The following is a 132,067-nucleotide window of genomic DNA, read 5'->3' as shown; positions in this document are numbered from 1 at the left end:
GATACTGATACAGTCAAGTGTCTTCCTACATTAATTAAAGACTGTAGCGTGGGCTCGAGTCCGGACTCATGATAAACTTATTTAAAATAACTGCAATACTGCCATCTGTAGGATGATAACGAGAGTGCAAACTACAATCATACTGTACACTTTGTTATGTTCTTCCTCCTCCAATCAAATAACTCATATGTGACAAAGTAGATGATTATAAAAATACATATAAAACATTGTAGACCTACATATGTGTACACGTCCATGTAATATAGTCCATGTAATATAGTCCATGTAATATACTCCATGTAATATAGTCCATGTAATATAGTCCATGTAATATAGTCCATTTAATATAGTCCATGTAATATAGCTTATGTAATATGATTATTAGGCCATAGCAGTATGTTTGTCTGCAAGGCTGAAGAAAGAGGTATCTCCTTATTAAATTAATTAATAATTTTCCTTTTCAAGCTGTAGGCTACGTCCGTTCTCAACACACTAACACAGTAAATGTAAAGCTACATTTCAACGGCGGACAAAAACTTGAGTGAGATTTGAACCCTTGCCACAAATCTATACAGAGAGCAATTTGACCAGTCAGTCAAACACTCGTGATGTAGTTTCTTTGATTATCAGTAAGCGCTGTTGTACTTCTGTTAAGTGCGCTTCCATGAACAAGTGTTGGAACACGTCCAACTACGTGTTGGAACACGTCCATCAACACGTCCATCAACGATTTGAATTGGCTGATAGGGAATGTCCTACAGGTAATTATCACAGCGACCTGGTGAGGTTAGCATAGTGCAAAATGTGCAACCTTACTGTATGTAATGGGAACAGCTAATATGTAGCCTTTGATCACTTGCCACTATGTCAGAGATTTTAATTGGCTGATGCTTAAACTTAACCTTGAACTTAAACTTTTTCTAATGTTCACAAGTATGGCCTGTAGTGTTTATGCAGTTTAGCCTGAAAAATAAATAACACATTTTGCCTAAAGATATGTGGCCGTCATTTTATTCAAACACTGTTTGGGTTTTGTGTTTGGAACAGAAATATATCACACATAGCCCTGTATGTATTTTGAGTTACTTTACTACAATGGTATACCATAGATATGCCTCCTCAATACCCTGAGAAACAAGAGTTTTCTGTGAGCAAAATACCTAACTAGAAAAATATTTATATCGTAATATCAAACGATTAACCTTGGAGTAGGTAAGTGTACGTACAGCCTCTATCCATTTACTGGTGATGCGTGAAATTAATTTTCTATATTAACTTGATCTTGTGATTTTCTTGCGCAATACTGACCTTTGTCCCACCAGATGATGAACAATGGGTTAAGTCTTTCATTAACCCAACAAGTTTTCTAATTGCTGTTCACAGGATGTGTTTGTTTTGTAGTTAATCGTTAAGACTGGGGTTATGTTGCAATGGATACAGTATAAAGAAATACATCGTACCATTCAGATGATCTCATATACATTTGCTTTATAAAAGTAGAAAAAATACACTTGATTTAGTAAATATTCAGATTAAAAGGTTCAAATAAACGCTTCATCAGGAATAGTCCACAAACTGTGTTCTCAGCTTCAGAGTAAACTTCTGTAAGAAACAAAACAAAGAGAAATAACTAAAATAAGGAGAAGAAAAGGAGAATGATTTCCCACCACAATGACAGAGCGGTGACTGAAAACTCACTTTAAAGTCGTGGATGTAGGTGAAGAAGAAGAAGAAGAAGCAGAAGGCCACGATCCACTCACTCACAGCACTCACCAGATGGAACACATAGTCCTGTAATGACAGGGAGAGTCGGATAGAGACTGGTATTGGCACGAATAGCTTCTCTGGCCTATAAAGCCTATATTGATCCAGAATGTTGTCCATCTTTGTTGTTTATGTGAGTGGTCTTTTTGGTAAAGATGTGCTCATACTGTACCTCGTCTTCTGTTTTTCTATGCAGTGTGGTTTGTGTCACAAAGATAGCACAGACAACAGCTGGATGGTAAATGAAGGAGATATTTTATTTTATAAAACAATGATCATTCATGATTAAAATCATTTAGACACCAGGGGTTACTATTGTTTTCAAGGATTCTGGGGAAAACTGCCAGGAAGGCGATAGTTGCAATTCCTGTGCGCATCCATCACAAGGCGAAGGAACATCCATAGGGGAAGTGTCACGTCCTGACCAGTATTAGGGGTTATTTGTTATTGTAGTTTGGTCAGGACGTGGCAGGGGTGTGTTTGTTTAGAGTGTTTCAGGGTTTATTGGGCTATGTTCTTATTTAAGAGGGGTGTTTGTTTAGAGTGTTTTGGGGTTTGTTGGGTTATGTTCTTGTTAGTCTATTTCTATGTTAGTTCTAGTATGTGTATTTCTGTGGTGTTTGTTGGGTTGACCTTCAATTGGAAGCAGCTGCTCCTAGTTGCTTCTAATTGAAGGTCCTATTTAAGAGGGGTGTTTTTCTATGGGATTTTGTGGGTAGTTGTTCCTTGTATAGCTGTAAGCCTTACAGGACTGTTTATCGTCATTGTTTTTGTATACGTGTTTATTTTGGATTTTCCTTCTTTCTGCCTAATAAAAAGAAGATGAGTATACACATTCCCGCTGCATTTTGGTCAAATCCCTACAACACCTGTGACAGAACTACCCACCACCAATGGACCAAGCAGCGGAGGAAGGAGCAGCAGCAGAGCTTTAAGGAGTTTTGGACTTGGGGGCAGATACTAGCGGGAGAAGGACCATGGAGGAAGGCTGAAGAGGACAGACAATGCTATGCTGGGACACGGCTAGCAAGGAAGCCTGAGAGGCACCCCCAATATTTTTTTTGGGGGGGCACACGGGAAGTTTGGCTGGGCCAAGGGTGAGCCCTAAGCCAACTCCCCGTGCTTATTATGTCCCTCACGACGCCAGGACAGCGGAGTCAATCACCACCTTCCGGAGACACCTGAAACCCCACCTCTTCAAGGAATACCTGGGATAGGATAAAGTAATCCTTCTAACCCCCCCCTTAAAAGATTTAGATGCACTATTGTAAAGTGGTTGTTCCACCGGATATTATAAGGTGAATGCACCAATTTGTAAGTCGCTCTGGATAAGAGCGTCTGCTAAATGACTTAAATGTAAATGTAATTATGGGGAGCGTGTGGAGTGGAGAGCGCCGGTGTATGCGGAAGTGCGCACGATATCGCCCATGCGTATGTAACCGATGTGAAATGGCTAGTTAGTTAGCGGTGGTGCGCGCTAATAGCATTTCAATCAGTGACGTCACTCGCTCTGAGACTTGAAGTAGGGTTTCCCCTTGCGTTGCAAGGGCCGCAAATTTTGTGGCGCAATGGGTAACGATGCTTCGTGGGGTGTCAGTTGTTGATGTGTGCAAGGGTCCCTGGTTCGAGCCCAGGTTGGGGCGAAGAGAGGGACGGAACCAACACTGTTACATTGATGCTGTTGACCCGGATGATTGGTTGCTGCGGAAAAGGAGGAGGTCAAAGGGGGGGTGAGTGTAACCGATGTGAAATGGCTAGTTAGTTAGCGGTGGTGCGCGCTAATAGCATTTCAATCAGTGACGTCGCTCGCTCTGAGACTTGAAGTAGGGTTTCCCCTTGCGTTGCAAGGGCTGCGGCTTTTGTGGCGTGATGGGTAACGATGCTTTGTGGGGTGTCAGTTGTTGATGTGTGCAAGGGTCCCTGGTTCGAGCCCAGGTTGGGGCGAAGAGAGGGACGGAACCTACACTGTTACACGTACGCACAGTCCGGTGCGAGCGATCCCAGCACCTCGCAAGTGCCGTGCTAGAGTGGGCATCCAGCCTGGAAGGAGGATGCCTGCGCAGCACATCTGGCCACCAGTGCGCCTCCTAGGCCCAGGCTACCCTACGCCTGCTCTACGCACGGCAGCCATCAGGCCTCTGCACAGCCCAGTTCGCCCTGTGCCAGCACTCCGCTCGTGCAGGGCTACTATTACCATCCAGCCAGGACGAGTTGTGCAGGGGGTGCGCTCCAGACCTCCAGTGCCTACTTATGGCCCGGTGTATCCAGTTCCTGCTCCTCGCACTAGCCCTGAGGTGCGTGTCTCTAGTCTGGCGCCTCCAAAGCCAGAACCACGCACCAGGCCTCCAGTGCGTCAGCCCAATCTAGTACGTCCTGTTCCCGCTCCCCGCACTAGCCTTGGGGTGCGTGTCTCCAGTCTGGTACCTCCACTACCAGCCCCACGCACCAGGCCTCCAGTGCGTCAGCCCAGTCCAGCTCGTCCTGCTCCTGCTCCTCGCACTAGCCCTGTGGTGCGTGTCCCTAGTCTGGCGCCTCCTAAGCCAGCCCCACGCATCAGGCTTTCAGTGCGCAGTCCCCGTCCAGAGTGTCCGGCAACAGTGCCCCGTCCAGAGTGTCCGGCAACAGTGCCCCGTTCAGAGTGTCCGGCAACAGTTCCCCGTCCAGAGTGTCTAGCAACAGTGCCCCGTCCAGAGTGTCCGGCAACAGTGCCCCGTCCAGAGTGTGCGGCAACAGTGCCCCGTCGAGAGAGTCCGGCAACAGTGCCCCGTCCAGAGCTTCCGGCGACAGTGCCCCGTCTAGAGATGGCCCACAGTTCGGAGCCTGCAGAGACGGCCCACAGTCCGGAACCAGCAGAGATGGCCCACAGTCCGGAGCCAGCAGAGATGGCCCACAGTCCGGAGCCAGCAGAGACGGCCCACAGTCCGGAACCAGCAGAGACGGCCCACAGTCCGGAACCAGCAGAGACGGCCCACAGTCCAGAGCCAGCAGAGACGGCCCACAGTCCGGAGCCAGCAGAGACGGCCCACAGTCCGGAGCCAGCAGAGACGGCCCACAGTCTGGAGCCGACAGAGACGGCTCACAGTCCGGAACCGACAGAGACGGCCCACAGTCCGGAACCGACAGAGACGGCCCACAGTCCGGAACCGACAGAGACAGCTTACAGTCCGGAGCTCCCAGAGTCGCCCTCCAGTCCGGAGCTCCCAGAGTCGCCCTTCAGTCCGAGGTCTCCAGCGACGCGCATCAGCCCGAGGTCTCCTTGAGTTAGGATTATTTTTTGTTTTTGGGGTTTATTTTTTGTGTTTATTTTTTGTGTGAGGTGCTTCCGGGGTCTGCACCTTGGGGGGGGGGGGGGGGGGGGGGGGGGGTACTGTCACATCCTGACCAGTCAAAGAGGTTGTTTGTTATTGTAGTTTGGTCAGGGTATGGCAGAGGGTGTTTGTTTAGAGTGTTTCGGGGTTTGTTGGGCTATGTTCTTTGTTAGTCTATTTCTATGTTAGTTCTAGTATGTCTATTTCTATGTGGTGTTTATTGGGTTGACCTTCAATTGAAAGCAGCTGCTCCTCGTTGCTTCTAATTGAAGGTCCTATTTAAGAGGGGTGTTTTTGCTATGGGATTTGTGGGTAGTTGTTTCCTGTTTAGTGTTTGTTGCACCTGACAGGACTGTTTCTCGTCGATGTTTGTTGTTTTGTTAAGTGTTTACGTTTTCCTTCATTGAAGAAGATGAGTATTCACATTCCTGCTGCGTTTTGGTCCAATCCATACGACACCCGTGACAGGAAGGCCTTATAGGATATAATGGACTGAAAGATGGTGTACAGAACACCAGAAACGAAGAAGAGTAATGCACCTGCATCATGAACTGCCATAATCGTTGTCTCCTGGGGAAAAAGAACACGCCAGAGAGATCATGTATGGAATATCACACTGTCACTTCATGGTACAAAACCCCTCCATCTTCACACTAAAGGGGTGGCAACCCCCTGGGCAAAAACTGGTTGAATCAATGTTGTTTCCATATCATTTTAACAAAGAAATTCAATGTGATGATATTGAATAAACATGGAAAACTGATTGGATTTCACCCAACTTTTATCTTAAATCCAATTACATCCTACTGGGCACACACTGGTTGAATCAAAGTTTAATAGGCTAATTGAACTGACGTCTGTGCCGTGACATTTTTTGTTGAATTGACGTTAATTGACAACTCGGCCAAATGTGAATCAAAACTAGTTGTTGAACTGACGTTTGTGCCTTCGTGGCAACCTACCTGGAAAGTAGCGACAAAACACATCCCCAAACAAGAAAGCATTCCAATCCATAAAGCAGCCTTGTTCAGTGCTGGGGGCACACCACCCGACTTCTCATTGAGCTTCTCCACAAACTTGTATCTGGCATACATGGTGGCCATACCTGTAGAGGATTTGGCATGGCACATGGAGTGAATTTTTTTATTAGCACTTTTCACATTGAGACAGTATACGCTCACAGTAGGCTATTGTAGGCCTATGTGAAACCTGCTGCAATATTTATTTATTTGCACCTTAAAACAGAGGTAACAACAAAGTCACATAGATGATTTGAACATGATGCATGAAAAAATGCTAACATCATCCCATGACATTAGCATGTAGAAACATTGCCAGGGAAACTAAACCAAAGCATGGATTGCTGTCATATATGGTCCATAGACTGCTTACAGGGTAAGGAAACCAAATATATAATTTGGGTGAACTATCCCTTTACACTAAGACAAAAAGCTCTTTCATGGTTTTAGTGTCTTTCTGGGCTCATCTGCAAATGCAGTGATGAGTCATCAAGCCAAAGACACAGCTCTCTGGGGGTTCAGCCCCAGTGTCACTAAAGAACAAATAGTTCAGGGTTAATGTGTGTATTAATGCCATGTCTGGAAGTCATTTTAAATCATCTGGATTTAATTTAAACAATACATTATATTAAAAATCATTATACACATTAAATTATAACAGAACAGAAAGTGATATAATTTGTTATTTAATAAAAACAAAAAATGTACTCAAAACAAAATCATACCATTGGCATAATCTATTAACCAAATAGATAATTGCATTTCAAATGTAAAACCATACCAGTTGATTACAAACAAATAATGAAGGTATATCTACTGAACATATTACTGAATAGAGGGCTTTAATTGTTTGAATAAAGCGCTAATTAGTTAAACCCTTATTAATTATCTATGCCTATTCATGTTGAGTTTGCATATGTTTTAAATATCTATCTGCTCAATAAACAAGCTGTTTAAATGTCAGGAGAGGACACACACCGGACATTAAGTAGCTCACAGGCCCCTACGCTGTAGACTACACAGCCGGGAACTGGGTACCAGCCAAGTACAGCGTTCAACTGTGGTGCAATATGAATGTAATATGATTTCCGTTAATATCGCCGGTTTTGATGAGTAGAAATAAAGAAACATTATTTCCATTACCCCCACTGATTTAAATAATAAGAAGTAAATGCTATTATCACGGTTTAATGAAGAACGGAAAGTTCGTGGAAAATAAAAATGCTCAGGCTGCTGATAAAGAATCATAATCTTACTTTGTATAGGGGAAGATAACATCCACATCATGCTCGAACAATGCAATTAATTAGGTAAGAAACAATAAACGTGCTAGATGACCAGATTATCAAAAAAATTGGTTAAATTAAAAGCATAATTCCTCCATGAACCAAAGCATTTTGTCAGCAATAAGGAAAGGTTACCACGCAGACAGACCGACCTTAGTGCAATTAATAAAGAACAAATACGATGCAGAATACTGACAGGTAAAATCCCTCAGAGCTGAGATTTGAAGTAGGGTTATAATTTGGCTAATCGGCCACCTAAAAAGTGACATCTTTTACTGAAAACTATACCGTAAACCGTTAATTTGTAGTCACGTGGTCTAACAGTCACGTTGAGTTGGTCTGACTTCGGTGCCTCGTCCGATCATTTCCGCATGTAACAGAAACTAAGACGCAAAGCTTTACATAAAATGGCCTCACATCCTCTTCTGAACCAAAATGTATATTTCTTTCTTTCCATTGTTTATTATTCATTCTAGTCTGAGTGGGAAGGCCTGCAGAGGGATGCATCCATTCTACACTGAGTATACAAAACATTAAGGACACCTGCTGTTTCCATGACATAGACTAACCAGGTGAATCCAGGTGAAAGCTAGGATCCCTTATTGATGTCACTTGTTAAATCCACTCCAATCAGTGTATATGATGGGGAGGAGACAGGTTAAAGATGGATGTTTTAGCATTTAGACAATTGAGGCATCAGTTGTGTTTGGGTGCCATTCAGAGGGTGAATGGGCAAGACAAAAGATTGTGCTTTTGAACAGGATATGGTAGTAGGTGCCAGGCGCACCAGTTTGAGTCAAGAACTGCAACGCTGCTGGCTGTTTCACGCTCAACAGTTTTCCGTGTGTATCAAGAATGGGCCACCACCCAAAGGACATACAGCTGACTTGACACAACTGTGGGAAGCAATGGAGTCAAAATGGGCCAACATTCCTGTGGAATGCTTTCATCACCAAATCAAATTGTATTGGTCACATACATATTTAGCAGTGTCAGGGCTCTCGTCAGAATGAGTGGACCAAAGCGCAGCGTGGAAAGTGTTCATGATATTATTAGATCAAAAAACACTCGAACAAAGTAACAAAACAAAAAGCCAACAGTTCTGTCAGGTAACAGAATACTAAACAGAAAACAACCCAACCAGAAAACAATCATACTTAGGCAGCCTGGAAAACAGGCTGCCTAAGTATGATTCCCAATCAGAGACAACGATAGACAGCTGCCTCTGATTGGGAACCACACTCGGCTTAAAACAAAGAAATAGAAAATATAGATATTCCCACCCGAGTCACACCCTGACCTAACCAAACATAGAGAATAAATAAGATCTCTAAGGTCAGGGCGTGACAAGCAGATGTTATTATGGGTGTAGCAAAATGCTTGTGTTCCTTGCTCCAACAGTGCAGTAATATCTAACTATACACAACAATGCACACAAATATACAAGTAAAATAATGGAATTAAGAAATGTTTAAGTATTGAAATTTTAGGACGAGCAATGTCAGAGTCCGGAGTATAGACATTATGGACAGTATGTGGAGAGAATATGTAGTATATCTGAAGAATATGTGGATAGAATAGTATCTGTACTAGAGGTCGACCGATTATGATTTTTCAACGCCGATACTGATTATTGGAGGACCAAAAAAAGCAGATACCGATTAATCGGACGATTTTTATAAATTTGTAATAATGACAATTACAACAATACTGAATGAACACTTATTTTAACTTAATATAATACATCAATAAAATCAATTTAGTCTCAAATAAATAATGAAACATGTTCAATTTGGTTTAAATAATGCAAAAACAAAGTGTTGGAGAAGAAGTAAAAGTGCAATATGTGCCATGTAGAAAAACTAACGTTTAAGTTCCTTGCTCAGAACATATGAAAGCTGGTGGTTCCTTTTAACATGAGTCTTCAAAATTGCAGGGTTGAGTAACTGGATGGTAGCCGGCTAGTAACAGTGACTAAGTTTAGGCCAGGGTACTGGGTGGAGGCCGGCTTGTGGTGGCTATTTAACAGTCTGATGGCCTTGAGAAAGAAGCTGTTTTTCATTCTCTCGGTCCCAGCTTTGATGCACCTGTACTGAACTCGCTGGATGATAGCGGGGTGAACAGGCCGTGGCTCGGGTGACTGAGGTCCTTAATGATCTTCTTGGCCTTCCTGTGATACTGGGTGCTGTAGATGTCCTGAAAGGCAGGCAGTGTGCTCCCGGTGATGTGTTGGGCTGACCGCACCAGCCTCTGGAGAGCCCTGCGGTTGCGGGCGGTGCAGATTGTCAGTGATGTGTGCGCAGAGTAACTTGAAGCTTTTCACCTTCTCCAATGCGGTCCCATCGATGTGGATGGGGGCGTGCTCCTTCTGCTGTCTCCTGAAGTCCACGATCAGCTCCTTTGTGTTGTTGACATAGAGTCAGCAGCATACCATCCTGCATCCCACAGCTGGCTTGCCTCTGAAGCTAAGCAGGGTTGGTCCTGAATTAGAGACCAGATGCTGCTTGAAGTGGTGTTGGAGGGCCAGTAGGATGCACTCTTTCCTTTGTCAAAAAAAATATTCCAATGCCCCAAGGGAGTGATTGGGGACATTGCCCTGTGTAGGGTGCCGTCTTTCAGTCACTAAATTCTCCTCTCTAGCCCTCATACCATGATGGCCACCTAATCATCCCAGCTTTCAACTGGCTCATTCATCCCCCCTCCTCTCCCCTGTTAATATACCTCAGGTTGCTGCTGTAAATGAGAATGTGTTCTTAGTCAACTTACCTGTTACTATAAATAACAATAAATAAAAGAGTCCATGCCCTGATGAATTGAGGTTGTTCTGAGGGCAAAAGGGGGGCGAAACTCAATATTAGGAAGGTGTTCCTAATGTTTGGTATGTTCAGTGTATTTCTACGCATAGGACACGCCACGATAAATGTATAGCACAACTCCTCCTAGTCGATAGAGGGCGGTACAACTTTTTTTTTAAAAGCAGCACCCGGAACATTTGAGACAAGGCGCACATCACCATAAAGGAAGTGCAATGGTTGGTCATGTGTTTTGACAGTTTTGGCTAGTTGTCATGTGACTAAGAAGACGTCGTTCGTTTTGTAGTGTTTATTTTATATTAACTCCGATATGTTCCCGCGTCTTCGGTGAATGACTGAAGAGATATGGATTGCAAAGGAGAACCATGGTGATAATCAATTCAGTACTGAAACTCTTGCAGAGACAGACCTACACCTGTCTGTCCCACCGCTATGGACTGTACCTCTGCTTTGGAGGGATAGTCCTCATGATCGTCTCTGCCTTCCAGTTTGGAGAAGTAAGTAGCTTAGTTAGCTAACAAGCGAACCCTTGTCAAACGCAATGATGCAGCAGTTAACTTATCTCTCTCTCTCTCTCTGTGTGTGTGTGTGTGTGTGTGTGTGTGTGTGTGTGTGTGTGTGTGTGTGTGTGTGTGTGTGTGTGTGTGTGTGTGTGTGTGTGTGTGTGTGTGTGTGTGTGTGTGTGTGTGTGTGTGTGTGTGTGTGTGTGTGTGTGTGTGTGTGTGTGTGTGTGTGTGTGTGTGTGACGTTACACTCTAAGTTAAGGCACGGCCTGTTCTGGTTGGTTATGTTGAAGTATACAATCCATTCAGTGGTTAATGATATCATCCCCCTCTCTGTGTGTAGGTGGTGGTAGAGTGGAGTAGGGATCAGTACCATGTACTGTTTGACTCCTATAGAGACAATGTAGCTGGGAAATCATTCCAGACACGGTGAGAAACTACAGGGATAACCAGTGTTTCACTGTCTCAACTCACTATTCCAAATGGTGCTTTTTTCTGTCTACTGATTTAAAATGGATGTGTATCTTCTCTATGGTGTTGTGCCGCGGTAGGCTGTGCCAGCCCATGCCCATAGATGTGGTGTACACCTGGGTGAATGGCACGGACACCGACCTGATGAAGCAGCTACGTGGTGTGAGAGAGCAGCTGGAGGAAGAGCAGAGAACACTGAGGTACTGCACATGGTCACCGGGACTTCAGTTACACGGCACACACATTAGGCTACACAAATAGTTTTGACGTGAATGCAAGCTGAACATACTTGTTTTTGGTTTTGGACGGAGAGAGGGTTACTGTGGCCCGCTGAATGTTCTGAGAGGCGGTTATTAGCACGTAAAGGAAGCGGGTACTTATTCACATTACATGATTACTGTGATTGAATCATTCCCATTCATCCTGTTGTGAAGACTAGGGGACACCAAATAAGTAGGTAACTAATATTGCCAGTGGGAGATTCTGTTAGATCAAAGGTCGATTGTCAATCACAATACTAGAACATTCCCCAACAACACATTCCATGCGTTAACGGATCAGTGCATTGACTTTCTGGACTGTTTCTCACCATAGGGAACGGCTGGGGAAGAATGCAAGTGATCCGACTGAATTGCCGAAGGACAGGTGAGTGATGAGATGGAAACGCCTGTACATTACTGTAGATTTACTGTGGTTTTCACACGGATACTTTACATATCTAGCTCAATATGGATGCTTCCAAACTCTAAGGGCTGGGAGTTGATGATGAACCATCTTATTGAGACACAAACTACGGTCGTCTTAGATCAAGGGTTTTGACATGGTTTCCTGTTTCTTGCTCAACTGAGTGTTTGGGAGAGAGGGTCTCTGTGTAGTCGACCAATCTGCAACGACAGTTGGCTTATGACCACAGACATTAAGGCGGGCGACGCAACCACAGCACAAAGGAAGCCTTGTGCAAGGGGTGCAAACTGCAGCAAGACAGAGCGGGCTTTTTCACAAGCCATGGTGGTGTGGTAGAAGTAGTGACGTTGGATTGGCGTTGTGGACACCATCTTGATGTTTTGTGACCTTTTTTATCTTTCTCTTTATATTTCTGTGTTTCTGTTTGCAGTGTGAAGCCAGAATGTCTGCTGTCCCATTGTATCATCGCGCCCATGCTAGCCCTGGACCCGGCTCTGCCAGCCAACGTCACCCTGAAGGAGCTGCCATCGCTCTCGCCCTCCTTCTCCACCGCCAAGCTGCTGCTGCAAGTGGCCAAGCCCCTCCACCCCTCCACCACAGTGTCTGTGGTCGTCTTCCACTCCCATGCTGATGGTAAAGAGTCATTGAAACTAACACTCCTAACTGGCACTCGACACACATGCTAATTCAAATCAAATGTATTTATATAGCCCTTCGTACATCAGCTGATATCTCAAAGTGCTGTACAGAAACCCAGCCTAAAACCCCAAACAGCAAGCAATGCATGTGAAAGAAGCACGGTTCACAGTTCACAGTTCACAGTTCTGCTACCCACTCAGTACGAGAACACCAATCATGTCATCACAGCAAAATCTCTCTCTCTCTCTTCTCCCCCCCCCCCCCCCCCCCCCCCCATAGCGGACAAGGCCTACACAGACGCTCTGCGTGAGGCTCTGAAGCGCTCTGTCTCTAGATGTTACCTGGTGAGTTACCGGACTCTGTAGTCTGCTATTAGAACTTCTATTGCACCAGACACAACCAATACTTCCAAGACCTGTCTGATTCCAGCACCATTATATGATCGAGCATTTACCCCAATTGGATACACTGGTCCTTACTTAAGGATGAATAAGCAAATGGACACACAGTCATGTGGTAACAATAATCTACTGTGCTGTTGTTCATACTGTAGACCACAGATAAGGAAGCACCAGGTCTGGTCCGCATGCAGAGCCTGGCCTACCTCAGTGGCTTCCCAGCATCCTTCAAGGAGACAGAGCAGCTCAGAGTCAAACTGCCATCTGTTGTCACTGGCAGGATCAAACAGGTAAGACTAACCTGGATGGAAAAAGGAAAAGAAATGGCATAATCTAGCAGGAAAATACAATACTAAATCCAGTACTGTATTTATTTTAGACAGGGAGAGGTATCTGTTATTTCACTAGAGGGCAGTGTTTGACATAATACAGTATGCCATTTTTATCATATGAACACATTCGTTGTTTTCTTAACCATGTCACCACATTTTATTTACATTTAATGAGAAATGCAGATTTTAGGAAAAAATAAGGTCCAATTCCAGGACAAATGAATATAATATGTAACTATATTCATATAGCCACAAGATGTCACCCTGTACCTCAGAATCGTGGTGTGAAAGATGGGCCAGTCATTGCCATGCTCCAACCGTTTGTAAATCAGACAGGATCAAGACAGAATCTATTGTGTTCCAACTGAACATGGACTCTGTCTGTCTGCCATAACCACAGACCTTAAACAATATAATTATACCCAATTAAATAAGTAATAGCACTTAACCTCTATGGGCTACTCAACAGCCAGTTGAATCCTGTGGCGCGTTATTCAAATACCTTAGATATGCTATTACTTCAATTTTTCAAAAATATGACTATTTTACACCATTTTAAAGATAAGACTCTCGTTAATCTAACCACACTGTCCAATTTCAAAAAGGCTTTACAACGAAAGCAAAACATTAGATTATGTCAGCAGAGTACCCAGCCAGAAATAATCAGACACCCATTTTTCAAGCTAGCATATAATGTCACATAAACCCAAACCACAGCTAAATGTAGCACTAACCTTTGATGATCTTCATCAGATGACAACCCTAGGACATTATGTTATACAATACATGCATGTTTTGTTCAATCAAGTTCATATTTATATCAAAAACCAGCTTTTTACATTAGCATGTGACTAGCATGTGACTAGCATTCCCACCGAACACTGCCGGTGAATTTACTAAATTACTCACGATAAACGTTCACAAAAAGCTTAACAATTATTTTAAGAATTATAGATACAGAACTCCTCTATGCACTCGATATGTCCGATTTTAAAATAGCTTTTCGGTGAAAGCACATTTTGCAATATTCTCAGTAGATAGCCCGGCATCACAGGGCTAGCTATTTAGACACCCAGCAAGTTTAGCACTCATCAAAGTCAGATTTACTATAAGAAAAATGTTATTACCTTTGTTGTCTTCATCAGAATGCACTCCCAGGACTTCTACTTCAATAACAAATGTTGGTTTGGTCCAAAATAATCCATCGTTATATCCAAACAGCGGCGTTTTGTTCGTGCGTTCTAGACACTATCCTAAAGGGTAAATAAGGGTGGCGAGCATGGCGCAATTCGTGACAAAAAAAATGTAAATATTCCATTACCGTACTTCGAAGCATGTCAACCGCTGTTTAAAATCAATTATTATGCAATTTTTCTCATAAAAAAGCGATAATATTCCGACCGGGAATCTGCTTTTAGGTAAACAGACAAAGGAAAAGAAAGCATTCGGTCGAAGCGGGCACGCGCCTAAGCCCATAGTACTCTGAGTGGCCACTTGCCAAAAGCGATAAAGTGTTTCAGCCAGAGCCTGCCTCGATATCGTTCAGCTTTTTCCCGGGCTCTGAGACCCTATGGAAGCCGTAGGAAGTGTCACGTTATTGCACAGATCCTGAGTCTTCAATAAAAAGAGCCAAGATGAAACACTACTTCTCAGACAGGCCACTTCCTGCTTGAAATCTTCTCAGGTTTTGGCCTGCCATATGAGTTCTGTTATACTCACAGACACCATTCAAACAGTTTTAGAAACTTTAGGGTATTTTCTATCCAAAGCCAATAATTATATGCATATTCTAGTTACTGGGCAGGAGTAGTAACCAGATTAAATCGGGTATGTTTTTTTATCCAGCCGTGTCAATACTGCCCCCTAGCCCTAACAGGTTTTAAGCAGAAGAGGTCTCCCATCTATTTAAAGTTATGGTAGTAAAGAGCCCTGGTTTAGTTTGGCCACGGGTTGTCTATCTAATCATTTTCTCCAATCAGAACTCTGAAATATTTCGGGAGGGCGAATGCCAGTAACACGCCGGATTACTCTGAGATAATCAAAGAAAAGAATCCACTGATGGTTAACTGTAATAAATAACTACTGTAGTTCTGTCTCACTGCAGGCATTGATACAGGCTATATACATACAAAGCTACACGGAGTGTACAAAACATTAGGAACACCTTCAAAATATTGAGTTGCACATGGGAAACTGTTCAGCGTGAAACACGCAGCAGCGTTGCAGTTCTTGACACACTCAAACCGGTGCGCCTGGCACCTACCACCCTACCCTGTTCAAAGGCACTTAAATATTTTGTCTTGCCTATTCAATGTCTCAATTGTCTCAAGGCTTAAAAATCCTTCTTTAAACGGTCTTCTCCCGTTCATCTACACTACAATAGAAAGTGTCTGTGATCTGCAGACTCCTGACTACAGTGAGCCCTCCTTATCCTCCTACTGCCTCTCCTTCTCTTTTCTCTGTGTGTCTCTCTCTCTGTGTGTGTCTCTCTGTCTCTCTGTGTCTGTCTCTCTGTGTGTCTCTCGTCGGGGGTCATGTGATAACAGAAGGGTATTAGGGTGAAACCCTGTCTTGGGGAGCGGCCATGGGGTGGTGCCAGGCAGCACACTGAAAGGTCACCAGGATTTTACTGACCTTTCCTTCTCTATCCCCCTCTGTTTTCTCTTTCTATTCCACCCACTCCCTCTGTCTCACATAGACTTTTCTACGGCCCCACATGTGAGGTAGCCTTTATAAGCAGAGTGTATGGGGACAGGAGGTTCAGGAAGGCGAGGAGAGACGGAGGGGGGAGAGAGAGAATGCAGAGAGACGGAGGGGGGGAGAGAGAATGCAGAGAGACGGAGGGGGGGAGAGAGAATGCAGAGAGACGGAGGGGGGGAGAGAGAATGCAGAGAGACGGAGGGGGGGAGAGAGAATGCAGAGAGACGGAGGGGGGGAGAGAGAATGCAGAGAGACGGAGGGGGGGAGAGAGAATGCAGAGAGACGGAGGAGGGAGAGAGAGAGAATGCAGAGAGACGGAGGGGGGAGAGAGAGAGAGAATGCAGAGAGACGGAGGGGGGAGAGAGAGAGAGAGAATGCAGAGAGACGGAGGGGGGAGAGAGAGAGAGAGAATGCAGAGAGACGGAGGGGGGAGAGAGAGAGAGAGAATGCAGAGAGACGGAGGGGGGAGGGAGAGAGAGAGAATGCAGAGAGACGGAGGGGGGAGGGAGAGAGAGGCAATGCAGAGAGACGGAGGGGGGAGAGAGAGAGAGGCAATGCAGAGAGACGGAGGGGGGAGAGAGAGAGAGAGAATGCAGAGAGACGGAGGGGGGAGAGAGAGAGAGAGAATGCAGAGAGACGGAGGGGGGAGAGAGAGAGAGAGAATGCAGAGAGACGGAGGGGGGAGAGAGAGAGAGAGAATGCAGAGAGACGGAGGGGGGAGGGAGAGAGAGGCAATGCAGAGAGACGGAGGGGGGAGAGAGAGAGAGGCAATGCAGAGAGACGGAGGGGGGAGAGAGAGAGAGAGAGAGAATGCAGAGAGACGGAGGGGGGAGAGAGAGAGAGAGAGAATGCAGAGAGACGGAGGGGGGAGAGAGAGAGAGAATGCAGAGACGGAGGGGGGGAGAGAGAGAGAGAGAATGCAGAGACGGAGGGGGGAGAGAGAGAGAGAATGCAGAGAGACGGAGGGGGGAGAGAGAGAATGCGGAGAGACGGAGGGGGGGAGAGAGAGAGAATGCGGAGAGACGGAGGGGGGAGAGAGAGAGAATGCGGAGAGACGGAGGGGGGAGAGAGAGAGAATGCGGAGAGACGGAGGGGGAGAGAGAGAGAATGCGGAGAGACGGAGGGGGGAGAGAGAGAGAATGCGGAGAGACGGAGGGGGGAGAGAGAGAATGCGGCGAGACGGAGGGGGGAGAGAGAGAATGCGGCGAGACGGAGGGGGGAGAGAGAGAATGCGGAGAGACGGAGGGGGGAGAGAGAGAATGCGGAGAGACGGAGGGGGGAGAGAGAGAGGAGACGGAGGGGGGAGAGAGAGAGAATGCGGAGAGACGGAGGGGGGAGAGAGAGAATGCGGAGAGACGGAGGGGGGAGAGAGAGAATGCGGAGAGACGGAGGGGGGAGAGAGAGAGAATGCGGAGAGACGGAGGGGGGAGAGAGAGAGAATGCGGAGAGACGGAGGGGGGAGAGAGAGAGAATGCGGAGAGACGGAGGGGGGAGAGAGAGAGAATGCGGAGAGACGGAGGGGGGAGAGAGAGAGAATGCGGAGAGACGGAGGGGAGAGAGAGAGAATGCGGAGAGACGGAGGGGGGAGAGAGAGAGAATGCGGAGAGACGGAGGGGGGAGAGAGAGAGAATGCGGAGAGACGGAGGGGGGAGAGAGGGAGAATGCGGAGAGACGGAGGGGGGAGAGAGAGAGAATGCGGAGAGACGGAGGGGGAGAGAGAGAGAATGCGGAGAGACGGAGGGGGGAGAGAGTGAATGCGGAGAGACGGAGGGGGGAGAGAGACGGCCGGGGGGGGTGGAGAGCGGAGAGTTGGCCGGAGGGGGGTGGACTGCGGAGAGTCAGCCGGGGGGGTGGAGGAGAGCGGAGAGACGGCCAGAGGGGGAGCCAGAGGGAGAGAGCCAGAGGGAGACGGGGGAGAGACTGGGAGGTGGGGAGACGGGGGGGGGGGGGGGGATGGGAGAGAGAGATGGGGGAGGTGGGGAGAGAGATGGGGGAGGTGGGGCAGGGGAGGTGTGGAGAGAGAGACGGGGGAGGTGGGGAAAGATGGGACGAGAGAGAGGGGGGAGACGGGGAAGAGTGGGGGAGATGGAGGGGGGGAGAGATGGCGGGAGAGAGAGAGAATGCAGAGACACGGAAGGGGAGTGGGGGAGAATGCAGAGAGACACGGAGGGGGAGAGAGAATGCAGAGAAGGCGGGGAGGGGGAGAGAATGCAGAGACACAGAGGGGGAGAGAGAAACGGAGAGAATGCAGAGACACAGAGGGGGGAGAGAGACGGAGAGAATGCAGAGACATGGAGGGGGGAGAGATGGAGAGAATGCAGAGACATGGAGGGGGGTGGGGGAGAATGCAGAGAGACACGGAGGGGGAGAGAGAATGCAGAGACACAGCGAGAGAGACGGAGAGAATGCAGAGACATGGAGGGGGGAGAGACGGAGAGAATGCAGAGACATGGAGGGGGGGTGGGGGAGAATGCAGAGAGACACGGAGGGGGAGAGAGAATGCAGAGACACAGCGGGAGAGAGGAAGAATGCAGAGACACAGAGGGGGGAGAGGGAGACGGCGAGAATGCAGAGACACGGAGGGGGAGAGAGAATGCAGAGAAGGCGGGGAGGGGGAGAGAGAATGCAGAGACACAGCGGGAGAGAGGAAGAATGCAGAGACACGGAGAGGGGGAGAGAGGGGGAGAGAATGCAGAGACACGGAGGGGGGGGAGAGAGACGGAGAGAATGCAGAGACACGAAGGGGGAGTGAGTGAGAGAGAGAGAGAGAGAGAGAGAGTGAGAGAGAGTGAGAGAGTGAGAGAGAGAGTGAGAGAGAGAGTGAGAGAGAGAGTGAGAGAGAGAGTGAGAGAGAGTGAGAGAGAGTGAGAGTGAGTGAGAGAGAGAGAGAGAGTGAGAGAGAGTGAGAGAGAGAGAGAGAGAGAGAGAGAGTGAGAGAGAGAGAGAGAGAGAGAGAGTGAGAGAGAGAGAGAGAGAGAGAGAGAGAGAGAGAGAGAGAGAGAGAGAGAGAGAGAGAGAGAGAGAGAGAGAGAGAGAGAGAGAGAGAGAGAGAGAGAGAGAGACTAAAATAGTCAATAAATAGAAGCCGTAAAGTATAACTACATTTAAAGCCATGATAGTCACACAGTAGTACTATTTTGGTGTTTATGTATATAATTTTTTAGGTGTTTCAGGTTTGGGATTCAAACCCATGCTGATATTGAAGACGTGTGCCAGAAGCTGCAGCATTATCGCTGGACAAGCCAGGCCACGAGGAATCCATAGATTCCACCAAGATGCATCGTCACCTCACTGGCCTTAATCATATGACTGGAATGACCCCTGGTTATACTGTAGACCAGGCTTTCCCTACTGGCGGCCCGCAAAATATGATGAATTTATTGTTGGACAGAAAATACTGTTATAACACCAGGAAGTGAACTAGTGATTTTGATTTGGGGAAACCTGTTCCCAAGCAGTCCCACTCTTAAGACATGTGATCATACAAACGTAAGCAAGGTTTATAATGATGTTTTAGTCAAATATTACATCTGTTTGGGCTTCTTGCGATCAACTTGCAGGCAACAAATGAATTGTAACTCTGTTCCGGGTCACCAGCCATCCTCCAGAACAAAATCGGCTGAATCTAGTTGACGATCCCTGCTGTGGAGTTTGAGACGTGGGGGGGGGGGGATGATGGATCGACGATCATATGACATTATGAAGCCTCCCCCTCACTCAACACTATTGTGACGTTTAGTTGTGCTAAAATATTTACTGGGCTCTGGTGTGTGTGTTAGACTCTCGTGATACACGCACGATTTGGTTTGGTTTTACCCAGGTTAGGTATATTTAGGCTTCAGTTTTTTACTTCCGGAGCACGTGGTTCAAGGTTTTACTGTATTTGTGGTTTGTATGTATACACCTCTTTGTCTCAACTGACTAATGACGTTTTTAAACAGTAATGAACAGTTTAAAATGTCAGAAGTAGGAAAAACAGCTGATGTTTGGATCCTCTGGTCACTATTGACATTGGCTCATGATAACGGGTATGACGTGACCTTTAATACTTCAACTAAACGCCTGCATCTTTTGACGGGCTGCTGACAGGCAGATGTGGATGAGAATGTTGATGTTACTGCCAATGCCTTTCCTAGTAAAGCTATATAAAGCTATGTTTACTATTGTCTTTGTGTTACTGTGACATGTGTGTGTGTGTGTGTGTGTGTGTGTGTGTGTGTGTGTGAGAACTTGTACAGACACATGGAGCTGTGTGTTAACAGCTCCTATAAAAGGGGCTAATAAAAATGGAAGTGTGATCTCCAGCTGGTTGTCCCGGCCTCATCTTAGGGATTTCTATAACAACAGGAGCAGAGAACAAACATGTCAAGGCTGAGTGGGAGGCCAGCAGTAGTAAGGTGTTTGGGTTCTGGCTCAGTGGTTTGTGGGTTGTCTGGAAGGCTAGGGACTAAGGAGATGAGAGAGTAGGGACAGATGGTTATGAGAGGCAACGACTGAGATGACCCATGCACATGCAAGGACACTGAGCCGTGCCTTCCAATCCAACGCTGAGATCAATACCAGCTCCCCCACCCAGAAAGGACATCACAGAATTTTCCAAGAGCCTGCCCCACTCTTTCCTTCCTTCGAACCCTCCCCCCCTGCCTCACTCACTCACTCTCGTTCCCATATCCCCAGTGGCATGACTGGGGTATTCTCTCTTGAAGGTTACAGTAGTCGTGGTTGGTTGTGACGAGTCCTCTGCTTTGATGTGGTTCCATCCTTTAAACTGGCCATGGGTCAGAGGTTATAGGTCAACATCAAAATCGAATCGCTTTGAACCCAGCTCACGTTCAGCCTAGTATTCTGTGTATGCACCTGTCATGTGGTGGCTCTGTCTGTCATCTCTGTCACACGGAATTCTTCCCAGGGACAGGAGCAGTAACCAAAGTCACAATAAGGGATTTTAGGCCCAGCGCCATATAACCTTTGACATGGCCACTACAGCTAAAGTGGTTCATAAAAATATCTCTGTCTTGTTGTGGAGGTTGTGTCCTTGGCTCCAAATAAAGGCTGTGATATTTGAGTTGTTTTGTCATGGTGCTGCTATGCTGAGTAGCATCTGCTGTCTCTGGTGCCACACTGCCATGTTTCTGTCTCTTTGTTTCTCATAGTTCCAGCTGTATACGGAGGCCAGTATCGCCCTGCTCCATCTGAACAGCCCTCAGGACTTTACGGACCTGACCCAGCAGGCCAAAAAGAACCTGACCCTGGACGGGAAAGAGCTGATCATCAGCGCTGCGTATCTTTTCTGGGACCTGACTGCCATCACACAGGTAAACCCTCACTCTGTCTCTGTCCCGTCACTCACTATCTATCAGGGAAGATCAACAATGTATGTCAAGGTAAAGAGACAAGAGTTAGCGCTCCTAATGCAGTTCCACTGTCCATTCATGGTGCAGTAGGTATCACCGAGTGGAACTAAACTGCTGGACTGAGAACTTCCGTTGTTCTCTACCTATACGACCTCGAGGATAAAATACAATGACATGTATTGCAAACATTTTGGATTGGTCTCTTTTCAGAGCACGGTGAAAGCATGTCTCAGACCCCTCTGCTCTGCTCTCTGCCCCCCCCCCCCCCAGTCCAAGCAGGACGAGGACGTCTCGGCCAGTCGCTTCGAGGACAACGAGGAGCTGCGCTATTCGCTGCGCTCGGTGGAGAGACATGCCCCCTGGGTGCGGCACATCTTCATCGTGACCAATGGGCAGATCCCCTCCTGGCTGAACCTGGACAACCCCCGCGTCACCGTGGTAACACACCAGGTACACCTGAGACCTACAGTACTACTCTCACATGATTGTTGACAATAACAGAAAATAAGGGATGTTGTGTCCGGAGCAGGAAGAATTCTGGGCCTTTAGTTAGGAAAACAAATCCAAGTTGCCATATGATTGTCTCTCCTGTGTAGGATGTCTTCCAGAACCACACCCACCTGCCCACCTTCAGTTCCCCTGCCATTGAGACCCACATCCACCGAATCCCAGGCCTGTCTCAGAAGTTCATCTACCTCAACGACGACGTCATGTTCGGGAAGGACGTGTGGCCTGACGACTTCTTCAGTCACTCCAAAGGACAGAAGGTCCGGGTCTAGACTTAAATTCAAGTGCTACTAGATCCTTGGTCTTGAATTCAACTCACTAGCTCAAGTTTGTGCTCATGTAGACTTTTTATCATTTCATATAAATATGACATACAGTGGAAGTCGGAAGTTTACACCTTAGACACATACATTTAAAATCAGTTTTTCACAATTCCTGACATTTAATCCTAGTAAATATTCCCTGTTTTAGGTCAGTTAGGATCACCACTTTATTTTAAGAATGTGAAATGTCAGAATAATAGTAGAGAGAATGATTTATTTCAGCTTTTATTTCTTTCATCACATTCCCAGTGGGTTAGAAGTTTACATGCACTCAATTAGTATTTGGTAGCATTGCCTTTAAACTGTTTAACTTGGGTCAAATGTTTCGGGTAGCCTTCCACAAGCTTCCCACAATTAGTTGGGTGAATTTTGGCCCATTCCTCCTGACAGAGCTGGTGTTACTGAATCAGGTTTGTAGGCCTCCTCTCTCGCACACGCTTTTTCAGTTCTGCCCACACATTTTCTATAGGATTGAGGTCAGGGCTTTGTGATGGCCACTGCGATACTTTGACTTTGTTGTCCTTAAGTCATTTTGCCACAACTTTGGAAGTATGCTTGGTCATTTTCCATTTGGAAGACCCATTTGCGACCAAGCTTTAACTTCCTGACTGATGTCTTGATGTTGCTTCAATATATCCACATAATGTTCCTTCCTCATGATGCCATGTATTTTGTGAAGTGCACCAGTCCCTCCTGCAGCAAAGCACCCCACAACATGATGCTGCCACCCCCGTGCTTTACGGTTGGGATGGTGTTCTTCGGCTTGCAAGCCTCCCCCTTTTTCCTTCAAACATAACGATGGTCATTATGTCCAAACAGTTCTATTTTTGTTTCATCAGACCAGAGGACATTTCTCCAAATAGTACGATCTTTGTCCCCATTTGCAGTTGCAAACTGTAGTCTGGCTTTTTTTATGGCGGTTTTGTAGCATTGGCTTCTTCCTTGCTGAGCGGCCTTTCAGGTAATGTTGATATAGGACTCGTTTTTCTGTGGATATAGATACTTTTGTACCTGTTTCCTCCAGCATCTTCACAAGGTCCTTTGCTGTTGTTCTGGGATTGATTTGCACTTTTCACACCAAAGTATGTTAATCTCTAGGAGACAGAATGCGTTTTCTTCCTGAGCGGTATGCCGGCTGCGTGGTCCCATGGTGTTTATACTTGCGTACTATTGCTTGTACAGATGAACGTGGTACCTTCAGGCATTTGGAAATTGCTCCCAAGGATGAACCAGACTTGTGGAGGTCTACAATTTATTTCTGAGGTTTTGGCTGATTTCTTTTGATTTTCCCATGATGTCAAGCAAAGAGGCACTGAGTTTGAAGGTAGGCCTTGAAATACATCCACAGGTACACCTCCAATTGACTCAAATGATGTCAATTAGCCTATCAGAAGCTTCTAAAGCCATGACATCATTTTCTGGAATTTTCCAAGCTGTTTAAAGGCACAGTCAACTTAGTGTATGTAAACTTCTGACTTCTGAATTATAAGTGAAATAATATCTGTAAACAATTGTTGGAAAAATGACTTGTCTCATGCACAAAGTAGATGTCGTAACCGACTTGCCAAAACTATAGTTTGTTAACAAGAAATTTGTGGAGTGGTTGAAAAATGAGTTTTAATGACTCCAACCTAAGCGTATGTAAACTTCCGACTTCAACTGTATCTTGCTAGCATTCGATTGGGTTATGTTTTGAGGAATAGTTCTGTTATTTTGTATTTTGTACATCCCTACTGTACCTCACCTGTCCTCTCTCCCTACAGGTGTACCTCACCTGGCCGGTCCCTAACTGTGCTGAAGGTTGTCCAGGCTCCTGGATCAAAGATGGCTACTGTGACAAGGCCTGCAACAACTCCGCCTGTGACTGGGATGGTGGCGACTGCCTGGGTGACAATCACTCCTTATCCCTCCCTGTACCAGTCTGCCTCTTCTCCTTCTTCCCTTCTCTCCTCCGTCACAACTCGTCGTTCACTGAGCTTGATGTTCTTCCTCTTCTCCATCTCACCACACAGGAGCTGGGGGCAGCCGGTTTGGGACCGGTGTGGGCGGAGTGGGTAATCAGCCCTGGCAGTTTTCCGGAGGTCTAGGTGGCATCGGGGGCGTGTCCAGCTGTAACCAAGGCTGTGCCAACTCCTGGCTGGCAGACAAGTTCTGTGACCAGGCCTGCAACGTGCTCTCCTGTGGCTTCGACGTGGGTGACTGTGGACAAGGTGCGTGTGATCTGAAGTAGGGCCAGGAGTTTTTCTTATTCGCCTGACCTGGAAAAGCTTTATTTATAGCTAAGATATTGAATACTAACCCAAGATATGTGATGTGCTGTTTGCAATGGGAGCAAATGAGCACAGTGGGCAGAACAAGCAAAGACGTGTGCAGTTCCAAGCAGGAGCTAGCCAGATCCTATTTGCGCGTTTTAACACGTATTTACATATTTTCCGTGAGGGAACGCCTACTCTGTGAAGTGCGCATGTACAATAACTAAATTCGCCCGTGCACTCCTTTTAAACAACATCATTATTTTGGAAACTTTGGCACAGGGTCAAGTCTCCAAAACTTACTGCAATTTGTTCGTAACAGGTTCTACTTTTGTGAAGAGAAGACTCTGAGATCAAATGTTTCATTGATGAGAAAATGTGCAGAATATTGGCCAAGTGTTTTTCCTGGTCTGGTCACGTTAGCTCATCCAGTGAGGTGGAAGAGCAGTGATAATCATGCATCGTGTGTGTGTGTGTGTGTGTTGTAGATCACTTTAACCAGCTCTACAGCGTCACCCTGCTGAAGAACAGGACCCTGTACACCCTGCCGGTGGGTGAGACCAGGCCATACTTCAGCTTTGCAGGCGTGGCTCGCCGGGTGACCGAGGCCCAGGTCAGCGACAACCCGGCCGTGCGCCATACCTCGGTGGCCAATAAGTGGAAGACGGTCCACCTGCTCCTTCACTCAGGCCACAATGCCTCGCTGGTCCACTACAACCTCACTGTCCGAGGGGATGACGACAAGGAGTTCTCCCTGACCTTCAGCGTGGCTGTGGACACCCGTCAGCTCCCCCAGCCCAACGTGTCCGTGTCCGGCCCACTCCACAAAGATGGATCCAAAGAGGCCAAGCCCACCACCGCCAGCGCAGAGCCTGAGGTCCCTTTCGAGGATGTCCCTCTGGAGAAACAAGGTCCCCGAGTCCTGAAGAGGCCACCTGGGGAAAATGAGGTGATCGTGGAGGTGCCTGCGCTGAACGTGTCCCTGCTACCGGCGGCCTTGCAGAGTGAGCTTCAGAGGCTGCAAGGAAAACTCCTGGTGGGTGACATCACTATGAAGGGTTATAACCTCACCAAGGCTATGCTGCTGGGGCCGTACAAGGCTCTGGCCAATCGGGGCTCCAGGTTAACACCAGCTGACCAGATCAAACCCCAGGACAACCCTTTTAAAGACCTAGTAGGACATGTGGTGAGGAGAGAGGCAGACGCACCACAGTTACTGGAGGCTAACCCAGTAGCACAACACAGTCCAGAAAGAAACGGAGCAGAGAAGACCAAAGAGCCAGAGGGAACCGAGGCACCAGAGGAGGTGCCCAAGTCGAGCATCGTTGGTGAGAAAGAGAAACAGAAAGCACAAAAGACTCCAGCAACCCCCATCCCAGTTCTAGTGGATGGGGAGTTTCCGAAAGCCGCTAAAGCCCAGGACACCACCCCCACAGAGAAACCTCCACCGTCCTCCAAGCTGGCCAAAGCCAAGGGCTCAGAGGGCCAATCACAGCAGCAGCGGGCAGGGGCCGAGAAGGGACCGGAGGAAGGAGCAAAGGGAGCCCGGGGGGTTCCTTTGGGCAGGAAGCTGCAGCACTACACCTCCTCAGATAGAGGCTTCCTGCCCTGGGAGAGACGGAAGTACTTCCAGGACCTGCTGGAGGTGAGCTGGGGTTGTTGTAATAATGTCACAAGGTCAGTCAGGAAGAATCCTGGCTCTTGAGATGAAGAACATAGAATCGAGAACAACCATGCATTGGATTGAATTGCAAACACTTTACTCAGAAACTGTTTGTTAAACTTTTAGTGTTCCAAATGTAAATGGGAATCTGAATGTTATCTGAATTTGATAAGAATGTTAATTGTGTATTCTCTTATTGCTTTCTGGCTCTTTCTATGGCTCCTATAGGAGGAGGAGCGTCTGGAGGGAGAGCTGGCGTACCAGGCAGACAGCGCCGCCGCTGGCCGGAGGCTGCAGGACACCTTCGCCGACTCCCTCCGCTACGTCAACAAGCTGCTCAACGGCCAGTTTGGCTTCACCTCCCGCAAGGTCCCCGCCCACATGCCCCACATGATCGACAGGCTCATTATGCAGGAGCTCCAAGACATGTGAGTAGCAGGAAATGTCGTCATATGGGAAATACTGGGTTAGTAATATAGAAGACCGAAGTAGCTGTTGTGAGTGCTTGTCTAACAGGAGCACTCATTTGTTTACCTCGTTAAAGTGAATTAGTTGCTGAACAAACTGATATGCGAATGTCTCCATCTTTCAGATTCCCACAGGCGTTCGACCTGACGTCGTCCCACCGCGTGCGTCACCCGGAGGACATGCAGTTTTCATTCTCCTACTTCTACTTCCTGATGTCGGCCCTGCAGCCGCTCAACGTCTCGCAAGTGTTCGACGAGATCGACACGGACCACTCCGGCATTCTGTCTGACCGTGAGATCCGAACGCTGGCCACTCGCATCCATGAGCTCCCCCTCAACCTGCAGGTCAGTAGAGAAGTCTGGGTGTAGAAGATCAGGTCCCCGTCGTGTCCATGTTATCTATCATCTTAGGCCAAAGTGATCATAGATCGGCGCGTCTACTCTGAGACACTTTATGAATACCGACCCTGGTTTTACTCCTGTTTTTAAAAGCTGATCTCAAACCAGTGGTACAGTGAGGTTAATGTGTTAGCGTGTGGCGTGTTGCAGGATCTGACAGGTCTGGAGCAGCTGCTGATCAACTGTTCTAAGACGCTGCCCACCAACCTGACCCAGCTACATATCGTTAGCCCTACACAGGAGGCATACTACGAAGCCAGCATGGTGACTACTCTACACGGCCTCTGTGCTGTGGCCCAACAACATTTCTAAGCTGTAGTAGACTTGAGGTGCAGAGACTGATTTGTGTATTTGAATCCACAGCCTCCCGTCACTAAAGGTCTGGTGGTCCACTGTAAAGCCGTCACAGAGCGCATCCACAAGGCCTTCAAAGACCAGAACAAGTACAAGTAAGTCCTGTTCTCAAAAAAAAAAGAAATCCATCTATGTCAAATGTGTGTAACAACAAAAGAAAATGCTGTACATTTTTTTATTTTTGTCCCCTGAAGAGGGGGTGGTTGGGTCTATAAAAATACAATAAATAAATAAAGTCCTGTTCTCTACCATCATCCACATTCCTTAATCTATATATGTCACCCATCCTACATTTTCTCCGGATATCCTGATCCTATTTTAAGATCATAGTAAACATGGAAACCTCTCCTTTGACAGGTTTGAGATAATGGGCGAGGAGGAGATAGCCTTCAAGATGGTGCGGACCAACGTGTCCCATGTGGTGGGCCAGCTGGATGACATCAGGAAGAACCCCAGGTGAGGTTAGAGCGTTGGGCCAGTAACCGAAAGGTCACTGGTTCGAATACTGGAGCGGACAAGGTGAAAAAGATCTGTCGTTGTGACCTTGAGCAAGGTACTTAGTGACCCCACTCCCTGCCGGTGTCTCGGAGTTGGGATATGAAAGACACACATTTCCATTACACACTTGTGTGTAACAGGACAAAGAAAAGCACCCCCCCAAATTATTATCATTATCTCTGTGCTTTCTGTGGGTGTCTAGCCTAGTGCCTGCCTAATTAATATGTACTACTTCTTCCTGTTTTGTTGTTATACTTCCTTTTTATTTGACAATGATGTTGATTTATGATTTGACCACATCACTGTGTTTCCTCACAGGAAGTTCATATGTCTAAACGACAACATTGACCACAGCCATAAGGACGCAGGGACTGTCAAGGCGGTGCTGAGGGACTTCTATGAGTCCATGTTCCCTCTGACCTCCCAGTTCGAGCTGCCCAGAGAATACCGCAACCGCTTTCTCCACATGGGAGAGCTCCAGGAATGGTAGGACTGGGGTGGTTTATACTAGAGGGGAATGGTAGGACTGGGGTGGTTTATACTAGAGGGGAATGGTAGGACTGGGGTGGTTTATACTAGAGGGGAATGGTAGGACTGGGGTGGTTTATACTAGAGAGGGGAATGGTAGAACTGGGGTGGTTTATACTAGAGAGGGGAATGGTAGGACTGGGGTGGTTTATACTAGAGAGAGGAATGGTAGGACTGGGGTGGTTTATACTAGAGAGAGGAATGGTAGGACTGGGGTGGTTTATACTAGAGAGGGGAATGGTAGGACTGGGGTGGTTTATACTAGAGAGGGGAATGGTAGGACTGGGGTGGTTTATACTAGAGAGGGGAATGGTAGGACTGGGGTGGTTTATACTAGAGAGAGGAATGGTAGAACTGGGGTGGTTTATACTAGAGAGAGGAATGGTAGGACTGGGGTGGTTTATACTAGAGAGGGGAATGGTAGGACTGGGGTGGTTTATACTAGAGAGGGGAATGGTAGGACTGGGGTGGTTTATACTAGAGAGAGGAATGGTAGGACTGGGGTGGTTTATACTAGAGAGGGGAATGGTAGAACTGGGGTGGTTTATACTAGAGAGAGGAATGGTAGGACTGGGGTGGTTTATACTAGAGAGGGGAATGGTAGGACTGGGGTGGTTTATACTAGAGAGGGGAATGGTAGGACTGGGGTGGTTTATACTAGAGAGAGGAATGGTAGGACTGGGGTGGTTTATACTAGAGAGAGGAATGGTAGGACTGGGGTGGTTTATACTAGAGAGAGGAATGGTAGGACTGGGGTGGTTTATACTAGAGAGAGGAATGGTAGGACTGGGGTGGTTTATACTAGAGAGGGGAATGGTAGGACTGGGGTGGTTTATACTAGAGAGAGGAATGGTAGAACTGGGGTGGTTTATACTAGAGAGAGGAATGGTAGGACTGGGGTGGTTTATACTAGAGGGGAATGGTATGATATATTGGAGTGTATCAGTTGAATATGTGATTTGCATTTAGTACATCATTTTTTTCATTATACCATTAATTGGTGGCAGTGCAGAAGCACAATGTGCAAACAATACAAGATGCCTGTACAGATACTTTGTCAATTGTAATATCTGTCCTAAATGATAGATGGACAGATACAGTAAGATAATGTATCAGGGCCATGCGAGACAGAGGTCTCTCCCCATTTCTCCAAGAGAAGAATGAAGGATCCTATCTGTCAGCACCTCCGAGTGCTCAGCACTGCCATGAATGATCGCTGGGAATCCCAGGGGGTTAGAGTGGGATCCTGCTCTTCTAGCGGCAGGCCTGAGCTGGAGGAATCTATCCAGATACCGAGACTTTAAAATTAAACTCGTCTGATCCACACACATGACACTCCATGAGTCAGAAGGGCGTTAGTGAAGTGACAGGTGGGTGGGAGCAGAGGTCCCCTGGTGTCTGGTGATGTTACATTGTCACCCCTTTACCCTGTCGTCCTCTCCCCTAGAACCACAGGCATTTCATCATGACCTTTAACCCTGTCATCCAAGCCTAAAATATTTCATAATTGAGACTGGACTCTGAATATGATAGTAGTGACTTTTGTCGAGTTTCTGTTTTGTATTCATTGATACTCCCCCCAAAACAGTTCACCCTGTCCATCACCCAATCAAATGTCATATTGGAGACCGGGATCAGAATATGAGAGTGATGACTTTCAGAGAGTTATCTGCTTAGTCATGCGTTCATTGATGGCCCAAAAATAGTTCATTTATTTTTGCTGTCTTACTGTCTCTGTCTTACAGGCGAGTATATCGGGACAAGCTGAAGTTCTGGACCCACTGTGTATTGGTGACTCTGGTGATCTTTACTGTCATCTCCTTCTTTGCCGAGCAGGTCAGTAGAACTTTACACTGTCATGTATATTTCCGCCTCGCTAATATAAACGGCACACTTGTAGCTTGATGATGTGCTATTTAGCACTTAGTTATCCCCAGGGCTCCATAGAGGGAGCTCTACATGGGCACGTATCCCTCACTGTCGGTTGAGCTTTGGAATGACTGAAACCTGTCCCTCTTGGACCGTGAGCAGTGGATGGTGGTTGCATGGTTTCTTTGTTGATCATGGCACCCGTCAGATCTGAGGGGGTTGGGGTAAAGTTTCTCCTTCAGTGGTCCTACTAAAGGTTAATCGCCAGAGCGACCGTGGAGGAATGGGTAATCCACACTGTGCACTGGGCCATTGGGAAATAGAGGAATCTGATGGCGCCGTCTTTGTCCTAAGAATCATCCCTCTCCTCAGGCCTAAGGCTACGCTCCTCCTTTCTTTTCATAGGCATCAGGTGCTTTGTTTGTAAATTGCCTCTTGAAGTTGGAGAGCTGTTTACATCTCTGGTTTAATGGCTCAGACTTGGACCAATAAACCACCTTTTGGTGACTTTACAGGACTTAAGTTGACTCTCCCGAAATGCTGTTGCCCTGATCTGTTCAAAGTCAACAAAAATACAGCAAAAAGCTTCCGCTCAGAGCTAGCCACATGCAGAGTAATGTCGCTTCCTCCTTTTTCACTCTTGCCTGTGTTTGTGTTTTTGTGACACAGTTCTTTTGTGGTATTTTCTTCTTCTCTCAGCTGATTCTACTGAAGCGCAAGCTGTTTCCCAGACGCAGGGTCAGCAACGATGTCAACCCAGAGCGCGTGTGAAGAACGAGAGAAAAACGTCCTTATCCTCCCTCTCTCCACCCTCCTACCTGTTTTCTCCCTCCACCCTCAACCTCTCTCCTTGAGTTCAAAGTGAGGGCCATGCAGAGGTAGGTGGAGAGTGAGGAGGGCTATCCCTAAATCTCGAAACGTCCTCACCTGGGATTGCGTCAGCATGGCTCAAGGAGAGGGGGACTCTTGAAAACAACGTCAATCATGTGTGGTGGGTAAGATGATTGACAGGCATCACCTGGCTGGGAGATACTGGAGTGATGTCATGTGATGCTGTGCCAGCGGACAAAGCCTGTAAAGCCAGAAACTTCTCTTCCCTTCCACCAGAGGGACTTATTGCCCACACACCAGGCTGTGGAGAAGGACACTGACTGAGCCAAATATGTACTAAACTGCTCCAGTCCAGTCAGTGTGGGCAGTGTGATTGATGTACTGTTAAAAGCATGATCTGGAGGCAATTGACGGGAGACACCATCTCTGTGGTGTGGGTTTACGGCACCTTAACCATGAGAGCTGTAACCGTCCGACGCGTTCAAGGTTAGGTTGGACACTATTTTTAATTTTTTAATTTAACCTATATTCCACAGAAGATAAAAGGGATTGGGAAGATCAGAATAACAGGAATTATGCCATTTGACCTGTTTCACCATGTCACTGTCTACAACACAAGTGCCTTATTTTAAAGAGTGTTTCCTGAAGTATCAGACTGTATGACCTTGTTTACCCATTGTCCCTGCTTGCCTTTTAAATGTCTTGGTTGGATTTGGTATTTACATGTCAGAAGTGATTTCTTTCAAAGGCATGGGGTTGTGGGGGAAAAATGCCACACTGGTTGTTTTTTTTAAATAATGAATGTTTCACACAGCGATCAGCCATCCATACAGAATGTGTCCCTGTGGGATACTGTACGTTTAGCTCTGCTAGTGTCTGAAATTCAGATCTCTGCAGCATGCTCTGTAACATCTGATTGTATTGTTCAGTGAATGCGTTCCTAATGAATGTCACGGAATGTTAATTTAGCTCCACAAGTGTTCTACTACTGACCCTCAATTCTATGGTCTCTCTGTTGAGCCTTCGTTGCCCGAATTTGGTAGCTCTCCTCTCCGCTTACAAGCAGTGCATTGATGTTATGATAAAATGTGAATGATTGCCAGCAGCAGTAGAACCATGATGTTTTGCTGCCTTACTATTGCTGAATGTGTAGTATTGGTGTACTGTGGTATGCAGTGTGGCAGATTACACAGCCTGGTCTCAGACTAGACGTAACATAGTAAATGTGAGACACTCAAATTAGGATATAAAACAATAGAAGGGTGGTTCATTTTTAGATAATTTGCAAATGTTTGTGTTAGCCACACAACAAATTGGAATTTGTAACACACGGATTTATGTACAGAATAACACAATGCTCTGAGACCAGGTTGAATTACAACAATGGGTGGTATGCATGGACATTGAGTTAATGTATATTTGAAATGAGTCTCTTGGGAGTGTCAAATTCACCATTTTTGTTTAGTCATCACTTTGGCGCATCCCAAATCAAATAAACCTGAATCGCTTGGTTTTGCTTTAAATCATGAAACTGAATTTCTTGAATGGAAAATATTTCTTTATTACAATCATTTTGAACTTTAGTATAAAGATGTTTTACTTGTATTGAATAGTGCAATAGCATGTTAAAATTGAGCATGTGGCCTTTTCAATGCATAGTTTAAGTTCACCTGGAGTTCAAACCCTGATTGAACAAAAACAGGTGGCTAACTTAAGGTTGGCTGTTATTTCCAGACAAAGTTATTGAAATGTCACGTAATCTGAAGGCTCTCATTGGAATTCTACCCAGATAATCTGCAAGTCAAAATGTCCTTTTTATGGGCATTTTCTCTATGGTATGGTGGGCATATTCCTAGAGTAGGGGTTCTTGATTTACTTATCTTTGTTCCAATAGTTACATTAACATGACCACAGAGGCAAAACATCCCCGAAATAATACATCCACATCTCTTCCAGCACCGTTGCATCCCTTTGTCTGTCTATCCTAAAGTTGTCGAGCAATGACCAAACAATGCATTCAGCCATTACCTGAAACAGTTCAGAATCATACCCTTCAACAATAAATCACAATATTCTAAATGTGATGGGGAAAAAAAGATGGCTTCCAGTACAGAATTATAATAAATAGTAAAATAAGTTCCAGTACAACGTTCTCAGTGTTACGTATATTGTCTGATACTTCAACCATAAACTGGTTTCATAGTGATGCAGAAAAGACAAAACATTTTAGTACTTGTTCCTAAACTGCTTGAAATTTTTAAAATTAAAACAAAGGATTCAAAAACATTTAAGGCGCCAAACAGAATTCTGTACAATCAAAGAATTAGCCCTTTACGGAGAAGAACGTTGAAAGCAGATGGGACTCTGGTGTTAACACAACATGACTACAAGGACTTCAACTGGAGTAGAGTTGAGGTTAGAGGGTAAGTGGTGCTGGATACACTGGAGGGGGATTCATAGTCAGATGGAAGCCCTTGAAGAAATGTCACTGTTAACCCAGACCCTTGCCCCTTCACCTGCAGTCCTTGACAATTAGCGTACCATACCTCATTAGGAATGTCTCATTCTACTTTACAAACTTCATTTTGGAAGTTATCGGAGGTTGAACGGTTGATTTATTTTGCATTTCCTAGCCCTGATCAAGTTCATTTCATGTCAGATTGGGTCTCATTCATTGAAAAAAAATGACTAATGAATGATTAAGAGCTACAATATCAATTTGAACAATGATATCACATTGTTTAACGAGAGGCTGTTAAGACATGTCTAGTACTGTAGCCTCTAACTTCACAGCATTGAATATAGGTCAATTAGGTAGGAATATGTATCAATTGTAAGTTAAAACAATAATTGAGAGAAACCAAATTCAAGGGGGAAAAACACAAAGCAACTCCTTTATCTGATCACAGAAACATTCGATCTTTGCCAAAAACTGTATTGTAGCTTTTACCCATAGTGTATGATTTAGTCTAAATTAAATGAGCTGAAACTAATGGAAAATGTTGCTCTTTGGATGTTAAAACCTGTCTGATGATATTTATCAAATCTGAGTCTCAGATTATCTCAGGTAATGATTACTTCCTATACGGAGACAAAGGAAAACCAACCAATTTATTTCCATGCCAGCTACTCTGCACTCATCCAGTGAGCTACAGACCAGTGTCTTACCCTTGATGATGTTTCTAATCAGGGGTGGTTATGTCATTTCCTGTCATTACTCTAGTGTTATTACAGGCAACCTTTAGTCAGAGGTGGTCACTGTGTCAAGGCTGCTGAGGTTTGGGGTGGAGGGGACCTCATCGTCTGCTTTCAAGAGCGGGGCGGCGTCCTCCACCTCCCCCGCCTTCTTCCGCCGGGCAAAACGTCAGTTGCGTTTGAGGGCAGCTTGCGCCGTGATGCTGAACACGTGAATGCGCAGGTGAGAGGCGATCTGGATGCACACGCCTGTGCAGTAGCGCGTCAAGTCAATCAACGACAGGACCTGGGGAGGAAATACAAGGACCGGCATGAGAAATGTACTTGATGGGCAGTTTGTGGTTAGGTGAAACTTCTGGTCCTATCTATGTGGAAGACATCAACTGAAGTGGGTTGAAAATGACACCAGACCTGTACTAAAACAGTTTGATGACAGAACTACGGAATAGTGAAGACGTGAGAACTCACCATTGCGATCCAGAGGACTATGTGCTCGTCGATGAAGCTGTTGAAGTACTGGTTGAGGAAGAGGAGGCCAGGCCCGATGAAAGCCGTGTCTGGGAGATAAAGCTCACTCTTGGTCATGTGGGCCACCTGACACAAGGACAGAGGAACACATAAGGAACATACAGATATTGGAGGAGGAGCAAAGCTAATGAATGAGCTAAGGTAAATACTGGTATGGCTTTCACTGTTATACATGGAGGTCCCATTTATGAGGAAAAGTATTCATTGCTTGCTTGATAAGACACTCCAGACAGACAGAAAAATATATTTTTGAATGAATTTCCCTTCAGGCAGTAGACTAGAGATATTAATAGATTGAGAGATTACAGCAAAGTAAGAAAGAAGACTATTATATTAAATGGAGCGCTCACAACTAGCTTGTTGGCGATCTTGGCGACGACCATGCCGAAAGTCAGGATGTAGAGGCAGGGGTGCAGCTCAAAAAGCTTGTTGGATGACTTCTTGAAGATGATGAAGGCCAGTGTGAGGATGAGGCCGATGTGCATACCTGGTGCCAGCACACTGGTGTCCTAAGGAACACAGCAAAATAGTGAATAACTCTGAATTGTTAACCTAGAATAGAAGCCCCCCCAAAATTGTTGATTGTCCTAAAATGTACAGTGCCTTCACATGAAATCCAGCTTTATTTATACAGCACATTTCAGACATGGAATGCAATGTGTTTTACAGAAAAAAACTATGAAAATAAAAATATGAAATATTTACTACATAACAAACAAACTGAACAACTAAAAAGCACCATAAGGAAAAGCAAAGCTAAAAATATGTTTTAAGACCTTTTAAATATGTCCACAGTTTCAGCCCCCTCAGGTTCTCTGGCAGGCTATTCCAGAGGCTGGGGGCATAATACCTAAAGGCTGCCTCTCCATGCCTCTTGGTCCTAGGCTTTAGGATAGTTAAAAGGCCAGTGCCAGAGGACCTGAGGGACCAACTGGGTACATAACTTAAAAGCACTCAGAAAATATTGACACCGCTTGAATTTTTCCACATTTAGTCGCTACGAAATTTCATCAGCCGGTGATTGTCAAGCAAATAACTGCAGGTCTCACGGTAATTGACTGTTAATTAACAAACGCATTTAGCATCTCCTGGCTTCCAAACAAGCCACATCTACATTTTAAATATTCTAATAAATCCATGTAATATAGCCTACACCTTCACAATAAATCCATTATTTATTTATTTTAGACAGGTCTAAAGAAACATGATATGAAGAAAATGTAGTCTATTTCAGAAGAACAGAATACACTGGAGGTGCTTACCAAGAACACCGTGAATGTTCCTGAGTGGCCGAGTTACAGTTTTGACTTATCTACATGAAAATCTATAGCAACACCTGAAAATGGTTGTCTAGCAATGAAAAACAACCAATTTGGTAGAGCTTGAAGAATTTAGAAAATAATAAATTTTTTAAAAAAAAGGGCAAATGTTGCACAATCCAGGTGAGGAAAGCTCTTAAGAGAGTCACAGCTGTAATTGCTGCCAATGGTGCTTCAACAAAGTATTGACTCAGGGGCGTGAATACTTATGCAAATGAGATATTTCTGCATTTCATTTTCAATACATTAGCAAAAAAAATTGAAAACTTTGTTTTAAATTCATTGTAACACAAAATGTGGAATAAGTCAAGGGGTATGAATACTTTCTGAAGGCACTGTATATGCAACATTTTACTACCACGTCGGCTGTTTAGGCTTAACCGTAATAAACACTAATCAACCCAAATATTTAGCTAAACACGTCATTACATAATAATACTTACAGCCACAGTGGAGCCGTTCTTGCCGACGCCCCCGTTGAGGATGACATGGAAGTAGTTATAGCAGGAGAACACGGCTCCCCCAATGATGCCCAAGATGGGGAAGGCGTACAGCTTCACCCCAAGGACAGGCAACTACAAGAGGGTAAAACAACCAAGAGTTTCAGTTAACAGAACTTATCAACTTCTGTCACAGCAGCTAGCGTTGTTTACACCAGTAAGCTGTGGGTGGGCGGGGCATGCTGCTGAGGCCAAGATGGGAGGAGAAGCCAATAATATTGCGTGGTGACATCAGCTGTTTGCTAGCCAGATCATGTGATCATGTCTACGCCACGGTGGATTAGCTACCCATAATTACCTTCTTACTTCTGATTGTGACGTTTAGTCGTTAAGCCTCCACAGGCTGCACAGAGTGAAAGTGAAACAAAAAGGACTATTTAATAACTAGTAGTCAGATTGTTGTGGGGGTTGGTTGGTTGAGTGGTTATACAGTACATGTTAAGGATTGGTTATGTTGCCTTATAGTGCCAAATGTTGGTGTAAAATGTCCAAGTCTCCAAATCCTACGGCTTAGTTGACAGAAAAGGAAAGAGAGAGAGAGCGAGAGTGTATGAGTGGGTAGGGGAGTGTGTGTTAGGTTTGTGTGCATGGATGGATAAATGTATTGAAGCCATACCCTGTAGTCCCAAAGGGCCACTCCACCAAAAGCTGACATCACATACATGACAACGATGGCAATCTGGACCTCTGTCACATCAACCCTGGGTGGAGAGAATTTATAGAACTCATAGATCAGAACAAGACTGTATATTTTATGAAGCACGATGGACTAGACTTAAGTACTATGTCAAAAACAAAAAAGCCGTTATCTGCCCAGCAACAGCTAAACAAATAATATAATTAGGCATCATTTCTACTTACAGGCCAAAGCGCAGCGTTCCGGAAACATAGGTTTGCCAGTGTGCACAGAAGAACATGAACATCCCCACAAAGCCACAGAAGAACATCCAATCAGGGTAGCTTCCTATCCCACAGGATATACATGTTCCCACAGAAACAAAAACTGCAGAGAGGGAGAAAGTTGAACTAAATGAGCAACAATGTGTCATACAGTGGCTTGTGAATGTATTCACCCCCCTTGGCATTTTTCCTATTTTGTTGCCTTAGAACCTGGATATAAAACAGATTTTTTTTTTTTGGGGGGGGGGGGGGGGGGGGGGTTGTATCATTTGATTGACACAACATGCCTACCACTTTGAAGGTCTGGGCTTTGACTAGGCCATTCCAAGACATTTAAATGTTTCCCCTTAAACCACTCGAATGTTGCTTTAGCAGTATGCTTAGGGTCATTGACCTGCTGGAAGGTGAACCTCTGTCCCAGTCTCAAATCTCTGGAACAGTGAAACAGTTTTCCCTCAAGAATTTCCCTGTATTTAGCACCATCCATCATTCCTTAAATTCTGACCAGTTTCCCAGTCCCTGCCGATGAAAAACATCCCCACAGCATGATGCTGCCTCCACCATGCTTCACAGTGGGGATGGTGTTCCCGGGGTGATGAGAGATGTTGGGCTTGTGCCAAACATAGCATTTTTGTTGATGGCCAAAAAGCTCAATTTCTGACCAGAGTACCTTCTTCCATACGTTTGAGGACTCTCCCACATGCCTTTTGGTGAACACCAAACATGTTTGCTTATTTTTTTCTTTAAGCAATGGCTTTTTTCTGGACACTCTTCTGTAAAGTCTAGCTCTGGAGTGTATGACTTAAAGTGGTCCTATGGACAGACACGCCAATCTCCGCTGTGGAGCTTTGCAGCTCCTTTAGGGTTATCTTTGGTCTCTTTGTTGCCTCTCTGATTAATGCCCTCCTTGCCTGGTCTGTGAGTTTTGGTGGGCGGCCCTCTATTGGCAGGTTTGTTGTGGTGCCATATTCTTTCCATTTAAAAATAAATAAATAATGGATTTAATGGTGCGCCGTGGGATGTTCAAAGATATTTTTTGTATAACTTAACCCTGATCTGTACTTCTCCACAACTTTGTCCCTGGCCTGTTTGGAGAGCTCCTTGGTCTCCATGGTGCCGCTTGCTTGGTGGTGCCCCTTGCTTAGTGGTGCTGCAGACTCTGGGGCCTTTCAGAACAGGTGTATACAGTTGAAGTCGAAAGTTTACATACACCTTAGCCAAATACATTTAAACTCAGTTTTTCACAATTCCTAGTAAAAATTCCCCGTCTTTGGTCAGTTAGGATCACCACTTTATTTTAAGAATGTGAAATGTCAGAATAATAGTAGAGAGAATGATTTATTTCAGCTTTTATTTCTTTCATCACATTCCCAGTGGGCCAGAAGTTTACATACACTCAATTAGTATTTGGTAGCATTGCCTTTAAATTGTTTAACTTGGGTCAAACGTTGCGAGTAGCCTTCCACAAGCCTCCCACAATAAGTTGGGTGAATTTTGGCCCATTCCTCCTGACAGAGCTGGTGTAACTGAGTCAGGTTTGTAGGCCTCCTTGCTCACACATGCTTTTTCAGTTCTGCCCACCAATTTTCTATGGGATTGAGGTCAGGGCTTTGTGATGGCCACTCCAATACCTTGACTTTGTTGTCCTTAAGCCATTTTGCCACAACTTTGGAAGTATGCTTGGGGTCATTATCCATTGGAAGACCCATTTGCGACCAAGCTTTAACCTCATATGGATAGGGGGCAGTAATTTCACGGCCGGATGAAAAAACATACCCGATTTAAACTGGTTACTACTCTTGCCCAGAAGTTTCTAAAACTGTTTGAATGGTGTCTGTGAGTATAACAGAACTCATATGGCAGGCAAAAACCTGAGAAATATTCAACCAGGAAGTGTAGGATCTGAGAAATGTAGTTCTTTCTCATCCCTTTCGAAACTACAGTATCTGTGCTGTTACGTTGCACTTTCTAAGGCTTCCATTTGCTGTCTAAAGCCTTCAGAAAGTGGATTGAGCCTTCCTGTCTCTGGGCAGAGCTCAGTCACTGAGTGGTCTGCCTGAGGACAAAGAGATTGGATATGCGCGTTCCCACGAGCACGCTGTTTTTTCTTTTCCTCCTTGAATGAATACACCATTGTCCGGTTGGAATATTAAATCGCAATTTTACGTTAAAAATACCATACAAATTTATTTTAAACAGCGTTTGACATGCTTCTAAGTACGGTAATGGAACATTGACTTTTTGCGTCTCGAATTGCGCTCGCCCGCTACCCTTTGGATAGTGACCTGAACGCATGAACAAAACGGAGGTATTTGGACATAACTATGGATTATTTCAAACAAATACAACATTTCTTGTGGAAGTAGCAGTCCTGGGAGTGCATTCTGACAAAGATCAGCAAAGGTAATACAATATTTCTAATACTAATTCTGAGTTTAGGTTGCCCCGAACTTGGCGGGTGTCTGAATAGCTCGGCGTGATGGCGAGCTATGTACTCAGAATATTGAAAAATGTGCTTTCGCCGAAAAGCTATTTTAAAAATCTGACACAGCTATTGCATAAAGGAGTTCTGTATCTATAATTCTTAAAATTATTGTTATGTATTTTGTCAACGTTTATGATGAGTATTTTTTGTAAATTCACCGGAAGTTTTTGGTGGGAATACATTTTCTGAACATCACGCGCCAAAGTAAAAAGCAGTTTTTGGATATAAATATGAACTTGATTGAACAAAACATACATGTATTGTATAACATAATGTCCTAGGAGTGTCATCTGATGAAGATCAAAGGTTAGTGCTTCATTTAGCTGTGTTTTGGGTTTTATTGACATATATGCTTGCTTGGAAAATGGCTGTGTGGTTATTTTGGTCTATGTACTCTCCTAACATAATCTAATGTTTTGCTTTCGCTGTAAAGCCTTTTTGAAATCGGACAATGTGGTTGGATCCAGGAGAGGTTTCTCTTTCAAATGGTGTAAAATAGTCGTATATTTGAAAAATTGAAATTATTGGATTTTTGAGGTTTTTGTATTTCGTGCCATGCAATCCCATTGGCTGTTGGCTAGGGGTTCCGCTAGCGGAACGCCTAGATGTAAGAGGTTATTCCTGACTGATGTCTTGATGTTGATTCAATATAGCCACATAATTCTCCTGCCTCATGATGCCATCTATTTTGTGAAGTGCACCAGTCCCTCCTGCAGCAAAGCACCCCCACAACATGATGCTGCCATCCCCGTGCTTCAGGGTTGAGATGGTGTTCTTCGGGCTTGCAAGCCTCCCCCTTTTTCCTCCAAACATAACAATGGTCATTATGGCCAAATAGTTATATTTTTGTTTCAGAGGACATGTGCAGTTGCAAACCATAGTCTGGCTTTTTTTATGGCGGTTTTGGAGCAGTCTTTCAGGTTATGTCGATATAGGACTTGTTCTACTGTGGATATAGATACTTTTGTACCGGTTTCCTCCAGTATCTTCACAAGGTCCTTTGCTGTTGTTCTGGGATTCATTTGCAGCTCCTTCAGGGTTATCTTTGGTCTCTTTGTTGCCCTCCATACAAATCATTAAAATCCAGACATAAATATATACACAAGAAGCAACCTAATATCACACAGTAAACTCTAGTCATTTAGTAAGTTCACAATTCTGCCATTCTCACTTCGAAACATTGCACCAAAGTACGTTCATCTCTAGGAGACAGAACACGTCTCCTTCCTGAGCGGAATGCCGGCTGCATGGTCCCATGATGTTTATCCTTGCGTTCTATTGTTTGTACAGATGAAGGTGGTACCTTCAGGAATTTGGAAATTGCTCCCAAGGATGAACCAGACTTGTGGAGGTCTACAATTTTTTTTCCTGAGGTCTTGACTGATTTCTTTTGATTTTCCCATGTCAAGCAAAGAGGCACTGCGTTTGAAGGTACGCCTTGAAATGCATCCACAGGTACAACTCAAATGATGTCAATTAGCCTATCAGAGTCTTCTAAAGCCATGACATTTTCTGGAATTTTCCAAGCTGTTTAAAGGCACAGTCAACTTAGTGCATGTAAAGATCTGACCCACTGGAATTGTGATAGTGAATTATAAGTGAAATAATCTGTCTGTAAACAATTGTTGGACAAATTACTTGTGTCATGCACAAAGTAGATGTCCTAACTGACTTGACAAAACTATAGTTTGTTAACAAGAAATTTGTGGAGTGGTTGAAAAACGAGTTAAGGACTCCAACCTAAGCATATGTAAACTTCCGACTTCAACTGTATATACTGAGATCATGTGACACTTCAGCTACATTTTTTTTGAATTTTTTTAAACAAGTAATTTTTTTCTTTTCACTTCACCAATTTGTAATATTTTGTTTATGTCCATTACATGAAATACAAATAAATATACATTTAAATTACAGGTTGTAATGCAACAAAATAGGAAAAACACCAAGGGGATGAATACTTTTGCAAGGCACTGTACTTCTGAGGCATAGAACAATGTATGTTGTCATTCAATAAGATACACTGGTTGCTATGACGCTAAAACACTAAATTCAGTCTAGTCCAGACTCTAGACAAAAGTACAGGGGAGCCCCACTGCTTGAAATACACTTGGTCAGGTACTGTAAAGCACCACAAATTAAAACAGGCAACAACAAAAATTATTTGGCCCGCACCTGTGGAGACAGCATCACAGCCGTGGTCAAAGAGCTCCCCCAGCGCAGAGCTGCTGTTTGTCCTCCGGGCCTGCTTCCCATCGATGGCATCCAGCGACTGATAGATGAACAGGCCCAACGCACTCAGGATGAAGGCCCATGCTGGAGCCTGGAAAGAGGAAGGGAGACAGAGGGAGGGAAGGAGGGAGAGCGAGAGGGGGGGGGGAAGGGAGGAGAGCGAGAAAGGGAGGGAGAGAAATTTGATTAAACAAGGGGATGGATTGACCTGGTTTCTATTTCAACTAGGACAAACTTTTCCTCCACCATCCCCCGTTGAAGAGAAAGGTCTCGGTCTTTGTTTACTCCCAGTCAGAAGACAAACAGACTTGTTTACATGAGATGCAGGGTGTATTTCCAAATCAAATCAGTGAAGATTGAAGTAAGCCATGACACATTGGGGAAAGTTGTTTATCTTATTTTGAGTCACTTCTTGCAAAACAGAGAGTTGCTTGTGTTTGACAAGTTTCCTTCAACACGGGTGTGCTTTCTCTAACAGACATGTTCGAACATTTTCTAAAACTTATGCTTACTACAGCTGTTTTCTAGGAAATGATTTGAAAGGCAAAACAGCATAATGCAGGCCTGGGCAATTATTTTGACAGATATATCTACTGTAAATCACATCCAGATATGCCACTTATTTTACTTTTTTTTAACATGCACAGAAATAAACCACATCCAAGTTCTCATGTTGGTAGGTATTTTCATGATTAAACATGCAATGAACTACACGGAGGGAGAAGTACTGTGCATTCAGCACCACGGACAGAACTCTTGTTAACGGGTACGCACAAAAACACAAGGCATTGACTAGAGCAGTGAAGTCAGGAATAGTTTCTGACGTCGCTATGCGCAGGATTGCTGAGAGGTGAGAGTCAGTAAGAGATGATCTGTGTCTTGACTTGTTATATTTCATCACTGAAAATGTCTGTTCACATACATAGGTTGACCCAAACAGTACAAACATATTCTCAGCATGACTCCTAACCTTTGGAAAGTGTTGTTCATCGAAAGATGCATAGAACCTCGTCAGTGACATTGTTTTGAATAGTTCTCCAATCACTGCATCAGACTGAAGATCGATGAGGTCAAGTTGCAGGTCAGTGGGAGAGTTATCCACATTGAAGGTGAAAGGAGAGGAAACCAACAGCACGTCATTTTCCAACACTTTGAAATCCTCAAAACGAGGAGAAAACTCACCGTTCAAAGCACGCAGCAGCCATGTATACTTCTCCCGCTGGTCATCTGACAGGGAACAGACTAGTAGTGTCAGAAGGTGAGTGAGATTTTTGGCTTCTACTTGGAGGGTCAGTAGGAGTAATTTTCCCTTGAAGGCTTTGACAAGGCTGTACATCTGATTTTCAAAAAGGCAAAAATTCAGTTCATTCATGGAAGGCCATGATGTCCACGGTGAAGGCAAAAATCAGCCAACCATTCTTTATCTTGCAGTTGAGGGAAATCCACATATTTTCCTTTCATTTGCAAAAACTCAGCAATCTCCAACTTCAGGTCCCACACCCTTTAAAGCACCTTCCCCAAACTCAGCCATCTCACGTTTGTGTGGTAGTGGAGATCTGCATGACCCGACTCTGTCTCTTCCAATAGGGAGACAAACTGCATGTGGTTTAAAGACTTTGCTCTTATGAAGTTTACCACTTTAGTGACTGTATCCACAACATGGCTCATTTTCAGAACACATTTACAGAGCACCTCCTGATCAACGATGCAATGCAGGAAAATAACTTTCTGATCTGGGTTCAGCTCAGCTACTTGATCTTGTATCCTTTCCAAAAGGCCAATGTTATTTCCTGTCAAGTTTGGGCACCCATCAGTGGTCACACTCGATAACTTTTCAAAACTCAGTCCCAGCTTTGCCACACACTTATTAACCTCCTCCAATAAATATTTCCCTTTGGTTGTGCTCTTCATTGACTGCGCTGAAGAAAGCTCCTCTGTAATTTGAAAGTCTGGGGTTATGCCTAGTAAGAATACCAACAACTGTGCCGTGTCGTGTTCATCACTGCTCTTATCCAGGGCCAAGGAGAAATAGGTGAAATCCTTTACCTTGTCTTTCAACTGTTGTTCCATATTCTCTGCGATGTCCTCAACACACTATGTCTAGGGTTTGAAAGGGTTTGAATCGAGTATTTTGCTTAAATTCATTAAAAAAAAGTTAGCTTATAACCTTTTTTGTGGGATACACAAGGCAATTCTAGGTCTTGTGGCATATTTTGGTTAAACTATCCCCAATTCAATGGAATTGCAACCCTCTACATGCACAGTGCACTCTTCCGTCACATGTACAGCTGATTCTCAAGATCTTGCACACTAATGAGATGCTATTGAGCCCACACAACTACACTGTCTGAGCCAAGGACTACATACTTTCTGGTAAGTTTTGATTACAATACTGGGTGGGGTGAATATATTTTATATGACATACATGATTTTTTGTTAACTAGTAAATAGTAGCCTACATCAAAGTGTGTTTAAATCATTAACAATTTCTGCTAGTAAGTTTTTGCTACCATGTGGGTTTTAGCTTGCTTGAGCCTGCTAACTGAGTAGTGTTAATTCACCTGTTTCCATACATGTTTCATTTTAAAACATTTATCTTACAAAGGAGTTGTTTAATCTAACTGCTTAACTATTTATCTGTACATGGAATTGGATTTTTTTTTAACTCTTTTTCTAATATTTACAGGAAAATGCCACGGGCACTATCTTTCACTGCAGCTAATATAGAAGGAAAAGCTATGTACATTTGCAAATACTGTGCCAAATCATACGTGAAGAATGCAACAAAGATGCAGAAGCATCTGGCTAAGTGCATAAAGTTTCCTCAGCGCTCACAAGCAACCTCTGACAAAACTCCCTCTACTTCTATTCGAGGTGAAGATGATGAATCAGACACCTTATCGATAGCAACAGCTAATGGTCCTCCTGGAATTAGAAGTTTTTTTGCCTCAATGGAGGAACGTAGTCAGAGAAATGCTGATGAATGTCTTGCTCGAGCTGTGTATGCAACTGGTTCACCTGATGCTCACAGGCAATGTGTATTGGAAGAGATTTCGGAATGTTCTTCGCCCAGCATACACCCCTCCAACCAGACATGCTTTATCTACTCATTTGCTGGATGCAGAGTTCAACAGAGTTCCAGTGAAGGTCAAGCAAATCATAGAGAAATCAGACTGTATTGCAGTCATCTCTGATGGGTGGTCGAATGTTTGTGGGCAAGGAATAATTAACTATATCATCTCCACCCCTCAACCAGTATTCTAGAAGAGCACAGACAAGGGACAGACACACTGGTCTCTACATTGCAGATGAGCTGAAGGCAGTCATCAATGACCTTGGACCACAGAAGGTATTTGCACTGGTGACAGACAATGCTGCGAACATGAAGGCTGGTTGGTCTAAATTGGAGGAGTCCTATCCTCACATTACACCCATTGGCTGTGCTGCTCATGTATTGAATCTGCTCCTCAAGGACATCATGGCACTAAAAACAATAGATACACTCTACAAGAGAGCCAAGGAAATGGTTAGGTATGTGAAGGGTCATCAAGATATAGCAGCAATCTACCTCACCAAGCAAAGTGAGAAGAATAAGAGCACCACATTGAAGCTGCCCAGCAACACCGGTTGGGGTGGTGTTGTCATCATGTTTGACAGTCTCCTGGAGGGGAAGGAGTCTCTCCAAGAAATGGCCATATCACAGTCTGCTGATATGGACAGCCCCATCAAGAGGATCCTCCTGGATGATGTATTTTGGGAGAGAGTGGTAAGCAGCCTGAAACTCCTGAAACCTATAGCAGTAGCCATTGCACGGATTGAGGGAGACAATGCCATCCTGTCTGATGTTCAGACTCTACTTGCAGATGTAAGAGAAGAAATCCATACTGCCCTGCCCACTTCACTGTTGCTCCAAGCAGAGGAAACTGCAGTTCTGAAATACATCAAAAAGCGGGACATAGTACATAAATTTTGTGGGACAGTACATAGCTAGCTCTCGCAATTACGTTGTTTGCTGAATGCAGTTTTGTGAAAAGTCCTTGCTTCTCTTGCAACTGAGAAAGCAACTCTTTCGATGCACTTGCCCTCTGCTCAAAAGACATATTCCTATATTTCTCTGCATGCTTCGTCTGGAAGTGTCGGGACAAGTTGTAGTCTTTCAAGACAGCGATGCTCTCATTGCACACAGCTTTCCCTGATACCTCAATAAAGAAATATTTCAATAACTTATTCATTTGAATAACTCTTCCAACCCCCACCACACACACGTGTGAGTGTGTAAGAAAAAAAAAAGTGAAAATATGGTAAAGGAAAGTAGATGACCTGACTGGGTGAGTTCCTACCACTGAGACTTGAAGTATTCCCAGCCATCTGGACATTAGGGGTGAGCCAACAGTGTTTATCATCTCTCTATACCACAATGTACGAGTCGTGTAGCCAGAAATGTGTTGGTGGGTGGGCCTCAAGACATTTGGGAGGGACAATTTTTTTCTTTAAATAAAAAAAATTAAAGAAAATTGTATTTAGGAAAACAGTTAACTTTCTGAAATTCTACAAAATGTTACCATGGGGCAAAGAGAAATGTGCTTTTTTTGTTGCCCAATCTGATTCGATGGGCCTGGCTTTCCAGTAGGTGGGCCCGGGCCCACGCGGTTACAATGTACTGTACTGGTCTAACTCTTCTTTCTGCACTGTACTTGCCTGTGTTCTCTCAACACAACACTACTCTATTGGCCTGTGTGTTTGTCCCATTGGTTTGTCCACCACAACTATTTTGACAGTAGTTTTTTTTCTCTTTCTAGATATCCTGCTGTTCTCCAGTCCCTTCCTCTGCCAACAACAACAACAAATCAGTAACCCCTGCCCCAAAAAAGCCCTTTCTGTATACAGGTAGTCATCTTAGTTACATGGCTCTCAGGCAAGTTCAGTATTGAGTATAGGCATACAGGATCACTCTTGACATATTTTTAGTTGGCCAGTGACAGTGGTGTATGCTGCAGCTTATGTCCAGGCCAGGTAGCCCTTTCATCTAGTTATTCAATGCTGTACTGTATATACAGAATCTAGATGGAGACAGGTTATATGTGGGTCCATGGCTGCATTGACACAACAACTTGTGCTGCATATAAAATGCCCTTGTTGAATTGTCTGCTGCACAAACCTGCCTGGAGCTTGATGGAATCTGGACTTTGTGTCAGTGGTGAGATTCCAATCTGTACTGTGGGATGGGTGGACAAAGGTATAGAACTAATAAACATACTGTAACACATCTCTGAATACCTGACAGGCACGCGCCTGAATGCACACTATACAAAGGACAGAAAAGAGGACAGGCAAAGGGTAGGTTCTCTCTCTCTCTCTCTCTTCAGAGAATCGATCTAAGTGGATGACAGGTCATAGTATGAACACGTGGCATGGTTAAAACCTACGTATTCGCCCTGTTACTGGTTTGCTGACTATGGTTGAAGTTGTATACCTATTGTTATCGATTTGCTTATTTTACATGATCTAATCAAAGTTCAAACTTGCAATAGGTAAAGTTAATATTACTTTAGTTTTCCTTGAACAAACATTCAGCCAGACTTACTCCCAGTTACCTTAAAATAGCTATTTGCTCGATTTGTAAGTGGATGAGCAAACATGGTGGCAACTTGGTCACTAACTATTATTTGGCATTTTAATCAAGCAAATTATTAGACAAACTTTCGAGGAACAAAATATTAGATAGTGGACTGTGCACATTGTCCACCAACTATTCTGATGCTTTGAGCAGTTGTAAAGTAACAATAGTGCTGTAAATGGATTCGAGTTGCAACAATGTTACACATGATCTCAGAGAGTTACAATGCTGTCATGGGGTGTTGCTACATGGCTACTCAAAAGTTTCTCCCCCCAAGGTCGCAAAGCACTTACCTCCTCTGTTGCCGTTGGGCAGTAAAACACCAACACTACAGTTGTGACTATATTTATTACCAGTCCAATTATAGTCAGAGTATTAGGCGCTACCCAAGTTGGAATTTGTTGGACCAGCCAATTCCAATATATCTGACAAGGAGGTTCGAAAAGGGATCGACCCGAAGCGCTATATTTATGCTCCTCTAGCCGCTTGAGTTGTGCGGCTGACAGCGGCTCCGGCCACAAGAAATGTGGCATTGTTTTCAGCTTCGGCGCTACGAAAAGTAGCCAATCACCCAGCGATAGTCTTGACGTTCCTGTGGGTTTCAGGCACTGATATCTTCTCGCGATCGCCCAGAAAATACTTGCTCATTTGGCAGTTACGTGTGAATAGTCATTTTTCCAGAGCGGAACCAGGAACGTCGATATTTTTTCCGTTTGTGATTGAGAATTGCGTTTCAGCAGGAAGCAAGTCTCCGGAAGGGAATGAGGCCGGGAATTTCAAATGAAATGTAGTCATTTGACCGCTAGGAGCTGTGAACTACAACTGCAGTAGGTTTCTGCAGCTTCATAGCTCCATTGAACGTAAGTAACATTGTAAAATTGTATTCTGTAGTTGCAACATTTCTGAGGGCACTCTGAAGTTAATAGGGCGTTCTTTAAGCATCTTAATACTGTAATTTCACGCTGCATGAGCTCAGAGAAGGTAAAGCCCCCGGGGGAGAAAGGAGAGACACTCAATTTGTTGTTCGGAGGTATAGAAAGTGAAAGAGAGAGCGAAGACTATTAATCTTTAACAGAAGATGGTAAGAGTCCAACATTTCTAAGTTCCGAGTGCACTCTGAAGTTAATGTGGCGTGTTCTTTAAGCATCTTAATACTGTAATTTGTTCCTATTATGTATTGGAAAACATTTTCCTGAAATTATTTACACATACAGAATGATATGTTACATGTTTTTCTTTTATTCCAGGAGTCATAAACCAAAAATTGAAGATGAAAGCATGCGTAGATGGCCTGACAGCTAAGAATATACTCAAGCCTTAAGTACAGTATGGGCACAGAAAGCACAGTGTCATGCAGTGTAAGGCTTAAATAAAAGGATGGATAACTGTCTGGTTGAAAGCCCAAATCAAATCACATTTTATTGGGCATATTCACGTGGTTAGCAGATGTTAAAGCGAGTGTAGCGAAATGCTTGTAAGAACGCGAAGCGAGGCGACCATCTCTGTCGGCGCCATCATCAATGTCGTCTGACAACTATACTTTTCATACTCCAAGAACAGAAAATGAAATCAGAAAATCCTAATGTGAAGCATGTTAAAGGGACTGATGAAATACTGTCAATTCTCATGCAAATCACCTGATCAGAAATGTTTTAATATTTGTATCTTTTGAAGTTCAATCTTTAATCACAAGACATTGCATTACAGACATCAAGCCATATTGTTTATACATTTCAACATTAGCTTCCTCCCCCAAACACAGTTCCCAATCCCAACAGAGACAAAACATGTCCACATAGGTGGAAATTACAGTTCGTCCTACTGTACATTTCCCGCACTACTCATCTAAAATAAAAAGCTACAGCCAAAACACTGCCAAAATGCAACTGAGCTTAAACAGAGCCTTTTGAATACTAGGAGATGACTCAAAGCTGGTGATGAATTGGCTTCTTCTATGGTAACTAGCTCTATACCCGCACACAGCATGCCATGCCAAAGTCCAGTACATCCCTCCCTCCCCCTCCAGCCCCTCCCTCGACTGCTGGTGAGAGGCAGATCACTAGTGGTGTGACGACAGGTTTCCGGGCAGCAGTTGCTCAGTCTGACTACTTCTCTGGCTGCTCCACGACCTTGGTCTCGCTCATGTACTTATCGATCAGGTGTAAAGGCACTCCACGCTGCATGAGCTCAGAGAAGGTAAAGCCCCCTGGGGGAGGAAGGAGAGACACTCAATTTGTTGTTCGGAGGTATAGAGAGAAAGTGAAAGAGAGAGCGAAGACTATCAATCTTTAACAGAGAGAAGATCGTAAGAGTCCAACAGGAAAATAGCAGAGGGTCAGTGTGCAACATCGAAACAGACACTGAAACAGCGAAAAGAGGGTGAGTCTGCAACAAAGAAACAGAAGAGAGACACCATACAGTACAAAAAAGAAGAGATACCAAAGTGGACAGCAGTGAGAGGAGAGAAAATAGAGAAAGTGTCAGTTAAAGGACAGGTGCAATACGTCACTTTTGAGTCTGAGTAAATCTATATTTGCCTAGGCTTACTAAGGCAGAGCTATAGGAGCCATGGCATGGCCATTCACTAAGTAGGCCCAAAATGTGCTCAGGAACATTTACTGGATTTTGCCTTCTCTAGTACATAATAGATGGTGCATTGACACAAATGATAATAACCCTATTGTGTCAAATATAGGACTACTATAGATATATCATCTATGTATTAATCAGCAGAAAGTAATCTATCGATGAATTGTATCTTATCACCCCAGTAAATATCATAACACGTATGTACAGAACACCATCCTGGAGTAACGACTTCTGGAAAATAATGTAAGCATAATGTCAACCTTTAATCTTCAACAAAGAGCCATGCTCTGCAGATGTTGGTATTTACTCTGATGTCAAGATCAGACCATTTGCAGTACTTTGAAGGTTACTCACCTTTTTTTGTGTGGCATATGTTAGATGAGGAACAGACACGGTTACCAGGGAAACACGGGTCATACAAGCAGTCACGTCACACCAACCGTTAAAATAGACTTCTGAAATGTTAGGGGTACGCTTGACTTTAGACAGCCACCCTAGACAGCAACCCTAGAGTGTTATTGGAAAGTAACTGGCTCCAATGAACACTGCCCATACAGTGTCTAGAGCCACATACACAATCTATTATGTTACTGTACATAACACACATACAATTTGACTAAAGCAGGCAAGCCCTGAACTCTTGCATTCCTTCCCTTGGTACTCTTTCAGATGAGTGGGTGTGAACTTAAATAGACCACCTACTACTGCTGAGTAAAGCTGTATTATTGGCATTTGACAGATGCAGAATGAATGACATAAGCTTCATATGCCAAAACCATATGAAAGCTTACCTTGGATGAGAACATACATTCACTATTCCTGAGTGGGGACTGGGGGGAGAGAAGAGAAGAGGAGTTATCCAAATGTTTACATGGGGGAGTTATGTGTTCTCCAGGGAATACTGGTCAGTTACTGAACTCATTTTATATGAGGAGTTAAACACGCAATTGAAGGAACATCACCATCTGTTGAGGGGAAACATTAAAACATGGAGCCACAAGATAGTATTCATCGAACAAGGGAACTACATCTAGAACAATACGTATTGGTGTGTGTTTGAGTTATGAGGTGTTGATGTGTGATGACGCCTTAGGAAGAATTGGACCATGCTGTATTGGGGAAGCATGCTACATTTGACGTTGTGACTTTGAAGTTGTGGTAGGAAATTCAACAGTGGTAGTCGGATGAACACAAGTGACATTAATGAAGTCTTGTATGAACACCTGTAACTAGTTGAACATGTTTAAAATGTTCTGAAATGAGAAGGAAATGCATAGATTGAGTTCATCCACGTGATGTAATACGTTGTTACTCATTGGAGTAGCAGGGGTGATGTAATGACAACCCCCTGGATATTGTATATGACAATATAAGCATATATCATATACGATATATGTACGACGGATACTTCAGGACCACAGTTGATACGGACGGGCCTTTGGTGGTGTAGTCACTGAAACAAACTATGTTCTGATCTACGTCACCAAAGAGTCTAGACACCTAATACTGTACACATGTGGATAACATACACCGCAGGTCACCAGGTACCCCTACAGCCCAAACTGACCTTTAACCTCCAGCTTACACTCCACTAGTGCATCACCCAGGTCATTAATGGCCTTGCAGGAGTACATGCCCCCGTCGTAGGGGCTGGGTTTCCGGATCTCCAGGGTGCAGACCCCTTGGTTGCTAAACATGCGGTAGCGCGGGTCGTCAATGATGGCTATCTTATTCTTCATCCAAATCACTTTGGGCTGAAGTCAAAAACAGAGAAGGTTATTCCGTTTCCTAGAGAAGCCTCTAAAATATCAATACTCAATTAAGTCAGGGATGTTTCGCAAGTTACTCCCATAATGTTTATCAAGTAGTATAAAAGGCATCGCCACTGATCATTAAAACATTTGTCAACTCAATATGTTGTAGTACATTATTTCAAAAGCATTCAAATACATTGCAATGTTTTACTGGTCTGTGGATTTGTACTATTTTCTCAGTGAGAGGGCCAATACATTGTTCAAGTTAGAGATACACTGTTCAGATTAGGTTATGAACAGTCATATCTTATAACCAAGAGTGCATTAATCAGATAAACCCTTATATTTACATAGTGCCCATGGTCTGTTAATTTAAGCCATTTTTTAAACCTCTCAACAAAAAACTTCAGGCAGCTGACTAGAGACGTATTGTTAGAGAGAGGATAGCTGTCAGGTGTAAAGGCTGCCGTGATTGAGAGGCGGGCAGAAAGAGCAGGCTGCAGGTGTAAAGCTTTCAGCATACAGCTGGGGGCCTGGACAATTTGAACCTGGTCCATCCTGGAGGGGTATGGGGAACAAGCTGGAGGGGTATGGGGAACAGGCTGGAGGGGTATGGGGAACAGGTTGGAGGGGTATGGGGAACAGGTTGACTAAAGGCCTAAGATGACCCACTAGGCCAGGGCATGGATGTCCCAGCCTCAGGGCTTCAGGGCTGCACAGTCTTTAGGTTTGACTCCTAATTCATCAATTCATGCCATTGATTGGCCAGAGTCAATAGAGAAGACATACTTGGTTTCCCATGTCTAAATCAATTACTAATTAATAGGCAGGACTGAACATCAGCAGCAATGATACCACAACCATGTCCAGGAGTTTAGTTGGACAGAACATTCCCAGAGGGTTGGTGTTGGCACTGTCTAAGTACAGTCATACACACCTACCCTAGCCTGAGTCCCAGATCTGTTTGTGTCGTCTTGCCAACTCCAATTGCTGAAATGGAGTTGGCAAGACAGCACAAACAGATCTGGGACCCGGGCTACACCTACCCGTGGGTTGGCGCGGACGCTGCAGTTGAGGGTGGCGTTGTAGCCAGCGATGGCGAAGGTGTTGATGAGGGGCTGGGTGAACTTGGGAGGCTCTTTGAAGTCGTGGTCAATGTACTCGGGGTTCTTCAGTTGCATGCCTGCAGAGGAAGGAAGGGAGGAAGAATGGGGTTGTACATGATACAGGCGCTGAGCTGTATCATGGGGGAATTTCCCTTGTGATCATGATTGAAGGAGAGACAGTATTTTAATTCATCATCTGCGGTCAGAGACAGCAACATCCGCATTAATAGTACAATGAAACATGATATGTAGTGTATAAGCCATCTCTGAATGAAAGAAACTGGTCCAATTCTGTAAAAATGAATATTTTATCACTATGTATCGTTACCTTGTGACAAAAGACAAAGAAGAAAACGAAAAAAGAAGTGACTGAGGTTCATGTCCATCTGCTTTTTGAATGAGTTGGTCCATAATATTAGAAAGTAGAGGGGGATGACATACTGGTCATATTTTTCATTGCTCTCCATATGGTATCCCCCCCACAGAGGAGCTCACACATACCTTCTTTAACGATGAGGGCGCTGTCCTTGGTCTGGGTGGCACCCTCGCTCAGACCCACCATGTTCTCAGAGTAGATTCTGAAGAAGTACTCGTTCCCCACCACCAGCTCTGTGATGGTGATGCAGGTGCGGTGGTAGTGCTCAATACACGTGTACCACTCCTGTCCCACAGAGAGCAGATTAGTTTAAACATGCTGGGGATCACATTGAGTAGCACATACACTTGAATTCCATATGCATACAGAGGTACTTTTACTGTAAAAATCTCTCCCTCATACTGATTCCATATAATAAGTACCAAGTGATGCATTCAGCAGACTCATACCATGGTCTTCTTGTCTGCTTTCTGGATGGTGTAGCCTGTAATGGCAGCGTTGCCATTGTCCTTCGGAGGGGTCCAGTCCAGAGCCACGTTTCCCCCCCAGACCTCATCTATCTTCACACACTGTGGAGGCCCTGGGAGGTCTGAGTGGAGAGATTAATCCATTAACATCATTAACATCAGTATGGGTCTTATTTGCATGTGCTACACATTAGCTGCTGTGAAAAATTTGGTAGGGAATAAAGGGCAGAACAAAGCTAAAAACATTCAGCTCGATCAACTCTTTACTATGAGATCTTTCCCTCTTATAGTATTTTTTTCTTCTACTTCCTGTTTGATTCAATCTGTAAAAATGGCCGATACAAATACTTAATGGTTCTATGCCTAAACAACTTTAACTGTGAGATCAGGATATCCTTCCTGTCAGTGTCCCTTGACCCACCTACTATCTGGATGTCTATGATGGCCGTGTCCACGTGGTTCTCCACCTCCACCTTCATATCGTACTTCCCAGAGTGCTTCCTCTCTGCTTTGCGGATGAAGATGATGCTGTCACAGTCCGTGTTGCGGATAGTGACCTGCGTGGGGTCCACCGTCTGACCCTCCTTCAGCCAGCTCACCTTTGGCCTGGGCTTGCCCTACATGCCACATATTGCATAGGAGCATGAATCTAACTAAATATGATTTACTAAAGGGCTTTCACTGAAGGTAGTTGAGACATTTTCTGTTATTGCCTTACCATGAATGGAATAACGAGATTGACGGCTTCTCCGACTTTACGAGTATACGTCTGCTTCAAGTGACGGGGGATGCGGATCTTAGGTGGTTCTGGGAAGAGGGCAGGTCAGATAAGTGGATGTAATGTGAGTTCCGTAAAAAAAATGTCATTATCTACAGTGCCGTCGGAAAGTATTCAGACCCATTGACTTTCCATATTTTGTTACGTTACAGCCTTATTCTAAAATTGATTTAAAAAAATAAATAATCCTCATTAATCTACACACAATACCCCATAATGACAAAGAAAAAACAGGTTTTAGAATTTTTGGATAATTAATTAAAAAAAATAACTGAAATATCACATTTACATAAGTATTCAGACCCTTTCCTCAGTACTTTGTTGAAGCATCTTTTGCATCTTTTACAGCATTGAGTCTTCTTGGGAATGACACCACAAGCTTGGAACATCTGTATTTGGGGAGTTTCGCCCATTCTTCTCTGCAAATCCTCTCAAGCTCTGTCAGTTTGGATGGGAAACTTTGCTGCACAGCTATTTTCAGGTTATTGTCCTGTTGGAAGGTGAAATTTTGCCCCAGTCTGAGGTCCTGAGCGCTCTGCAGCAGGTTTTCATCAAGGATCTCTGTACTTTGCGCCGTTCATCTTTCCCTCGATCCTGACTAGTCTCCCAGTCCCTGCTGCTGAAAAACATCCCCACAGCATGATGCTGCCGCCACCATGCTTCACCGTAGGGATGGTTCCAGGTTTCCTCGAGACGTGACGCTTGGCATTCAGGCCAAAGAGTTCAACCTTGGTTTCATCAGACCAGAGAATCTTGTTTCTCATGGTCTGAGAGTCTTTAGGTGCCTCTTGGCAAACTCCGAGCGGGCTGTTATGTGCTTTTTACTGAGTAGTGGCTTCCGTCTGGACACTTTACCATAAAGTCCTGATTTGTGGAGTGCTGCAGAGATGGTTGTCCTTCTGGAAGGTTCTCCCATCTCCACAGAGGAACTCTAGAGCTCTGTCAGAGTGACCATTGGGTTCTTGGTAACCTCCCTGACCAAGGCCCTTCTCCCCCGATTTCTCAGTTTGGCCGGGCGGCCAGCTCTAGGAAAAGCTCTAGGAAAAACTTCTTCCATTTAAGAATGATAGAGGCCACTGTGTTCTTGGGGACCTTCAATGCTGCAGAAATGTTTTGGTACCCTTCCCCAGATCTGTGCCTTGACACTGTCTTGGAGCTCTACGGACAATTCATTTGACCTCATGGCTTGGTTTTTGCTCTGACATGCAGTCTCAACTGTGGGACCTTATATAGGCAGGTGTGTGCCTTTCCAAATAATGTCCAGTCAATTGAATTTACCACAGGTGGACTCCAATCAAGTTGTAGAAACAACTCAAGGATGATCAATGGAAACAGGATGCACCTGAGCTCAATTCGAGTCTCATAGCAAAGGGTCTGAATACTTATGCAAATAAGGTATTTTTGTTTTTTTTATATTAATACATTCACACATTTTTCTAAAAACCTGTTTTCGCTTTGTCATTATGGGGTATTCTGTATAGATTGCTGATTTTAGATTTTTTTTTAATCCATTTTAGAATAAGTCTGTAACGTAACAAAATGTGGAAAACGTCAAGGGGTCTGTATACTTTCCGAAGGCTCTGTAAATATTTGATGAACACTCGTTCTTTGGACTTGTGTATCAAATGTCATGTTCCTAGCCCTGTTGCTTAAGCCTTGCTAATAAATAATACATACAGACATCAAAAAGAGAAGTGGAGAGTGGCTAGGACTCACCGATGACCTCTTTGACCAGGATAGAGTGCTGAAGTGTTCTGGGAGTACTGGCGCCTGCAGCATTGATGGCCCTTACCCTTACCAGGATCTTAGCCTCTGGAGGGAGGCCAGTGATGGTGTACTTAGTCTTCTCTGTCAGCTCCTTATTGGTTACTCTCCAGTCATCAGCTGTGGAGAACATGTCCATAGACTTAACACAGCAGGTAATACTTATTAACAGGCCGGGAGTTTCTCCTGATCATGAAAAGTCAAGTGGGTTCTAGTTATAAAAGACAATGTCTATTCGTCGATGATGGGCATGTCAATCGAATGCTTCTTACTTCCTTCGATGCAATACTCCACCAGGTAGCCGTCTAAGCCTGCAGCTCCGATGGTTTCTGGGGGACGCCACTTCATGGTCACCGTGGTGTCTGTGACATCATCCACCACCAGCATGGTGGGCTCGCTGGTCACAGCTGAGAGCAATCAGTGTGAGAGTGTTACAACGGTTGGACTTCACACAAACATTTCCTTGCATGTGTAGTATGTTTCATGCCTTGTCAAAAGTGGATCTCCAATTGCCATAATTACAGTATAACGCATGCAATGTAGTATACCTAAGAAACACCTCCATGCCCATGTGAGTGGGACACCCCTCTAGCTGACCCTGGTATGCCATCAATCTGTTCATCGGATCTCATTAGGGGCGGCTCTTAACGTCTATTCTTACATTCTGCATCACGTTTAACTCCTATTGAACCCTGTGGGAGGCTGATCTCCTAAACCTATAAGCCCTAGATGATTTGGCAGCCATTATAAAGACATATTTAATATCTCCTAAAGCCCCGGCCACGTCCAGTGGAGGTCACAGTCAGAATGCGGAATGCTTGGAATAGTGGGGTATCAGAGGAACAGCTGCAAAGGGGAAGGGCAGCCCACGCAATGGCCTGCACTATCACACAGTATCACAGCACCAGCTCTTTCATTTTTCTCCCACTATCGTGATATGATATAAGCACAAGAGAAACTGTATTGGCTTACATAAGAGGATAACATCTTTGTACTGTAAGTGTCACCTCACTGGCTTTGTCACAAAGATTTACATTGCCAAGCGAACATCTCGTACTCAGAACTCACCCAGGGGCACAAAGGCTTTGGATGGCTCGCTGGGTTTGGACACGCCGATGGCATTCACAGCAAAGACGCGCACCTCGTACGGGACACCCTCAATCATCTTTTTAGGCTCAAATGTGGTCTCTTTGTTCAGGTCAAAGTTCAGCCTCATCCATCTGGAACTCTGCTTCTTCTTCCTTTCGATGAAGTAGCCTTTGGGGAAAAGCATAGTTCTATATCACACACACACACCAGAATATCCAACTTGTTAGCATAAAACCAACCACACACACCTACCTAAGATGGGAGAGCCTCCGTCATAGATCGGGGGTTCCCATGTCATAGAGCACCAGTCTCCTCCCACCTCCGTGACTAGGGGAACTTCAGGAGGGTCTGGAATATCCACCACCTTGACTTTGATGCTAGCCCCTGCTTCCCCAGCCTCGTTCTGCAGGACTATCTTGTAGTTTCCTGTGTCTTCCTTCTCTGCGATGTCGATGGTGAGGCTGGTGTAGTCCGAGAAGGTTTCAGCTCGCACACGGTGGCCCGAGTCAAGGATTACCTACGATGGCAAATAGTAGATTGTACTGTACCCATACATTCAGTATGTATACTGTACTTCCGACAACAATTAAGCACAATGAAGCCTATTTTGACCCAGGTCAGCACTCACCCTCTCTCCCTTCATCCACACCACTCTGGGTGCTGGTTCTCCACTGATGGGGATCTCCACACGAAGTTTATTTCCTGCCACAATGGTCACCGTGTTGTCAGGGAAGTTCAAGCTCTCCAGGTGCACCCTGGGAGGATCTGTAGGAACGGGACCAGGAAGAAAACAAGTAAGTGCTCTATAATATTCCTATCAACCCACGGATGGTTTTGTATCATCAAAATGACTGTACCAACGATATGAACTTTGGCACAGAGGCTCTGAGTGTATCCCTCTGGCACAAAGGTATAATCCCCGGCATCGTGAATGGTGCTGTTCACAATTTCTAATCGGTGGTTCCTGTCAAAACAAGAAAACAAGTGAATATTGTAGGCTTGCTCCTGAGAAGACAGCATAACCAATATGAAAAAGACAGGAGAACAGAGGGAAGGGCTAAGGCCCAGAGTTTTTCTTGCTCAGGTTACATTAGCCTAATGATGAATCCTGATTTGGGCCCAGAATGTTTGCCTCTGTGACTTGACCAGGTATGAAACCCCCGTGAACACAGGTACGGGGCTGAGGAGATGGGCGAGTGGGAGGGAGGTGACGTACTTGGCTCTTTGCAGGATGTTGATGCGGTCGTTGGACTGGATCAACTGTCCGTTCCTGTACCAGCGACCTGGAACATTCCCAGGGAAGATCTCACAGTGCATCTTCAGTGGCTGGCCCAAAAGCACTGTCATGTCCTGCAAATCCTGAATAATCTTCAGTGGCTTCACTGATGAAGGGAAGAATGGAAAGAAATAAGAGGATAGAATTTTTTTTAAATAGTCATCAATATAGTTGATCTACAGTTTCTCAGTAAGAGAAAAAGTGTGAGGAAAAGAGAGGAAAGTGAAATACACACATTCAACCTGGACTTTGGCTTCGGAAGTGCCCCCAGAGGCCATGAGGGAGAAGGTTCCAGTGTCCTCCTTTGAGGCATCGTCAATGATTAGCCAGTGTTTCAGCCCCTCAGACTTGACACGGTAGCGTGACCGGGGCCCGGTCGGGACCTCCACGCCGTTCTTACACCTGAGGGGGAAGATGAAAGGTTAGAGGCTCAGAGGCACTCACACACACACACACACACACACACACACACGGGGAAAACACACACACACACACACACACAGGGACACAAGGATAAAACACACACACATGGAAAAAAAACACATACACACACACACTAAGTTGGACATGGCCCTACCATTTTACTTGAGCTCCTTCTTCCGACACTTCACACTCCAACTCAATCCTCTCGTTCACTGTCGTTTTCACCGCCTCAATCTCTTTAGTAATCTTCACTGGTAACTCTGCAGAAAGGTAAGATACAAATCATAAAAGGCATCAATATAATTAGAAACAGTGGAGTGTGAAATTGTGGAGAGACCACATTCTGGTCCCACTAATTCCTCAAAGAGACATTAAAATGAAGAGAGAAGGATGATGGAATGGAGAGGGGTACCTTTGACAAACAGCTCTGTGGTACACTTCTCTTCTCCCGCGGCTACGGAATAGGCAGCGTCATCATTCAGGCCGCAGTTGTTGATGACCAGTATCCGCTGTGTGCCTTTTTGCTCAAAGATAAACCTATGCAGCAAGTGCATCAATCAATCATATCACTGTATTTCCACATACTGTGATAATATGTGCTTGGAGAGAAAGTTATATTATACCATATATGCTTGTGAATGGCAATTATTTCAAGACTTCATATCATCCACTGAGCTACAGACAGTTGCCTTTGCTTACTTGTGTCTTCCAAAAGCAGAAATAGATGTATTATTTATTATTTTATATTAGATTATTTTAAGAATAAAAAGTTGTGCTTATTAATCAAAAACCTTTGTCATTGAAATCATAGTAATGTGAAGATATACAGCCAAATTCATATACAGAGACCCGCCCCCATTCACAAACAAACACATCCCAACATGCATCAGCGTGGGTTGTCAGTGCACACCCAGAGGAATAGAGTAGATAGAGGGTTGGGGTCACACCAGAGGTCAGGGATGAAGGACGGGTGGACTTACTTCCTTTGACTTAAGATCAGCAGTGGAGCCGGAATGGAGCCAGAGGAGGAAGTGGTTATAGCAGAGAAAGGGATGAGCACCATGGCATGACAGACAGACAGATAGGGCAGAAGGATAGAGGAGGGGACTGTAACAGCCAATAGTGTTACAACAAATGAGAGAGAGAGATCTTCATTACAGGGAATCCTGGGAAATACACCACTGGAGACCAGGGAACAGAAAACTGCAATAACCTCCCAGATGGCTTTAACTTGGCTTGGCTTTGAACAACCTCTACTGAGAGTAGCCTGAGATTGACCCTTCACTTTTTAGAATCTAAGTACACACTTGCCATTATGAGGGTACATAGAGGTGTTGTAACATCGCGTAATACAGATGTTAGATTTAGTGATGAGATTAACTTTCAAAAGTATGTGTATTAACAGTAGTTATTACAACGGGTGGGTCTAATTCCAGCCGGTGTCTATTCCACAAATTACCACCGGCTAAATCTATGATGTTAAAATGCCTATTTACTCTGTTCCATCTGACTGCGCAATCCACTGTCTCATCAGCCCAGCCAGGCAATTTATAAACTTGATCTCCACTATAAAAAGCATCTAGACATTATCTCACATTTCTTTTAGACTAACATTTAGTTTTTAACAGCAGAGATTTGTATAAACCTTGCTGTCTGTCTCTCCGACATTTGCAACACTGAATTTGAATATTGAAACAATCTCCAGCTGTTGCACAGTAATGAATGTGTCGGAAGTCGGGAGTCGGGACGAGACAGACAGGCAGGGAGTGTTTCTTAGCCAGTCCAAATCATGAATCAGCTGGCATAATTTTTATGGATATATACAAAGAAATGTCAGTGAAGTGCAGCTGGTTTGCAGTCTGTTGTTGGCTAGCTCCTCTGAACAACAGTGTCCTAAAGAGAGAGCACATTTTCTATGCCAGGCGAAATCGCGCCTCTTTAGCTCAGTGTTATTGTTGTGTCCAAATAAATGTCACTAGAAAACAGTTTAAACAAATGCAAATGCAGCTACTGTTGTTATTCTGGCTGCACTGTTTGACATGACTGTAAGTTGGCCATAGTTGACTAGCTAACAAGCAAGGGATAAGAACGTTGCCAGCCAGTATGGCAATGGAACACTTAGAACAAACGACTGGGTCGAATCTCTGGCAACTGAACCAATAGAACAAACGACCAGCCGGCTTGGGTAGCAACCCTAGACTTGTGTCGGGACTATATCTTGTGGAAGGATGAAATAGTATAAATAAATTCATCAAAATAACGTTGAAAATGAAAATATGTCAATCATTATTTGAATATGTTGGTAATCCGTTGTATAAAAATGATAATGCCCTCGAAGCCGGTTTGCACAACACCCCTGACAATATATCCTCGAAACACTGGCTTCTCGGGCATTATCACTTAATTATACAAATGATTTCCAGACAGAGCTAAGAAAATAACACAAGTCACTTTTCGTTATATTTTCCCATTATTGATAGGTTGATAAAACAATGTGGTAAGATCAATACACTTAAACTATGCCATATTATATTTATGGTACGCTAACATTGGTGGGGTACACAGCTATCAAAACAATAGATCATCCATTGATTGTTACAAAGCCAAGTGTTAAAGACCTGTGGAGAAGGTACCGCCATTTCCCTGTACAGAGAAGGACCTGTAGTTAATAGCAAAGGACCATTATTTAAATCATCAAACAGTGCATTTCCACTCAAATGTAGCTCAGCGCCACGCACTGCCCAGCAAACAAATAACGTTCTTGATGCGTTGGTGAGATGCATGTGGCATGTTATCAACACCACATTAGTGTTGAGAGAACGTTATTTGTTCACTGGGCATCAGCTGGCAATGGTTTACAGTGCAGAGATCTGGGCTGGTCCTGTAGCTGTGTGTGTCTGGGCACAATGGGAGCTCTGTATGGGTGTAAAGGGCATGTAGGGTCAGACTTGTCCCTGGTTGACAAGGGCTGAGGCAGTAGAGGAAAACCCCTGTTCATAACAGGGTCACACAGGGCTGTATGTGTGTGTCATTATGTGAAAGCAATTATTGGTGTAAAACAATGTGTGTTTTGATGCGCACGTGTGGGTGTATGCGTCCTTACTTGCTTTTGTACACCACGAGACCATCAGAAACACTAGCATGTGAACCATTGCTTTTCAATGCTGAGAGATGTGACAAGAAACAGATAAAAACTACAAGTACCAGGGGGACCGGCAATGAGGACCAAACCACGAATGAAACACATTTTAAGAGGAACTCCCAAAAATGCCTTTCATTTGTGAGAAGACGAAAGAGAGAAAAACATAGAATACTAACACATGAAGAAAGAAGAAAAAGCTTGACGTACTTTGGAGTTGGACGGATCTCCTGGCCGTTCTTGTACCATTTCAGCTCTACTGTGGGGTCTGCAAGATCCACCACTAAGCGGATCTTCCCTCCTTTGTCCACCTGGTATGCTGGATCCAACTTCTTGGCAAAAGCTTTACAAAAAAGATAATATCCCATGACAATGGTTATGCATCCTATAGAAAACCAGAGAAACGTGTGCCTTTCCCCTGAATAATCACAGATTAGCTGATTATGAGCTAAACAATCTAAATCCATAGTGCAGCATAATCCCAACAGTGATACACAGTCGCATGGACAAACACTCAATTCAGCACCTTCACTCTTCTTCTCCTCTTTCTTGGTCTTCTTCAGCCTCTTGAGCAGACCCCGCAGGTCTGTTATGCCGTACTCAAAGGCTATCTTCTCATACTGGTCTGGCCTGGCCGACTTCAGGATCTCCCACACGTCCACTTCGGGCGTCTCATCCTGCTTGGGCTCCCTGGGGCAGGATACGAGGGGAGGGTGTGAGGGCTGGGGCCACGCTCTGGGCTATCGCGACGTGTCCTGAGGAACTGCTCCCTATGGGGGGTATTGGGTGGGGAAGGAGGTTCTGGAGATGGTACTAAAAAAGGGGCAGTGAATGCACTGAAGGAAGACTACTCTCTTGTATCTACTATAGATTGGGACTTCCTACTGAATTAGTTTTCAAGAGTGTTTTCCCTCCGCTGTTCTACTGATCTGCTGTGTTTCTATAGTAATTTCTCTTCTTCCCTCTCTCTCTCTCCTTATATCAGGCACATGTTCTCTCCCTCCCTTCTCTCTCTCGCTACAGAGTTCCTCAGGACATGTCACACAAAGGGATGGGCGTGGTCTGAAGCCCTGTACCTGTCCTCTGACATCCTCTCTGGATGAGGCGTTACAGGGGGAGAGGATGAGGCGTTACGGGAGAGAGGGGGTGGCTAGTCTATTATATGTATTATATCCTATAGGAAGGGTTTTACTGCTGAGGAAAGTAGAGGGATCAGATTATTACAAGGGAGTTGAATATGTTTCAGGTAGGGGTTTTGACCAGGGTCGAGTTCTTTTAGTCTGGACATTGTTACTTGCCTTTAGGGTGAGATTGTGCATGAGAAACTAAATTTGAACCAGTGCTGTATTAATGAATAACAAAAAAGGTCATAAACGGATAAATGCTATTAGGCTACTTTTGTTCCTTGGGGGAGGGGGGGGGGGGGGGGTAAACATGACACCTCAACAGAATGAAACAATTTGGGAAAACACTACTGATCTAGGTTCTGCGTGCAGGAATATAGGGATATCTTACTCCAAGATGTGCTGCTGATAAAGTCTACATTCCTTCTCTTTCTATTCACATTGCCCATCCCTTTGCCTTGTGTCTCAGTATGTTCACTCATCACCACTTCAGAGACGCTCTGACCGTGTTAGAGATGGAAGGCTAGGCGTCCATAGGGGAAGTTAGATCTGTGAGATCCAGGTTAATAAGCATGTTGCCCACGGGCGTGAGTAGATCCATTAGGCAGCGAAATAAAGATCATTCAATCAGTCCGTTCTTTCATGGACATTTTCCCAAATGTCGGAAAGCTTTGGAGGTAAAAAAGCATGAAATTATTATTTCATTCTTATGCATCTCTCTTCTTGTTTATTTTCAGGCAATTACTCTGTAGACTGAAATAAACATTGTGATATGTGCCTTGTATTTCTAAGTTGAAATAAAATGACAATGTAGCGATAACACTATTTCACAGCATCATTTATAAATGGTCCACTAGCAGATCATTAATGATCCGAAACGGGAGTCCTTTTGCCTCATAAACACAGTATTATTGAATTCTACTGTTGATCAAAAAAGTGGTCATCCCAAACAGCAGAGAGACTTTATGACGCAAAGTCCATTTCCATCCTTACTGATTGTTAATGGAGCATTTGAGAATGTCGGCTGTAAATGAAGTGTTACCGTACTACAGTAGGCCAACACTCTTGCTTGTTCCAGATCCTAGAGCTACATTCCATGCTGGGGACGCTACAGGATTATAGTACTTACCCCGCAGTAAGGTCTAATCGTTTAATTACCTAGGTTATTCTCTCTACTAACCTTTGGTTTCTGAATGTGTAGGGAAGAAGAAGAGACAAGCCCAAATAAATGTGTAATTTTACCTCAGTGATGTGTCACGGTCTGTCTAGGTCTATTGTACTGGCAGTACATTGAAAAAACATGCTGTTGTCTTGTTGTTTGAACCAAGAAAAAAATGTAGATTTGTATTTACAAATGAAAAAAGAAACTCAAAAATACAGTTAGCAATATGTGAGAGTAGATAGTGTACTAGATAGTAACTTTTTATGTGATTCACTGTAAAACCTGATATTAATGAAATGATGTACTCTTACAGTACATGGTACTTCACCTATGTACTAACTAATATACTACACTCTTTAATATATTATATTATATTGTAATGCACATATATACCATGTAACAAAATAAGAAAGCAATTTGGAAGAGTAAAAGATTCAATGGTGGTTGCTGGGGCAAAATAAAAGAGGTAAACACCCAAAACAAGGGCATAGTAAAAAAAAAAATACAAAAATAAGACTGTCCCCTTGAGGACGGACAGTGACTCTCACCTATGTTTAAGAAGACCACTAAAGTCAAGATCCCCTGCATCCTCGTGTCCTTCACTGCTGTTGTTAACAAGAAGAGATTAATGGAGATTTAATCAGAGTAGAAACAGTAACAGGCAACTAGATAAACAATGCTAAAAGAACAACGCAAAGCAGCGGCTACCGACTTCAATCAAATGCATTAGGTCCAGACTAACACATGATTGGTGGCTTACACAAAAACCCTTTCGATTCATTTCCAATTAAATGCTTCTAACGAACTGGTTTGTGTAAGGAGTATTGAGAGCGATCCCAGCCAGCATATGACAACATTTCCACAATGTTTCTGCTGTGTTGCAGGAGCATCACTGAGCAGCTACGTTGGGATAATGCTATGGGGCTGGGATGATTTGCGTTGCTTTCTGACACATTGTTGGGAGGGAGTTTCAAATGCAAGCGTTGGCCTTTGTGCTGTTCAACACGTTGATTGGTAATTACCCTTAATAAAGGTTAATCACATCCGATTTCATGGTCATTATGTTTCAGACACTATGCTCTCATGTTGGTTTGTGATAAGAGCCATGGTTTTCCTACTGAGCCACAATGTCCCACGTATCTGATGCTCAAATGTACATTTTCAGGTTTATTTGCCATGTGTAATGAATCTTGCTCGAAACCAGTGAAGTTTGTGTTTAATGTTACTATTGTCATATTTATCATTATGAGAAAAAAGGATACTCATTAGTCAAATGCTCAATTTAACCACTAACTGTAAAAATATCACTCTATTGTTGACTCTGAAAACTAGTCTACGAACGGTCTGTTTTCAAAAATCGAAATAGCGTGGTCAGATTGTGTTGCTCTCATTACCTTCTTTTGAAGGCTGATCGAATATCAACACTCTGTGACTGTTCCAGTTCTGAAAGACAATAATGCAAAACAATAACACAGTATATTATATTATTGCTCGTGTTTCAGCGTGTGTTCTTTGCTATATGACTGAGACTCAAACAGTGCAACAAACCTTTCACTTCCAGGTCAAAGGAACAGCTGTCAAATTTGTCCTTGTAGGTGACCTCACACCTGTAGTTTCCAGCATAGTTGTCTTTGGCCTTGATGATATGCATCTCAAATGTGTGAATCTGCGGGGCGATACATAGGTATTGGAAGGACAGCTAGGGGACCAATGTGTATGTGTGTTAACATACATAGAGCTATGCATGGGAGGGTGTCTACCTTGGTGCGTCGGTCAAAGGTTTCTTTCAGTTGTAAGTGCTTTCCGGTCTTGCTGGCCAGGTCCATCCATTTCCCTTTGAACCACTTGATGGTGGGTTTACGGAGCAGGTCTTGGGCCTCCACCTTGGCAACAAAGGAGATGTCTCCACCTTGTGAACATGTAAAACACAGCATGTCCATGGTGGGAATAGCCTTTGAGGTGGAAAGATTTCCTACACATGGTTACCAGAGGTCCCTTCTCTTGGAGAGAATAAATACAATTGTGAGAGAGAGAAAGAGAGAGAAAGCGAGACAGAGAGAGAGAGCGAGACAGAGACAGAGAGAGAGAAAGAGAGACAGAAGCAGACAGAGAGAGAGGCAGTGAGAGAGAGATAGCCTCTTCTCTCTGCCTATCTTAACAAGGGAGACAGCCAAATCTAAAAGACCTTGACCAGTACAAATATAATACATGTAAGGGTTTTAAAATGTCTCTACGAGTATGTCATCTCTGGTCTACAGCAGCTGTGAGAGGAGAGGTCACTCAGCAGGCACTCACCCACAGTGATGGATCCGCCCTGGGGTCTTTCTATGAGCAGGCTGGACAGCGGTGGGGTGTCTACGGGCTTGTCAAGGTCCTCTGGAGCCTGTCCCTCTCCCAGAGACCACACTGGTCGATCAGGAGAGACCATCACACAAAGACTCAACACCAACAGACCAACACACTCCTCGTATACTGTACTCAACGGCTTCAACAATCCGTCAGCACACTTCTCTGTATTCATCTGAAAGTGATATACTTCCCAAGGTAGATAGACAGACAGAAATACATTCACACTGTTCCTCAGCTGTTCATGGCAGCTGCAACATGGAAAGCATAACATTTTGCAACATGGAAAGCGTAAGAACATGGAACATAGAACAAATACCTGTACTGGGAAAAGCGTTAAGGGTTTTGAATGAATACCATATCCGAAGAGACTCCTTTGCCGTGTGCAAAAGTGTATCGATTGATACATTCTTCAATTTTTAGATGCTCCGGTCTTCTTTGAGATCGCAGAAGACTAAGTGGAATAGGACTCATGTCAGCAGTCGCCATGCTCAACATGTGATGAAACTGCTTTAGACAGACCTACATAGGGAGTCCCTTCAGCCCCACCCCTCGCTACCTACTGCAAAGACCCAGCTACCCTCCCCCACTTTACTTCATCTCTGACTCAAAGACTAACACCCAACTAGGTCACTTAATTGAATTGACTTCGTACTTATGTGAAATGTCATTAATTTTCCCATGTTTGAAAAATATGTTGACGTCCAAAAGCCCCATAGCTTGCTACAAGCATTGGAGGGGAACGTGGGAGTTGAACTATGACATTTTAGGAAACCAGTATTTTTCATGGAGCAGAACATAGTCCAAATGAACCTGAGCTTTTAAAGTATACCAAGCCAGGTTCCATTGAACCAGCTCTGCGGGGAAAATGAAAAGAGCCAGCTAAGAGACTAACACTGTTCGTGGGTGGGCTTGCTCCAGAGAGAATACTGCTATTCTGGAGCTCTGCTATTGAAAATGTCACTTCTAATAGGATGGTTATTACGGCTTTTGTTACATAGTATTACCTGAGTCTTTTCTCCCCATGGCTGACACATGGACGCTATCATCTGAACAAAGACAGAGAGAAATTTACAGCATATTATAAGAAATAATACTGTAAAGTCCACAGAAGCAAGCACACACAAACATTCAGGACCAGCAAGCAATACAAGACATCTAACAGTAAGCAAGCTGAGCCCTGACGAATTCTGACATAATGATGCAAGCTGCCAATCAAAAGCTGTAACTATGTACATTGTTGTATATTGTTATGTTTCACCAGTGAGGAGAATCAGTTTTGAATTTTCTTTCATGCCTTTATATTTCTTAAAATAAAGTTGTATACAAACTGTATCATTGTATTCCAATCAGAATTCCAAATGTGTTCACATAAAATATGTATAACATTCATGTGCCAGACAGAAAATTGCAGAAAAGGAGACCCTAAAAATCCTTAAATTCTTATCATTCCTTTTTCATAAAAATCAATTATGATGTTTATGCAATATGTTTCACCGTTGACAATCTGATCTTTTAAGGTTGGAAAAATAACTAACTTCAAAAACCACACAAAACACCTTCTAGAAATAAACACGTCCCCGAACATGTTTCCTACATCCAGACAGTTGAAACATTCTGATCAAAAAGACCAGTTTGGTCAGAGCTATAGTTGTAGGATTAACAGAGAGATCTTACTAGGCAGCTCAATAGAGAGTTTCTTGACTGTATTGGCATCCTCTGTGAAAGAAAGCATAGTATTACTGAAATTAATTTGTGTTTTTATCTAGTCAATTTATTTGACTCTGGTGAAGAATATTGCTATTGACCCTTTGTGATGATTGACAAAAAGAAGTATGACAAATTGTCCTTATGGCCTTGTAATTGGAAAAAAAGTATGAAATGAAACTTCCAATTACTCTTACCAACAATTTCCAATGAATTAAATATGAATACATAAGACAATTCAAGACAAGAGAACCGGTATGGTATCAACATAGTTGAGGTCGGGAACAAACCAAAACATGTATAATATCATAATTTAATATAACATATAATATACCTACAGTATACATGATGAGCATGAGTGGCATGAATGGATCTTATATGTGTATTCCAAGCCTTCAGAAAGTATTCATACCCCTTGACTGATTCCACATTTTGTTGGTTTACAGCCTGAATTCAAAATGGATTAAATTGTTCTTTCACCCATTTACACACAATACCTCATAATGATAAAGCATTATGAAACATTCAATGCCGCCTTGGTAAGCAACGCCAGTGTATGTTTGTCCTTGTGTTTTAGGTTATTGTCCTGCTGGAAGGTGCATTTGTATCCCAGTATCTGTTGGAAAGCCGACTGAACCAGGTTTTCCATCTAGGATTTTGCCTGTGCTTAGCTCTATTCTGTTTCTTTTTATTCTAAAATAACTCCCTAGTCCTTGTCGATGACAAGCATACCCATAACATGATGCAGCCACAACCATGCTTGAAAATATGAAGAGTGGTTTTCAGGGATGTGTTCTGTTGGATTTGCCCCAAACATAATGCTTTGTATTCAGAACATTAAGTTAATTTATTTGCCACATTTTTAGCAGTTTTACTTTATTCCCTTACTGCAAACAGGATGCATGTATTGGAATATTTTTTATTATGTACAGGCTTCCTTCTTTTCACTCTGTCATTTATGTTAGTATTGTGGAGTAACTACAATGTTGTTGATCCATCCTCTGTTTTTTCCTATCACATCCATTCAACTCTGTAACTGCTTTAAAGTCACCATTGGCCTCATGGTGAAATCATTGAGTGGTTTCCTTCCTCTCCGGCAACTGAGTTAGGAAGGACGCCTGTATCTTTGTAGCGACGGGTTGTACTATTGATATACATCCAAAGTGTAATTAGTAATTTCACCACGCTCAAAAGGATATTCAATGCCTTTTATTTTTTTTACCCATCTACCAATAGGTCCCCTTCTTTGCGAGGCATTGGAAAACTTCCTTGGTCTTTGTGGTTGAATCTGTGTTTGAAATTCACTGCTCGACTGAGGGACCTTACAGATAATTGTATGTGGAGTACAGAGAGGAAGTAGCCATTCAAAAATCTTGCTAAACACTATCATTACACACAGAGTGAGTAAGGGGTTGAATACTTACTTAGTCAAGACATTTCAGATTTTCATTTTGAAGTAATTTGTAAACATTTCAAAAAACATAACTCCACTTTGACGTCATTGTGTTTATGCCAGTGACACAATCTCAATGTTATGCATTTTAAATTCAGGCGGTATGACAACAAAATGTAGAAAAGGTCAAGGTGTGCATGTCAGATGTGATCTTCACATCCATACCTTTATTTGAGCATTATAATAAATAAAGGTTTGTGTGCTTGTATGAATTATGCTTTGGCATTTTTGAATTGGCATGCATGTAAACAACATATGTATGTGATATGCACAAACATATATTGCAATAGTTTAGGAGCTGATACTGAATATTTTAACCAGCAAAATGCCATGTGCAAGTATTAAATGCATATCAGGAATATATTCCAAAGGTCTGAGAAAAAACTGGTATTTAAAAGACAGGTATAAGACCCATCTACCATCTATCCATAGTGTTCTCTATAGTTAGACTCTTCCCCACAGTAACTGTCTCCTGCAAAATGTACTTTTGGGGTGTTGATGGGAGCACTGTCCTATAGTGGAGTCTCCATGGTAACCGACTTGACAAGATGGGAAAGGAGGGGAAATTAGGATGGTTTGTCATGGTTACCAACCTGGTGGGGGTGGTGGTGATGGGGTGTTGGTTGTACCGTCATCATCTTTATCTGCAATAAAGGTGTGATTGACACAGACCCAGCTATCAAAAGCTCCAAGTCCATGCAGGCCAACAAGACAAGCCACAAGACAAAGCATGCAAGACAAGACAGAACATGGGACAAACACGACACAACACCACCACATATGCATGTCTTTGAAATGGATAGATGAAGTGTACGAGACCATAAACGTGTTGATCGTGAGATCGAAGCGTGTCCTGTGAGAGATCACACCAGTGTCTATGGGATGGGAGTGGACAGTGATGTAAGAGATCACACGTGTACGTAAGATAAAGGAATTATGCGTAACACCACAAGCTTGGTTTAGGAAAGCTGGAAGCACAAGTAAGAAGCACTGTGAGAGGAAGAGAGAGATTGAAGTTGACAAGCAGCGGGCCAGAAGAACACAAGAATGTTCACAAGGGATATGAAAGATTAAAGACCTAACTATCCAAGAAAAGCCCTGTTACTTGAGAAACCCTCTGCTTGTCATCGATCAAAAGAGTAACTGAGCTTAGCTCCACCTCCAGAGACGTTATAGACAGTAGTGTTGGGCGGTATCCAGATTTTCACACCGTTTTTGTAGAATACCAGGGTAAACGGTATTACCGGATGTCCACACAAGGGGTGCTATTTCTTAAAAATAAGGGTGTTATAGAGAGAGCGTTCAAGGGAGGTGAGGATTGAGTAAAACAGAAGTGACATATGAAACTGACCTTTGTTGTGGTAAAAAGGCTCTGGAGCAATGCTGAGTGATGAGTGACTATCGGAGAGCTATAACCTTCCATACATCACTGTGCTTGTTGCTACAGTATAGCCTCACTATGAATCCTAGACCCTCAGCTATAAACAGTCTGTAACCTGTACTGAGAAGACTAGAGACAGAAAACACACGCCACACACACAATAATATACACACAAACATACATACACACACACACCAACACATGTTTGTGCATACGCACATAAACGTAGTCTACCTATATACACACACGTTCTTGCATATGCACATACACATGTTCGTGCATTTGCACAGACACACACTCTTCCAGACCTGCTGGAGGTGGGGGTGGGGTAACCTGCACCGTAACAACTGGTTCTGGAGGTGGGGGTGGTGGTGGGGTAACCACTGTAACAACAGGCTCTGGAGGTTGGGTAACCTCTGTAACAACTGGTTCTGGAGGTGGGGGTGGTGGTGGTGGGGTAACCACTGTAACAACAGGCTCTGGAGGTTGGTTAACCTCCGTGACAACTGGCTCTGCTTCCTCCTTCACAGTTGCTGAATTGGGACAAGGCTCTCACAGATTAAAGTTACCGTCCAACTCCTCCACTCACACAGCACTAAGTTTCTTTCAGTCATCAATTTCTAATACAAACAAACTGCTAACTCCAACTGTATGTGCCGTAAAGTTGTCGTACTGAACTGTGCACACAGCAGACACACTGCATTTACATGTAGCCTATATGTGCTGTTTGACCATCACAAAGCTATCAGACACAACTTTGGGGGCACTTTCGCCTTAGAAGTCTTAGAACTTAATGTATATAAAAATGCACTAGTCGACAATCTGCAGAAAGCAAAGCATGAACCAATGTATGGCTGTTGTACTGTAAATGCCAATGAAGTTCATCACATTGGGTCATAGCAGCATTGGTCATAGTCTGTCATTACAAACAGCGCTTCAATCCAAATAAAACCCTGATTCATCAGTCCATTGCCTGATTTGAATGGAACTTTGGCCCATATGATCTATTGGGAGAAGATAAAAGGCCTTAGCAAAGACCAGCACTATGGATCTGACTCTATTACAGACTAGAGTCAAACTGCTTCAATCAATGGTTTGAGAGTGGGATAATTGAACGGAAGCGCTTGTTACTATTTATGAGTAGGGCCTGGAGTTTTTCCTAACCACATGACCTGATCAGGAAAAACTCTGGGACTTCAGTTATAGCTTTAGTTATAGAAAACAGCATGCACTTTTACTGTGAATGGCTTGAGACTGAGTGAATTTGACTTACCAGGCGGTGGGGGTGAGCAAGGGGACGGGGCCTCCTCCTTTACTTCAGAGTTCACAGACTCGACTTGCTCTTTAGCCCCGACCACTACCGCCTCTGGTTCTGGTTCTTTAGACCCATTCTCTACTGGTTCTGGCTGTACAGGCTTAAGCACCTCTATGGGCTGTGGATCCTTCCCCTCAGTCTCTACCGGTTGTTCTGTACAGCAGATAACAGTGCCAGGCTGGAGCAGCAAGCCTTTAGCAAAAGCACTAGCAGCCTCTCAAAACACATATGAGGTGCTGGCTGGACATGGATGAGCATAGATAGCCAGCAACCAGAATGGGTCGTTCCATTGACAGTCATGTCTGAATGCATGACAGGCAGTCGAAATTGATAGAAATTATAAAAGTTATCTTTGCCAACTACCAAGTAAAATTGAGGGATGTTACCAATCTGGTCATTGCATATCTATAGCTGGTCCTGGAGGCTTCAATGAAGTATAGTTTTACTTATTCAGCAAGTTTGTACAAGACTTAATTACAATGTACCACAAGCTAAAAAAAAATATTTTCATTATTTCACATTGCCAATCATAACAGTTCCCAGAAATTTGAACGTGACAATGTCAACGGAATCTATTATAAGTCTAATGACGGCTACCTGCTGAATGTAACAATTAAACCTATACTTCCTCATTCACACTGAATGTACTTCCTGTGGATGATTCCATATTCCAATACAATACTTCAGTACCTCATACAGACACACACAACGGTAGAGAAAGCACAAGCCAGTATTGGGGACAGAGCATCACAGCAACGCCGAGCACGGGAGTGTGTTACAGTAGCAGCAGTGCAACTATGGAATGATGTGCATCATATGTGCTGTTTATCAGGAAGTTGACTTATTTGGATCACACGTAGACTATTTTCACTTAAATGCGTTGTTTGTGTGTGAACATGTGTGTCGTTGAGGAACAGTTGAGAAATCCCATTGTGAAGGAAGAAAAACAAGAACGGTGGACACACAACAACAAACACGCGTGTTGGAAGGGGAGAAAAGAGGGGCATGACACCAGTGCATGGTTACCCACCTGCGGGTGGAGGTGAGACCTCGAGGGATATCTCAGGTGTGGGCATTGGCGCCTCACTACTGTCTGTGGCAACACTCTCTGAGTATGTGACAAATATAGCAGGGATGGAAGAGCTGCATTTAATAGAGCAAAGCCTCCACATCTATCCTTTAACATACTCACTCTCACACCAATGGGCCTCCACATCGAGCCTTTAACATACTCACTCTCCCACCAATGGGCAGACTTACTCACTGTATGCCCAACTTCACTCGCCATTTTCCATTCAGTCACACACAGATTGGGACACATACAGTAAATCCACTGTATTCGTTTCTACATATGCATGCACAATATCAAGTGGGATATTTTCTGAGTGTAGATGAACACATTTTCCCTTCAAGATTTCTTTTTACAGCCATTTGCCTGAATCAGATTCATTGCTTTGGTGCTTGACCATGAGGGAATTTATTTTAATTTAATTTTAAATTGAACCTTTATTTAACTAGGCAAGTCGGTTAAGAACAAATTCTTATTTACAATGACGACCTACCGGGAAACAGTGGATTAACTGCCTTGTTCAGGGGCAGAACGACAGATTTGTACCTTGTTAGCTCGGGGATTCAATCCAGCAACCCTTGGGTTTGTCACGACTTCTGCCGAAGTTGGTGCCTCTCCTTGTTCGGGCGGCGTTTGGCGGTCGACGTCACCAGCTTTCTAGCCTCCACCAATCTACATTTCTTTTTCCATTCGTTTTGTCTGTATCTTACACACCTGGTTCCCATTTCGTTTTAATTATTTCCCTATTTAACCCTCTGGAGCCATCATGGTTTTGTGCGTGTTTATTGTTGTCAGTTGTCTCGTTTATGTGATTCTGGATTTTCGTTCTCCTTGTTGGATGATTATTTTGAGTAAAGTTACTATTATTACTCATCTCTGTGTCCTGCGCCTGACCCCGCCTTACCCACATCACCTAGACTCTGGCAGGGTTACTGTCCCAACACTCTAACCACTAGACTACCAGCCACCCCAAAGTTGATGGATGAAATATATTACAGGGTTCAAATGTGTCCTTCACTTACTGTATGACAGGTTTATTCAGAATTCATCTTTGTGTAAATTGCAATATTTATGGCACAATTACGATTTAATACTTTCAGAGAAGTACATAAAATCAAATCAGTGCCCGGCCAGGGTTACATTTAGCCTAAACCTGTGTGTGAGCAGAGCTATTCCCCCCACTGTACGAAGCCACAGGCCCAAGACGCTGCCGCTGCTCCCAAGGTCAAAGCCTGTTGTCGGCAGGCAGCCAATAACATGCCAGCGCCCTGGTCACATGGGGGGCCAGGAGCGTCAGCTGAATCAACAGGCCTGGATCAGCAGGTCCACCGGGGGAATGTGTAGATTCTGACCACTCGGTCGTCACCACTGACCCACAGTAGTACAACAGTTATATTGCCTGTACATGTAGACCCTTCACATTTACACTTTTACAGTGTTTAAACCAGCGACCGTGTTTCCACATTCACACTGAAGTCGAAGGTGGAATGGTCACATTACATGCAGCCTCAGTAGTATCTTAATGTGCCTTCACATGTTGCACAAACATGGTTTCCACCCTCCAATAGAGCAAAACTGCCAACCTAATATGGGATAAATTCTCTCCTGCCTGACATAACCAAAGTATCCCATAATAATTCTCTCATACCAAGTTCTCTGCTCAAAGCCAGTGCTATGTGAGGTGAAAGAACATAGTTGGGCATCACCCTTTACTGACCTTTTTCACCATTGGACATCTCATCTGCAAAACAGAGACAAAAGAGAACAATTGAAAAGGGGGCATTTTTGATCTAGTCAATTTGTTGCGCGCCAAAGCAACTATCAAAATGTTGATGCTGTAAGTGGACACATCAAAGTAGCATGTGACCGTTTTGCTGAAAGTATTGAGAAGGTCCAATATATACCTGCTACACAGTTTAATGTATAGTATCATGACTAGGATGCCACTGCTATACGCCTATTGTCTATTGTCCCCAGTGAGCCACCATCCCTGTGGTGCACAGCACCTTGTGTCTGGACACTATATAGTAGTAACTGATTATAAAGGTACCAATTGACACACGTTGTTTGAACTCTGCACTGTCTGGACTGATCAAACCTGCACAGCGGGTCATGGCACCTATTTGGACACTACAATCTAAACCTATTAATGGACCTAAAGCTAGGCCCCAGTGGTACGCCCTAGCCTATCGGGTTTAAACGTTTACCTTGTATGTTATTAATGGGCTAATGAAACAGAGTCACGTGTGTTCCCGTCTGGTTCTTACCAGAAGGTTAGATAGAAAATCTCCACTCTTGCACAACACAGTGGTTCTTCCTCTTTCCTCTTCCTATTGAAAGTTAATGCAAGTTTCACAAAGTCCCATTCTGATGTTGTGTGTCAATATGCAGACTGGAGGAAAGGGAATTCCACCCAATCGTCACATTAGCCTGGTAGACTGAGGATGGATTACATAGTAACAGGCAAACACAGACATGGAGACTTCAGCAGACAGTGACAGATAGAGGCTACAAGAAGAGCACTTTCACCAAGAGTGATACCAGCCCACAGGGACTTTGGCATCAAAAATAACAGATTTCAACTTTGTGTGTGTGTGTGTGTTGGGGGGGGGGGGGGGGGGGGGGGTGTACTTGCATCACATATAAAGTAGATAGGATGGTTAAAAGGATGGTTAAAATGGTGGAGTCTTAGCAATTGACAAAAGGAAAAATGAGAGTGGCCGTGTCTGAATACCCGAATGCCGTGTCCGCAACAACACATTCCCATCTATTTCCTATGCTTCACTGGCACATTCATGTACTGTAAATGTGACGATATACATTTTAGAAAAGTGCAAGTATTCCAGAGAAATATACTGCAATTGGCATAATACCTTTTACAGGCCTTTACATGTAATATGTTAAATGCTGAAAGCTATCCTTTTCTATATTTTTCAGGAGTTAAAAGTTCTAGGTGCATGGTAACAATTCGATAAGTTGAAAGAAAAGAGAAACCCGCACAATGCTCTCGCTAATAGCACTTTTTTTATTGAAGCTTACGTGTCGGCCTTTCGGCCTTCGTCAGAGGTTTTTGCTCTACTAAACGAACCATCTTTGGTATAATAATTGATTACATTTCAATAGCGCTTTTCAGAATCTCACAGTGTGTCAAAAGTTTAAAAAAACAAAGAAGCAATACATCATGAGTAGCCTAGCTATGGTTGGCTAGGTCAACCAATACATCACCATGAGTAGCCTAGCAATAGTTGGCTAGGTCAACCAATACATCATCATGAGTAGCCTAGCAATAGTTGGCTACGGCAACCAATACATCATCATGAGTAGCCTAGCTATGGTTGGCTAGGTCAACCAATACATCATCTGTCACGGTTGTCGTAAGGAGAAGCGGACCAAAGTGCAGCGTGTGTGTCGTTACACATTTTATTTACACTGTGAAACTATGCAATACATAAACATAAACTAAAGAACAAAACAACAAACCGTGATGCAGAGGTGAAACATACACTACTCAAAAACAATCTCCCACCAACCCAGGTGGAAAAACCCTACTTAAGTATGATCTCCAATTAGAGACAACGAGGACCAGCTGCCTCTAATTTGAGATCATCCCAAACAAAACCCAACATAGAAATACCAAACTAGAACCTGACAACTTAGAAATAGAAAACATAGAATAGAACAAAGAACTACATCATCATGAGCAGCCTAGCAATAGTTGGCTAGGTCAACCAATACATCATCATGAGTAGCCGCTATGAGTAGCCTAACTATAGTTGGCTAAGTCTAGCGGCTACTCATGGTGATGTATTGGTTGACCTAGCCAACTATTGCTAGGCTGCTCATGATGATGTATTGGTTGACCTAGCCAACTATTGCTAGGCTACTCATGGTGATGTATTGGTTGACCTAGCCAACCATAGCTAGGCTACTCATGGTGATGTATTGGTTGACCTAGCCAACTATAGGTAGGCTACTCATGATGATGTCACGCCCTGACCTGAGAGAGACGTTTTGTTTCTCTATTTTGGTTAGGTCAGGGTGTGATTTGGGTGGGCATTCGAGATTTGTAGTTCTTTGTTCTATTCTATGTTTTCTATTTCTAAGTTGTCAGGTTCTAGTTTGGTATTTCTATGTTGGGTTTTGTTTGGGATGATCTCAAATTAGAGGCAGCTGGTCCTCGTTGTCTCTAATTGGAGATCATACTTAAGTAGGGTTTTTCCACCTGGGTTGGTGGGAGATTGTTTTTGAGTAGTGTATGTTTCACCTCTGCATCACGGTTTGTTGTTTTGTTCTTTAGTTTATGTTTATGTATTGCATAGTTTCACAGTGTAAATAAAATGTGTAACGACACACACGCTGCACTTTGGTCCGCTTCTCCTTACGACAACCGTGACAGATGATGTATTGGTTGACCTAGCCAACCATAGCTAGGCTACTCATGGTGATGTATTGGTTGACCTAGCCAACCATAGCTAGGCTACTCATGATGATGTATTGGTTGACCTAGTCAACTATAGTTAGGTAGGTCAACCAATAGAGGCCAAGTCTGAGTGCATGCATCCTTCAAAAATGGAGGGACAGTTCATGGCTTGATCAGAGGAAGGAGGTCAGGGACATGGTTGATGAAGATAGTCTGGTAACGATCTTGTTGTGGGTCTGCTCTGGGAGTCGGGTAGCTACTGGAATTCTCCTTCAAAATGTATAGCACCCACTTGGGTGATGCCTCAGCAGCTCTGTGTGCCAGAAATCTCACCACACACAGTTCCGGAGTAGTAGCCAGTTGTCCTTATTACGAGCCATCTGCCTCAGCACTGCATTCCTCTACTGCATCCCTCATTACTTTCAAGCTTCAGGTGACTCTTCCATTAATACATGCATAGGCCTATGGTACATTCAAGTTTACTCCAAATACATTGTTCCAAATGCTAACTTTTTAGCTAACGTAAGCCCAAAACAACAACACGGAAAGGTCACTGGGTGGGTCTACAGACGATCCTTTCCAGTTCATGTGAAGACGTAACTGTCGGTGCGTTCAAGACAGCAGGGAACGTGGGGAGAAAAACCTGCTACGATTTGGAAAAATATTTTTGAACAGTCGTCCAACTATGAATTACAAATCAGAAAATCTGGCATCAACTTTGAGCTCCGACTTCTTTGATCTGAAGATCACCGATGTTCCGATTTTTCCCAGTCAGAGCTTATTTCGTTTCCGTATTCCCAGTTGTCTTGAACGGACCAAAATTTGTACATTTCGGCCATGGCATACTGCATACTTTTTACCAAACAGTGCGTGCTAAAGAGTATGTGGTACAATTAGTACACAGTATGCAGTTTAAACAAGTAGTATGCAAGTCAGATTTCGGACATGGCCACTGACTGACTAAGGGAAGGAGAGGAAAAAGAGGGGGTGTAGGTTTTTTTTTTGGAAGGTGATGACAGTGTACTACCACAGCTCTGTTGCTAGAGCACTCAGCGATGAGCACTGGGCCTGGCACAACAGCCTGTGAATTCTGCAGGGATGCCAGCCTTGCCACCCTGCCCTGTGCCAGGCACGACGGGTCCTTTGTTAATGATCCGGAGGAATACTGTGCATTACTGTGCCATTCCTGTCCAAAGTCCCAGAGTCCTAGGACCATATGAAGCATCTCTCTCTCTCTCTCTGTAAGACAGACAGTCTGCCATGCCCCATCGTGACTTCTCTGTCCTCTCCCTTCACATCTATTGCCCATTTCCTCTCTTTTTAATATACAGTAACTCCCATCCATCTCTCATTCCTAAATCCCTGTGTGCCTAATTACAGTAATACTGTACATACTGTAATCCAAAGTCCATACACTATTAGAACCATAATGTCCAGCCAATCTTTCGTGATTCCCATCAGACACTCCAGTTCAAATTTAGACATTGTCACACCTCACCAAAAACTTGACGTTGGCTCATCACATCAGAATCCTATAGGGTCTCACAAACACACGCATCAATGTGCACTACAGGGAGGCATTCTTTGTCTCCTCGCAGAGATCATGACAGCAGAGAAAGGTTTTGTTTCACCTCAGTGATCTTCCCAGTGCAGCTGACCACGCTGCAGGTATGTTCAGCTGTCACCCCTGCTGCTGTGCAGACAGATGGGCTCATGGTGACCCCAACGAGAGCCAAGCTGCCGTCTCTTCTTAATATAGACCCCCAGAACTTTTGAATGCACACCTTTTATCAACACCCCTTCTTTGTGACTATTGTGTGTCAGTCGGACCGGCTGTCCCACATAAGGGAAAGTGTCCGTTCGTTGCAGAATGACAGACTCTTGATTCCTAGGAGCGCTGAGAATGAGTGCTGCTAGAAGTGAAGAGGCCACAGAAAGGAACTCCTGATGACTTCAGTGTGGATGTGGGGCTGTGGTTTGAAGATTAACAGACGACAGGGTCTCCCTGTGTTGTAAACCTAAAGGCTTGATTTATGTGTAGTGGAATTCGGAAAGCGACAACCATGCTGTCTAAGGTAACGGAGCAGGAAGAGTGATGGGGGCTGAGCGGTTGTAAATATACCGAGGTGAGGATGTGGGCTTTCTTTCCACTGAAACCCAAGACTTTTGCTGAGAGCAGGCAGTGTAATGGATGATGCTGGTCTTTTGACTCTGGGTGGGAGTGGGAGTGCCCTGAGTGAATCATCATCATCATCTAAAATGATGGTGTGACAATGGCGGGTGGTGAGGGAGAAAGTGAGGGAGTGAGAGCGCAATTGAGAGAGAGCGAGAGGCAGCGAGCGAGAGAGGATTAAAAGTCCACTCATTATGAACTATTTCAGGGACCAAGGAATCCAGGTCCCAAGAGCTCCAAGGGTCACTCAGCAAGCCAGCCAGCCAGTCAGTCCGTCATCTCTCATCCTGCTTTTTAAAGACTTGGGTCTGCAGTCTAAACCAACACCACATCCAGCAGTCTCCTCCTATTCAGCTGTTCAGAGTCATTTATAACAACAATACTTTTTTCACAGTCGTTTATCTAGTCTTCTGCAACAGAGCAGCTATTTATGGAAGGCGGTTGCGGTGGACTGGCATGCAACTGCCTCCCCTTCCCCTGTGTGTTTGTCTCAGACGGGATGATGAATGTTTATTATGGTGGATAAACTTTCTGCAGGCATCTCTCTTGTACTAATAAAACCCACTTTATAGTAGTGCTGTGTGTTATACGTGTACAACAGGAAGCTAAGCTGTCCAACAGTCTCATGGTACCTCAGCCCAAAGCGACGTCGTAGATGTTAAACTTCTCCTAGCTCACCCAGCCTCTGCTACACCACACTGAGATGTTGACATTTATTGAGAGCCCTATCAAAGCAACACGGGCAAACAATAAACTGGTACTGAAATCTGATTGAGGCCAGTAAAGTGAATGGTATGTTTTTGTGCTCACAGCTGACTGTTTAATGATGCCAAAAGGTGGATTGGACCGGTTGCTGCATAACCGGTCTAGTCCTCAAATTTATTGCCACCATATTTATTGAATAACTTCCATGAAAGCAATCTTGCAAAGCCCTCCCATTCTAACCTATAAGCCCCATGGTCCTGCAGGGGAGAGAATACACAGGCAGAGTGGCTTGGATGTATGTGTGGAGAGAAGAGAGTGCGTGCCATTTCTGATGTGTGGGTACTGCTGCAGATAAAGCTACGGTCCACCAGAAGATAAACGGTTTATAATAATACGTTTTATTCACTCCGTTGTGGTGGTGTCCAAGTGTTGAATATACTGTTCTGTTCCTGTACATATCTTACTATTGAGCAAAGTCCCCAAAGACCTGAACTAATGGAGAAGAAGTACTAGCATAGCAGAATTACAGACAAGACGGACACAGAGTGATTAGGTCTATGCAGACAAGCAGCGATTAGCTATTGAGGGCTCTGCCATAGAAAGGAGGAGGGAGATGAATATGGAGTTGAATATGGGGGATGGGTTTGGGATCTTGTTTGGCTTCTGCTGTACAATAACATGTCATCCACCCTGCCATCCATTCATCAGTCATCAGCAAGATCGAGGACAGAATGTATCCATCATCCGGAAGGCATCTTCATCCCAACACGATCCCAAGAGTCCATCCAGATTGCATCACCCTTCAGGGGTCTTTTTCACTGGTGTCCAGCTCAGCCCAGTGCCAAGCACCAGGGATCATCAACATTCTTCCACCAGGGCTCATCACGTCTCCCTCCAGTGGGCTTCTAATCACCATGAGACCACTGTCCATCATGCCAACAGCAGCAACAACAACAGTTTTTTTATAAACCTCCTGAATCTCCATCTCTACAGATGAGGTAGAAACATCCGAGCAGAAATACAATACTGTTGTCGCTAAAGTCACTTTCTCAATTATTGTGAGCAAACTCCTGGGAATTCTCAAAGTAGAGTTTGGAGAACTTATTTTTGTCTAATGCTAAATAGCTACTCAATAAGGCCAACAAACAAATAAAATAAACACCAAAAGAAACCATGCAAAATCAATATTTTGCCCTTATTTACACAAGAAAAAGGAATTAAGGGTTAATGGAACTTTTCCTCATAGTATATGCCAGAAGAGAAAATCAACCAATAACTACAACATGAATGTAAAAGAACATGTGCATTACAATTATCAGTCCCAGTTATCAGCTGTTGTTATACGTTAAACAAGCAGGATCCTAGATGCAGCCTGAAATTCGAACAAAGCGTTGCTTCAGGACAGGTTGTACAGTACAGTTTGCTGAAATCCTTTCTGTACACTCAGTGATGAGAACAGGGGCGCTCCTACCTTTCTTTGTGGGCTCTGGCATCTTGAGCCGGGTCCCAAGAAAAGCGTCAACGAATGAAAAGCTGCAGGTAGGTAGGTAGGTGCCTTCAGATCAGCGTGATTGTACGGGAGGCCAGGTGGGACGTGGGAGCCCTCAGTCCAGAGGGAGAGAGATAAAGATGGGCGACCACCAGGGAAATTCTCTGGGACCCTCAGACCAGAGTGATGGGAAGAGATGAGGAGGGCACAGTGTGGGACAGTATGGGAATCTCAATTGGGGAGAGGCGGCACAGTGACACATCTAGAGGAGTCGGGCTTCCTGTCTTTATATAGCAGGGCAGCAGGCCCCTCCTCTCTCTAGCTGACAGTACAGCTCCATCCTGCCCCCAGCATCACTGTCCTCACTGGCATCTATGCCAGCTCTATAGGCTGCTCTCCCAGGGATTCAGTGTGGTGCTGGGTGGGGAGACTCTGGCAGAGGTGTGGTTCTTATCCTAAAGGCTCTAATTCCTCGTCCAAACAGTGGTGGATCCAAATGATTGGTTTCTAATGATTTCCTGAAGGTTGTCAGATGAATGGATGCTGAGGTTAGTACTATGATGTACATAACTGGCCAGCTGCCAGTATACTTTGAATTTCACACTGGCCCCTCAGGGCTGTGCGGCATCAAATGTCTTGCTGTACAGGTGTGATGTAATCTGATAGGGGTACATACGCTACTATCCTGGAACTCTAAAATACCATATCAAAACTGGTACAGATAACACACTGTTTGTGAAATAGATGCACTTTTAGGAGTAATACATGAATGCACATTCAAAAAACTGAATTGGGACAGAACATTTCAACTGTGGCTTAATTAATTATTGTAATATATAGAAGGCAGACAGAGGCTCTTGGACCATCCGTTGCCTATACAGTATCAAAATAAACATTGGGAGTACAACATTTTGTTGATTTATTTAGTGTTCCGTGAACTGGATGCCACCATTTCCCAGGCTATCAACTCTGAATGAGGTGGACATGGTGTGGGTGGGGCAAAAAATCAGTAGGGTTGCAAAATTCCTGGAACTTTCAATAAATTCCCTGGTTTTCCCAGAATCCAGGTTGGAGGATTCCCAGAGACAGTCGGTAATAAGCAGGACATCTGGAACCCTCCAAACAGGATTTCTGGAAAACCGGGGAATTTATTGAACGTTCCAGTAATTTTGCAACCCTACGCATCAGTCAGGGTTCCGGAATGCAAACAGTAGCAAACAAAATAAGGAAATGAGGGAGGATACTGGTCAGTTAGGAACCGTAGTAAATAGGGCATAAAAGCCAGTGAGACATTTCGGGCGTGAGATTAATCTGATAGTTCCTGATGATTCAGTCACATTCGTTAGGCCTATACCAAGAGCTATTTGAGTGACTTTGTGGGTTCGCTGCACATAAAAAGATTGAGAAGACAAGCTTATATAGACTTTATGCCAAGTGTCAGAGATCTGTGTAATCCTCGAGGGATGCTGTCCAAGTAAGTAGGCCTGCCTGCGGGGCCAATAAATACTGGAGAGCTGCCTGGGCGGTGGTTATATGGCCTATAGTTAGAAAGCTGTCATGAACCTTAACATTTGACATATCTGACATGGAAAGAGGGTTTGATAGAGAATTTTGAGATTGGTGCGGTTGCTAGGAGGCTAATTAACCTTTTAGCACGTCGGGTGAGTGATAAATCAGGCAGTGGTCTCTAGAGAGGCTGTGACGATTCGGTCAACAAGGCTTAAAGCTGTTGGGACTTAAAAGGAGAGGTCATCTTGGAGCTTTTATAAAACAAACAATGAGGGCTTCTTATTGTGGACAGTCCCAGGCTCCTGCTGAGACTTAACATAACATAACCACTCAACACCAGGATCCCATTTCCCCAACAATTCAGTTGTTCCTGAAAACTGTTCCACTGCATCTTGTGCTATCATTCACTGTATCAACAACATACCAAGGTGTGGCCAATATCAGCGCAGCGCTGACCCTGTCCATTGAACACAAAAGACCACAGAAGACTGTTGACTGTATCTGAAACAACATCTCTGCCTGCAGCCTATCCTATTGAAATGGGACAGTAAAGCCCATCATAAAGAAACCCTACAACTAATTTGTTGAATCTCTGCATATATCCTGCGCACCTACTACGCACATTGTCTCCTAATAACGTGAAAGACTTGAATGATTTACACCAGACAGGTTTCATGAAGAAACAAATGTGTCCTTACTTAGGCCTAGTGTTAGGTGACTGCCTTCACCTAACAAGTATGTGGCCTTTCTTGGTAACAGACACACACAGGCTCTGTACCCCATTTATAACTCAGAGTGGGCTCCAGTGGTAAATGCAAGGCTTAGGGCAGTATCATGTGGGTCTGCTACAAAGAGCACACAAAACCATTTGGAATTGCTTGGTCTGGGCAGGAGTTGGCATCACAGGGGAGATTTAGCTATGAGGTCACCCTTGAGAGCTGATAGGGACAACCAGGGGTAAACAGCGCCCCTCAGTGGAACTACACTGAACCCTGCTGGTCATACAAGGGCATAACAGCGCTTACCATTCTACCCATAAACACATGATGAAACTAACACCAACACACACACATGACATGCTCCCAGGCATGTACACATGCAGACCAATAGTATGTAGACATACTCTAGTCAATGATTACATCAAATTATTAACCTCACACAAAAGGAGAGATGACAATCACACAGACCAGGCAAAGGATCACACTCAGCCAAGAGACCGCTATTACAGTGATGCTCATTACTGCATAATTCTGTTCCCAGAGGAGAATGGCCCATTTTAAACGTTGAGGGTAGGATGGAAAGTAGATTATAAATAGACTCACTTCTTCATCCTTATGGTGATGGAACTCCCCATGCTCTGATCAAATGTCTCTCTGACTTCAGGGTGAACTTTTTTAAAGGTTATCTATCCGGATTTCGGCTATCGGATAGGATTAAATGCAAAAAATTAGAATGAATAGAAGGGGGGTCCCCATTCAAGTAAATGATTCATCAATTCTATTTTTATGCATTTAATCCTATGCGATAGGCGAAATACAAAAAAACTTTTGAAAAACTGGGCCCAGGAGGCATTCCTGAGAGCAGAGGCATATGACCCTCTTTGGACTGGTTGCTGAACATTTTCCAAACCCTCCAGCTCTCCAGTCCATCTGCCAAGAAATATGGAGCTTGAATGACAAAGAAAAATGCTTTTTTTTAGGCCTACTGTAGTAACATAATACTTCAATATGGGCCCCTCTAACCAACAGTATTTGACACTGTTCAGGGCTATTGTACGAGTGGCGCAGGAGTCTAAAAAACTGCATCTCAGTACAAGAGGTGTCACTACAGTCCCTGGCTCAAATCCAGGCTGTATCACATCCAGCTGTGATTGGGAGTCCCATAGGGCAGCGCACAATTGGCCCAGCATCGTCCGGGTTTGGCCGGGGTAGGCCGTCATGGAAATAAGTATTTGTTCTTAGCTGATCTAGTTAGATAAAGGTAAAAACATTTTTTTAATGATACCTAGGAACAGCCACCCGTGTAGGCCTAATCCAATTTAAATCAGTCATATCTGTAGCAATTAGGCTAACAGCCAACCTAACATTTTTTATTCAGTCAGTCGGCTCTATATTTTTAAACCCTTCCTGTAGGGGCGTATTAATTCCGCCGATTCTGTTTCAAAACGTTCTTGAACGGAAGCAAACGAAACGAAACGGGGAGGGACATAACTGCATTTGTCCAATAGAAACCAGTTTCGTTTAGCAACCGGCGGAATGAAATCACTGACCCATGGCATACTCGTCATGAACAACTTCAGACGGAAAATGCCCATAAAGAAAATATAGGCCTATGAAAGAAAATGCCGTAGCCCGAACTCACCTCGGCACTCTGCAGCGTTGTCTCAACTGTTTTTTACGTATAAGCAATAGGCCTACATACTTTTTCAAAAAAGCGTTTACATGGCGTTTATCAGGTGAAAACATGGCATCTCTCCATCGTGTCAACAGTTATTATACCTCAGTGGTGTCAACAGCTGGGCAGGTGAGATTAATCATTATGCACGCGCTCCACAGCGGCCACCTCGTGAATTTAGTTCCAATCATGCAAATGTCGAGACTTGACTCGAGAAACATAATTACATTTAGTTGAAAACGGAATGGATTATGTCATTTCATTAATTGAAAATGCATCAATACCAAACTAGTCCACCGACATGGTCACGACTCATGTGGTCTGGGTATGTGTTTCAATGACATAATTTTTCATGAGATTTATTAGACTTTATTATCATTTAACAAGAAAGAAACATAAGTAAACATTATGAAACATAAATATTATAAAATATATATAAACTGGGGTGGTTCGAGCCCTGAATGCTGATTGGCTGAAAGCCGTGATATATTTTAGAAATAAGGCACGAGGGGGTGTGGTATATGGCCAATATATCACGGCTAAGACATGTTCTTTTGCGCAAACAACACAGAGTGCCTGGATACAGCCCTTAGCCGTGGTATATTGGCCATATACTACAAACCCCAGAGGTGCCTTATTGCAATTATAAACTGGTTACCAACTTAATTAGAGCCGTTAAAATATTTGTTTTGTCATACCCGTGGTATACGGTCTGATATACCACGGCTGTCAGCCAATCAGCATTCAGGGCTCGAACCACCCAGTTTATAACAGACCTTATACCAAGGGTATGACAAAACATTTATTTTTACTCTTCTAATTACGTTGGTTTATGGCCAATATACCATGGCTTAGGGCTGTATCCAGGGTTGCTTCTTGCCTAAGAACAGCCCTTAGCCGTGGTATATTAGCCATATACCACACCCCCTCCAGTCTTATTATCTAAATATACACTGAGTATATAAAGCATTAATTGATTTAGGCTATAGATTTGTATCAGTAGCTAGGCCTGCTGTGTGAGATTTTACAGGTACAGTTGAAGTCGGAAGTTTACATACACTTAGGTCGTTTTTCAACCACTCCACAAATTTCTTGTTAACAAACTATAGTTTTGGCAAGTCGGTTAGGACATCTACTTTGTGCATGAGATAAGTAATTTTTCCAACAATTGTTTAGACAGATTATTTCACTTATAACTCACTGTATCACAACTCCAGTGTGTCAGAAATTTACATACACTAAGTTGAATGTGCCTTTAAACAGCTTGGAAAATTCCAGAAAATTATGTCATGGCTTTAGAAGCTTCTGATCGGCTAATTCACATAATTTGAGTCAATTGGAGGTGTACCTGTGGATGTATTTCAAGGCCTACCTTCAAACTCAGTGCCTCTTTGCTTGACATCATGGGAAAATCAAAAGAAATCAGCCAATACCTCAGAAAAAAAATTGTAGACCTCCACAATTCTGGTTCATCCTTGGGAGCAATTTCCAAATGCCTGAAGGTACCACGTTCATCTGTACAAACAATAGTACGCAAGTATAAACACCATGGGACCACGCAGCCGGCATACCGCTCAGGAAGGAGACGAGTTCTGTCTCCTAGAGATGAACATACTTTGGTGCGAAAAGTGCAAATCAATCCCAGAACAACAGCAAAGGACCTTGTGAAGATGCTGGAGGAAACCGGTACAAAGTATCTATATCCACAGTAAAACGAGTCCTATATCGACATAACCTCAAAGGCCGCTCAGCAAGGAAGAAGTCACTGCTCCAAAACCGCCATAAAAAAGCCAGACTACGGTTTGCAACTGCACATGGGGACAAAGAGCATACTTTTTGGAGAAATGTCCTCTGGTCTGATGAAACAAAAATAGAACTGTGTGGCCATAATGACCATCGTTATGTTTGGAGGAAAAAGGAGGACGCTTGCAAACCGAAGAACACCATCCCAACCATGATGCACGGGGGTGGCAGCATCATGTTGTGGGGGTGCTTTGCTGCAGGAGTGGCTGGTGCACTTCACAAAATAGATGGCATCATGAGGAGGAACATTATGTGGATATATTGAAGCAACATCTCAAGACATCAGTCAGGAAGTTAAAGCTTGGTCACAAATGGGTCTTCCAAATGGACAATGATCCCAAGCATACTTCCAAAGTTGTGGCAAAATAGCTTAAGGACAACAAAGTCAAGGTATTGGAGTGGCCATCACAAAGCCCTGACCTCAATTCTATAGAAAATTTGTGGGCAGAACTGAAAAAGCGTGTGTGAGCAAGGAGGCCTACTAACTTGACTCAGTTACATCAGCTCTGTCAGGAGGAATGGGCCAAAATTCACCTAACTTATTGTGGGAAGCTTGTGGAAGGCTACTCGCAACGTTTGACCCAAGTTAAACAATTTAAAGGCAATGCTACCAAATACTAACTGAGTGTATGTAAACTTCTGACCCACAGGGAATGTGATGAAAGAAATAAAAGCTGAAATAAATAATTCTCTCTACTATTATTCTGACATTTCACGTTCTTAAAATAAAGTGGTGATCCTAACTGACCTAAGACAGGGACTTTTTACTAGGATTAAATGTCAGGAATTATGAAAAACTGAGTTTAAATGTATTTGGCCAAGGTGTTGTAATGGCTGTCTGTGGAAGTAGACCAAGGTGCAGCCGGAGTTAGTGTTCATCTTGAGTTTTAATTTAAGAACGAACACGATACAACAAAACCAACAGCCAAACAGTACTGTCAGGTGCAAGACACTAAACAGAAACAATCCCCCACAAAACCCAAAGGAAAAACAGGCTCCTTATGTGTGACTCCCAATCAGCAACAACGAACTACAGCTGTGCCTGATTGGGAGCCACACACACACACACGGCCCAAAACAAAGAAATACAAAAACATAGAACACCCACCCAATGTAACACCCTGGCCTAACCAAAATAAAGAACAAAAACCCCTCTCTATGGCCAGGGCGTTACAGGTTTATGTAAACTTCCCACTTCAACTGTATATGACTGGCATGTAGTGTAGGCTTTTGCTATAGGATACTACACTGAGTGTACAAAACATTAAGGACACCTGCTCTATCCATGACAGACTGACCACTTGAATTCAGGTGAAAGATTTGACCCACTTCAATCAGTGTAGATGAAGGGGAGGAGACAGGTTAAATAATACTTTTTAAGCCTTGAGACAATTGAGACATGAATTGTGTATGTGTGCCGTTCAGAGGGTGAATGAGCAAGACAAAATATTGAAGTGACTTTGAACAGGGTATGGTAGTAGTTGCCAGGCGTACCGGTTTGTGTTAAGAACTTCTACACTGCTGGGTGTTTCATGCTTGACATCCAGCCAACTTCTACACTGCTGGGTGTTTCATGCTCAACAGTTTCCCACCACCCAAAGGACATCCAGCCAACTTGACACAACCGTGGGAAGCATTGGAGTCAACATGGGCCAACATCCCTGTGGAACGCTTTCGACACCTTGTAGGCTGCAACTCAATTTTAGGAGGAAGGTGTACCTGTATAGTCAGTGTATATGTGCATAATATATGTATAAGTATGTATAATACTTATATGCTCATATATGTGTGACACATGTAGTATTAAAATGTTTATTACATATACACTGAGTATACCAAACATTAGAAACACCTTCCTAATATTGAGTTGCATACCCTGTTCAAAAGCACTTATTTTGTCTTGCCCATTCACCCATTGGCACACATACACAATCCATGTCTCAATTGTCTCAAGGCTTAAAAATGCTTCTTTAACCTGTCGCCTCCACTTCATCTACACGGATTTAAGTGGATTTAACAAGTGACATCAATAAGGGATCATAGCTTTCACCTGGATTCAGCTGGTCAGTCTGTCATGGATAGAGCAGGTGTCCTTAATGCTTTGTACACTCAGAGTAGTATCCTATAGCAAAAGCCTACACTACATGCCAGTCACATACCTCTGTCTTGTGTAAAATCTCACACAGCAGGCCTAGCTACTGATAAAAATCTATAGACTAAATCAAGTCAGTCTTCAAATGATTGATTATTGAATTGATGATGATCGAATTGATGATTGATATTTACAATAGATTACAGTTTTTCATGTGAAAATGTGTCCTTTACAGTTTTCCTTGATGGCACTTCCTCAAGGCACTCAAGGTCACTCTGCTGAACTGATAGGTCATTTTCTTCTTCACCTTGAAGATCTCTCCAGACCGGGCGTAGTTCCTCAGCGCCCTGGACATTTTCTGGTAGGTCATGGGCCTCCTGTTGCCTTTCCTCTGCCCCCAGAGTGCTGCTACCTGTTCCTTGTTCCGGGAAGAGAAGCGGAACACTCCGTCTGCTGCCGCTGGCACCCAGGAAATGCAGTGGGCCATGCCAAGGTTCTCCAGCATCTCAAATAAGAAGTGAAACAGACGCACCTTTCTACCTGTAACCACAGTAACAATGATAAGATAGAGTGGAGCGGTTAACAATATCCCGTCATAATTGATAATAAAAATCCCTTTGTGAGATGACCAGCTGTGATGGTGTTCAGTGGTAAAGTTGTAAACATTTAGCTCATTTGATATGTATGTAAAACGTACAGAGATAAGCGCTGTATGGGACCATTGTCCTTTACAGTTAAAGGCAGGTCTCTTTAGGGATTGGTCCCCCAGGGCAGCATGAGCTCCAGTGGCAGTATCTACTAACCACAAAAAGGGAAGTTGCCTCTCTCATCAGGTCCAGTGTGGTGTGTGGGTGCTGGTCTTGCTGGCATAGTATGTGGCAATGTGTGGTCTGTCCCTTTCTCAGGCAGTGTAGTGGTGTTTTGGTCCAGTAGTGTTGTTGGGTAGCCACCATGTGTTTGCATAGCCTGAAAAACACTTTTTTTTTAAACCAACTGAGTTGTATGACTGAGACAAGCAGAACATCACCCAATAAACTATAGCCATATACTGTGTATCTTTCACAGATCAAAGTGCTGTCTATGACAGGCTGACCTAAGCATCATGGGAAAGCTTATATGCGTACCTTTTCCTCATGGCACCAGTAATCACAACAAGTCTCACCAAAGTTTCCTTCCATTGTCACTGGTGTAGGCAAAGCACAGATACCTCCCACTGCAATAGTGTAGAAAAAGAGGTGGCATTAAAAATATACAATAATCCATTTATTTCTATGATTCATAACACTAATAGAGAATAACCTTTTTCTCCGCCATCTCTAGTGCCCTGTCTGTAGTGTTCCTCCAGAAAGTCCAAAATCACCTCCAGATCTGTCTGGTTGTCTTTGGAAGTATTCTGACAAAGATAACCGATTCAAATTGCACAGCAGACTCACACATACAGTTCAGTTTGTAAGTGTGACATCAAAATACATCACTGTGCAGATCTCCTTAAGCTTATAACGGTCTCATATTTACCATCGTTGTCAGATGCATATCGAGTGCTGCAGTCACAGGTCCTGATCCCAGGTTTTTCACAGAGTTGTGTGTTAGATGAAATGCATGAAGGAACTGTGTGACACCCATGCTTTTATTATGCCTCCTCAACATGACAGCCAGTTGGGGCTGCCTTGCTTATCGCCTGGCCTGCACTACTCACCACAACTAGGCTACCGTAAATAAACCTTCACCACAGGAACAATGACCACCACCCCACAAAGCCCACCACCAGAGAAGCACTGTCTCCCAGGACTGACCCCATCCTCACCGCTGGGCAAGATAAGAGCAGCCATGGGCTCTCTTGACAGGAAAACAGCACTTATCACAATGGTTTGCCTTTTGGGATCGAGATACACCTTGTGTTTATGTCTTACAGAGTATGGATTGATGGGGAATTGTGAGTGAGGGGTAGACAGTGTTGTTATTGCCGTTGCACAAGCAGCCATTTTTGGCTCATTCAACAAAGTTCATGGTTTTCTCTTGTTTTTGCCTCTTTTTTTCCTAGGACACAACAAGGATGGGACACTTGTTGGAACTCATGACATTTTCACCATTGTTAGGTAAGCAAGAATAGCACAGTTAGGAGGTCAGTGTTGATGCAGTGATGAATAATTCATTGCCTAAAATAAAAGCGTATGCACAGTACAAACACAACTTATACAAAAATGATTTATTAAAATACATCAATGTGTGTGAGATACAAAGGATTTCAATTCATTATTTACAAAATGACATGCAGTAATACATGTTCGTATTTGAAACCAACATTGTAGTTATTTCCCTTTACACGTACAGTACCCACACTGAATGCTTATAACTGGTTCACAGTTGTCATAGGTAAAAGAAGTTTACATATTTTCATTATTTACATATTCAATGATCCACAATATCTGATCAATGGTCATTACATTTTCTTTTAAACGGCATAACTAACGGAGAGTAAACATTTTTACATTTTCTTTACCGTGACTGTTACGTTTCCTGACACCCATTACACAATGGCTGCACAACAAGCCCCAGTTGTTGGCCCCCGCAAAAGTATGCAGGAGTAGCAGTATGAATTGACAGCTAGCTAAAGCAGCTTTTAACCTCTGTTATTTTCCACAGTGACATTACCTGAGTTCACACCTTGGTGACTGTGGATGAAGTGAAGCTTGTGGCAAGATCACAGTCTCCCTGGAGGGAGTAATTTTCATACCAGCTGTGCCAGTCAGGTGCAGCAGCAGAGCTATAGTAAGCCTGTTCAGCTGTGGCATGCTGCTGGTGGAGGAGCACCTCCCGCCCAGGGTGGCCAGCCCCGGGGTGCCCGGCGGGGGGAATGACGTGACTGATGCCCCCAAGCCTCTGGATGATCGACGGGTTGAACTGGTAGGTGAGTTTGCGGCGCACCTTTACAATCTCGCCCGTTCGGCTGTAGTTGCGCAGCGCCCGTGCCATCTTCTGATAGGTCATGGTCTTGCGGTTGCCCTTGCGCTTGCCCCAGCACTCGGCTAACTTCTCTTTGTTCTTAGAGAGGAAGTGGAAGGTGCCGCTGCCACGGTCCGTCCACTGGATGGAGTCAGCCATGTTGGGATCGCCCAGAGCCTCATGCAGGTACTCATAAAGACGCAGCTTCTTGCGACCTGATGAGATGAAAAGGTTGACTTCAGTTATAATAAAATCATAAACAGGCAGAGATTCAGTTGTAACGATGTCAATTTGATACTTGGCAATCAAAAATCTGAGGTAGTAGAAACATGTTCAATTCTAGCATGTGTAGTTGTACTCTCTGATATCTCTTACAGACATTGTCAACACTCATCGCTGATGGCCAAACACTGCTCACCTTTGCCGTTCCTCGGTTGCGGTGTGATGGAGTAGAACTGGGGGTAGTCCATGGTTACAGATGGACCCAGTGAGTCGTAAGGAACAACATGAGGCCATGACTGGCAGGACGAGGAGAGAGAAACTGGTCAGGTGAGTCACATCCACATGGGACATGCCACATACATGTACTGTAACCATACATCACAGTTGTGCAAACTTGGAGAAGTCAGTCAATAGTACTATACTGGTAAAATACAATCACTTGTTCTGTACACTCACCGTTTGCTCATTCCAGTCATATGGACCTGGCACATCAAAAGGGTGGGTAATGGGGTAGCAGCACATTATGCTCGATCGCGTTGGAGGCTCTAAGTACTTATAGTCTAAGTAGAGGGAGGAAAATATTGAATAGAGTCTTCACTGCCAGAACCAATGAGACTAAAATGTATTGAATCATTTTTCTGACATGCTCAATACAAAGAAAATATTAACAATAATGTCCGTGCCTAATATAATGATGGTGATTGTTAGCGTTCAGATTTAAATCTGGTTTTCTGGCATGAGTTTTGAAGTGTAAGTTTACCTGTATCACAATACGGATCGTCAGAGTGCCGTTGAATCACATCAATTGCATCCTGGAAGTGCTGGTTGATGTCATTATCCAGGGAGATCTAGGAAAACATCAATAACATGCAATCAACTACAATGTCGTAATTAGGAGAAAAGTTAAGCTACAGAATGAATAAGAATAAATGCCTTATTCTAAAACAACATGAAATGTATTTAAAATAAAATAAAATTGATCTTCAATCTGTCATGACTCACCATTTTGTATATTTGAGCGTAAACTTCAGACAAGGCAAGCAGTGTCTGACCAGTGTCTGTGTGAGATGGATGTACTTGTGCAAGTGTATATATAGTGGTGTAAGCCCCAATATTCACCTTTCGGCTAAAACGAAGTGTCAGATAAAGAGATTGGTCGATTTAAATGTGTCAACGTCAATTCGTGGTTGGCAACACTTCTCTTTTTGGAAGAGCAGATCAGATACACCTCCCACAATCACTCTTTCACACTGTGACTAGATCAGATCACATGAAGATCACATGAACAACAATAATTTAACAATAACTTAATTTATCCAGGAATGTTTTTCAGTAGCATTCTAATTAGCATTTCTGGGTAGATATTTATTAACATACATATTATCTTATCATAAATGCTCTTCAGTAAATATAGACTTTACTGTCATTTGAAATCTGAGACCCTTGAACTGCTGGGGGAAATGTCTATATAATTTCCATGATATCTTCAGTGTTTTAAGTGTATTGTCTGACATGGCTAACACTTACAGAGCCTATAGAAAGTCTACACTCCCTTTCACTTTTTTTCACAATTTGATGCTGTTACAAAGTGGGGTTGAAATAGATTTAATTGTCATTTTTTGTCATTGATCTATGCAAAATACTCCATAATGTCCAAGTGAAAAGAAAATTCTTCACATTTTTACAAATTAATAAAATTGAATAACTAAAATATAGTCGTTGCATAAGTTTTCAACTCCTTTGTTTAGGCAAGCCTAAATTAATTCAGATGTCAAATTTGGCTTAACAAATCACATAATAAGTTACATGGGCTCACTCTATGTGAAATAATAGGGGTTGCTTTTTTTAATGACAACCCCTTCCTCTGTCCCCCATACATACAACATCTGTAAGGTCCCTTAGTCAATTATTGAATTTCAAGCACATATTCAACTACAAAGACCAGGGAGATTTTCGAAAGCCTAATAAAGAAGGTCAGTGCTTGGTAGATGGGCAACAATAACAAATCAGACATTGAATATATCTTTAAGCATGGTCAAGTTAATAATAATGCTGTGGATGATGTATTAAACCACCCAGACACATCAGAGATGCAGTCGTCCTTCTGAACTGAGCTGCAGGACAGGAAGGAAACTGCTCAGGGATGTCACCACGAGGCCATTGATGATTTTTAAAACAGCTACAGAGTTCAATGGCTGTGATGGGAGAAAACAGGATGGATCAACGTTGTAGTGACTCCACAATAATTACCTAAATGACAGAGCGAAAATAAGAATAGAATATACAGAATATGCATCCTGTATTCAACAAGGCACTAAAGTAATACTGAAAAAAAAACACAGCAAAGGAATACACTTTTGGCCTAAATGCAAAACCTTATGTTTGTAGAAAATCCAACACAACACATCACTGAGTAACTGACTCCTTATTTTCAAGCATCATGGTATGGGTATGCTTGACATTGGCAAAGACTGGGATGTTTTTCAGGATGAAAATAAACAGCATGGAGCTAAGCACAGGCAAAATCCTAAAGGAAAACCTGCTTCATCTGCTTTCCACCAGACACTGGGAGAGGAATTCACCTTTCAGCAGGACAATAACCAAATCTACACTGGAGTTGCTTACCAAGAATACAGTGAATGTTTTGACTTAAATCTGCTTGAAAACCTATGGCAAGACTTTAAAATCGCTGTCTAGCCATGATCCCCAATACCTTGACAGAGCTTGAAGAATTTTGAAAAGAACAATGTGGGCATATTGCACAATCCAGGTGTGCAAAGCTTTTATGGGACTAACCCAGGAAGAGTCACAGCTGTAATCTCTGCCAGAGGTGTTTCTAACATGCTTTGACTTAGGGGGGTGAACACTTATGTAATCAAGCTATATTAGTGTTTTATTTTTCATTCATCTTTTTTTTTATGACATTTTTCTTCCACTTTGACATTACAGAGTATGTGTAGATTGTTGACAAAAATAATGTTTTTTTTATCCCACTTTGTAACATAATAAAATGTGAAGAAAATCCAAGGGGGTGTAGATTTTCTATAGGCACTGTGTCTGTAACCAAACTGCAGTCATTGACATCAAGTGATAAAAACCTTATTAGTTTTCCATTCTAAAGCCTGAGTATAAGCTCCATCTAGCTTTTAGCCCATTTAGCCTTTTTTCATAGTAAGTTATTATGGACACACTGGAGATGCCTCCTGATCTATCAAAATTTGTGAAAAGTGTTGCATAATGTCTGGTAAATAGTTGATCTGTATTTCAGTAGATTAGCAATCTGTTGGTTTTAGAATTGATACAATGTTGCTGATTTATCCTGACTTGTAATGGATGTTACTGTATGCCTAAAACAAACACAATAAGGTGTGCATGATGAGTGTTGATTTTAGCAGGAGACTGAAAAGTATATGATTAAAAACCATACTTCCCTAATTCTAATGATGGAATCATCTGCACCTGTTAAAACATTGTGTAACGTGATTGCACCCTCAGAACCACTAGGGATTGCTAATGTACTCACCACAGTTTCTATATTTTTAACAGCATTTGTTGATTTAATTTTCACCCGCAATACTTCAAAGCATTAAACAAACTAGGTGATGATAAAAATAATAAAAATACAATACATAAGTACTGTAACTATAACTTGCTGTGAGTCGATTACATAGATTGAACCTTTTTGAGACGATTAACGTAATTATTAAATATTTCAGTAAATCAATATGGGCCACACCATATGGTCACTGTTGCAACCATATGTTGTACAGCTATCACACCTTTTTATAAATAGATATGTGTTGCTTGACTGGAACTGTGGAACTGATCTATGCATTATGGGTCAGACTTCTGACCTGAGTCATAAAAGCTATCGTTAATGATGAATAGTTCAAGTATAAGAATTTGTCTTGTCCGCAAATCCCAACTCCTCCCTCTCCAAATAAACAAGGGATTTTTGAGAAGTTCATTTCTTAGATGCTGCCAACATGCGTTTTAAATATCAACGGACTGACTCCTGAAGTTCCCCTTTCAGGTTCGCTGAGTGTGAATACAGCGGTGATCTTGCCTGGATGGGTAGATTAAAAGATTATGGACACAATGAAATAAAGATGCACAGATTATATCTATCCGTAACCCTAGCCTACACAGTGGCATATACTGTAAATCCGCTGTCTACACTCACTGAATTAGTCCATACATTTATATAACTAGCCAGTTTTTGTATTGAAAATACATTTTAACTTACTGCATACTGTGTGTGTAGTGGGTGCATGTGTGTGCGTGTGTATAGATGTGTGTGTGCTTGTGTGGGGTTTCCTCTCGGTGACTAGTATTGCTCGAACGCTAGAAACCACGGTACCTAAACGTTCTCCCCCTCTAGTTTTCTTTCCATTGTACACATTAACATGGTCAAACTTCTGTCAAAAGTAAACTATAAATCAAAAACAACAACCATGCAACCAATAATGCAGGCTCTCTTGACTCCCTCTATTTACTAAATGTATTTGTATAGATTTTGATCAAGTACATGTTTTGATTACAACATCACAGCTAGAGTTCTAACAATTAACCCATAGCAGGAAGAATGAGGTTGAACTATTTACCTGAGAGCGGTGTGTGTGTGTGTGTGTGTGTGTGTGTGTGTGTGTGTGTGTGTGTGTGTGTGTGTGTATGAGTGAGTGTCAGTGCCATGGTGTTTACATTTAATCATAAAGCAGCCATGAGGGCGCTTTATCTCTTCAAACAAAGAAGCATTTTTCTTCCCCTTCTCTGCAGGCTCTATTGAAAAGGTCTATTTATATCAACACCAACGAGGGAAGGGCAGTGCAACCGCAACACGGTTGACACCTATTCAACTTCTTTATTTACTGGCACTCAATGAAAATCAAGAAGTACCAAAGCCACGGACACAGATTAGATCTATGTCATTGAGATCATGTTATGGTCAGGGCATATATTTAGATTATGGATGTTGAGTTTCTTTTGTTATTTTGTATAATTTTGTTCTGCAAGAATGTATTTCTTTCTCACTATATCAAAGTAACTGTAGATGCCACTGGTTCCTATTAACGGAGAATGAATGAATTTGAGACAGTCAATGTTAACAGTGTAGATAACCTTTGGGTTGTGGTTCAATATGCAGAGAGAAAATGTAACCACATGTACTATATAGAAAAGAATATGATGTATATCTCTGAGATTGTTTTATATATATATATTTCAAATGAAATAATACAGAATGAATAACTTAATTTATACTCTTTCCATTTCCAAGTTTTAGCCAGTGAATCCATGGACATGGAAATGTGAATATGAGTCACTTATAATTATATCCACAACAGGAAAAACTGTTCCACACATGGCCACTAGGAAGTAGTAAAGACACATCACACCATGTCAGAAAATTATAATAATACATCTAATTTCGTCAATCCTTCAGTTCAAAGAAAAAACGGTATATGTATGTACTTCATAGAAAGTTTTAACATTTTACATTTTTTATAACAGAGCGAGAATTAAGGTTGGGAATGTTTGCTGAGTAACCATAGCGTGTTTCACAAGGAATAAAAATGTCAAAGGGATATTTGCTTATCAAATCTATTTCCCCCCTGGCCAATGTAGGAAAATATTGGAGCACAGAGCATAATCTGAGGGCATTCAATTCTCTAGGGCTTGCAGAAGACCTTTATTGATTTGCCATGTTGAACAGGAAATCCATCTCTAGGGTGTGTAGACAAATGGCAGCTGTTGTTCTGTATTACAGCAAACTGAGCAACAGGGGGCAGTGCAGAGTCGTTACTGTAAGCCCAGATATCCACACCTGCTACATAAACTTTGTCCCTTTGCTGATTTGCAGCTGAGTCACTATACAGATTAATATCCACTAATACATTTGATCAAAAACTAACATAGTCACTGAGTTTGCCCACAGTGACACAGAACAAGCCATTATACAATACCCGTTTAAGTGGCTCAACTATAGTCATAATTAGTGTGTGTGTGCGGGTGCGTGCGTGCGTTTTATTTTATAGTGCATTGACAGGGACAAAAAATAAACAACAAACAAAGATCAGATTTTTAAGATATTTTAAAAGTGTAATTTCATGTGAATTTACAGAGAAACAAAAATTATTGCTCTTCCAAATCTCCTGAGCTCTTCCGTGAACTGAGTTAGCACAGGAAATAGATAAAAAATGCAACCAACCTTCATAATACTACATAGATGCAAAGAAACGCATTGTGTAAAATCCAGTATGTACTTGGTGGAATAGTTTAGAGTAGATTTGAAAAGACCTGGGTTATATGGCTGCTGGGGCTCACAGGTTAGGGGTTTGCTACTTTCTGCAGTAGGCCACAGCCCCATAAGCTAACACTCCCACAATAGCCACTATTGCAGCGCCCCCACACAGCAGCACAGGTAGCTCAGTGGCAGGGAGCGATGTAGCAGGCTCAGCCTCTGTCTTCTCTGGCAGAACCTCCTGCGTCACTGGTGGGATTTCCTGTGTCTCCTGGGCAGCGGGGAGCGAGACCGAGGACTCTGGTTGGCTGTTAGTTTGGCTCTCATCTGGTGGCTGTGGTGCACCTGGTCCTAGGACCGGGGGAGGGTGGAGCTGCTCCTGCATAGAGTATTGGAGCTCTGAATGTAACTCAGCTAGTGTAGGTATTGAGGGGACAGGAGTAGAGGAGGCAGAGGGGGGCTCTAACTTCCAAACTGGCATGGGCATAGAGACGGTGGTGGCGTGGGATACTTCAGAAGGCTCCTCCTGGACAAATAGCTCCTCAGCCACAGACATCATTAAATCCATAGTCTCTTGGTGGTCAGCTGACACCTCAGATGAAGGTAATAATTCCTGGGTGTCCAGCTCCTCTTCCCTGAGCTCAGCCAGTTCTCCTTCTCCCCCCAGCACACTCATCACACTGGCCTGCAGCTCCTCCTCTTCCCCCAGGCTCCCGTCCTCCTCCTCCTCGGCCAGCATCTCCTCCTCCTCCCGCTCTAGGTGGACCATGTCGGAGATGGAGGAGTGGTTCTCGCTGCGCTCCTCAGCTAGGTGGACAACTCCGTTGCTGCTATCCAGGCTCTTGGTGTCCTCGGAGTCCATCATGTCTCCCACGGTGGACCAGGACTCTACCAGGCTGCTCTCTGTCTGCCAGGGGCCAGACCTGCCACTGTCTCCCTGGCTCAGCTGCAGCGTGGCAAGGCCCAGCCAATCAGGCTTCTGCTCTCCAGACAGGGAACTGACCTCACCACTGTCATCCCCTCTGGAAACTGCTGGGACCTTGCCCTCCAGACTGAAAACCGGCCACTAGAGAGACACAACAGACAACCAACCATTAACATGAAAACATATTGGATAATATTGTTCAAAAAATTAAGTAAATTCCTAAAATCAACAATAAATTCATCAACTGTAGTGAGTTGAATATAAAACCTTTATAACTACTTAATAGTTGCTAGAATGATTGTGTTTTTATGACACAGAATCTCATAGGGTCTGTTTCTGCTCTCTTGCCAACTACTTATGGAATTGTTTGGCTTGAAAATGGCAGCAATAGAGTTGGCAAGAGCACAAACTGATCTGGGACTAGGCTATCTCATAGCTGTGGTCCCTGGAAAAGGTTAACCAGTAAATTAGAAGATGTCCTTCAGTGACGTAGACTGATCAAGTTCTGTGTGGAAAAACTAGCACCCTCTGCTCCGTGTTGCAGCATTCTTTTCTATGTATAGCCTGGCCCTCACATGTCTGACTATGTATAGGCCCTATATATGTATTTCCATTTCAGCCAGGAGCGGAAGCTATTCCAGAGATTTCACATGGCGTGACGTGTAGTCGAGAGTGGGGATATAGAGGAGAAGGGATGTTACAAACCCAGGATGAATGGAATACTGCAGTTGTGTAGTTGAAAACGTCGCACACACAGTAAAACAGAGGACACAACGCATTGCACTTGCACAAAACGTTAAGAGGTCGAAAAATACAGTGCATTCAGAAAGTTTTCAGACCTCTTGACTTTTTCCACATTTTGTAACGTTACAATCTTATTCTAAAATTGATTCAATTGTTTTTTCCCCCTCATTAATCTACACACAATACCCCATAATAAGCAAAAACTGATTTTTAGAAATGTTTGCTAATTTATAAAAAAACAAAACTGAAATATCACATTTACATAAGTATTCAGACCCTTTACTCAGTACTTTGTTGAAGCACCTTTGGCAGCAATTTCAGCCTCAAGTCTTCTTGGGTATGACGCTACAAGCTTGGCACACCTGTATTTGGGGAGTTTCTCCCATTCTTCTCTGCAGATCCTCTCAAGCTCTGTCAGGATGGATGGGGAGCGTCACTGCACAGCTATTTTCAGGTCTCCAGAGATGTTCGATCAGGTTCAAGTCCAGGCTCTGGCTGGGCCACTTAAGGACATTCAGAGACTTGTCCCAAAGCCACTGCTGCGTTGTCTTGGCTGTGTGCTTATGGTCGTTGTCCTGTTGGAAGGTGAACCTTTGCCCCAGTCTGAGGTCCTGAGTGCTCTGGAGCAGGTTTTCATCAAGGATCTCGCGGTACTTTGCTCTATTCATCTTTTTCTCGATCCTGACTAGTCTCCCAGTCCCTGCTGCTGAAAAACATCCCCACAGCATGATTCTGCCACCACCATGCTTCACCCTAGGGACGGTACCAGGTTTCCTCCAGACGTGACGCTTGACATTCAGGCCAAAGAGTTCAATCTTGGTTTCATCAGACCAGAGAATCTTGTTTCTTGTGGTCTGAGAGTCTTTAGATGCCTTTTGGCAAACTCCAAGTGGGCTGTCGTGTGCCTTTTACTGAGGAGTGACTTCTGTCTGGCCACTCTACCATAAAGGCCTGATTGGTGGAGTGCTGCAGAGATGGTTATCCTTCTGGAAGATTCTCCCATCTCCACAGAGGAACTCTAGAGCTCTCTCAGATTGACCATCGGGTTCTTGGTCACCTTCCTGACCAAGGCCCTTCTCCCCCGATTGCTCAGTTTGGCTGGGCGGCCAGCTCTAGGAAGAGTCTTGGGGATTCCAAACTTCTTCCATTTAAGAATGATGGAGGCCACTGTGTTCTTGGGGACCTTCAATGCTGCAGATTCCTTTTGGTACTCTTCCCCAGATCTGTGCCTCGACACAATTCTGACTTGGAGCTCTACGGACAATTCCTTCAACCTCATGGCTTGGTTTAAGCTCTGACATGCACTGTCAACTGTGGGACATTATATAGACAGATGTGTGCATTTCCAAATCATGTCCAATCAATTGAATTTACCACAGGTGGACTCCAAACAAGTTGTAGAAACATATCAAGGTTGATCAATGGAAATAGGATGCACCTAAACTGAAAATTGAAGTCTCATATCGAAGGGTCTGAATACTTATCTAAATAAGGTATTTGTCATTATGGGGTATTGTGTGTAGAATGTTTTTAAATCCATTTTAGAATAAGGCTGTAACGTAACAAAATGTGGAAGACACCTACTCTTCACCCTCTCATTGTCCCCTTGTCTTTCAGTCCATCCTTTCCATTCAAATGCCACTGTATGCAATTGTTCATTCCTTGTATATTGAGATGGAATACATCTGTCCATCATTGAGTAACCCTGATTGATCATTATGCATGCGTGTAATCTCATCCCAGGCACAGAGTCAAAACACTGAGATCAAGTCAGAGCTGTTTATTACATAATGAAAAAAGCACAGAAACACAGTGGCAGAGGACATTTATATCGGTCACCTTTATCCATGTTTACGATAAATATTTCCTGATTTGATCAACAATGAATGATCAAACAGCTCATACACTTGTGCCGTACTACTTGTGTTCCTCTGCACAGTCATATAACGCATTGTGTGTTTGTCCTGAGATTGACTGTCTCTGAGAGGCACATCAGCAGAGACCGTGGATTAAATATCTGTTGGCTAAAGCTGAGTGTAAGCTGTAAGCATGCCGAGAAAGCTGCCCTCTCTCTAACACCGAGGCCTGCCAGGTGTATGTTACTAGGCATTTTGGCACAAGGGGAACCAGTGACATGGTGATCACGCTCTCCCTGCAAGGCACAGAGCAGGCTTATAGGCCACAAACGTGTTTATGTGGAAGGTTACTGTACAGTACCTGTTCTAAAGCATATTAATTGCTTAATCTGTCCAATAAGACTCATTCACTCTTTGAGTTATAGGTTTCCCAATGATCCACCCTCTGACAATGGCTTTTAACCCCCACAGAGTTGAATTAAAACGAATCCCTATAATGTGGAGTCCCACTCCTTTCCAGACCTGGGTTCAATTACTATTTGAAATCTTTCAGATACATTTAGTGTTTGGTCTAGTCTGTCTGGAGTGCCAGATGGATGGGGTTTGCACGTTTGCGACTATTCTATTGGTTCCATTGTGACCAGGAAAGTTCAATCAAACTGAGATAAAGTATTTGCAATGATTTCAAATAGTATTTGAACCCAGGTTTGTTCTCTTCCCCATAGTATCAGATACCCATGGTAGTGATGTCAGAGACTCATGGTCATGATATCAGAGCCCCAGAGATAAAAGGTCAGTCTGAATGTCAGACAGAGGAAACGACACATTCTCAGCCCCTGAACCATCTGATGATCTTATCCGATTGGATTTCTAGAAACAGACACATGACAAGAGACACACACACGCACGTGCACACACAAACATATACACAGAGACGTACGGACACAGACACACACACTCGAGGAAAGGCCGCACATAAGCTAGTATTTTCCGATGTCAGTGACAAGTTAGCTGGACACAAGACTTCGGACATAATCCTGTCCCTGTTGATTTAATTAGTAACTAATGACAACCACCAAACAACACCCAGAGAAACAGACCTGTTTATGTTGACAGGTGATACACAAGGTTAAAACCTCTTGGAGTTGTGCCCTTCATAACATCAAAGAGCTCCATGATGGCTGATATAGATGCCTTCTATATTGGTTTAACAAAGCAAGCTTTTACAAGGCCCTCTCCCCTCAACTACATATATTACTACTACTTGTGTGTACTATTATGTCCTACTAATACAACTACAGTACTATACACTCACACACCACAATTCCCCTAAAACAGGGCTCTCCAACCCTGTTCCTAGAGAGGTACCCTCCTGTAGATTTTTCGCTCCAACCCAAGTTGTAACTAACTTGATTCATCGTATCAACCAGCTAATTATAGTCAGGTGCGCTCGATTAGGGTTGGAATAAAAACAAACAGGATGGTAGCTTTCTAAGAACAGGGTAGGAGAGCCCTGCCCTAAAACAACAACAAGATATCCTGTGATGCGGCCTTGCATTCCATTAATTAAGAGCAGAATAAAATAAGTGTCTTACCTGGCTCCTCTCTGTAAAGTGTTGAAAGTCGTAGGCGAGAGACAGATGTTGAAAAAAAGTAAGAGACGTGCACTCGGACAGAAAGTCAGGGCTGAGGACACAGCGACAAGAGGGTGACATACACGCTGTAGTTAGCAATGGACTACCAGCTGCTCCACAGGACACAGCAGCCCCCCTCCCTCTCCCTCTCTCTCTCTCTATATATCTCACTCTTCCACTCTCTCTCTTTCTCCATCCCCTGTCCAGTGCCCAGACTATGACGTAACAGTTGGCTACAATGTGGCCATGCATGACTTTGTGGAGGGAAAAATAAATATATTACATTTGTAAGAGGCTGCTATAGAATTGCAGCATGCAAAGTGATTGAATACTTCATCATTGGGCCAGCTTGGTAAAATATTATGCCTATTGTCTTGCACTGGGTAGACCTAACTAGCTGTAAGTCAGTGAAAAACCTCTGAGTGACATAATAATTAACAGTACAGAGGAGGCAGAGAGGTTAGTGCTGTCACAGGCAGTTGGCCAAAGTTTTCTGACACACTTCCAGATGGCAGACAGTCATTCACTGTGCTGTAGAAGGAAAGAATGCAGACTGAGTCAGAACCAGAATGGAAACTCTGTGCTATTTTTATGGAATTCCTCTAACCCTCTAGCATCATCTACTGGCAAGGCCCATACATGGTCTGCAGCACCATGGTCTGCACCATTGACTACATAGTCAGTCTGCACAGACAATTTATTCCTGAGGATTATTACGAAAATACTTTAAATAAATGTTGGTGGGAGGGGCTACAGGAGGATGGGTTCATTGTAATGGATGGAATGGAATAAATGGGACAGAGTCAAACATGTGGTTTCCATATGTTTGATGTGTTTGATACCGTTCCTTTTATTCCAATCCAGCCATTACAATTAGCCATCCTCCTATAGCTCCTCTCACCAGCCTCCACTGATGTTGACTTTATCCACAATTGATTTCCTTCTAATTTTGATGGTATTAGCTACAATTATGTATCAAATCATTTAAAATAAGATATTCAGTGAGAAGTCCATGCTTGACAGCTTTATTTAATTTAATACAAGCATTCAGAAAGTATTCATACCCCTTGACTCATTCCACATTATGTTGTGTTATAGCCTGAATTCAAAATGGATTAAATATATTTTTTTCTCATCTTTATTTATTTGATTTATTTCACCTTTATTTAACCAGGTAGGCAAGTTGACAACAAGTTCTCATTTACAACTGCGACCTGGCCAAGATAAAGCAAAGCCGTTCGACACATACAACAACACAGAGTTACACATGGAGTAAAACATACAGTCAATAATACAGTAGAAAAATACGTTTCAGAGATTTTTGTAGTTCGTTCCAGTCATTGGCAGCAGAGAACTGGAAGGAGAGGCGGCCAAAGGAGGAATTGGCGTTGGGGGTGACAAGTGAGATATACCTGCTGGAACGCGTGCTACGGGTGGGTGCAGCTATGGTGACCAGCGAGCAGAGATAAGGCGGGACTTTACCTAGCAGGGTCTTGTAGATGACCTGGAGCCAGTGGGTTTGGCGACGAGTATGAAGCGAGGGCCAGCCAACGAGAGCATACAGGTCACAGTGGTGGGTAGTATATGGGGCTTTGATGACAAAACGGATGGCACTGTGATAGACTGCATCCAATTTGTTGAGTAGGGTGTTGGAGGCTATTTTGTAAATGACATCGCCGAAGTCAAGGATCGGTAGGATAGTCAGTTTTACGAGGGTATGTTTGGCAGCATGAGTGAAGGATGCTTTGTTGCGAAATAGGAAGCCAATTCTAGATTTAACTTTGGATTGGAGATGTTTTATGTGAGTCTGGAAGGACAGTTCACAGTCTAACCAGACACCTAGGTATTTGTAGTTGTCCACATATTCTAAGTCAGAACCGTCCAGAGTAGTGATGCTGGACGGGCGGGCAGGTGCAGGCAGCGATCGGTTGAAGAGCATGCATTTAGTTTTACTTGTATTTAAGAGCAGTTGTAGGCCACGGAAGGAGAGTTGTATGGCATTGAAGCTCATCTGGAGGGTTGTTAACATAGTGTCCAAAGATGGGCCAGAAGTATACAGAATGGTGTCGTCTGCGTAGAGGTGGATCAGAGACTCACCAGCAGCAAGAGCAACATCATTGATATATACAGAGAAGAGAGTCTACGCACAATACCCCATAAAGACAAAGTGAAAACATGTTTTTAGAAATGTTTGCAAGTGTATTGAAAATGAAATACAGAAATATCTAATTTACATAAGTATTCATACCCCTGAGTCAATACATGTTACAAATAGCACAGAGTTTCCATTCTGGTTCTGACTCAGTCTGGATTCTTTCCTTCTACAGCACAGTGAATGACTGTCTGCCATCTGGAAGTGTCTGTCTTTGGCAATGATTACAGCTGTGAGTCTTTCTGGGTAAGTCTCTTAGAGCTTTGCACACCTGGATTGTCAATATTTGCGAAATATTCTTTTTAACATTCTTTAAGCTCTGTCAAGTTGGTTGTTGATCATTGCTAGACAGCCATTTTCAAGTCTTGCCATAGATTTTCAAGCTGATTTAAGTCAAAACTGTAACTAGGCCACTCAGGAACATTACATGTCATCTTGGTAAGCAACTCCAGTGTATTTCTGGCCTTGTGTTTTTTTTAACCTGTGCTTAACTCTATTTTGTTTGTTTTTTATCCTAAAAAGCTCCCTAGTCCTTGCCGATGACAGGCATACCACAACATGATGCAGACACCACCATGCTTGAAAATATGTATAGTACTCAGAAATATGTTGCGTTGGATTTGCCCCAAACATAACACTTTGTATTCAGGACATAATGTTAATTTCTTTCCCACATTCTTTGCAGTTTTACTTTAGTGCCTTATTGCAAACAGGATGCATGTTTTTATAATATTTGTATTAGTATTGTGGAGTAACTACAATGTGTATCCATCCTCAGTTTTCTCCTATCACAGCCAGTAAACTCTGTAACAGTTTTAAAGTTACCATTGGCCTCGTGGTGAAATCCCTTCCTCTCCGGCAACTGAGTTAGGAAGGATGCCTGTATCTTTGTAGTGACTGGGTGTAATGATACACCATCCAAAGTTTAATGAATAACTTCACCTTGCTCATAGAGATAATCAACGTCTGCTTTAAAAAAAATATTTACCCATCTACCAATAGGTGCCCTTTTGTGCGAGGCATTGGAAAACCTCCCTGGTCTTTGTGGAATCTGTGTTTGAAATGCACTGCTCGACTGAGTGACCTTACATATAATTGTATGTGTGGGATATAGAGATTAGGTAGTCATTAAAAAACAATGTTAAACACTATTATTGCACACAGAGTGTGTCCATGCAACTTATTATGTGACTTGTTAAGCAAAATGTTTACTCCTGAACTTATTTAGGCTTACCATAACAAAGGGGTTGAATACTTACTTTAAAGTACTACTTAAGTAGTTTTTGGGGGTATCTGTACTTTACTTTACTATTTATATTTTTGATTACTTTTACTTATACTTCACTACATTCCTGAAGAAAATTATGTACTTTTTACTCCATGCATTTTCCCTAAGACCCAAAAGTACTCATTACATTTTGAGTGCTTAGCAGGACAGGAAAATTGTCCAATTCAGGCACTTATCAAGAGAACATCCCTGGTCATCCCTACTGCCTCTGATCTGGCGGACTCACTAAACACACACAAATGCTTCATTTGTAAATTATGTTGGAGTGTTGGAGTGTAAAAGAAAATGGTGGTGTCTGGTTTGCTTAATATAAGGAATTTGAAATGAGTTATACTTAGTTATTAGTTAGTACATTTTAGCAATTACATTTAGTTTTGATACTTTAAAACCAAATACTACTCAGGTAGTATTTTACTGGGTGACTCACTTTTACTTGAGTCATTTACTATTAAGGAATCTTTACTTTTACTCAAGTATGACAATTGGGTACTTTTCCCACCACTGTTTATTAGATATTTTACAAATGTATCCACTGCACTCACTCGTTTTTGTTAATATATACCCCTAACCAAACGTAGCAGGCATGATATACAGTACCAGTAGTGTCTGCTCATCACACATCTTACTGGTGGGTGAGACCGGAAGTAAACATCATGTGACGTTGAAAATCAGCTGATCCAGCGTAGACGTCTTTAGTCACGACTACAACGATTAATTCATACATTCCTGGCTGTATTTCACTGGTATTTAATTAATTGATTGATACATCGCACTAAAGGATTTACAATATTGAAAACCATGTTGCATTTATTGTATTTAAATCCCGGTGTTTATATTTTATTCAAGGAAACAAGATACTAGACTGCTGCAACCATGGCGCTCAGCGATGCCGACGTTCAGAAGCAGGTACATTGCAATTATAGCCTTTTAACCTTCACCCGTCTATCCAACTTTTGCTCTATTAAGGCCTTTTTCCTTTCCTATTATAAATGTTTGCAACTATATATTTGTAAGGAGCATAATTGTGATTGTATCATGCCAAGGTTGTCCTTGAAAAGAAATCAGAAATACTACTACAAAAATACAATTACAATGTCTAGTATAATTAGGACGTTTAATTGTTAATACATTTAATTTAGACATCTAATTGCACAATACATTTACTCAGTGCTGTATTTGTGAGGGAGAGATGCAATATATGGTCACATGATGGTAAAACGCATGGTCAGCAGAGGAACTTGAATGATCCTATGTCTGGGTGTCTTGTCTCACCAACCCTTCTCATGGACTGTATATAAAGTAGAATTGATTAGGAGGCTTCATAATTACATTTCCCTCTGTAGTTTATGGTTTAGAAACATGTTTTGTTAGATGTAAAGGATGAAACAGAAATGTAAGCTATACACATTCGACACAACATGGTGGAACCAAAAGAGACAAGTTAATTCATGTACAGAGCAATGACGTTTCTAAGTCTGCCTCTTGACTCTCTTCAGTATGAAACATGACTTGGAAAGCATGCCTAATGTGGTGAGTCTTATACTGTCAAATCATCTCTAATTCACACTGTTCTATCCCCCTGTATAGATCAAACACATGATGGCCTTCATTGAGCAGGAAGCCAATGAGAAGGCAGAAGAAATTGATGCCAAGGTACAGTGCTGATTCACAAGTGACTGGCATAGTTCAGCACATACACATTGTGTGTTTGCAGCAAATACAAACTCAAAAGATTTGCATAGGCACATTCAACTGAAATAAGAAAGCATGATCACTCCCCTAAGACATAATGAGAATTTACTGAATTAAAACAATCATTTTAGTACCTTTTAACAATTCTACTGGTTCAATGCTTCTTAAAATGTATCCTCATAAAGACAGGGCCTCCTCATTGCATACTCTGAGTGACGAGTGTCTCCCCCTGCAGGCAGAAGAGGAGTTCAACATCGAGAAGGGCCGTCTGGTGCAGACCCAGAGGTTGAAGATCATGGAGTATTATGAAAAGAAAGAGAAGCAGATCGAGCAGCAGAAGAAAATGTTAGTCACTCTTTTTCTTTCCAGCTCAGGCAGTGTTGCTGCTCGTCTCTCAGCTCCCTCAGAGACTTCCTCAATCTCTTCTTTCTCCAAAGAGGAATTTGTCTGACACAACTTCCTTTTAAGTCTTTTATATTCTAAATTTGAAGTCGCATTCAACAGCTCATTCATTGTAACAAGCACAGTATATGTTACAATAGCTGTAACTTACACCTGCTTGGACTTGGCATGTGGTCCTGTGCCACAGCCTCTTGTTTACTTACCTCTCTTCCTCTGTAGTCAAATGTCTAACCTGATGAACCAGGCTCGTCTGAAGGTGTTAAAGGCTCGCGACGACATGATTTCAGTAAGTTTAATTTGTCTTGGCTGGCATATTGTTTTGTTCAAACACAGCCAGAGGCATGATGTTCTGCTACAGCAACGCATTCTATGTAAATAATAGGCTAACCCCTCTCAATGTTTGCACTCAGGAAATGTTGAGCGAGGCGCGTCAACGGCTGGCCAACGTAGCCAAGGACCCAGCCAGGTACCCAGCACTGATGGACGGGCTGGTTCTGCAGGTGAGGCCTTTTTTGAAATAATGCAGTACTTGTTACTGACACAGTTTTAGTGTTTTTATTAGGATTCCCATTAGCTATTGCTAAAACAGCAGCTACTCTTCCTGTGGTCCTAACAGAACATAAAACATGACATAATACAGAACATGAATCGACAAGAACAGCTCAAGGAGAACTACGTACATGTAAAATAAGATCAATAGAACCAAAATATGTCCTGTACTGACACAACCCTGAGAGAAACAGAAATAACTATTACTCTAGGCCTACATTCATGCAAACATGTCAGTATGCATGTACATAGGCCTACACGTTGTTTAGGTCAAAGGCATTGTGCGGTGAGTTTTTCATTTTATTTAAAGCAAATGTTTTGAATGTGTCTGTCGCTCTGTTGTTTAATATTAGGGTTTCTATCAGCTTCTTGAGACCAAAGTGACCATCCGCTGTCGTAAACAGGACCTGCAGGTGCTTCAGGTTAGAATGATCCTTTTCACTCGGTAACAGTTCAATGTTGTTCCAAGAGTATACCGGGTTGATGCTTGATTCATATGTTGTATTCCTTTTCAGGCAGCTATCCAGAAGACCATTCCCATCTATAAAGCAGCAGTGAAGAACAATATTGAGGTTCGCATCGACCAGGACAACTTCCTGTCCCCAGACATGTAAGAGGACAGTCCCTTGTCTCAATGTGAACCCATTCATTTCAACTAGGTTTTACTTTGAATTAGTATTGATTGATTAACACGTCAGTGAAAAAAATTGTCTTCTGTGGTCTTTCTAAGGTGTCAGTCAAGGGTTCATGAGTTAATTCAAAGATGTTTGTGTGTCTCCTTCAGTTCTGGAGGTATTGAAATCTACAACGCTAATGGGAAGATCAAGGTGTCCAACACCCTAGAGAGCAGACTGGACCTCATGGCTCAGCAGGTAAGGGCACAGGGACAGTCTCACAGGAACTATAATGGCACTATGAACAGCTGGCACATCTAGTTAATTAACAGTTTTCCTATATAAACAACCAACAGTGTGAATATCCTTGCATAAACTATCGGTTTACCAAGATTCTTTAGATGTATACGCTGTGTGAAGTTTTACACATGATTGTACTGCAAATTCTCAGATATAGTTTGGCCCTGTTTTTCATGAGGTTCAGCTTGGCACTAATCCAGTGTCTGTCTTTCTGCTCAGATGATGCCTGAGATTCGAGTGGCTCTCTTTGGTCAGAACCAGAACCGCAAGTTTTTGGACTGAGTGTCTCCATCCATTGTCTTGAAGAGGAGTTATTTATTTTTGTTGTGTGAAAATGACCATTCCTGTTTCTGTGAGAAGAATTCCAAAAACGCAGTTAAAAATGGAAAAGACACCTTTTTGTTGTTTTGTCATGTATTGTTGTATTTCTGTGCATCTTGGGACAGTATAAAAGTTGAACTTCATTGCAGATGTGAGTAGGAGGAGCAACTTTTGCACAGTGCTAATGGATCTGCTGCTCCCCCTGGGGATCTTGGTTTACACACCGCAGTCATCTTTATTATGATTGGCTGGACAGTAATCATTTCAGTCTGATTGGATCATGCTGCATGAGAGAAATAGAGTACCACAGTATGAGTCATGATTCCCATAACACCTAGCGGTTAAACAAGGAAATGGTTCCAATTGTTTTTTCACCATACATTTTTCCCATAGGGGATTTTAGAAACTCAAAATAAGGGCTGTGTTTCATGTAGGCTTACCTTGGCGTGACATTTTGATAACTGTGTAAATCTCTAAGACAAGGACACTTTTATCAATGTATTAACCTAAAAAAAATGAAATGCTAATGTGGCTATAATAAAGAACTACAAATGCCATGATGATCGGGACGAGACTGCCGAATCGAGGCAAAGTTAAGAATCTTGGATTTGAGAGTAAATAGAGCTGAATATATTGATAAATCACCTTGTCCCAGAAATTTACACGGTTAACAAAACGTCAACCCAGGGTAAGCCTACACGAATACAGCCCGTAGTGTTTCTAAAATTACCTAACAATAAGGGGAAAACATGGTGGGGAAATTATTGGAACCATTTCATTGTTTGACCTCTAGGTTTTATGGGTATTATGACACCTCCACTGTGGGGCTCTATTGTAGCCAATGCATCTTGTATAGGTTCCTTATTTCATCTAATAACATCTTCCTCTCATTAAAAAATATTGCATAGAGCATTGACTCACCCATAGCTATTTGCTCCCATCCATCACAATTTAAATGAAGTGAAGCCGGAAAAACATTGAAGACTAACTATGTCCTTGTTGAATCCAATTAAGTTATTGATATGTCTTTGCTGTTGTATCAAAAAAGAAGGAAGGGTAAAAATGTACATCTAAAGAGGTTATCGTGAAAATATGTTATAAAGTATAAATCGATAGTATCAGTTGCCGGCTCTTTTTTGACCTACACAGATTTCTCTATCGTACTGTAATACAACACATTTTTTTGGTGACAAAGGAGTTGCACTATAGTCTCTTGTTATATATTAAATTGAATCATCCATGGTCCCCCCAGAGAATCTCATGACATGCTACATTTTTGGTCCGCATTCTGCTGACTAGCAACAACCATTTAAAGAAGTGGGTATACAACAATGGTATTGTGAGCCCGTCAACTCAGACTAAATAGCATAGTACTGGGGTAGTTTGAGAGAGGTTTACACACTTGAGAAGGAAAAAGTGAATAAGGGAAGGGTACAATACTTCGCTTCTGTTGCTTTTCATTTGTAAGTATGCTTTATTTTATTAATGTAAACGTTGGTTGCATTCAGTTGTTAAATTCAAATTGTATGATTATCTGAACATACATGTTCAGGGCTGTGTTTCAATGTTCTTAGAAATCATATTTTATTTGTCTCATACACATGTTTAGCAGATGTTATTGCGAGTGTAGCAAAATGCTTGTGTTTCTAGCTCCAACAGTGCAGTAACATCTAACAATACACACAATCAATGTCGGAGCGGCATAGATTAAGATACAGTGGAATAGGATAGAATACAGTATATACAGTTGTAGTCGGAAGTTTACATACACCTTAGCCAAATACATTTAAACTCAGTTTTTCACAATTGCTGACATTTAATCCTAGTAAACATTCCCTGTCTTAGGTCAGGTAGGATCACCACTTTATTTTAAGAATGTGAAATGTCAGAATTATAGTAGAGAGAATTATTTATTTCAGCTTTTATTTCTTTCATCACATTCCCAGTGGGTCAGAATATTACACTCAATTAGTATTTGGTAGCATTGCTTTTAAATTGTATAACTTGGGTCAAACATTTCGGGTAGCCTTCCACAAGCTTCCCACAATAAGTTGGGTGAATTTTTGCCCATTCCTCCTGCCTGACAGAGCTGGTGTAACTGAGTCAGGTTTGTAGGCCTCCTTGCTCGCACACACTTTTTCAGTTCTGCCCACATATTTTCAATAGGATTGAGGTCAGGGCTTTGTGATGGCCACTCCAATACCTTGACTTTGTTGTCCTTAAGCCATTTTGTCACAACTTTGGAAGTATGCTTGGGGTCATTGTCCATTTGGAAGACCCATTTGCGACCAAGCTTTAATTTCCTGACTGATGTCTTGAGATGTTGCTTCAATATATCCACATCATGTTCATTCCTCATGATGCCATCTATTTTGTGAAGAGCACCAGTCCCTCCTGCAGCAAAGCACTCCCAACCATGATGCTGCCACCCCCGTGCTTCACGGTTGGGATGGTGTTCTTCGGCTTGCAAGCCTCCCCCTTTTTCCTCGAAACATAGCGATGGTCATTATGGCCAAAGAGTTCCATTTTTGTTTCATCAGACCAGAGGACATTTCTCCAAAAAGTACGATCTTTATCCCCATGTGCAGTTGCAAACCGTAGTCTGGCTTTTTTATGGCGGTTTTGGAGCAGTGGCTTCTTCCTTGCTGAGCGCCCTTTCAGGTTATGTCGATATAGGAGTCGTTTTACTGTGGAAATGGATACTTTTGTACCTGTTTCCTCCAGCATCTTCACATGGTCCTTTGCTGTTGTTCTGGGATTGATTTGCACTTTTCGCACCAAAGTACGTTCATCTCTAAGAGCGAGAACGCGTCTCCTTCCTGAGCTGTATTATGGCTGCGTGGTCCAGCCTAATCTTACTACATTTACACACACTGTACATAGATTTTTCTATTGTGTAGTTGACTGTACGTTTGTTTATCCCATGTGTAATTCTGTGTTGTTTTTTTGTCGCACTGCTTTGCTTTATCTTGGCAAGGACGCAGTTGTAAATAAGACCTTGTTCTCAACTGGCCTACCTGTTTAAATAAAGGTGATTTTTTTTTTTTTTTTAAGAAATTTTAAAAAACATGTAGCTAACTAACTAGCTAGCTAAACAATGAACCGGATAATCCCATCTCATGTTACTACCAATACAAACATTGTCGTACCTGTAGTATGAACCTGCAGGTAGCTAAAGCTAACAACTAGGTTCAATGTTAGCTAGCTAACATTAGGCTATAACTAGCAATGCAAATGGATTTCTGATTTGAGTAATATTTCAACTCAGATCACACACGTAACGTTAGCTAGCGATCCAGCAAGCTAACATTCGCTAGCTAGCTAACTGTACACTTTAACTTGCAATGAAAGTAACTTTGACAAAATTAGAAACTTTAAAATATCTGAAAATGTAGCATGACTTTTACTCATATACATGGATGAACGCTTCACGGCAGACTGGAACCATTTAACTCCATTTTGATTGTAGCTACATTTTATTTGGCCAGCATTGTGTAAAGTCATTTTGTTTCATATTGACTGTGGTGTGTGCAGAAAGTAGCCCATCACTTTTTCCAACTGATCTGTCAATACCGCCTGCTAAATTCAGGGCATCAATGTTGTTGAGAAAAGCAGAAAAACTTTTGTACTTCTCTATGGCTAACGTTGCATCTTTCAAAACCAGAGCGGTAGAAAGGAATATCAACACATACTGAGCAGTTTATGTTATAGACAGAAGCATGCTACATGGCACACCAATCCAAATTTACCTCCTGAAATGTCCAGCCCATTCATGTATCTATAATTCTTAAAATAATTGTTATGTATTTTGTGAACGTTAATCGTGAGTAATTAAGTAAATTCATCGGAAGTTTGCGGTGGGTATGCAAGTTCTGAACATCTCATGCTAATGTAAAAAGCTGTTTTTTGATATAAATATGAACTTGATTGAACAAAACATGCATGTATTGTATAAGATAATGTCCTAGGAGTGTCATCTGATGAAGATCATCAAAGGTTAGTGCTGCATTTAGCTGTGGTTTTGGTTTTTGTGACATAAATGCATGCTTTGAAAATGGCTGTGTGGTTGTTTTTGGCAGGGTACTCTCCTGACATAATCTAATGTTTTGCTTTTGCTGTAAAGCCTTTTTGAAATCGGACAGTGTGGTTAGATTAACGAGAGTCTTGTCTTTAAAATGGTGTAAAATAGTCATATGTTTGAGAACTTTGAATTGACATTTTGTGGTTTTAAATTTGGTGCTCTGATGTGTCACTGACTGTTGAATAGTGCGGTACGATTTCATCCCACCTACCCTAGAGAGGTTAATGGATGTGATGTAGAGTATCCCAGCGGCCATGGCCAGCAAAGAAGCCAGTCCCCAAACCTAGCCTCATCGTCCCTCTGCGTGTGAGTGCTCAGCCTGGGGATACAGACAGGATGGCCTTCCTCTCTCACTGAGATCCAGGCTCGCCTGAAAGGAGGGAGGGGTGATGTAATAGATAGTTCCAAGTGGAGAAAAGAGAAGAGCAGTTGCAGATAGTCAATTTGTTTTACTAAAGTTTGCAACAGAGAGAAACATCCAGCAAAGAACATGTCTAACTGGCCTTCTCTGGAAACACCCTTATATCCTTGTCAGGATACATCTGTAAAAACAAGCCCGAGAGGCTTGTAGGAAGTCTAAACAGAAGGCAGTGACTTTGTCAGCTGCTACAGAATCACAGTGTTTCACACAATACAATAGTAATCAGTGTATCCTCTGTCCTTGTACCTCCAGTTTGGCGTCAACCATATCAGCAGGTACGAGTTTAATCCATAACATACAGCCTCTAGTCTAGTGACCATCAACCCGAGTGTTACAAACAGAACGCTGGAAATCCCGTGATTACACAATCTCTAAGTTAAATATGTGACCGACCGGCTCGATTCGGTCTTATCTAGCAACATTTGAAATTGTGTTTCTTACATTGGATAAAAGTAGACTTAGAGCTAGAAAATGGTATTTGTAAGTCGCTCTGGATAAGAGCGTCTGCTAAATGACTTAAATGTAAATGTATATCATACATGACAGTTGAGAAACAATGGAAAAGTAATTTGAAAGTTGAAAGCTTTGAATGTTGATAAACTTGAAACCCCAGTTTTGAGAAAATGGCAGTTGAATGTTTTGTTAGACCTAATGGAGAGCTCTTCTGTCTACACCCATTCAACGTCTTTCACGCCCTCTTAAGCGTCAGCCCCACCCGTCTCTTTCACATGGTCTCTCCTATCATTGCTATGCAGACGACACACAATTAATCTTCTCCTTTCCCCCTTCTGATAACCAGGTGGCGAATCGCATCTCTGCATGTCTGGCAGACATATCAGTGTGGATGACGGATCACCACCTCAAGCTGAACCTCAGCAAGATGGAGCTGCTCTTCCTCCCGGGGAAGGACTGCCTGTTCCATGATCTCGCTATCACGGTTGACAACTCCATTGTGTCCTCCTCCCAGAGTGCTAAGAACCTTGGCGTGACCCTGGACAACACCCTGTCGTTCTCCACTAACATCAAGGCGGTGACCCGATCCTGTAGGTTCATGCTCTACAACATTCGCAGAGTACGACCCTGCCTCACACAGGAAGCGGCGCAGGTCCTAATCCAGGCACTTGTCATCTCCCGTCTGGATTACTGCAACTCGCTGTTGGCTGGGCTCCCTGCCTGTGCCATTAAACCCCTACAACTCATCCAGAACGCCGCAGCCCGTCTGGTGTTCAACCTTCCCAAGTTCTCTCACGTCACCCCGCTCCTCCGCTCTCTCCACTGGCTTCCAGTTGAAGCTCGCATCCACTACAAGACCATGGTGCTTGCCTACGGAGCTGTGAGGGGAACGGCACCTCCGTACCTTCAGGCTCTGATCAGGCCCTACACCCAAACAAGGGCACTGCGTTCATCCACCTCTGGCCTGCTCGCCTCCCTACCTCTGAGGAAGCACAGTTCCCGCTCAGCCCAGTCAAAACTGTTCGCTGCTCTGGCACCCCAATGGTGGAACAAGCTCCATCACGACGCCAGGACAGCGGAGTCAATCACCACCTTCTGCAGACACCTGAAACCCCACCTCTTCAAGGAATACCTAGGATAGCATAAAGTAATCCTTCTAACCCCCCCCCCCCCCCCTTAAAGGACTTAGATGCACTATTGTAAAGTGGTTGTTCCACTGGATATCAGAAGGTGAATGTACCAATTTGTAAGTCGCTCTGGATAAGAGCGTCTGCTAAATGACTTAAATGTAATGTAAATGTTTCAGGATTCACATGTGAGGCCATGTGCTAAACAGTGAATACATTCGTGTACTAAACAGCCGAAGATTTCAAGACTAAAGGCTGGTTTATACTACGTCTATCAACATGTCTGTATACAGTTGTCATTCATTATTACAGGAAATTCTCAACAAGATCATGGTATATCATACACCGCAGTTGAGGAACAATGCAAAAGTAATTCTGCATTGAAAGTTGATCAACTTGGAAGAAAATGGCCCTTGGTACATCTACTAGACAACTCTTCTTTGCCTACACCTATTCAGCAATGTTCACACCCTCTTAAGCCTTAGCCGCACCCGTCTCTTTAAGGATTCTCATGTGAGGACGTGCTAAACGGAGTAAATAGTTTAGTAAACAACCAAAGATTTCAATACAAAAAGTAGTAGCCTACAATAATGAAAAACTCTAGGTAAAAATACACTTTATCTAGTTCTTGGCCTATATCCTAATCTAACTTTGATGCAGGTCATGTTTTTCTTTACATTACCGTCTCTGGTAAACACAAAAACAAAGTGTCCAGATAAAAATATGTTATACATTTTTGGAATTTTTAGATTACGCTTACACACTAAATTGATGGGTCATGTGAAGGAAATGCCTCTCTCTAATGTCAATATGCCTTTTCTCCTGCTATTTCGGTTAGTTCTTATTGTTTTATTTAACTGTAGAGCCCCCAGTCCCCCCAGCAACATCTAGCTAAGTGGATGGGTCACTATTGTCTAGACATGTACAGTAAACATGTTCATGAAATACAGTAGATGGCCGTAATCACCTGGATATCTTGATGGGTCATGCAATCATATGGCGAAGTGGAGTCTTTTGTTTAGACATGTGAACATGTTTAGACATGTATAGACATCTTGTTAAATCCAAGATGCCGTAGCAGTCGGACGTGTGTTTGTCTTGTCCCGTGTATATAGTCTTTCTTCGTTTTTTTCGTATATATTTTAATCTCACTTTCCATCTAATAACTAAATATAGTTTCCTGCAATCCGCCTCACCCAATGTGGTACAGATCTGCTATTTTTATACTTTTTAACTGGAACCTCCATCAGAGGCTAGCCAGCAAACTAGCTACAAGCTAGTAGTCATTGTTAGCCACTGCTAGTGGTCTTCACTTTTAGCTCGGACACCAGCTAGCTTTAGCTCGGTCAATACCTGCCAGTCTGCCCAGCGCGATATCAACCCAGAGCATATCGAAGCATATCAGACTGCTTTTCTCTACCACATCACTGGATTCCTGCCGCAAGCTCTAGACCATTACACTGGATCATCGCAGCTAGCTAGCTGCAATCGAGTGGCTATTACTGGCTAACGCTCTGTCCTGAAGCAAGAACCAGTTAGCCTTGAGCTAGCCTCGAGCTATGCCCATCTCCCGACTGGCCGACGAATGTATACCAGCTAACTCTTGGGCTACAATACCTCTTTTGCCAATTGGCCTGGACCCTTTATTGTCGACACCAAGCCCCGTTGATCCATCACGACTGGTCTGCTGACGTAATCGTCCGATGTGGCTTGAGGATTTTCCATTGCGATGTCACCGAAGACCCATCTGCTAGCTCCGGCCTGCTAGCTTTCTGAACGTCGTGGCTCCCGCTCGCCTAGCGTAGTAGCGACTACCAAACAGCTCCCTGACTCACATATTGCTGCTCATTGGACCCTATGATCACTCAGCTACACAGCTGATGCCTGCTGGACTGTTCACTAACATGGTACCTCATGTTGTTTATCTGTCAACCCAAGCCTTGAACTCAGGTCCTGTGTGTACCTAACTGACCCTCTCTGCCCATTCATTGCCATTTACCGTTGTTGTCCTAACTCTCCTGATCAACACCTGTGATTGCTTTATGCCTCTCTCTAATGTCAATATGCCTTTTCTCCTGCTATTTCGGTTAGTTCTTATTGTTTTATTTCACTGTAGAGCCCCCAGTCCCACTCAACATGCCTTAGATAGCTCTGCTTCACGGCAGACTGGAACCATTTAACACCATTTTGATTGTAGCTACATTTTATTTGGCCAGCATTGTGTCAAGTCATTTTGTTTCATATTGACTGTGGTGTGTGCAGAAAGTAGCTCATCACTTTTTCCAACTGATCTGTCGATAGCGCCTGCTAAATTCAGGGCATCAATGTTGTTGAGAAAATCAGAAAAACTTTTGTAGTTCTCTATGGCTAACGTTGCATCTTTCAAAAACAGAGCGGTAGAAAGGAATATCAACACATACTGAGCAGTTTATGTTATAGACAGAAGCAAGCTACATGGCACACCAATCCAAATTGACTTCCTGGAATGTCCAGCCCATTCATTATCTCAGCCAATAATGGATAGCAGGAAAGTAACTGTCTTTTTCCGTGGTTAAACCAACTAGTGTCGTAATTTAAATGTTTTATTTGTATTTACGGATGGAATACAAGTTTGTTATTAACGCACATGAAAGTTCACGTTCCAGAAGGCATTTCTGCCAAAAAACACAGTTTTATAAAAAAAAGAATGTTTACTTTCAAATGCCTCTCCTATGAAGTAGTGACGTGTGACATACGCCTAGTTTCCTGAACATTTCACAAATTCCCTTTCACAATAATCCATGTGAAGTGTGAAATAACCTTTTGGGGGATCAACTCTAGATGTAAAAGTCATGCTATTTTATGCAATTCAAATTCATTTTTTCAAATTACAGGAGACAGAAGAGGTATATTATAAATAGTTTTCTTGGTTTTAGAACTTTATTTTTGTGTCCAGTTATTGCAATTTATTTAACATTTTTAAAAGTTAGCCTTGCCATCTTCAGTAGCTAGCTAGCTAGCTAGCTACCTGAGCGAGTGTGCAGTTTTCTGCATCAGAATGGTAGAATGTCCAAAGCTGCTGAAAACGTTGTGAACTTTTTGCAGAAAAAACCCTTTCATTCTCTGGGGTACATGGAAAAGGTGCAAATTAAAAGCCAGGTTCAACCTCTGCCTGAGATCAGTTTCATGAAAAAGGATGAGAAGGTTCAATATCAACTGGTATCAAAAGTATAACTGGTTAACAGGGAGACTTTCATCAAGCTGCCTGAATTGCTGGCCTTGCCTGCTTTTTGGAAAGTCTGACCCTTGGTCGAAAGGTGGGTACAATGACCTGAAGAACATCGATCGATCGATCGATCGATCGTTCAGCTAAACGGCAAAACAAAAGCACGAGCATATAAATGCCCACATCAGATTCAAGCTTCTGGGAATAAACTGCATAGATAGAAGACACGACGAGAGGGAAAGTTCCGCCAACAAGGGCAACTACAATGAGCTTGCAGAGGTAATTGCACATTACAATGCTTTTCTTGCTGAACATATCGAACTTTTGACTGTCTTTTCTAGGATGTCGAAAACAATTCCGAATGATTTGATAGCTTTCATCGCATCATCCATTAAATTGTAGATAAGAGGTTGAAGTAACACATTTTTTCGCGTTCGCTCCATTAGGCTTACCACTATCCTCCGGTATTTATTTAGCAAAGATGATAACACATAATCACTCCGCACAGACACAAGCAAAAACTCATCACATAAATGTTGCACCTAAGCATTAGAAATCTGACATGCTGTATGGGATGAAAACGAGAGTATTTTTCAGTCTGATCAACTGTAGGCTACTAATAAGAGCAGCTGAATAACGTTACATCCTATGTGCCCTGTCCGTAAATTAATTGATAACGTTATGTATTTATTGTCCGTTTGTGTGTCTGGAGAAAATGTGAATGTGATCAAATTTAGTTTAAATTCAAAATTGGGCTGGCTAGGCTGCCTATACGTTTTTAATCCAAAATGATTCACTGGAATGAATCAGTCAACATAATAGTGATGACAGATGTGAGTAAACGTTTTATAAGGCCTACAGCTGCATAGGCCTGCATGATGCAAACATGCATAAAGCAAGCTCAGCCCTGTGAGTTCTGTTGTCTTTCAGTTGTTGTCTGGGTCGAGGAAATCCCCCTCCTAATCCAGTCTAAATATAATTTATATGAACAAAAATAAGGTAGCTGCAGTTTGAAAGGGGTTTCATCCCTACCATGGCCAGGAGACGGCCTACAGTTCGGAACCGACAGACGCTCCTCAGCCCTGAGTCTCCAGCGACGCTCCTCAGCCCTGAGTCTCCAGCGACGCTCCTCAGCCCTGAGTCTCCAGCGACGCTCCTCAGCCCTGAGTCTCCAGCGACGCTCCTCAGCCAGGAGTCTCCAGCGACGCTCCTCAGCCAGGAGTCTCCAGCGACGCTCCTCAGCCAGGAGTCTCCAGCGACGCTCCTCAGCCAGGAGTCTCCAGCGACGCTCCTCAGCCAGGAGTCTCCAGCGAGGCCGCGCAGCCCAGAGTTTTCAGAATGGGGACTAAGCCCGGAGCCAGAGCCACCTCTGTAGTTGGGGGGGGGGGGAGTGTAGCACGGGAGCCGTCGTTGACGGTGGCCACCCTCCCTTAAAGTTTGGGGTTGTTTTGTGTTTTTTTTTGTTTAAGGTGCATTTGGGGTCTGCACCTTTGGGGGGGGTACTGTCACGTCCTGACCAGTAAAAGGGGTTATTTGTCATTATAGTTGGTCAGGGCGTGGCAGGGGGGTGTTTGTTTTGTGTGTTTGGGTATTTTGGGTTTAGGTTCTATTTCTATGTTTAAATCTAGCTTTTCTATTTCTATGTGAGTTTTGGCAATGACCTCTAATTGGAGGCCATATTTAGTTGTGTTTGTTTTCACTTGTGTTTGTGGGTGGTTGTTTCTAGTATAGTCTGTGCACCTTACTGGACTGTTTTTGTCGTTTGTTTATTTTGATTAAGTGTTTTCTTTAATAAAATAAGAAGATGAGCACTTTACCTGTTGCGTTTTGGTCCCCCTTCAACGAAGCTTATGACAGCACTCTTGCACTGAGATGGAGTGCCTTAGATTGCTGTGCTATTCGGGAGCCCAGTTATTGTGTGTAAGGGGGCAATTACCTTTTCACACAGGAATTTGGTGTTGCATAACTTAAGTAAATAAAACAAGTGTCCATTTTTTGTATTATTTCTAAACTCAGGTTCCCTTTATCTAATATTAGGTGTTGGTTGAAGATCTGATAACATTCAGCATCAAAAATAGAGGAAATCTGACAGGGGTCAATACTTTTTCACAGCACTTTTAAATGAAGGAGATTGACACTCACCCAACTTCTCGATGTGAGCCTCCATCTTCTCCAGCCTCTTGAGCATGTCCTGGCCCCTGACCGAGTCATCCTGATTGGCCCTCTGCAGTCTTTCCCCATGAGAATGAACCTCCCGCTTAACCTGTTGGGGCTCGGGGGCAGTATTTTCACGGCCAGATAAAAAACGTACCCGATTTAAACTTGTTACTACTCTTACCCAGAAACGCGAATATGCATATAATTAGTAGATTTGGATAGAAAACACTCTAAAGTTTCTAAAACTGTTTGAATGGTGTCTGTGAGTATAACATAACTCATATGGCAGGCCAAAGCCTGAGAAGATTCCATGCATGAAGTGCCCTGTCTGACAATTTTTTGTCCTTCTAGGGCATCTCTATCAAAAATACAGCATCTCTGCTGTAACGTGACATTTTCTAAGGCTTCCATTGGCTCTAAGAAGGCGACAGAAAGTGGAATGAGAGAGCTCTGCAGTCAATGGGCGAAAAACAGCTGGAGTTTTTGTGAGTGGTCAGGTAGGGAACACTGACACTGGAGCGCGCGTGCACGAGAGGACTCCATTTTTTTTCTTTCTCTCTTTGAACGAATACAACGTCGCCCGGTTGGAATATTATTGCTATTTTACGAGAAAAATTGAATAAAAATTGATTTTAAACAGCGTTTGACATGCTTCGAAGTACGGCAATGGAATATTTAGAATTTTTTTGTTGCGAAATGCGCCCGCGCGTCACCCTTCGGATACTGACCTCAACGCACGAACAAAACGGAGCTATTTCAATATAACTATGGATTATTTCGAACCAAAACAACATTTGTTGTTGAAGTACAAGTCCTGGGAGTGCATTCTGACGAAGAACAGCAAAGGTAATCCAATTTTTCTAATAGTAAATCTGAGTTTGGTGAGGGCCAAACTTGGTGGGTGTCAAATTAGCTAGCCGTGATGGCCGGGCTATCTACTCAGAATATTGCAAAATGTGCTTTCGCCGAACAGCTATTTTAAAATCTGACACCGCGATTGCATAAAGGAGTTCTGTATCTATAATTCTTAAAATAATTGTTATGTATTTTCTGAACGTTAATCGTGAGTAATTAAGTAAATTCACCGGAAGTTTGCGGTGGGTATGCTAGTTCTGAACATCTCATGCTAATGTAAAAAGCTGTTTTTTTTTATATAAATATGAACTTGATTGAACAAAACATGCATGTATTGTATAACATAATGTCCTAGGAGTGTCATCTGATGAAGATCATCAAAGGTTAGTGCTGCATTTAGCTGTGGTTTTGGTTTTTGTGACATATATGCATGCTTTGAAAATGGCTGTGTGATTATTTTTGGCAGGGTACTCTCCTGACATAATCTAATGTTTTGCTTTCGCTGTAAAGCCTTTTTGAAATCGGACAGTGTGGTTAGATTAACGAGAGTCTTGTCTTTAAAATGGTGTAAAATAGTCATATGTTTGAGAACTTTGACTTATGACATTTTGTGGTTTTAAATTTGGAGCTCTGATGTGTCACTGACTGTTGAATAGTGCGGTACGATTTCATCCCACCTACCCTAGAGAGGTTAATGGATGTGATGTAGAGTATTCCAGCGGCCATGGCCAGCAAAGAAGCCAGTCCTCGAACCTAGCCTCATCGGCCCTCTACGTGTGATCGCTCAGCCTGGGGATACAGACAGGATGGCCTTCCTCTCTCACTGAGATCCAGGCTCGCCTGAAAGGAGGGAGGGGTGATGTAATAGATAGTTCCAAGTGGAGAAAAGAGAAGAGCAGTTGCAGATAGTCAATCAAAAATCTATTTGTTTTACTAAAGTTTGCAACAGAGAGAAACATCCAGCAAAGAACATGTCTAACTGGCCTTCTCTGGAAACACCCTTATATCCTTGTCAGGATACATCTGTAAAAACAAGCCCGAGAGGCTTGTAGGAAGTCTAAACAGAAGGCAGTGACTTTGTCAGCTGCTACAGAATCACAGTGTTTCACACAATACAATAGTAATCAGTGTATCCTCTGTCCTTGTACCTCCAGTTTGGCGTCAACCATATCAGCAGTTACGAGTTTAATCCATAACATACAGCCTCTAGTCTAGTGACCATCAACCCGAGTGTTACAAACAGAACGCTGGAAATCCCGTGATTACACGATCTCTAAATTAAATATGTGACCGACCGGCTCGATTCGGTCTTATCTAGCAACATTTGAAATTGTGTTTCTTACATTGGATAAAAGTAGACTTAGCTAGAAAATGGTTTAACATACATGACAGTTGAGAAACAATGGAAAAGTAATTTGAAAGTTGAAAACTTTGAATGTTGATAAACTTGAAACCCCAGTTTTGAGAAAATGGCAGTGGAATGTTTTGTTAGACCTAATGGAGAGCTCTTCTGTCTACACCCATTCAACGTCTTTCACACCCTCTTAAGCGTCAGCCCCACCCGTCTCTTTCAGGATTCACATGTGAGGCCATGTGCTAAACAGTGAATACATTCGTGTACTAAACATCCAGAGATTTCAAGACTAAAGGCTGGTTTATACTACGTCTATCAACATGTCTGTATACAGTTGTCATTCATTATTACAGGAAACTCACAATAAGATCATTATTTAAGTTAATGGCGAGCTAATTACAGAAAATAGGTTATGGTTGTGAGTGTGTAGAAACAAAAGCATGGCACTCGACTAGAGCAGTGGTTCCCAAACGTTTTATAGTCCCATACCCCTTAAAACATTCAACCTCCAGCTGCGTACTGCCTCTGGCCCCAGGGTCAGCGCACTCTAAAATGTAGTTTTTTGCCATCATTGTAAGCCTGCCATACACACACTGCACAATACATTTATTAAACATAAGAATGAGTGTGAGTTTTTGTCACAACCCTGCTCGTGGGAAGTAACAAAGAGCTCTTATAGGACCAGGGCACAAATAATAATATAATAACAATCAATCATTTTGCGCTTTATTTAACCATCTTACATATAAAACCTTATTTGTTCATCAAAAATTGTGAATAACTCACCACAGGTTAATGAGAAGGGTGTGCTTGAAAGGATGCACATAACTCTGTATTGGAGAGAGTCAATCTTAAATAATTTTCCACGCACAGTCTGTGCCCGAATTTAGTTTTTCATGCTAGTGAGGGCCGAGAACCCACTCTCACATCAGGTATGTGGTTGCAAAGGGCATTTAGTGTCTTAACAATGTGGAAAAAGTAAAGGGGTCTGAATACTTTCCGAATGCACTGTTTAACTCCCTGCCACCAGAGCTGTAAGAGAGAGGGCCGACCATCCATGGGATAAGTTCATCTCTGAGAGCTCATAGAGCAGTCGAGGATGGGACTTCAAAACTACACTGATGTCAACTCAGCTCTATATGATGTCAATGCAGAAAAATATTCTTTGACCCTCTTTGGTGAAAATCTACAGTGAATCAGTAACAAACCACAAATGAGTGTACATACAGGAATCATATTTATTATTTCTCTGCATTTACATTCAGGACCAAGAAGAACACAGCTCAATAGCATTCCACATTCTGTGAAGAAACTGTACATCTGTCCCCATGAAGTTATGTCCAACCAGCAGTTCACTAAGATCACACAGTCATCTCACTGCTGACCACTGATTGGCTTTTCCAAGTGTAATGATAATGCTGTGTTCATAAAGAAGTGGTAAGGTGGTAATTACCAGTTGTGAAGTCGTAAATATCAGTTGGATGTATTCACGTGCTTTGAACTCGTTGAGAAACTCAGATTGGCTAATGGCCAACAAGCTGCGTCAACCATAAACTAAAAGTACAGCTATCATGTTAGTACAAAAATTATAGTGTTCAAAAACTTTGTGTAAATAATATTTTGTTGTTGCATTTAACTATTGAAAATGCTGTTGAAAAGGTCATTTCCTTAGTAGGTGAGGTCAGCATCTGGGAGATGGGATGATAGACGAGTTTCCCACTGGTAATTACCAGTTGGAGGGGTGTTCAAGTGGATTTTTAACAATCGTATGTGGTAAATACCACCTTCCCACATGCTTATGATCACAGCATAACTCCTATAGTCCTGCTGTATTGTTTCTGGTCCAGTAGGCCTAACTATCTCAGTGTATCAGAAGTCTTTTATCACATTCCGTATTAACCAGTGCTGCCCACTACACTCCTGAATGATGAGCTGGTAGTAAGTGTCCTCCCCTAGGGCAATCTCCAGACATCTCTTTGTCTGCCTGTTCTGGATGGCTTTTCCCTGTAAAACACAGCAAACATTTCACTGTACATCACACTAAAGTCAAAGACATCTCCCGTGTTTCCAACAGTTTATAGGCATCAATTTCCCTATTTCATGTTGGAGTGCTTACCTGTTGAAATTCCCAGAGCATGTGGAATCCCTTCTGCTTGGCCTCGTTGCACTCATACAGTCCTGGGGTTTGAGTGCCAATGTCCATCAGACAGCGATTACTGTTGTACTTGTGAAACTTGATGCCTCCAATGTAGATCTCCCCGCTGGCTCGATAATAACAGTTCTAGACAGAGAGGATAGATATTTAGACTTTTCTGTATCTGTGGTATTGACAGTACTTTGCATTGTGGTATGGGTTGAGTCCCGGCTCTGCTATGGGATGGACCATATTATATATACCATTAGTTAAATTCTAAAATACTAAGCAATGATTCTACAAACCTGTGGATAAAAATAATGGCATCCATGTAAAATAGGTGTGTTCCCCGGAACTGGGCCTTGATCTATACAGAGATCCATCTTCAGGTCATTGACCAGCTGTTGATTTTATGGACACAGATGAAACAGTTATAAAAGTGCAAATTCCTATCCTGATAATGAGTTGGATTTATGACCCTGCATCCTATTGAAGAAATAATGGCATGCACCAAACATAGTTGGTGAGGAAATTCCAGAACAACAAAAACATTTTAGCATCACTCACAGCTCCATAACCAAGCAAGTCACCCAGGGGGTCTAACATGGGATACACGTTATCCAGATACCACTGGAAGGGTTTGCAGTTCAGACTCTTTCTTAACTTCTTCCTCTCTGAAACATCCCCAATGTCTATGCCATGATCCTGTGGTGAGAAAGAGGAAGAGTTCTAAATCAGAAGCACAGGCTATGTGAGTAATCCACCTATTATCTACTTGATGATGGCTTAACGCCATTTTACATAGATCCTATGATCTTTATTATGGCATTGAGTAATAGACCATTTTTATAATATTGACTGTCTAGTCTACCTATTTTTAAACACAAAGCATACATAACAGCAGTGATTGTTATTCCATAGGAGCAGCTGAACAAAAGCTACTTTTTGAATAGTTTCTTGTGTACAGTACCTTCAGTGGGAGGTTCCAGGCGACGTTGACATTATGTTTGTATTCATCCATCCAGACCTCAGCCACTCTCAGAGCATTCCTCTTCATTGTAATGCTCAGGTCTGGGAGATAGGGTTTATGGGCCCTCTCGATGTGGGCTATTTTAGAACAAGGTATGACCTCGACACTTCCACCACACAGCCACACCTAGACACACCAAACACCAAGAGACAAGGACGAGTTTATAGATATGGACTGAAGTGTCTGGATGTTGGACGTAGATTGGTTTGTTCAAACTGAACGACTCAAGAACAGAAAGCAATTCTGCAAACACAAGTCTGCTTTGATTTCTAACATTCATTCATAAACTGTAGCAGAGGGGCTTACCCGGATACCCAGTTCAACATTTTCACCTCCATAGATCTTCATACCACCATCCAGAGCACCAATTTCCCCAAAGAACAGGCGATCAACCACTAGTATGCCCATAATGGAGGGGCTCCTGACAAACATACACAACAAATCATGGTAATTTCTAAAAGGGGAGATGTGACATTCATTTTAATGAATAGATAACGCAAAATGACAATACAGGTGTAAATATTAGGTAAGATTTTTCGCCCAAAGCTGTGCTTTCCTTTTCGCCTATTCAAACAGACTTGTGAAACAGGACTATCATCCGATGATGAAATCACAAACAACTCACTTTCCTGGCTGTGACGCATCTTTTAAGTCATACCACTCAGGTCTGAAGGACTCGTACATACACCACAGGGCCCAGTCAAAGGCATTTGCACTCGGCAAATAACGTGTGACTGTCAAGTCATCGAAATGGACTTTGTCAAACACCGGTGACAACACCAACGTGCGGTCCTCCTTTATCCGAGCTAACAGAGGCTCTGCCCTGTTCACAGACACACAGAGTGAAAACATTGCGTTAAAGGAGACTTTAACATTGTGTTAAAAGAGAAAAAAATATCACTGAGTGTCTTTATAATATAAACCATTCAGACTACCATTCCACGTGGACTTCTATGTGGGCATCCAAGATGGCCACCACGTCTCCTTCAGCTTCCCTCCACCCTGAGAGGCGGGCCTGTGTGAGACCGAGCTGCTCCAGGTGTCTCACTCTCTTCACCAGGCCCGGACGCTCTTCATGGATGAAGCTGATGTAGGCATCCAACTTCTCCTTTAGGTCCTCTGGGAAAGCAGACACTTGCAAATCACAAATCAACAATGGTTGAAAGCCACACTTGAGTTCAAATATACTTTCAAATGTTTCTATGCGGAGAGCCTTGACAAATTAGGCGAACCATTGGAGCTGTGGTCATCCACCAGTATGATGTCTTTGAGCAGGCGTTGGGGGGTCTTGTTTATGATGCTGCGGACGGCTCTCTTGATGATTGACAGGGCCTCGTCCAAGTAGATCAACACCACGCTGATGGTGGGCAGGTCATGGGGGTACTGGTGATTAGCACACCTGACAGGCACAACAAAAACATTTGGTCTACCTCATATCATTCATTCACTTCACCAAAGCTGCTGTTTCACTCTTAAAGTTAGTCCATTTCAAAGTCATTCGTCAAATTGCATTAAAAGTGCTGGAGATGGAATTGACCTTGAATGACCGCAATGGAACAGACTGCTTAGAATTCAGAAGTCTTGAGTTATCCATCATTTTTTGTGTAGAGGTGGCAGAGAGATGAGGAAAAGGATTTACTTAGGATCACGGGTATCAGGGATTTCTCTGTTCAGGGGTAGTCTGTCACTCAGGAAGACGTTGTATCCATACATCTGAAACAGCCTCTCTGCCTCTTTCTGCTCCTCCTCTGAGAGCTCATCACCCCAGCTTGTAAACAGAGCTGAGTTGGGGTACATCTTCTTCACCACCTTCCTCTCCTTCTTGACCTCGGTAGCCTTCACAGCCTGCCCCTCTTTCAGACTGATCCCGTTGTTGACTGACTTCACTGTGGACACATGACAGCTGCTCATTAATTGGTTGTTTCTGTGTATTTCAGATTGTTTAAGGCTGCCAGAATCAATGAAAGTCACTCCTTTTGATACACACAGATTATGACCTAGTTTACATAACTACTGTTTGCATTTGATTTTTAAAAAGTTGATTAATAAGGTTTGTTCTGCCCTGGAGGATTACCTTGAAGTAAATGTTGTAAATTTGTAAAAGTAAACAATGTGGCAAATTTTGGCACACAGAAGTTGGTAGATCAAAATGTAACACATTTTGTACAACAAACAACAGTATGCACGATTAAAGAACATTCTAAAATTATTATTGGACATATTTTATAGATTTTAGCTAATCCTTTACTTGTTTATTTAAACCCTTTATTTAATTGACAATAAATGTGACCGACCGCCTCAATTCAGTTTTATGTTGTAAAATTTTAAATTGTGTTTTTTACATTAGATAAAAGTAGAGACTCAGAGCTAGAAAATGGTATATCATACACTGCAGTTGAGGAACAATGCAAAAGTAATTCTGCATTGAAAGTTGATCAACTTGGAAGAAAATGGCCCTTGGTACATCTACTAGACAACTCTTCTTTGCCTTCACCTATTCAGCAATGTTCACACCCTCTTAAGCCTTAGCCGCACCCGTCTCTTTAAGGATTCTCATGTGAGGACGTGCTAAACGGAGTAAATAGTTTAGTAAACAACCAAAGATTTCAATACAAAAAGTAGTAGCCTACAATAATGAAAAACTCTAGGTAAAAATACACTTTATCTAGTCCTTGGCCTATATCCTAATCTAACTTTGATGCAGGTCATGTTGTTCTTTACATTACCGT

General features: G+C 43.1%; 7 protein-coding genes, 2 long non-coding RNA genes and 1 pseudogene across 25 annotated transcripts in view; 4 read left to right on the top strand and 6 right to left on the bottom strand.

The window, feature by feature from the left end:
• Positions 1 to 1,557: 1,557 nt before the first annotated feature.
• On the bottom strand, positions 1,558 to 7,740 carry LOC106576345 (DNA damage-regulated autophagy modulator protein 1-like). The gene is made up of 6 exons (XM_082963335.1): positions 7,348 to 7,740; positions 6,035 to 6,177; positions 5,497 to 5,642; positions 1,937 to 1,952; positions 1,699 to 1,884; positions 1,558 to 1,602 (listed from the first exon to the last, which is right to left on the bottom strand). Exons 1-6 carry the CDS (start codon positions 7,376 to 7,378, stop codon positions 1,558 to 1,560), a joined length of 567 nt encoding a protein of 188 aa, XP_082819461.1. The 5' UTR covers positions 7,379 to 7,740.
• A 2,641-nt stretch (positions 7,741 to 10,381) lies between these two features.
• On the top strand, positions 10,382 to 32,498 carry LOC106576272 (N-acetylglucosamine-1-phosphate transferase subunits alpha and beta). The gene is made up of 21 exons (XM_014153356.3): positions 10,382 to 10,687; positions 11,037 to 11,122; positions 11,245 to 11,364; positions 11,759 to 11,809; positions 12,279 to 12,481; positions 12,767 to 12,831; positions 13,041 to 13,175; positions 21,071 to 21,232; positions 21,542 to 21,721; positions 21,868 to 22,038; positions 23,865 to 23,988; positions 24,114 to 24,311; positions 24,842 to 25,998; positions 26,245 to 26,444; positions 26,609 to 26,828; positions 27,033 to 27,146; positions 27,246 to 27,331; positions 27,594 to 27,692; positions 28,053 to 28,220; positions 30,008 to 30,098; positions 30,831 to 32,498. The coding sequence occupies exons 1-21, from the start codon at positions 10,556 to 10,558 to the stop codon at positions 30,900 to 30,902; spliced, it is 3,834 nt and encodes a 1,277-aa protein (XP_014008831.1). The 5' UTR covers positions 10,382 to 10,555; the 3' UTR covers positions 30,903 to 32,498.
• On the bottom strand, positions 32,499 to 48,510 carry chpt1 (choline phosphotransferase 1). The gene is made up of 8 exons (XM_014153357.3): positions 48,032 to 48,510; positions 42,065 to 42,212; positions 37,366 to 37,507; positions 37,121 to 37,205; positions 36,448 to 36,579; positions 35,036 to 35,194; positions 34,626 to 34,751; positions 32,499 to 34,443 (listed from the first exon to the last, which is right to left on the bottom strand). The coding sequence occupies exons 1-8, from the start codon at positions 48,269 to 48,271 to the stop codon at positions 34,327 to 34,329; spliced, it is 1,149 nt and encodes a 382-aa protein (XP_014008832.1). The 5' UTR covers positions 48,272 to 48,510; the 3' UTR covers positions 32,499 to 34,326.
• LOC145861403 (general transcription factor II-I repeat domain-containing protein 2A-like) lies at positions 42,219 to 48,011 on the bottom strand (annotated as a pseudogene).
• LOC123728235 (uncharacterized) lies at positions 48,337 to 49,137 on the top strand. The gene is made up of 2 exons (XR_006760142.2): positions 48,337 to 48,598; positions 48,986 to 49,137. It is a non-coding gene; the product is annotated as an uncharacterized LOC123728235 (long non-coding RNA).
• On the bottom strand, positions 48,958 to 83,115 carry LOC106576332 (myosin-binding protein C, slow-type). 15 transcript variants are annotated; one of them, XM_082963928.1, is made up of 34 exons: positions 82,826 to 83,115; positions 75,774 to 75,797; positions 74,018 to 74,095; positions 72,946 to 73,140; positions 71,981 to 72,205; positions 70,885 to 70,935; positions 68,809 to 68,850; positions 68,139 to 68,180; positions 67,081 to 67,191; positions 66,546 to 66,694; positions 66,334 to 66,451; positions 66,180 to 66,228; positions 65,334 to 65,390; positions 63,026 to 63,189; positions 62,710 to 62,842; positions 60,341 to 60,349; positions 59,773 to 59,897; positions 59,515 to 59,620; positions 59,173 to 59,339; positions 58,878 to 59,043; positions 58,519 to 58,625; positions 58,290 to 58,426; positions 57,914 to 58,178; positions 57,641 to 57,829; positions 56,845 to 56,979; positions 56,525 to 56,692; positions 54,749 to 54,837; positions 54,452 to 54,647; positions 54,013 to 54,152; positions 53,689 to 53,848; positions 53,128 to 53,264; positions 51,895 to 52,081; positions 51,119 to 51,157; positions 48,958 to 49,944 (listed from the first exon to the last, which is right to left on the bottom strand). In XM_082963928.1, exons 1-33 carry the CDS (start codon positions 82,845 to 82,847, stop codon positions 51,141 to 51,143), a joined length of 3,960 nt encoding a protein of 1,319 aa, XP_082820054.1. In that variant the 5' UTR covers positions 82,848 to 83,115; the 3' UTR covers positions 48,958 to 49,944; positions 51,119 to 51,140. The 15 variants fall into 15 exon arrangements, with proteins under 15 accessions (XP_082820054.1, XP_045555846.1, XP_045555847.1 ...); XM_045699890.2 differs by lacking the exon at positions 51,119 to 51,157; XM_045699891.2 differs by lacking the exons at positions 51,119 to 51,157; positions 60,341 to 60,349.
• Positions 83,116 to 86,611: 3,496 nt separating this feature from the next.
• Positions 86,612 to 93,402, top strand: LOC106576271 (uncharacterized). The gene is made up of 4 exons (XR_001321914.3): positions 86,612 to 86,875; positions 90,877 to 91,002; positions 92,683 to 92,737; positions 93,285 to 93,402. It is a non-coding gene; the product is annotated as an uncharacterized LOC106576271 (long non-coding RNA).
• Positions 92,833 to 105,368, bottom strand: LOC106576270 (transcription factor Spi-C). 3 transcript variants are annotated; one of them, XM_014153354.3, is made up of 5 exons: positions 105,165 to 105,368; positions 94,567 to 94,654; positions 94,263 to 94,366; positions 94,003 to 94,102; positions 92,833 to 93,799 (listed from the first exon to the last, which is right to left on the bottom strand). In XM_014153354.3, exons 1-5 carry the CDS (start codon positions 105,282 to 105,284, stop codon positions 93,300 to 93,302), a joined length of 912 nt encoding a protein of 303 aa, XP_014008829.1. In that variant the 5' UTR covers positions 105,285 to 105,368; the 3' UTR covers positions 92,833 to 93,299. The 3 variants fall into 3 exon arrangements, with proteins under 3 accessions (XP_014008829.1, XP_014008830.1, XP_014008828.1); XM_014153355.3 differs by lacking the exon at positions 105,165 to 105,368 and adding an exon at positions 94,809 to 94,950; XM_014153353.3 differs by lacking the exons at positions 92,833 to 93,799; positions 94,003 to 94,102; positions 94,263 to 94,366; positions 94,567 to 94,654 and adding an exon at positions 99,877 to 101,110 and having other exon boundaries at positions 105,165 to 105,365.
• A 3,905-nt stretch (positions 105,369 to 109,273) lies between these two features.
• LOC106576269 (V-type proton ATPase subunit E 1) lies at positions 109,274 to 113,639 on the top strand. Its single transcript, XM_014153352.3, has 10 exons — positions 109,274 to 109,386; positions 109,490 to 109,549; positions 110,231 to 110,296; positions 110,571 to 110,680; positions 110,957 to 111,023; positions 111,148 to 111,237; positions 111,640 to 111,708; positions 111,802 to 111,896; positions 112,071 to 112,158; positions 112,420 to 113,639. The coding sequence occupies exons 2-10, from the start codon at positions 109,517 to 109,519 to the stop codon at positions 112,480 to 112,482; spliced, it is 681 nt and encodes a 226-aa protein (XP_014008827.1). The 5' UTR covers positions 109,274 to 109,386; positions 109,490 to 109,516; the 3' UTR covers positions 112,483 to 113,639.
• A 13,753-nt stretch (positions 113,640 to 127,392) lies between these two features.
• Positions 127,393 to 132,067, bottom strand: part of LOC106576268 (putative polypeptide N-acetylgalactosaminyltransferase 8) — a 14,567-nt gene continuing 9,892 nt past the window's right edge. Inside the window, exons 2-11 of the mRNA XM_045699886.2 lie at positions 130,978 to 131,224; positions 130,571 to 130,737; positions 130,274 to 130,457; positions 129,964 to 130,161; positions 129,645 to 129,759; positions 129,279 to 129,464; positions 128,876 to 129,013; positions 128,614 to 128,709; positions 128,291 to 128,455; positions 127,393 to 128,178 (exon numbers count right to left, since the gene is read on the bottom strand). Of these exons, the coding sequence (XP_045555842.1) occupies positions 128,044 to 128,178; positions 128,291 to 128,455; positions 128,614 to 128,709; positions 128,876 to 129,013; positions 129,279 to 129,464; positions 129,645 to 129,759; positions 129,964 to 130,161; positions 130,274 to 130,457; positions 130,571 to 130,737; positions 130,978 to 131,224 (1,631 nt within the window). The 3' untranslated portion in view covers positions 127,393 to 128,043. The remainder of the gene's footprint in view (positions 128,179 to 128,290; positions 128,456 to 128,613; positions 128,710 to 128,875; positions 129,014 to 129,278; positions 129,465 to 129,644; positions 129,760 to 129,963; positions 130,162 to 130,273; positions 130,458 to 130,570; positions 130,738 to 130,977; positions 131,225 to 132,067) is intronic.

This window comes from Salmo salar, chromosome 17, assembly GCF_965601325.2.
Source record: "Salmo salar chromosome 17, fSalSal1, whole genome shotgun sequence".
NCBI lineage: Eukaryota > Metazoa > Chordata > Actinopteri > Salmoniformes > Salmonidae > Salmo > Salmo salar.
The sequence above is the reverse complement of the archived record's forward strand: the minus strand, read 5'-3'. Positions and strand labels throughout refer to the sequence as shown.

Bases quoted from the DNA above. Each gene is read 5' to 3' on its own strand.
- LOC106576272 (XM_014153356.3), top strand. From the start codon at position 10,556: ATGGTGATAATCAATTCAGTACTGAAACTCTTGCAGAGACAGACCTAC. The intron at 11,365-11,758 runs GTACTGCACATG...TTCTCACCATAG, and splicing joins GAAGAGCAGAGAACACTGAG to GGAACGGCTGGGGAAGAATG. The intron at 27,147-27,245 runs GTGACTACTCTA...TTGAATCCACAG, and splicing joins CATACTACGAAGCCAGCATG to CCTCCCGTCACTAAAGGTCT.
- LOC106576269 (XM_014153352.3), top strand. From the start codon at position 109,517: ATGGCGCTCAGCGATGCCGACGTTCAGAAGCAG. The intron at 110,681-110,956 runs GTTAGTCACTCT...CTTCCTCTGTAG, and splicing joins ATCGAGCAGCAGAAGAAAAT to TCAAATGTCTAACCTGATGA. The intron at 111,238-111,639 runs GTGAGGCCTTTT...GTTTAATATTAG, and splicing joins TGGACGGGCTGGTTCTGCAG to GGTTTCTATCAGCTTCTTGA.
- chpt1 (XM_014153357.3), bottom strand. From the start codon at position 48,271: ATGCCACATTTCTTGTGGCCGGAGCCGCTGTCAGCCGCACAACTCAAG. The intron at 42,213-48,031 runs GTAAGTGCTTTG...TCCTCTTTCCAG, and splicing joins GCCCAACGGCAACAGAGGAG to GCTCCAGCATGGGCCTTCAT. The intron at 35,195-36,447 runs GTAAGTATTATT...TGTGTTCCTTAG, and splicing joins AGAACGGCTCCACTGTGGCT to GACACCAGTGTGCTGGCACC.
- LOC106576345 (XM_082963335.1), bottom strand. From the start codon at position 7,378: ATGATGTGGATGTTATCTTCCCCTATACAAA. The intron at 5,643-6,034 runs GTAGGTTGCCAC...CTTTTTCCCCAG, and splicing joins GTTTTGTCGCTACTTTCCAG to GAGACAACGATTATGGCAGT. The intron at 1,603-1,698 runs GTGAGTTTTCAG...TGTTTCTTACAG, and splicing joins CCTACATCCACGACTTTAAA to AAGTTTACTCTGAAGCTGAG.
- LOC106576332 (XM_045699890.2), bottom strand. From the start codon at position 82,847: ATGCCAGAGCCCACAAAGAAAG. The intron at 66,229-66,333 runs GTTTGTTGCACT...ATTGTCTTTCAG, and splicing joins CTTTGACCTGGAAGTGAAAG to AACTGGAACAGTCACAGAGT. The intron at 54,153-54,451 runs GTGGGTCAAGGG...CTCTCCACTCAG, and splicing joins CATAGACATCCAGATAGTAG to ACCTCCCAGGGCCTCCACAG.
- LOC106576270 (XM_014153353.3), bottom strand. From the start codon at position 105,284: ATGTCACCCTCTTGTCGCTGTGTCCTCAGCCCTGACTTTCTGTCCGAG. The intron at 101,111-105,164 runs GTAAGACACTTA...GTGTCTCTCTAG, and splicing joins ACTTTACAGAGAGGAGCCAG to TGGCCGGTTTTCAGTCTGGA.